Source organism: Simochromis diagramma, unplaced genomic scaffold, assembly GCF_900408965.1.
Source record: "Simochromis diagramma unplaced genomic scaffold, fSimDia1.1 OVJJ01000596.1, whole genome shotgun sequence".
Lineage (NCBI taxonomy): Eukaryota > Metazoa > Chordata > Actinopteri > Cichliformes > Cichlidae > Simochromis > Simochromis diagramma.
In genome coordinates, this window is record NW_024387245.1 from 12675305 (window position 1) to 12788275 (window position 112971).

General features: G+C 39.8%; 5 protein-coding genes and 1 long non-coding RNA gene across 8 annotated transcripts; 3 read left to right on the forward strand and 3 right to left on the reverse strand.

Moving 5' to 3' along the window:
• Positions 1-3606: 3606 nt before the first annotated feature.
• LOC120747542 lies at positions 3607-3997 on the reverse strand. The gene is made up of 3 exons (XR_005699146.1): positions 3977-3997; positions 3827-3829; positions 3607-3784 (listed from the first exon to the last, which is right to left on the reverse strand). It is a non-coding gene; the product is annotated as an uncharacterized LOC120747542 (long non-coding RNA).
• A 10391-nt stretch (positions 3998-14388) lies between these two features.
• Positions 14389-20523, forward strand: stard7 (StAR-related lipid transfer (START) domain containing 7). The gene is made up of 8 exons (XM_040000213.1): positions 14389-15639; positions 15882-16045; positions 16213-16262; positions 16645-16755; positions 16941-17023; positions 17130-17229; positions 17729-17813; positions 18355-20523. The coding sequence occupies exons 1-8, from the start codon at positions 15185-15187 to the stop codon at positions 18531-18533; spliced, it is 1227 nt and encodes a 408-aa protein (XP_039856147.1). The 5' UTR covers positions 14389-15184; the 3' UTR covers positions 18534-20523.
• A 6722-nt stretch (positions 20524-27245) lies between these two features.
• drg1 (developmentally regulated GTP binding protein 1) lies at positions 27246-38060 on the reverse strand. The gene is made up of 9 exons (XM_040000214.1): positions 37868-38060; positions 36194-36317; positions 35887-36062; positions 35712-35781; positions 32887-33056; positions 32085-32215; positions 29447-29614; positions 29179-29301; positions 27246-27611 (listed from the first exon to the last, which is right to left on the reverse strand). Exons 1-9 carry the CDS (start codon positions 37904-37906, stop codon positions 27512-27514), a joined length of 1101 nt encoding a protein of 366 aa, XP_039856148.1. The 5' UTR covers positions 37907-38060; the 3' UTR covers positions 27246-27511.
• A 1358-nt stretch (positions 38061-39418) lies between these two features.
• On the reverse strand, positions 39419-68269 carry kcnn2 (potassium calcium-activated channel subfamily N member 2). Of its 3 annotated transcripts, XM_040000619.1 has the most exons (9): positions 66132-68269; positions 65636-65731; positions 51246-51664; positions 50817-50958; positions 50544-50654; positions 50338-50465; positions 48517-48525; positions 45651-45720; positions 39421-42259 (listed from the first exon to the last, which is right to left on the reverse strand). In XM_040000619.1, the coding sequence occupies exons 1-9, from the start codon at positions 66909-66911 to the stop codon at positions 41984-41986; spliced, it is 2031 nt and encodes a 676-aa protein (XP_039856553.1). In that variant the 5' UTR covers positions 66912-68269; the 3' UTR covers positions 39421-41983. The 3 variants fall into 3 exon arrangements, with proteins under 3 accessions (XP_039856555.1, XP_039856553.1, XP_039856554.1); XM_040000621.1 differs by lacking the exon at positions 48517-48525 and having other exon boundaries at positions 39419-42259; positions 50817-51003; XM_040000620.1 differs by lacking the exons at positions 45651-45720; positions 48517-48525 and having other exon boundaries at positions 42100-42259; positions 66132-68268.
• A 10292-nt stretch (positions 68270-78561) lies between these two features.
• slc2a11l (solute carrier family 2 member 11, like) lies at positions 78562-88516 on the forward strand. The gene is made up of 12 exons (XM_040000840.1): positions 78562-82513; positions 82815-82913; positions 83009-83169; positions 83297-83421; positions 83534-83663; positions 84517-84665; positions 84760-84947; positions 85179-85289; positions 85900-86001; positions 87656-87731; positions 87848-87975; positions 88079-88516. The coding sequence occupies exons 1-12, from the start codon at positions 82490-82492 to the stop codon at positions 88283-88285; spliced, it is 1500 nt and encodes a 499-aa protein (XP_039856774.1). The 5' UTR covers positions 78562-82489; the 3' UTR covers positions 88286-88516.
• Positions 88517-90280: 1764 nt separating this feature from the next.
• Positions 90281-103494, forward strand: nt5c2l1 (5'-nucleotidase, cytosolic II, like 1). Its single transcript, XM_040000841.1, has 18 exons — positions 90281-90449; positions 91512-91585; positions 92278-92395; positions 92515-92610; positions 93633-93724; positions 93846-93903; positions 94020-94113; positions 94206-94259; positions 94335-94418; positions 95033-95068; positions 95158-95265; positions 95347-95413; positions 95512-95682; positions 95759-95810; positions 96315-96375; positions 98008-98184; positions 98272-98362; positions 98454-103494. The coding sequence occupies exons 1-17, from the start codon at positions 90391-90393 to the stop codon at positions 98359-98361; spliced, it is 1491 nt and encodes a 496-aa protein (XP_039856775.1). The 5' UTR covers positions 90281-90390; the 3' UTR covers position 98362; positions 98454-103494.
• The last annotated feature ends 9477 nt before the right edge of the window (positions 103495-112971 follow it).

A 112971-nucleotide genomic window follows, 5' to 3' on the forward strand; every position in this document is an offset into this window, starting at 1 on the left:
GATGTTGAATCTATTTAATTATTCTTGAAAAATAATTTATTTCTGTGCATTTTTTTCCACACTGCATCAAATTAAAGTTGATTACGTCGATTAAGCATCATGAGGTGGGAGGTTGGGGGGTGGTTCCCTATTTTTATTTTTTTTTTTTTTTGCTGGGAGTTTGCAACCCTATTAGTTAGGTTGCTTAATATTTCTGCTAAGCGCTCTTTAAAATACCAGAATAGGAAGGATTGAGTAGGTTTAAGTTTATTAGATTGATCAGTATTGCTGAACTATGAAATATTTTGGGTGCAGTGTATTTTTTACATACAGGTATAACAGAATAGCTTTAGTGTTGTTGTTTATTTAAACTTGAGTATAAACTTATACAAAATGCAGCAAGATATTAAAAAACAGTTTTATTGATTAAAAAACACACTATATCGGATTCATATCGGTATCAGCAGATATCCAAATTTATGATATCGGTATCGGTAGCTTCCTCCGAAGGGTGGCTGGCCTCTCCCTTAGAGATAGGGTGAGAAGTTCGGCCATCCGGGAGGGGCTCAGAGTAGAGCAGCTGCTGCTCCACATCGAAAGGAGCCAGCTGAGGTGGTTCGGGCATCTGGCAAGGATGCCCCCTGGGCGCCTCCTGGGCGAGGTGTTCCAGGCATGTCCCACCGGGAGGAGGCCCCGGGGCAGACCCAGGACACGCTGGAGAGATTATATCTCTCGGCTGGCCTGGGAACGCCTTGGTATTCCCCCGGACAAGCTGGAGGAGGTGGCTGGGGAGAGGGAGGTCTGGACCTCTTTGCTTAGGCTGCTACCCCCGCGACCCGACCTCGGATAAGCGGATGAAGATGGATGGATGGATGGATGGATGGTATCGGTATCGGACATAAAAAAGTGGTATCGTGCCATCTCTAGTCTTTAGGTCACCAGGTTTTCTGAAGGTCTTTCAACCTTTCTTCTTTGCATATGGTTTGGCATGACTGTTGTGTTTTTTAAGCAAATTAACAATAATCTACGAACCATTCAAGGATTTAAAAAAGCACCTAAATCAAGGGATAAGCCAGTGCTGTTTCTACACATACCAGACAACCTAGCAAAGAGCCAATTTAAAAGACTGAGCTCCAACAGGGAGATCAGTTTGAGAACAGAAAAAAAAAACACTTCAGCACATAGCACATGAATCATCACATCTCACAACATAGAAGACATAGCTTTGAAAGTGTTTGGAGGGGGTGGGGGGGTGAGTGCAGGTCTGTGTCGGTGTACATGCGTATGTGTGCGTGTGTTCCATGTTCAACCGAGAGAAAGTGTCTCTTCACCCGGTTAAGCAAAAGTCAACAATCTTCGATCAACGCGGATGGCCTTGAAGGATTTTCAGTGTTTTCTTTATTAATTTATACATTACACATTAAATACATTGCCGAGTTAGGATTTTGCTATCAGACTTTAGGTTGCTCATATTGGTTTGCTAGTTTTTAAAAGCTTTAGCTTGGATAATGCTAATGGAATAGGGATCCCGGACCAACACTATTATGATGATGTAGGAACAACATAACCACTTCCACATGTTTTGTGTTATGAATTTAAATATTAGTCTTCTACATAAAGCAGTAAGAAAAATAATTGTGTGATTATGAGATTTTTTTAATTTTTATTTTGTGGAGCACGAGGTTCTTCAAAAACATCTTGGCTGGTCTTATGATACTAAAGCCTCTGGGCAGCTTTCATGATTGTGATGAAAAGAGCATGCAGGGCCTTAATAATGTATTTGAACAGTTTAGCAGTGATGATTTAGATCTGTCATTTTATAAGCTAAAGGATGTTTTCGAGTTTATTTAGATGTTATTCAAAAATGCAGCATATATAAACTCAAAATTGATAGAGTCTACTGTTATCTTCTTCTGTTGCCTTGCTTGAATATTTTAGGACCAGGCATGCCTTTTCCCTGGGCTAAAAATGCACTGAAAGGGTTGTTTTCAAGTTGATCCAGTTTTTTAGGGCTAAGGCTGTTGATGCACTGATAAATGTGATATTTAACTGTGTAAAAAAAAAACAACCAAAAAGTTAAATTCAGCACAGGAATCTCTTTATGCACTTGTACTTGTAGTAAACTCTGATCTTTTACGGGATAGAGAAGGCCTTGCTTTGTGCTTTCATGCACCAGTGCAGTCACCTTTTGTCTCAGTACCCAAATCGATCATAAAAACCTGAACATGATTCATATCAGGGATTGTGGAGGTTTCATACTTAAAGCTAGTAACAAGAATTCTTCTGTGTTTAGTGTCACAGATGAAAGGAGGTGATAAACTACAAATGAATACCAGCATCATCAGTCAGCATGTAAATAATAAAGGGACCATGCTTGCATAACCTCCTTTAGATTCTTGTTTTCACAATCTGTTCAGACCATGTGGTTCAAAAGTTTCACTTTCACAATTTCATTGTTTGGTAGTGTTAATGTTAAGAGCTGAATGAACACATAAAACAGCCAGTATATGACAAAATTAGCAATAAACATAAGAAGTAAATGAACTTTGGATCATTAAATTGGTTGGAGTGAAGAATGAAGTGTGCAACTCATCCTGTCTTTCTTCCTTTATTAGTTCTGTTTTCTTTTTAAATGTGATTATTTTATGGCACCACTAACACCACTGTGCTCCTGGTCAGCACATCCAAACTTGGACATTCCAAAATAAAAGTCTTCTGTTGTTGGATCTTTGTTTTGTTAGTGCACCTGAAGGCATCATTGCAGCAATATGGGAGAAATAATTTCAAAACTCAGAAAATGTTCATCGTTTCCTCCATTAGCCAAAGGCTGCAGACACAAAAATGTCAGAACTGTCAGTGTCAGAATATTTAGAGTTTGTTTATTGCTTCGACTCAAGGGAGTCAGAATGAGTTCAGAATGACTGTTTCTGGTTACAATTAATTTGTGAGGTCTAAATCACCATCAGTAATGATAAGTAACCCTAACCCATTACGATTAGCAATACTTGGGAGTACATATTTCAAAACCCCAAAATGACTGTCCCAGCATCCCGACAATAAGGCTGTTCGCTGATCAAATATCAAAATCACAGAGAGACACCTAATGGGATAAAACAACATCCCATTACATTAATATTTTTTTCCTCTTTTTGCCCAGACTTATCACTTTATTGACCAAGATTTGTACAAGCCTAATTGACTTTTTGTTGTAATTTTAGCTGCAAATTTTTTTTTTTAAAAAGTCTCCTCCTTCAGGAACAATTTGAATTTTCTTCCTTGCAAAAAGGACTAAGGTTATGTGAAGCACACAAAATCTAGTTAGAGCTGATTCTTTCTGTCTGACTTCAGACAGCAGTACCTTGTGAATGTCTTGTACAACCATGATATATCGAATATCTCTGTAAAGCTTGTCTTGGCTTTTTTCTGAAACCCTTCTAATTTTGTCTTTAGCACAATGGAGTTATGGTTATTTAAAAAGAGCTTGAGGAATGGGCCCACCATGGCATATACCACGAGGCAGAGGTTCCCAAAGTGTGTGTGTGTGTGTGTGTGTGTGTGTGGGGGGGGGGGGGGGCTGTATGAATTAAAAAAAAAAAAAAAAAAAAAAATGCTTGGACACTGCTTGCATAATTGAAAGGTTTATGACTGTGCTTCCACACAAACGCAAAGCAGAAGCTGAAGCACCGTCAAATATGTTTCCAAACCGACTTCCCTCCAAGCCAAATAGTAGAAAATATGATGAAGCAAATCTTCCCTTTGGCTTCACCTGCAAAAGTGGCAAGGTAGGTATCCCCGGCAGAATTAGCTTCCCCTGATCTGTCCAAATCACAAACAAACAGTATCCAACTTTCTTGATTTTAGTTTACAAACACTTCTTCTAATGACTAACTACTCCTGACATTTTGAAGATGTTAGCTCTTTATACAGTAAAGTTACAGTGGAATACAAATAACATCAGGCTGATCCTACCACGATTTGTTCCCCCTGTCCAAATCACGGACAAACAGTATCCCACAGTTGTTTATGTTTTTTAGCCCATTTTGCACAGAGAGGCATTTTTTGAAAAATGGATTGATAGCAATATTGAATATTATTACCAGAAATGGGCAGTAACGCGTTACTGTAATCTGATTACTTTTTTCAAGTAACGAGTAAAGTAAGGGATTACTATTGCAAAAACCGTAATTAGATTACTGTTACTTTCCCGTAGGAATGCTGCGTTACTGCGTTACTAAAACCGTGACTTTTTTGTGAGAATGTCTCATGACAGTGACGTAAGCGAGTGCGACATTCGTGACAACAGCTGTGTGCAGATCGACAATGGATATGTGCGAGTGCGGAAAGAGTATGAGCATGCAGCGTTTAAAGCGTGGAAGTACTGACCTTTGAGTTTGATTCCATAAAAAGTGACAAAAACATTAGTGTCCGTTGTGCGTGGGAAGAAAACTTCTTTTTACAGCGAAAAAAACCCCCCTCTAAACAAGCACCGAGTGAGCTACGACGGAAATCCACTGGCGGATTCTTCCACTGACCGCTGCGGCACACCTGCACCAGGGTAAACCTCCGCCTACCGCAGTCCTGCTTTACAGGTGAAAATAGAGCAAAAGGACCGCTAGTCTTTATTTATTTTCTGCTGTGTTTTACTTGCATCTATTTGAAAGACTGAGTGTAAACACACAAAAAATATTTTATTTTATGTGCTGGAATGTGCAGAAAATAGGTTTAAATGTTAAACTAATTTCTTCAAGTCAGAGAATGGTGCATATAATTACATTTTTGCTTGATGCATAAAGTTAAAAGATTAAAACTGATAAAACAAGTTAAAAAAAAGAGACTTTTCCATTTGATTACATTTTGTATGATGGATTATGCAGAAAAAGTAGAATTGGGCTGAAAGATCTATCGCTTTATCACCTATTCAGGTTGTAAATCCTGTTTTTAAAAAGTAACTAAGTAACTAAGTAATTAATTACTTTTGAAAATAGGTAATCAGTAAAGTAACTGGATTACTTTTTTGGGGAAGTAATCAGTAATTAGTTACTGATTACTTTTTTCAAGTAACTTGACCAACACTGATTATTACACAGGAAAAAAAACAACTACACGTAAAATAATTACACCATGACGCCTCTGCCTTTCTAAATGGAGGAACAGTAACTGTGTGTGTATGTAAGCGTGTAAAACTTGAAGCTAGCAAGACTAACAGTACCATTATTTTGTCTCTATCCGCCATTGTAGAAATTCATCCCATGTAAACAATAAATAGGCACACAGCGTGACGTGAAAGGCGCATACCTTTGACGTTGCGTGACGAACTCCATATTCCTCGTCCACAAGTAAACATAAAAATGGAGTTTTCGAAAATCTCCAACCTGACAGGAGTTTTAAAAAATCTCCATTTTCTGTGATTGGAAACGTCGTTTATGTGTAGACGAAAGGTGTGAAGGTGTGGACGTAGGTGTGGAACCTGCATTTTCCAAAATACCGGTCTAGGTGTGGACAAGGCATAAAAGAATTGCTACCGTAGTTTATTTTATTGCTGCCTGTAATTTATTGCAGTTTACTTTTAATTGTGTAATTGTTTATTAAATGTGTGTGAAATAAACAGCAATGGAGTTTGAAAACAAAATATGGGTGTGTGGTTGGAGAATGTGTTTGTGTGTGTGTGTGTGTGGGGGGGGGGGTTCTTGTAGAACAAAGGGGGGCCTAGCAAAAAAAGGTATGGTAACCACTGCCATAAGGGTTAAGACACAAAAGTCCTTCACAGCTTTAATGAGCAACAAACACAAACACACAAGATTTTAAAGAATGTGATGAACTGAGCATGCGGTATATATTTAATCTGCCTCACCCTCTTCATCAGCACTTTTGGAAGAAAAGGACATGCTGTGGTAAAGTCTTTTATTTTAGTACCCTGACCTGTTTTGCTGTCACTGATGGTGGGCTCCACGAAGGGAGACACGATATTAACCTTTCTCTGGGATACTGAGATACTACAGAGTTTTGTTTTAGTTATAAGTCTGTAAAATTCAGACTACCAGAATTGTGTGGTGCACCCAATTTACAGCTTGATCTTTAACTATAAAAAAATAATTCACATAAACCATGTCTGCACGAACAGATATGCGTGGTGCAACAGCGCCACCTGGTGTATATTATTATTATTCTATTTGTTCTGCACGAATTTGCACAGCTCCCTAGTGCTAAGAGTAACTCATGAAAACAGTCTAAATCCTTCCATAGAAACGTTATTAATACTTTTAATTTGATTATGCATTGTTCAAGTTTAATTCTGTTATTTTATGCACACTGTGATTTTGGTTTTTAATTGCTTGTAAGTGCCTTAAAAGGTGCCTATAAATAAAATGTATACTTGTTGTTATTATTATTATTATTATTATAAGTGAAAACTAACAGTGCCACCTGCTGCACATTATTATTACCATTATTTTAAATAAAATCCCATTCTGGTATTCAGTACCAGTATGAAGAGTAGCTCCTCGTGGAAATGAGATTTTCTAAAAAAAAAAAAATAAAAAAAAAATCCCCTGAAAGTTGGGAGTAAATCCTGGCAAAAAAACCAAACAAAGACAAAAACAAAAAAAACCCAACAAATTTCTAAGGTGAAAAACTGGAAAGTGCATACCAGCGCTGTCATGCACTGCCTGATGATGCTGGTATCCATGTGCTCATTTGCTTATTCACTTCAGTAAATCTGTGAAATTGGAATAGGAGAGTTTCCCCTTCTTGGTACACATATACCAAAAACTTTGACTCTGGTATGGTTTTTTTTTGTCTTACTTGTGCACAGGTACTGATAAAATATGATTTTAGTGGTGTGTGGAAACACAAAGCAATGCTTACTGTATCCTTTAATGGGCCAGAATTTACTGTGACTGGTATCATTTTTTAAAAGAGATTTTTTTTATTATCAGTGCATAAAGAGGTTCCATTATAGATTTAACTTGTCTCACCACAGTTAGGTGAATCAAAAAACCCTAGGTCCAGTTAAGTTGGTCAATTTGTAAACAATCATTTTAGCAGTTTTAGGAGAAGAATGAATGATCTGTGGTCCTAAAAGATCCAGAAGCAGATGATAGCAGACCTGATAAATGTACTGTTTAGACATGGTGAAGTTATAGATGTCTAACTAAACTGGAAACATACTTTAGCTCACAAAATGTTTAAAAACACAGACGTGCACAGGTAGTTTCTTATTTCCATGCTGATAGTATGCCTTGCATTTATTTACCATTGTGATATTTTTATTGGTATATTTTATCTATTTGATATAAATAAGGGGAAATTCAGCTCTCTGATCGACTGCCTCACTTCTGCCTAGACACTAAATTAAATCATATCAATAAAACAATTCAAAGCAGTTGCATCACAAATGAAGTCATATGATTTTTTTCAAGTGATACAAAGATGTATGTTTACTTTAAAATCTGCTGTTTTGTAATTTGACTAATTTGTGCTCTGCTCTGTGTCCACTTGATGGCGCAGTTTCTGCAGTACCTTGTGAATGTCTTGTGCAACCATAATATATTGAATATTTCTGTAAAGCTTGTCTTGGCTTTTTTCTGAAACCCTTCTAATTTTGTCTTTAGCACAATGGAGTTATGGTTATTTAAAAAGAGCTTGAGAAATGGGCCCGCCATGGTATATACCATGAGGCAGAGGTTTGTAGAAGTTGCCATGTTACCCTAGCATCCTGAATACAGTGGCCGTAATGGCCATTACTGTTCTACCAATTCGTATTTTACATACCGTTAGGTCCATTTATATTTGGAGTGATACAAGTTTTTTTTTCTCTTTTTTTGAAAATATTTTTATTGAAAAAAGAAAACAACAGTACTTGCAGCTACCGAAATACAATTAACCTTTCTTCATTTTCCTAAGTGTGTATATATATATATATATATATATATATATATATATATATATATATATATATAAGAACAAAAAACGCATTCTAAAACAACAAAGACCCCCCCCAGATCAACACAACCATCAAACATGTTAGAGGAATATAACAGTAACAGAAGTACATTTAAACAGGCAATTCCTCTAGACTAGCAAAATAAGAGATAAAGGGTTGCCACTTGTGAAAAAATTTGGCTGTGCAACCTCTCAACATATATTTACTTTTTTCAAGTTTTAAAAAAAACATGACATCTTTAAGCCACCGGGAAATAGTAGGATACTTAACAGACTTCCAATGCAACAATATTAGACGTCTCGCTAATAGGGATGTGAAGGCTATAATATCCTTTTGTGTGGAATCAAGTGTAAGTGAGCGAACAGGAATCCCAAATACAGCAATCAGAGGACAAGGATGAAGAGTTACCCCAAGAACAGTTGACATAATAGCAAAATACCCTGTCCAGAAACCTTGTAGCTCAGGACACAGAAAAAACATGTGGCTAAGGTGACAAGGAGAACGATAATAATAATAATGGATTGGATTTATATAGCGCTTTTCAAGGCACCCAAAGCGCTTTACAATACCACTATTCATTCACTCTCACATTCATACACTGGTGGAGGCAGCTACAGTTGTAGTCACAGCTGCCCTGGGGCAGACTGACAGAAGCGAGGCTGCCATATCACGCCATCGGCCCCTCTGGCCAACACCAGTAGGCAAGTAGGGTAAAGTGTCTTGCCCAGGGACACAACGACCAGGACAGAGAGCCCAGGGATCGAACCGGCGACCTTCCGGTTACAGATGTGATTCCCAACCCCCTGAGCCACGGTCGCCCGCATGATGGCATTTATCACATTTATTTTCCACTTCTGGATACAATTCAGGAAGTCTAGACTTAGAGAAATGCACCCTGTGTATGACCTTAAATTGAATAAGTCCAAGACGAGCACAGGAGGTGGAAGATCGTATCCTCGCTATAGCCTGTTCCCAAGACTCCTCATGTATTCGAATTCCTAGTTCTCCTTCCCATGTACACTTAAGCTTAACATTAGAGTGGTTACTAAAAGATAGAATAGCATCATAGAGTTTCGAAATGTTTCCTCTGTGATGAGGAATAAATGATAACGTAGTTTCCCACTGCTGTTCTGGAGGTAAAGAGGGTAAATTTGGGAAACACTTGGCAACAAAATGTCGAATTTGAAAATAGCGAAACAAATGGGTAATAGCGAGATTATAACGAGAAGACAAATTGGGAAAACTATCAAACTCCATCCACATATACAAGTTTTGTTTTTTTACCTGTTCATTGAAACATATCCTAATTATAGTTATTTTTGTAGCTTCACACATGAGGAATATAGTCACTTCCTGTTTATTGAACCTTGTGTCACACGTTACAGGCACAGCTTTGTACAGCTACTCTTCTTCTGTAAAACTCAACTTGAAAGTGTTACTCATTTGTTTTATGGCTGTTCACATAGTGCTACATTTTGGAGAGAGCTTGAAAATTATATACTGTGCAAAACAACATACGAAATCAAAATTGAAGGGAAGAACATTACCACTTATTTTGAAACTAAAGGAAAAAAAAGTGCCATTGTCAATCTTTATATCTTATTAGGGAAATTCCATATACATAAATGTAAATTTCAAAACTCAACCCCATCATTTAATTTGTTTTTGATTGAAATTGAATATTACTTAAACTCTCTTAAATTAACTTCCAATAAAAAAGGTTTATCATTGATTGAAATTCATTCAGAAATGTTTAACGAATGAGCTGTCACAACTTTCAAGTACAAAGTTGTTATGAAGTCTGTCACGTTCCCCCTTTTTTTCCCCCTTTATTTATTTATCCTTCTTATTTCATTGTACTGTATATTGTTACTCTTATTTGCCCTGTATGTCTACTGTACAAACTGAACTGGAATGACTGACTGTTCGTTTTATAATTTCAAATAAAGTTTGGAAAAAAAAATGTTTGAAAGAAAAAAAAACAACAACAACAAACCATCTACTCTTCTTCTACAGTCTTACATGATGTTCCCTTCTAGCACAGCCTCAATACTCCCTCTGCTGGCATCACTGGTACTGCAACACAAAATGTCCTATGTCAACAATAGGGCTGGGTATCGTCACTGATTTCTAGAATCGATTCAATTCCGATTCACAAGGTCCCGAATCGATTCGATCCACGATTCGATTTAATTCGATTCGATTCAATTTAAATCTGGGAAATTTTGACAGTCAGAAATATTATAATTCAGATAAGTACATTTACATATTTTTGTATCAATAAAAAGGAAGCTGACACACACAAGACTTTATCACAGGTGTAAGCGTCACAGCAGATGCTTTTGTGTCAAAGTAGCTGAAGATAAAACACAGAAAAACATGAAGGTGATTTTCCTGGCCTGGGATTTTATAAAAATATTCTGCAGTACATCAAAAACGAAAGAAAACCATTAATCAACATATGGACATCACCTCTGATGTTACAGCGGTTTTATTAGAGACACGGCTAAGCGTTTTGCATTTTGAATAATTTTAAAAAGTTTAAATTTGTTCAGTATTGAACAGCAGAAATGAGGTTTTCTTTTCGGAAGAATGTAAAAGGGAAAAAAACAGCGGCCGACAGCGCTGTAAACAACAGTAGACTTGTGCGTAACAAGCAAGCGAATAATGAAGAAAGGGAAACTGTTCTTGAAGTACAGAGAGAGAGAGAGAGAGAGAGAGAGAGAGAGAGAGAGAGAGAGAGAGAGAGAGAGAGAGAGAGAGCTGTGCATCGCGGTGGAAGCAAAACAGTAAAAGTCAGAGTGAATTCATGACGATGTTTATGTGAAGCGTTTGGATCTTCTTTTGCTGCTGGTTCGGTCAATATTGTTTGGAGAGAGATCAAACTAACAGCTTTATGATCGGCTCATAAAGGGCGTGAACACAAAGCGCGGACCTGCCGACAGATCAGAATCAGCGAGCTGTCGGCTTTCAGCCCCGACCGTGAGAAAGGCGACATCGAACTGATTCTGATCCGCGGGTCGCGCTGTGTGTTTAAGTCTATGTGCAGAATCCGTGTTCCTGCTCTCATTTACTGTCTTAACTGTTTGGTGGTTCTTGAAATTTTGTGAGATGTCACCTGAGATTCTGGCATTTTGGGCAAAATAAATTTATATTAAAAAATCGATTCAGGATTTTAATGAATCGATTTTACGTTATCCAAGCCAGAATCGATTTTAATCCATGAATCGATTATAAAAACCCACCCCTAGTCAACAACCAACCTACTCTTTGTGCGTCTCCTAGGGTGACCATACTGTATTTTGATTTCCAAAAAAGAGGACAATTGGCTCAGACATCAACAACTTTAAAAATACTGTTTGTTTAAAGAAAATTTTAACATATTTAAACCTTGCAGTTAATGAATGGTGAAATAAAAAAATGTCATATAGGCTTTTAGTCAAAAAGTGAAAAAAAAACCAAACAAACTTAAAAACCTCTGGAATGAAATAATGGTACAGAAACAAGGCCTCATCCGTATAAGAAAAAATACCAGTACCGGGAAGGTACGAGGGAAATTTCTTTTGCAGTTTGCCTGAGAAATAGTTCGTCCAGAAAAATAACGTGAACTTAAGTTGACGGTACCTGCAATAAACAACTGCCATATATATAAAACACCCAGCACGCCCCTGCGGGCGGTTTTATCCTTCAAGCTCGGGTCCTCTACCAGAGGCCTGGGAGCTTGAGGGTCCTGTGCAGTATCTTAGCTGTTCCCAGGACTGCGCTCTTCTGGACAGAGATCTCTGCTGTTATTCCCGGGATCTGCTGGAGCCACTCGCCTAGCTTGGGAGTCACCGCACCTAGTGCTCAGATTACCACGGGGACCACTGTTACCTTCACCCTCCACATCCTCTCGAGCTCTTCTCTGAGCCCTTGGTATTTCTCCAGCTTCTCGTGTTCCTTCTTCCTGATGTTGCTGTCATTCGGAACCGCTACATCGATCACTACGGCCGTCTTCTTCTGTTTGTCTACCACCACTATGTCCGGTTGGTTAGCCACCACCATTTTGTCCGTCTGTATCTGGAAGTCCCACAGGATCTTAGCTCGGTCATTCTCCACCACCCTTGGGGGCATCTCCCATTTTGACCTTGGAACTTCCAGGTTATACTCGGCACAGATGTTCCTGTACACTATGCCGGCCACTTGGTTATGGCGTTCCATGTATGCCTTGCCTACTAGCATCTTGCACCCTGCTGTTATGTGCTGGATTGTCTCTGGGGCCTCTTTACACAGCCTGCACCTGGGGTCTTGCCTGGTGTGATAGACCCCAGCCTCTATGGATCTTGTACTCAGAGCTTGTTCTTGTGCTGCCATGATTAGTGCCTCTGTGCTGTCTTTCAGTCCAGCTTTGTCCAGCCACTGGTAGGATTTCTGGATATCAGCCACCTCCTCTATCTGCCGGTGGTACATACCGTGCAGGGGCCTGTCCTTCCATGATGGTTCCTCGTCTCCCTCCTCTTTCTTGGGTTTCTGCTGCCTGAGGTATTCACTGAGCACTCGGTCAGTTGGGGCCATCTTCCCAATGTATTCTTGGATGTTCGTTGACTCATCCTGGACTGTGGTGGCGACACTCACCAGGCCCCGGCCCCCTTCCTTCCACTTAGCGTACAGCCTCAGGGTGCTGGACTTGGGGTGAAACCCTCCATGCATGGTAAGGAGCTTTCTTGTCTTTATGTCAGTGGCTTCTATCTCCTCCTTTGGCCAGCCTATTAACCCAGCAGGGTACCTGATCACGGGCAGGGCACTTTAAAAAAAGTTTCACCTACAACAACTAACAATCAGCAACTAACTTCCAGAAGTTTGCACTGCTGAATCCCACAAAAAGACAAATGGGCCTAAAAATAAAGCTAATTATTTATTTACATCTCTGTACCTCTTTATTTTACTAGCTGCTGTTTTGAAACAGATTTATATAAAAACCTATTTTGTCAGACATTTATTCCTTGTTGGCTTCATCATTGCCTTCATCTTAGCCTTTTCCCTCTTTGCCAATGATGTTGCTAACTCATTTGGCACAGCCGTGGACTCACTTTGCGTCAGGCATGTATTCTAGCGACGGTGTTTGAGACCCTGGGGTCTGTGCTTCTTGGGGCCAAAGTGAGCGATTGAGTGGACATGTACAACGGCTCTGAGCACTGATGGCTTGATATTTCAGCTCAATGTTTGGTGAGTATCTGCAGCGTATCTTTGAATTTGAACTTTACATTTGAACTTCAACCCTTTAGACAGAGCATTGAATGCAGAAAATGTTAAAATACCTTGCAGTAGTGTTAGATTTTGGTGGCTGTTGAACATGTGTAGAACACATTGAACACAACAGGATGCATTAGCACAGGGGTTCCCAAACTTTTTTTGCTAGGCCCCCCTTTGCCTTACAAGATAAATTCTGTCAGGGAGACCTACCTTGGCACTTGTGCAGGTGAAGCCAAAGGGAAGCTATGCTCCATCACATTTTCTAGTATTTGGCTTGGAAGGAAGTTGTTTGGAAACGTATTTGGCAATGCTTCATCTTCTGCTTTGTGCAGTGTTGGGAAGGTTACTTTCAAAATGTATTCCACTACAGATTACATAATACATGCCCCAAAATGTATTTTGTAATGTTTTCCATTACATTACGCAATGACAGTAACGTATTCTGAATACTTTGAATTACTTAATATATTATCAAGCTTTTTAGAACTACATAACAAGGAAATTACATCATTCACTTAGATTACTGATTGGCAGCGCTAACTCGAAATTTCGAGTTATTAACTCAAAATTTTGAGAAAAGTAAGTCAACATTTTAGAACTACTAATAAGTCAAAATTTCGAGAAAGACAGCTCGAAATTTCGAGTTATGGATACTTTTTTTTTTTTTAGTGGCAGAAACGGGCTTCCATACTTAACAGTTTGTTTGTATTTTAGGCCACTTAGGCAATCATTCAAAATATCTAACTGAAAGGATGAACCATTTCTGTGTCTGTAGATAACAGACAACATAGCAAACAAAAGCAAAGAAAGAATAAAAGTGGTTGTATCAAATATTGACTTTCAAGCTCGTTAGAATTAAACTTTTTTCCCTTTCTATATTGTATTTTCATGTATGACTGCACATTATTTTTAATTTCTTTCACCTATTCAATTTTTTTCCTAGCATAATATAAAGAAATGATGGGTGTCTTAAGACTTTTGCAAATTAATGTGTACATTTATTAGAAGTTAATGACGAGGAGTACGTTCCTCGATTTAGCTGACTCCCCTGTTTGAAGTTAAAATGACTTTACTCCTCACTTGAAGTATCTCCAGGACCTCCATGTGGCCACGGACCATACTTTAGCAATCAAGTATCACCGCTCTATCGAGTCACGTTTTGCGCGTAATTTATGGTCATGGTTAGAGTCACCACTCTTACTACGACTTTTGCGCCGCTGGAGGGCGACTTGACTTCCTCTTCTTCAGACGCTCCATGGCACGAAGTACCAGCATTCCCCTTTCTATTATGCATGATTTTTACTTTCCGTAAACACTTATCCTGGACTCCAGCTGCAGTTTACCTTCTCTTCACCTTTAACCCAGATCATCGCTTAAGCGCTGCAACTGAGGTGGATGGGCTTTAGTAGACACACGAAGCTGGACAACCAGACATGCTGGTGATTAAACGACTCAAAATCAAACGGAGTGTGGCCCTGTCCAATAAGAAGTGACATTAAGCAAGAAACATCCAATCACAGGGCGTATAGCGAATTGTGGGCGGGCTTAAAAAGCGCGTGCATAAGGTAGAGAGTAGGAAGAGGAGGTCAAATGTATTGAGTGAAAACGTGAGGCTGTTTCAGGACAGATATATAGGTGGAAAGCTACAATATAACAGTTCAGTTTACAGTGAAGTTATTAGATATTATATTCAGAGGCAGGAGCGGGGGGGTTTCGGTGCATTTTAGTTTGTGCTGGTAACTTCCGCTAATTTAGAAGCTAGTGAAGAGAGATAAGGTTAGCTAAGGCCAACGTTACATGTCGCGTGTTTGCAGACAACTCCGCAGCTAGTGGCACTACTAGAGTAAGTTATGAATTTTTCTTTCTATAGTTGTGTATCATTATCTGCGTAGGTAGAGAGGGAATGCGCGGTGGTAGCTCGCAGCGCATTAGCTTTGGAAACAAAGTTTGTTAGCTAACCCTTGCTGCTGCACTCTGCTACTTCTGGAATTCACGTTGTCTTTGTGAACTTGTGTCACGGACACAGCTGTCATGTTTCACTCGGTGCCCCGCCGTCCGATCTGTGAGATCGGTATAAATACAGTGAGGCTTCAGAGCAGCTGGTCATTTCGACGCACTGTCGAGGAGGGAAGGGGAAAGCTTGAGAGGCTCCCGTTGCTAGGCAGGAACGTGGGCCTGCTGCTGTCCTGGCTGCAGAGGGCAGGTGTGGGTGCTAGCGACTCCGCGGCCTCTGGTCCCAAGAGGAAGGGTTTGCTGTCCATATTTGCGGACCATTGCGGCTTTGTGACCGGCCAGAGACTCCGGCGTGCATGCCAGGTTGGAGAGCTTTACTCCAACCTGTACTCGGAGCGCACCAAGTGGACCCTGGTTGGCAACATATGGCGCAGATTACAGAGCAAGCACGCCCCTACTGGGAAATTTGTGGCTGCCCTGGCTGGTGTCTTCATGTGGGAGAATGAGAAAATCCAAGATGAGGAAATTCAGAGGTGGGACAACATTTTATAAAGGCATATATTTTTGCAAAAAAAAAAAGGAATAGATGTAAACATGCCTCTTACTCTGTTGGCACTCTCAACAAAGCAGCATTGACATTCCTGTCTTGATTCAAAATTTGAGTAAACAGTGCAGTTAAATTTGTTCTTACATTTGTATGCACAGTTAAGCATTTCATTATGATCTGAATATAACCTGTAAGTAATCTAAGCTTGATATTTGCATCTTTGTGAAGGTGTGGACTGGAGCTGCAGGCGCTGGAGGCAGCAAAACGACTAAGTGTGTCTTCGGGGACTGCAACTGGGCAACAGGAATCTGGCTGGGAAATTGTGGTGGAAAAGAAGGACTTCAGAGTGTGGAAGCGACCTATTCCCAACAGTCACCTCTACGAATATCGAGGTCAGCTAGTCACACACATGTTTAACAGGGTCTCACATATTTGTCCAGTTTTGTCATAGAGGGAGAAATATTTGTAGCTCTAAAGGATTCTGCAGATTTTTCTTGCATTTTAAGCAGGTAATTGAAGGTACTTTGAGCTGGTCTGATTTGTTATCTTTTATTTGCAGTATTGGGCTCTTATGATGATGTCACACCAAGACAATTCTTCAATGTACAGGTATATTTAAGTTCAGTCTAATTATGTGCAATTTTGACTACCTCAAAAGTTTAAGTCGTTGAGGAAACTGCGTGAAGCTGATCACCTATTCTATTTCAGTGCTGACATACATGAGGAAATGATTAGGATGTACGATTAGGCTACACTCCTAATCCATTATTGGGGATTTAGGTGTGCAGCAATCTCTTTACTCTTGAAGTCTGACCTTCTGAACCACTGTTTACTCAGACAACCTTTTAAAATTGATACATCAAGTTGGGTTATAGATTAATATTAATTGGAGTGGGTTTTTCGGGGTTATGGGATTTATTTTTTTGGAATCGCATTACACATCACAGGAATGCTTTAACAGCAATAACACTCTGCCTTTCCCTTCCCCCAGTTGGACATAGAGTACAGGAAGAAGTGGGATTCTCTCGTTATCAAGCTTGAAGTGGTGGACCGACATGCCAATACTGGCTCTGAAGTTGTGCATTGGGCTACACACTTTCCTGTGAGTTTGTAGATTGCTATTTGTTCAGCCTACCCTGCATTCACCCGTGACACTTTTTTTGTTATCAGTCAAAGTATGAATAACCTTCATTTACCTTTTGATCAAGAGCAACTGCCAACCAAGTAAGGTTAGGTTGCATTTCGCACACTCAGTTGTTATTTGATCTTGTTTGATGTCCTTCACAGTATCCCATGTATTCGAGGGACTATGTATATGTGCGCCGCTATGATGTTGATTTCAACAACAACCTGATGATCTTGGTCTCCAGGTCAGACTTAAAGAGATGTTTGTTAATTTGTTTATTTTGGGGTGTATTTATATAATCAGACTAAATGCCGTATCTTATCTTGTGCATTGATAATCTGGCTGTGCAGAGCCGTACAGCATCCCAGGGTACCAGAGACACAGGAATATGTGAGAGTTCATTCATACCAGTCAAAGATGGTCATTCGCCCACACAAGTCCTTTGATGAGGTTAGTGATGAATGTCATTGTTGAAAGATTTTATTATGTTTATGTATAGAAGTACATTTCATTTGAGGTTCTCTAGATGTGTTTGCTCTTTTTACTAGAGAATTTACACTGTGCAAAGCTCAGCATAAAGTCTCTACTGTTGTATGTTATCTTTTCCACTCATGTATCTGTGATGAAGTCTCTACCTTTGTATGTTATCTCTTCCTGCATGTGATGAAGTCTCTACCTTTGTATGTTATCTCTTCCACTCATGTGTCTGTGACGCAAACATGCTTGAGTATAAATAAAGGGTGGCAACTGCTGCGGAGTGTGAGTCTCCGTTTGAGCTCTCACCCGTGTGCACGTTAAACCTGCAAACCTGTCTGAGTGTCATTTATTCTGACCTGAGTTGCATTACAGGAAAACTCCTGACATTTCATGCTGCACAGATTATTTAATTTTAAACAACTGTGTCCTTTTTTTGAAGTTGCTCAGCATAGTTTTGCTTATCTCCTCACAGAATGGATTTGATTATCTGCTGACCTACAGTGATGACCCTCAGACCGTCTTCCCCCGCTATTGTGTGAGCTGGATGGTGTCGAGTGGTGAGTACTGAAATAGTCATACGCTAATCACGTAAGGATTAACTGAAATTTATTCAAAAAAGAATATTTAAAACTGACTAATGTTGATCAAAGAGCTGTACAAAGCACAAAACTGAGAAAGAGGATAAAGGAAACTGACTCAAATTCCAGTGAATAAATATAAGTTTTCAGTCTAGTTTTAAAAGTCTCAGTGGAAGGAGCAGACGGGGTGGGGGATGCTCTAACAAATTTGGGGGCAAACACAGTTTAAAACAATATTAAAAAAGTTGACTACACTGTGGCAGTGCAATTTGTCATGATGTTGTTAATCAACACCATAACTAACGGACATAAGGCAAGATTTTGACCATATTTTACATCATATTTAACCACATGTATTCATATTTAATTGAATAATATATATATGAATAATACTACATTTTGTAGAAGTCTGGACAGAAATGTAGCAATGTAAAATTTAGTTTTCAGAGAGAGTGGTCCATCATGTTATGCCTTTTCTAGCCTGATTTTGAGAATGTTCTCCCTCTTAAAACCTGTCTAGGTATGCCCGAATTTCTGGATAAACTGCACACTGCTGCCCTGCGGGCCAAAAACTTAGAAGTGGGAATTCAAGACTACACGAGTGTCATTAAATCCAGTGACACAAACAGGCCGTCAAGCCAGGAGCGCCTCACTGGAGAAAATGCCCATACAGGTGGTTCTGGACAGATCTACGCTTGAGATGGAGATTTCATAGAGAGCAGAGGTTTTCTTGGTGTGTTTTCACTTGCACTCAAGTCAGGAACAATAACCCTCCAACCCCAAACTTAGGGGTAGATTAGAAGAACTGAAAATGAAAGGTGCGATCTACGTTAGCGGCACGTGTCCATCCATAGACATGTTTATGCTGTTTATAGAGGAGATGTCACAAGAACGATGGACTACATTAGTGACGGCATTGTTGTCACTGGAGAAAGTGTTGCAATGCAAGTTGTCGTTCAGACTGCTGGTTTTGGCATTTTTCTTCTTCAGCCAGTCAATGCCACCTGATGTTTTCCTGCAATTGTACAATTGAGCCAAATTTCCTAACCATAGACATGTTTTTGCCAAACACACAGTTTTACTCATTTTAGTATTTAATGGCTTGTCTTATGTTTTTAGACAAAGCTTGACTTTAAACTCTATTCAGACCGCCAGCTTGCTCACTACTGTATTAGCGTCTTTAGTGTGATTTCAACAAGTTGTGGCGGAAATGAGTATGACATAGAACTGCAACTACACCCGCCTTGTTTTTACTAAGAAGTTGACGCTTGGTCAAATTATGCATTAAGAGAAGAACTGAGGCCCCCTGCTGGGAATTTAAAGCAAGTGGTTTTTGATTTGTTTGAAGCATGACAGATGACAAGTTAAATTATGAGTTTGGCCAAAAAATGATACAATTACTGAATTTAAAAATAAAAAAATAAAGCTTTTTGTTTGCTATCGACATTAGTTTACTATCCGCCCTGTTGAGGTATCAGACGGTCCGTCTCACTGTGTTCCTGCGAGTGCTTAAAGCGTCCAGCCTTCTGAAGATGAACCAGTCCTTCAGCATTAGGGGCATAGTGTCTTATAACAACCATATAAATCCTCAGATACAGTGGTGTAAAGTTTTAGGTATTTGTGCCACATCCCAAGCCATTTGCATTTAATGTGATAGTTCTTTGTGTGTTTTTTTTTTTTTTTTTTTTTGTGTTTTTAAGAGGTGGTCCAATTTCAGTTCAGAATTTATTTTGTTACTGTTGGGTTCATCAACACAGTTTGCACTCCTGGAGGTCTGGATATTTCTGTGTTGCTGTAGAACTTGTATACTCAAAAAGTCACATCTGGAGGACTGGATTTTTATTTTATTTTTTTTGTCAATGGGTGCGATGAGATTCACGTCTTTCTCCTAAATTTTGATGCTACCGTTTTGTTCTCGTGTCCTACTGAAACTCCTTTGAATTCATCTTTCCAAGTCACCCTTGCATGCAGGGGGTGCTATGAATGTACAAATAGCAGCACATGCCACAGAATATATAACATCGCCTAACACAGTTCACTGTTTACAGACTGGCACAAGAATCGTGAAATAATTTATGTTGTAAGAAAAACCCTCACATCTTGTAGCGCAAGCTTGTGCTACGAGATGTGATTCACTCAAATGGTACATTTGAGTGAATCTGCTAATTCTATATGGTGGTTTCCACTTGTGTGAGGGAGGTCCTGTGTGTGGATAAGCGTATGCTCCCAGTGTATCAAAAGTGTGTGTAATTATATTCTGTTGTGAAGTGTTTTCCTGCTGTTTGTGTTTTTAACAATGGCAGTGTAAGATGAGATACTCTTCATGGGTTGACTGTGCAAATTGACTCTCATTATAACCCAATTAAACAGTATGTCATACTTGCTAATGTTTAACGTGTGTGTGTGTGTGTGTGTGTGTGTGTGTGTGTGTGTGTGTGTAACATTTGAATGATCTGATAACTGAAGACACCTCTGTGCCACCTGCAGTATTTAAAACCAGTTTTCACGTCTTATTTTTGTTTTGCAGGTAACTTTTTTTTTCTCTCTCCATTGTTAAACTATTTTAGGAACAGAAAGAGGGGGAAAGTGTTGGTTATGAACAGGTGCAGTTGTAATCCACGTGATTTAAAATTAATTTCTGAAATGGAAGAAACATTAATCTGATGAAATAAACAGTCCTTTATGTGTATCATTGTGGGTTCAACTTTTGATGCAGAAAGCATTTGGCTTTGACTTGTGCTGCTCGGGGCCATGATTGATTAGCATAGTGTTTGTACTGAAGGGCCACCATCGTCCAGTCTAATGGGATAATCTGTAAATCCAATAGGCTGTCTGGTCAGACGGTCTGTGACACTCTGCACATATAAGCTTTACTGCACACACACACTGATTAATTTGTCTGCTCTGGATAACACTCACTGCTATATCTATGCTGACTATTGATTCTTTGCAGATAATCAGCACAGTGTACTACTTTAGCATCAAATATTTATACGTGTTAAAATAGCTGCATGTCGTTTATAAAAGATATCTGCCAGTTTTGTCTTAAGTGCTTGACTTGAAGTTACCTTCACATCTTTTTAGGTTCATGAAGACCTTTTACCTCTCATCCAAGAAGCTTCTTCAGTACTAAAACTGATGATGAGTCCCAGGTGCAATTAATGAGCACTTAAATCTGATAGGTTTATGTATAATAGTATTGAATGAGTTCATGTGGCTGAAGTTTGTGAAGGTGATAATTGGACAATGTGATGTAGCATTTTCCAATTGATATCTTGGGTCCATCCATTAAAAGTCCCAGTGACCTTAACCTAAAAGTCAGAGGTTTCTTAAATAATTTCTGAAAATTACCAATGATTTCCAAATTTAAACTATAGCTGCATTTAGGATGCTTTTTTAAAAATATATATTTGTGATGTGTTCATGGTGCAGATGTAAATAAAAGGTGCAGTCGCTGTACGGAAGAAGAGAGGAGACAACTTAAACAGAGTAGTCTTTTTTTTTTTTTCAAGTGGCAGGAAATTTGAAATGCAACTTTTCAAAGTTGCTTACTAAATAACAGCAAACATAGTTTCTGCACAGTTTGTCACAAAAAAGTTCTCTGCTAGCTAATGTGCAGTTGCTGTATTTCTCAGAGAGCGAGACCTTACTGGGCACAACAGATGTTTTTGCAAAACATCTTGCAACCTTTAATTCGACTGACTTAATCCACAGAAAGCAGCAGCACAGGTCAGCTGCTGCTTTTATAGGCAACTGATCAGTCTACTCGGAGAAAGATCTACTGGCACTCCAAATAAGCTATTATGTCACTTATTAAGTAATTCTGCTCCCCACATTGCACTATAGCACTCTGATTTGACAGGTAGAGGTCAAACAATCTTTAACCCTTTGTAGGGTCAGATCCCAACAACAGTTGCCTCGATGTCCTTTATAGATTAAAGACCCTACAATAATAGGGAGAACACTCCAACAATCAGAGGACCCCCTATGAATAAAGACTTTGCAACAGTGGGAAGGAAAAATAACCTCCTTTTTTCAACAGGAAGTAATCTCCAGTAGCGCCAGAATCGTGGAGGGGCAGCCGTCTGCCGTGACCATTTATGAATGCAATGAGGGGAGGGAAAAGAGGCGAAAGAGGGACACACACACACAAAGAAGGGTTACAGAGGTTGAAACACTTGGGAAGGGATCTCTGGATTGCATTATAGGTGGCTGATTGCTGGTGTTGCAGGACACCAGTTCTCTTCAGTGATGATCTTTCACTTTGGCTGTTGATGTCCTCCTTTACTCCTCTCTCAAACCATCTGTCTTTGTCCAAAATGGGAACATTCGGATTCTCACAAGAGCGTCCCCTCTCCTTTAAGTGCAGACGTACCACTGGCTCTTATTCTGATGAGGTGTTTCTTCTTTGCATCTCTGGAGTGGATGTTTGGTCTTTTATATGTACAAGCACTCCTCATTGTATTGCACATTGTGTAGTCTTTACTTTAAGTTGGCAAACAACCCTCAGGACTACCTCCAAGATGACAGCTTCCCAAGGTTAAATACCAGGTACATGCGATTAGCTGAACCCGCCACTTGAAAGAAATGTGAAACATCCTCGCAGACCAGAAAGAAGCCTAGCCGCCTTCAACACAAGCACTGAAGACTGAGGACCTGCAAACACAAATCTGCCAGTTTAAATTCATAAATAGAGATCTGAAGATTGAATAGCTCAAGCTAAGAGTAGTTTCACATGGGAATGGGAATAGTTGTTCTCATTTAACAATATTCTTGTCAAGTCTAGTTTGAAAAATAAAAACTGTCCACTGTGATGTGTGTATCTAGTGAATTAACCTTACTGAACCTGCTTATCCAGTCCTAACTAGTTTTAGTTTGAGAGGTTTATCGAATATTATACCTTAAAGTGTTTTTTTATGCTTCACAGCAGAATTTAGGGCTACGTAATCATTGTTTTTGAACGGCAGATGGTGAGGTCTTATTATTTTTCACTTTACAGTCTGCAGTCAGCATGGCAGTGCAGTGTTTAGGAGGTCGCCTGACAGACGTCCAAAGCTGCTTGTTGACTGTGGCTGTCTTTGTGTCGATATTTCATGTTCTTCTGCTGCTTCCATCAGTTTTCTCAGAGCATGTTCATTCTTTATTCTGAAGTTGTCGTGACTGTGAGTGCGTATGTTTCTGTGTCCCTGTGCATTTGTTAACTCTATTATAGACTGACCACGTACCCAGAATTTACCCGACCTCTCTCTTAATGGCTTGAGCCCCCTCGCATTGGGTAAGTGGTTAACAAAGTGGATGGATGGATGATTCTGTCACTGCAAACTGTCTCAGTGAGACATTTGAGTAGAATGTATTAGTAACACTTACACAATTACTGTATTTAAAATAGCAGCTACAGCTGAGGAATAACAAATGGCATGGCACCACATCCGTAATGAGTTGATTGATTAAAATAAGAGTCGTAAAGAAAGGAGGAGTCTGGTTTTCATATTTCAGATTTATTGGTTTGATGCATTAGTTGGGATTGGATGACACAGACTGAATTTGAAAAGAAATAGCCGACCTCTGCGGAGAAAATGGAGTAATATAATTTGACGATCATTTCAAGAACATAAACTCGGGCTGAGACATATTGGCTTGTAAGTTTCAGGCGTTTCTAAGAGTCTCGTCATTTGATTTACAGATCTGTGATGAGTCTGCAGTCCTTACAAACGACACATTGTTTTAATATATGACCTCTACCAGGCTGAAATCACTGGACATGCTCAAAATCACTGAGCACTTATTGTAATTAATCATTTCCACAAACCTCCCATATTTTTTGCTATCCAGCTTATAGATAAAAAAAAACCCCACTTTATTTATATGAATGCTATGAACCCGATTGCTTGCTTTCACTGTTAAGTTTTCCACTTTATTCAACATAACCAGTAGAAATACACAGAATATTTAGATGGTATTAATGAGCCATAGCCCCACATCTTACTGCATCATGAGATTTTATTAAAATATAAACTAAACACTTGTAATATTATTAAAATTGACCCTGTGGTTATTGATCTTTTTCTACCACACACCACCGCTGTCGTCCAGTCTTATTTACTGCCCTATTTTTTGTGATCATTTCATTTATACATGAATATTTGGAAAAATGCAGAGACATTGAAATAGATATCCAGATAGCTGAGGCAGACAGTGCACACAAGACTCCAAGGTGCTTGGCACAACCATGGACAGAAGATGCACTGCATGGTTAGATCAAGCACAATGGAGTCATGAGCAACGACAAAAAAAAAGTCCAACAGATATTGCACAGATGCAACTCTGCACAAATTGACCAAGCAACGTGCCGTATCGACCAGGTTTTTGTGCAAATGTTAAGTAGCAGGTTTTATTTTTTTCCTGAAAAAAAGACACAGCATTGTTAGAATATTTTATGGGTTTTGCTGAAGGACGGTCCTGCAGTCGGAGCTGTCGGCAATGCAAAATTTCAGAAAAATCCAAAAAGTGTGAGAGAAGTGATCTGATCTCATGGGGATGTTTAAAAAAAGAAAGAAAGAAAGAAAGAAAAGAAATGCTACTGGTTGGTCTACGATCAAAAAAAGATGAAGAGACTTGTAGCTAGGAAGAGCTGCAGAATTAAAAAAGGGAAAGATTACTCACAGGTCATGGTCACTGCGGGAAAAAAGGGCTACACCCTTCCTGCGCACGAACTGCGTCAAACCCCACCCTCTCGCCCTTCACGCCCAACTCTAACAGAGGAAAAAAGTCACCATTTGATCACTTTTCACTCTTTTAAAACTCAAATCTCAAACATTTTTAAGAAAGGACCTGCAGCAGGCCTGAAAAATGTTGGCTTGATTAAATTTGTTTCCTCATCGGGCATTCCCAAAGTGATCAATGGAAACAGAGTTTGGGTAATTCATCTGTGATCTTGTTAGAGTCGCAAGATCTCATAGAGTCCAAGTCCCTGAAATTTTAGTAGTTATTGACTAAAAACAAACCATGCTCCCTGGACACTATTGAATTAAGAATTAGAGGTATAGCTACTTCTCTGTAGTCCATCTGGGGTGCATCTGCCATCTACTAAGAGCAAAGAAAAACCACTCCTAACATTTTAGTCTTAACTATGTTAAGTGTTCCTGTGTTGTGATACCATCAGGCTAAGAGAGCTTCTTTTCCAAAAGGTTTGACAATCTTGTTACCTTCCCTTGTGTCTCTTTCTAGCTCCCTGAGGACATTTTACTACAATGAAAAGGCACGGCACAATAATCAACTTACAGGGCTCAGCAAGTGAAACCACTTTGTGTGATGAAATTACACCATAATGCATATTAATGCACCAAACAGGAAAAAAGCTGCCTTTGGAAGTGACCAAATGGCATGAAAATTGGAGTACTTTGGGTGAAGATGGTGGGCGGTGGTGATGAAACAGACTTTTGTTTTTCAGAACAATGAGGATGTTTGAAAGGGATGCAGCGCAGCTGATGGGATGGTTTAATGGGTTTTATGCACAGATGATGATTGTGATACATGATTACGCTTACTTACCTTCTATTTTCCTGTCTTCTTCTGGAAACCAACATGGCTTAAAATACTAAGAGAAGTATTTGAAAAAAGTGCTTTCTGAGCTAAAGCAACAAAACCTAAAGCAACTGTTCTTCAAACCTGACCAGCACAGTATCACTGAAAGCAGTTGGTCTCAACCTACTCTTTAACGGACAACTTTCCAGCTGCTTTCGTTGGAAAGTCTCCTCTACACATTGTCTTTCCAAGAAACTCACCTTTCCATTCGCTAGCCTCAAAGCGAGCGTAAGGCGCAGGTGGTTGAGGGGTGGTGAAGACCGCTGGGTGCTCTGAGCTGTGTCTTGGGGTCTTCCAGCTTGCTCTACTGGAGACAGACTGTCCTGACTGCGTCCTCAGCACCCTTCAAGTCCCCAACTCCTGCCCCTCCTTCAAGCTAGGAGGGGTTGGTGATGTTCTCTTGGGATAGGTGCACTGGCAAGGAGGACTTGGTCAGGCTGGGATTGGATGTAGGTTGGGGAGTCTGAATGGGGGGGCGCCGGTTCCGCATTTCATAAATATTAATACAGAGTCCTCTCTCTCCAAATGGGTAGATTCTTTAATTTTGTTAGAGGGGGAAGTGCTTTATTCACTTAATGGCTTTTATTAGTGCCCAGTGTTCAACTCTTTCATTAGCTAAAGTGCTGCTATAATTTACAGGGTAAAAGGGGGTGGGGAAGAGGCGGTGTCTGGGAAGGGTTGATCCTGCTGCTGCTGCTTCTGCTGGACAGGCAGGCTTCACCTTCAACCACTGCAGCTTTTACTAAAAAGCGGCTTTTGGGCTAAAAGAACTGGAGTCAAAAGATATCAAATACACTCCATGAACCGTTATACTGTCGGTCATGCTGTCTCACTTTCACATCTGTTTTTTTTCTAAACACATCTGTGCAAATCTAAAGTGTTAAGGATGATCCCGAATTAGACACTGTAACCAATTTATTTTAGAAAAAAGCACAATGTTGATGACACTTCTAACAAATAAGTGGCTTTTTACTTATGAGCAGAGAAAGATTTTGTGGAAGCATGCAGTGGATTTCTCTCGCTGGCAAACTGGAATCATTTTTCTTTGCGGTTCCATATCATATTAATTTAGTAAATGAAGATAAAAGCATGCATTTTTTTGCAATACTATATCCAATATCTGATAAAATGCCTGCATTTTATGTATACATATTAAATATACTGTAAGGTTCTCTTATTTAGCTTGGCAACATCTTTGCATGGGTTTTGCGCACACGTTTGATAATTAAAAAACAAAACACGAGTATCTTTCATCTTTGGACTGCTTGATTTCACTCTTCAAATTTCTAATCTAGCCATATTATACCACAGTTTACATGCTTGGTGTCATCCATCGCATTCATTCATTAGCTTCTGGTACTCGCACTCAGAGTGGTCTTGTTGTAACATACGGACATTAAATAACACCAACTTCCAAGAGTGCACCCAGTGCCAATAAAAAGCAGCTTTATTTTGCTCTGTGGAGTTTGGCTACTTGTGAACATCCCAACAACCCTCAGACTGCATCTGAGTGAATGAACTTATTAACCTGAGTGGCCGTCCCCACCAGAGAGCGGGGGAGTGGGTGGGCCACCAGTTTGAATAACTATCCCCATCATCAATGTCATATAAATCTCTCTCCCCCCCCCCCCCCCTCTGAGCCACAGTTAAATGTTAGCCATAATGCTGGCTGCGGGTACGCATCTGCAACATTTCTGTCGGATTTTTCCTAAAAAAACCAAATTTAGCACAACACAGAACACTCCTGGTTACACTTTTTGATAAAGTAATAAATCTATTATCTGAATAAAAGCACAGAATAATAAAAAGCATAAAATAACAGACACATTGAGATTCCACTGTGATTTTATTGTACAGTTCTTTTAGGAGTCAATGGAAGCCTTAACCAATATTCAATATGAACTATTCATGGTGTTAAGTACTGTGTGTTACTTTAAATATGACACTTTAACCTGCCATTGTTTTAAATCAATGAAAGCAAAAACAACAGATGCTGTAATGACAGACATGTCCGGTAGTTTATTGAGCAGCTGTACAGAACACTTTGTGATAACATGGGTCATGCAGTGAGCATTAAGAATCCTTTTTTTTTTTTACTTTTTCACCAGCTGGATAACATCTTCATCCTCCATCACATGGTCCTTGCCCACCTTTTGAGGGTTGTGCTTTACAGAGGAGCCCCAAACAAGTGCACTGAAAGAAAGAGTTAAGAAAAAAAAAGAAAAAGAGTTTGATCCTGGTTGACTGATGATTCGTTCAAGAGTGTGAAAAGAAAAGATATCAGGCCATTATAAAGTAGCCCTACAAATCATTCTTTGCTACAGCTCCATTATAAAGGAACCTACTGGGTATGTGACATCCTTAAGGAGCAAAAGCTTCCATGTGTCACAGTTTTACCCGTCCGTTCCCTTGAGGATGGCTAATGCTCAGCAGCACTAACATAATGAATGATTGACGATGTTATCTTGCCAGGGCCATTTGGAGATGGTGGTGCAACACGCGGTCACATGTCTAAAAATCAAACGTTCCAGTGATGGCAACATTTAGTCTGGTAAATGTTGCCAATAAGGGAGGTGATAGAGTCATGAGAAAAAGAATGTCCACCCAGTTTTAGGTTATGACGCATAAAAACACATTAAGAGTAATCTGATCAACACCACGCTCTAAAATCACTTATATACAACCTCAGATGAACTAACCCCCCCCCCAAAAAAACAAGCTATTACATATGTGTTATTATTTATTTAACAAAAATGAAGCCAAAAATGAAGAAACGATGTGTGAAGAACTAAAGTACACTGTTCCTGCTTCCATAATAATGATGAGGGTAAGTGGCGCCCAGATGCAGCTACTCAGAAAACATTTCAAAAAAGAAATTTTGGCAGTTTGTTGGTCAGGAGGATTCAGGTGTGTTAATGACGGGGACCAATTGTTGCTGCTCATCAAAATGCTAACAGTTATTGAATGTCATTTACAAATAATCTGAAATCCATCATTCTACAGAGAAAAAGATTATTCACAAGTTGGAAACATTAGACAGCTGCCAATCTTCTCAGGAGTGGACGTACCATCAAATTCAGCACAAGGTCAGATAATGTCATATCTACAGGCCTCAGTTAGCCAAATTTCCGAAAACCTTTTTAAACTAAAGCAGGGGTGTCCAACTCCAGGCCTCGAGGGCTGGTGTCCTGCAGGTTTTAGATGTGTCTTTGAGTCAACAAAGCTGATTTAAATGGCTAAATGACCTCCTCAACATTTCATGAAGTCCTCCAGAGACCTGGTAATGAACTAATCATTTGATTCGGGTGTGCTGACTCAGGGTGATATCTAAACCCTACAGGACACCGACCCTTGAAGCCTGAACTAAAGCAACGTTATAAAGAAGAGTTGGGCAAAATTCCTCAACAACAATGTCATCGAATGATGAAGTCGTTCAGAAAATGATTAGTTTATAATATTGCCTTTAAAGGTGGTTTTCTACAAGCTGTTGAATCAGGGGTTGAATATTTTTCACAGATATCCAGCCAAGCTTTTGTTAAATAAATAATGACACTGTGTAATATTCAGTGTAATGCTGTTCATCTCAGGTTGTATTTAAATAACTTTAGAACCTTTTAAAGATCACATGGTATTTTATTTTGTCCTCATCTGTAAAACCTTAGAAATTGAGAGAGGGTGTACTTATTTCGGTAACTTAAATAAACGAAAGACAAAAATATTTTTAAAATATTAGCATTTTAGCTAAGGCAACTATACTCACTACTTAAATTCTTTGATGAGGTTTTTGTGAATCTTCATGCAGAAATCCTCCACTGAAGTTCGTTCATTGGGGAGCACAACAGGAGACGTGTAATCAGGAAGCTGGCCTTTGGGTTTGGTGTAGCTGTAAGTAAACGTATCATCTCAGTAACTTTTTCCAGTTTGAACACACAAACACTTCAATTTTCCAAAGACCTGCTTTAAATCTATAACTGGCTTTCGCTGCATTCACAGCATCTTTTGCAGGTTGTATTGATGGAAATTCTTACATGCGCACAAGCCTTAAGTAGTCCCACATCCTCTCCAGCAGGTCATCAAAGTTCCAGCGGTGGTGGGCTGAGATGGGCACAGTGTGGGGCACTTTGTAGATGATGTCGAGCTCTTCAATGGAGATCTGGTCGATTTTGTTGAGCACATAAATGCATGGGATGTAGACGCTGTTGGGACAGGGACAGAGTCTGTAAGTGAAACCACTACATACTCAGTTATACTAAATAATCCAAGAAATAAAATGGTGAATAAATGAGTCTATATTTTGGTGCAGCATGAAGCCTTCTACTACATTTACTTGTTAACTAACATGTCAGCTGATACGCAAATGTTAGATATTACAACTAATGCCATTTGCCTAGCACAGGGTGCAGGCGGTCTCAAACAGAAGATTTACAAATCAATTACTTTTGGCAGAATAACTCCTAATGAATATCATTATAAATTCATAGAGCTTGCAGTAAAAGTAAGATCAGGTGACCTTGAACTATCCCTTGGTGTTGCTGCTGTTGGCTCAGAATAATGCACGACCTCCCATAATGCATTTGCCTCTTTCACTCCTCTCGCACTTACATGCGACTAGAGTAAGTCCTTTTTTTGCACTCTGTCACAGTTTGTGCTTTGCCATCTCTGTGCTTTTCCCTTTCCCCTCACAGCAGATGGCTGCTCCACCCTGAGCCGCGTTCTGCCAGAAACCTCTTCCTGTTGAAAACGAGTTTTTCTTCCCACTGATGCCAAGTTTGTGTTCATAAGGAAATCGCTGAATCACTGGGGTTCGTCTATAATGTTGTCTTTAGCTTAAAATATTAAGTGTCTTGAGACCATTGTGATGATTTGGTGCTACATAAATAAAACTGAACTGCATTGTCAACTATACACTCTAGTATACTCTGAGTCACTGACATGCTCTACTGTTTCTACTACATTTAGTAAGACATTTAATTCCTTTATTCTGCTTGTTGATTTTGAGATATTTTGTTTTTCATATAAAGCTTAATATTTTCATTTAAATGTAAACTTATCTTAATTTATTGTATTTATTTTTTTTAACTTCAAATTACCTTCTGCCTTATTTCTTTTGACATATCTTATTTTATCGATCTATATACTGTTTAAGCACTACTGCCTGATGTGGAGTTTACACGCCTGGGTTCTCGCTGTACTTCCTTCCAGTCCAAAGACATGCAGTTAGTGGGTTTAAGTTAATTGGTGATTGCAAATTGGCCGTCTGTGTCGGTGTGAATCGTTGTCTGTTTCTCCGTGTTAGTCCTGCCACAGACTGGTGTTTTATCCAGGGTGTACCCCACCTCTCTATGGTAGCTGTGATAGCCTCGAACCCTCTGCTACCCTGAATCGGATAAATTGAAGAGAATGGCTGGATGGAATAAATAATGTATATTTCATTCAATTGTATAACAGGTGGTTACAGTTTCCTCCCAAAGTTCAGTAATTTTTTGAAGGAAAAAGTGTTTACTTTTCACAGGAACATTTGACTTTATTTTTTTATATATGTATATTAAGTAATTTTAATCATGTTTAAAATATGTAGTGCTACATTTCCTTTTGTTAAGACACCTCTCTTCAAATAAATACTGTAAGTATACAGGCAAGGAGGGGGCCCCACCTAATGCTTTATGCAATTACAGTTAATAGGCCCATAGGCTTCTGAATTATGAGAATTTTTAAAAATATTTTGCCCTTATGAAACATCACAGTGGATTTTAACTCAATTAAATGTGAATGAAAGCCAGAATTTCATCATTAATTCAAGGGATTTTCACAAAAAACCCTTCTCTGCTCAGGTTCAGCCAAATGCTGCAAAACTGATCAGACAGAGCTTTGCAGTGCAAATGGATGATGACCCAAAGCATACTGCAAAAGCAATGACGAGTTTCTCAAGGGAAAGAAATGAGACATTCTCCAGTGGCAAAGTCACCTGATCTCAAATCAGTAGAGCAGCTTTTCAGTTATTAAATACAAAAGTGAGGGCAGAGAGACCCACAAACAAGCAGCAGCTGAAGGCAGCTGTCGTAAAAGCCTAGTGGAGCATCTCATGGGAGGAAACAACATCTTGTGATGTCCAAGGGTGACTTCAAGCACTCACTGCAAGAATTACAAAAAAAAGTCCTTGTATTTAAAATTATATTTGTCCAATTACTTTTCAGGATTGTTTAGGATTTACAGCATTAAGAAATGCTGTAAATCCTAAACACGTAATGCATTTTTTGGCCAAATCCCTTACAATAAAGCTGAAAGTCCGGACTTCAGACTTTGATTGACCAGTCTTAAGATCCACAATGGGGGTGTACAGGATTTAGACATTATTTAAAGTTGTAGTTTTTATTTTATTGTATTGTGGTCTTTCTCCTAGTTGCTTTTTTCAGAGGAGGGACCATGCTCAACTCCACATATCTCTGATCCCATATTTGTTGACTTCTTATATTAAGATAAAAACCTTTGAGTCATCTAAGTAAGATTAAAACAGGAGTTCTCCCAGATGCTGCCTAGCACATAAACAGCATATTTAAATCCATCTGTAGTGGGAATGATGGGAGTGTTAAATGGGATTTCAGACCGGCAGGCCACACCCACTGAGAATGACTAAGAAAGGCCCATTGTGACACTTCAGCAGCTCACCGATTTCCCTCCACCACATCGATGAGGTCATCAGCTGTGGAGTCACTGCGCAGAGTGATGTCGGCGTTGTGGATCTTGTACTCTGCCAAGATACTCTTAACTGTTTCAGCGTCAAGCTCACTCTGTGCACACTGGAGAGAGAAAGAGAGAGTGCATGTGGATGGATGACTTAAAGTAACACAAAAAAGCAAGAAAATAGTCATTAAAAAAGTCACAATTTAAAGATCTGTATTAATCAATTATTACATATTAGAGTCAGCAACACAATAAAAATCCATATGTTCTAATCCATGTGGCATCACTACCCATTTCTGCATCTAAATGCTCTGCTGAATTAATAAAAGTGGCACAAGTGTTACAATAAACTGCAAAATATGAAAAACATTCAGCTCTGGACATAAACGAAAAAGGGAAAATTAAATACCACCCATGTTTGTTTGATTAGAGAAAACGGGATAGCTGACATTCTGCTACCTCATGATGAACTACAGAACTACTGTTAGGCTAACATTAGCGCAGGTAAGATGTAGCAAGAGGGTTAAACTGTTCTCGAAAGTACAGATAGACACAAACGCCGGACATGAGGATAAACACCAATAAAGGACAAAACATCAAAATGTCTGGGACTGTGAGATTTTAAAAACTTAGCTTGGAGAACACATTACACTTGAACGTAGAGGCTGAGAATGACAAGTAAATGATGTTTTAAGTATCAGTGTAATTGCTCACTTCAGTTATTAATTCTAAAGTGAAAACTGTAAGTGCGAAGTTTCATTTAGTGTGTTTATTATATGAGACGTACCGTAGCGGTAAAGTTGATGCCTCCTTTGTCCTTTTTCTTGAAACCAATGTTTGGTGGTTGCTTGTTAAGCCGAATGCCGAAGCCTTCCAGCTCATGTTCTATTAGCTTCTTATGAAGAAGAGGCTTCAACACATCGAGCACTATCAGAATCAGATTGCAGGTTCGAGCCACTGTGAGAGAGCGGAAAAAGAAACAATAACATCAGTCAGAAATGTGTAAAAAGAAATCCCAGTTGAAGTACACCTGTTCAGCTGCTCGTTAATGCAAATATGAAAGCAACCAATCACAAGGCAATATTTAGACATATAGCCAGGTAGGTCATATGGGTCAAGACGACTTGCTGAAGTTCAAACTTGAGCCTCAGAATGGGGATTTAAGTGACTTTGGTTTTTGATGCAGGACGAGCTGGTCTGCATTTCGGAAAAAGCTTTCAGGATCAACAGAGAATTGTCTGAAAAAGGGAAAATATCCAGAGAGTGCTGTGAGGAGTGCTTTTTATGGAAACCAAATGACCACTCCATAAACACATGGCACAATACAGGAGGGAAAGCTCAACAGAACAAAACAAATGAACTTAAAGGAGAAAGCACATTTTTTGAGGATGCCAGTGTTCACATTTTGGACCATGACCACAGACGGTTTGAGAGACGAGTAAAGAAGTCCATCTACATCCACTGTGAATGTCTGTCACTAAACAGAGGTGGTGGGTGTGACACGAGTTATCAGCCACCTACAATGCAAATTTGAGAAACTTTCCCGAGCATTTCAACACCCACTCTCACCTTGCCTCAGGTGACCTCGATAGCTCATATGAGGTGCAAAAAATGTCTTCACAAACCTAAAGAAATCTGGTTACCTTCTTTTCAAGCACTTAAGACTACCATGACCTGTAAAATCTACATAGACCACTGAGCACTATTTAAAATGTCACAGCCTACCTAGGTATTGTTGCAGCAGGATAGCACACCATGTCACAAAGCATCTTAAAACAGATTTTGTAAACATGACATTAAGTTGTCAGCAGCTGATAAATCTGCAGCAACTGTGTCACGTTATCATGTAAATATCTGAGGAATGTTTCCAGCACCTTGTTGAATCTGTGCCACATAGAATGAAAGCAGTTCTAATGGAAGTACCACAACCTGGTACAATGAAAGCGTAACTAATAAATTGTCCAGTGAGTGGATAAAGCTGAGGTTCACTGCCTGGCCATAATGGTCAAAAGAAATCTTTGAGCAGGCTTGCACTTTTTGATGCCAGAGAAAAATGTAACAGTAATGAAGAGGCTCATGAAAGGAAGAGCTTAAAACACCAAGACTTTATCCAAGAGTGTAGAGTGAAAGGGTGGCAAGTATGTCTGTTTCCTCTAGAAGTGGGGTGTGGAAGGTTCCCAGTACAGTCACTGTAGATGGCACTCACTACACTCAGAGTTTCAGAAAATGAGCGGAAGACAGCTGTATGCAGGATGGTGGAAGCAGCAGAAAGAGCCTCTTATGGGCTCTGGTATAAAAGGGAGGTGTAGGGTTGGAAGTGTGGAGGTGGTGGGCAGTGATTTGGCCACGCTGCTGACATGCCAGATGGAGGGTGTTGCAGTTAAGGGTTGAAACGCCAGGTTAAGCCTGGGCATGACATCAGCTCCAGGCCAGAGGCCACAGTCAATCTGTAGAGCATCAGCAGTTGTGTTTTAAGCAAACTTTAGATAAACACGTGAAACATTGTCTCACTGAAAATCATTGATTTTAGTGTTCTCGCATCTACAAATACAACATCTTATGATTTAATTTGTCTATAAATATATACAGGACAAAACTAAATTCTAGTAGCACTATTAGTTGTGCTGCCATTAGGGCTGGGCCATATCATACCGTTCACGGTAATACTGGTATAATGTTGGACAACGATAAGAAAATGAAATCTCGCGATAGAATATGGGTAAAACACGCATGCGCAGTGCCTTTGTTTTCATACGCACATGACGGAAAAAGCATGGCGGAGAACGAGAAGGGTGAAAGCGGATCGTTGAATGAAACGGATGAACCAGAATTGGTTTGTAAAAATGCTGCAACTTCATTGGTGTGGAACTGGTTAAGCTTTCGTCCGTCAGATACACAACAAAGTACTATTTTTGGTAGAGCATGCTAGTGGGCCGTCGTTATTACCATGTTTTTTGGAAAATGTGGCACACTTAAAATCAATCCTTTGATTTTTCTGAAAATCGACAGTGCCCCTTATAATCCTGTGTGCCTTATGTATGAATTCTGGTTGTGTTTACTGACCTCGAAACGATTTTATGTCGTACACGGCACTGGAAAATCTGTCAAATGTTTTAGTACGACTTTGCTAAGCTACGAACCCACAGCGCTTGATGGATTGTCGTCATTACAGCTATCGTAGGCAGAAGCCTCGCTGAGTGATACGTACTGTGCTTCAGCATAATATTACGGTATTGTGTGTGTATAACCTCTTAAGTTTTGTGGATATTATACATGGTTATGCTGAGGATATGTCGGCCAATTTCCAATGGAAATGCCTTTTGGTTAAACTGTCAGCAAGGAATTTACATTTGCACGGTTAAATTTTTATATAACTTTAATGCACATAAAAAACAGCTGCTTGTTTAAGTGAAAATACATTGATGGGATTTTTTGCACTAATAAAGTTGTGGAGTTGTAAAGTATTTTGTCTAGTGTCAATTATATCGTCAGTTATATTGTTATCGCAAATTTTCATATGTATATCGTGATAAATATTTTTGGTCATATTGCCCTGCTCTAGCTGCCATTGCATTTCCCTCCAAGCAGATTCCACTGTAATCAAATCATTACCTGCGATGACCTGTCGGCCTCTGCCCTTTCCATCTTTGGCGCCCTCAATGATTCCTGGGAGATCCAGGAGCTAAAAAGGACGAAGTCAGAAAAAGAAAAATATAAGCAAATAACTTAAACCTTACCACAGCATGAACAATATTCCAGATTTTGAAGAAAGCAGAAACTCTTGTACCTGAATTTTAGCACCTTTATACCGAATGACTCCAGGTACTGTTGTTAGAGTGGTGAACTCGTAGGCAGCAACCTCAGAGTATACACCTGCAAGGTTACTTAGCAGTGTAGACTTTCCTACAGAAGGAAAGCCGACAAAGCCGACACGAGCGTCACCGGTTTTCGCTACATCAAAACCTAAAAGTTGGAGGAAACACATGAAAAAAAAAAATCAAATATGCATTAGCATTCTTTGCCGGGCAAAAATAAAGAAATATTTAAAATAAAATTTTGGTAACATCATTAAGACACAAGTATCCTGATCTCACCTTCTCCTGTCCCACCACCGCTGCCTCCTTTAGGTGTGATGAGTTCCCTTCTGAGTTTGGCAAGACGTGCTTTGAGCAGACCCAAGTGGTGAGCTGTGGCCTTGTTCTTCTGCGTCCTGGCCATCTACAGTGAACAATAATACCAGTCTGCATGAGAACTTTCTAAAAAACATTAAGTAAGCAGTTTTTACTGACTGCACTCAGGTACAGTCATGGTGAAACTTAAAACAGAATAGACTTATCCTTTACAATTCAAAGTTTAATTTTGCCCATCTGGATTTACTGTAATGTCAGTGCAGTAACAACACTATAAACCTGCTCCCATTCTCTCAAGTTGTACAGTTTTTACTTTATGCCAACTTAAATGCAAGAGTTTCTTACATTTGACATGCAACTTTAACTCAAACTTACATACTTGAATGATCATAGTTAAGGCAAAGAGTTTTTTTTAAACCTCAATTAACAGATATTCATTCATTTTATTTAATAATCCTTGTTTTTCTGTCCATTTGATAAATAATACAGTTTAAAGCATTTAATGTGGGAGGAAACATTTTTAATAGGCAGGAAAAGTCCTGGCCAAGATCAACACAGCTGTGTTTCTCTGCACATTAAAATGTACACCTAGTGCTGGTCTCAAGTTAAAGATAAATGGGTAGGTTGTGACAGGGAGGGCGTCCGGTGTAAAGTCTTTGCCAAATCAAACACGTTAGCTAGAAATGTTACTAGTGACTTACAAGAACTGCTACCGGTACAACTGACCAGCAGGGTGGCTGCTAATGGCCAAAGACTGAGAAAGAATAGTAGGGGAAGGCATGTTTGGAGGCAGTAAAATAGAAGGCAAGATTTTAAATGTAGGAATTATGGCTGGTAAAGTGAGAGAAATGGCTAACAAAGGAAAGGATGTTCAAGATGGATCTGCCAGGCAGGGAGATAAGATGACGACCACAGAGAAGACAGATGAAAGCAATGATCTGCTGTGGCAACCCTTAAAGAAGACAGTGAAACAAGTCGTCTTTGCACTGCAACCTGGAGGGTTTCCTTTTACTGCCTCTGATAATACAGTAAGGTTTCCATTAAAAACTAGAAAAGGCATTTTCTGAAGAAACTGCAGCGTGAATGCTGATAGCTGAATGTTTTGAGCTGAAATGAAACAATTGCTGCATGTTAAATTTAGTTTAAACTTAACTTTAACTTAACTAAAAACTTAAACTAAAACATTCAGTGTAATTTAAAGCAAGTACCCCTGCTGGTACGAACTCTTATGTTCAAATTTGAGGCTTTCTCAATACAACAACAGACGGCACACCATACAAAGATCATAATATATGGATACGTGTGAATTAAAAGACAACACTGTCGTTTTAAGTTAACTTAAACATTGAACAGTTAAAGTGTACACGTTATGTAAAGGCAAACTTGTTACTTGTTACCACCATCAACCTGCACTAGCACATCCGTTACACTGTCTTATATGATTAGTAATGGATTCACAAGTTCACTGATTGGGTAAAGCAACTTTATATGCACTTTGTGGCCAAAAGAAAAAATGTGAGTGAGAAATATTAAGAGCAAAACAAAGCCCGGCTGTAATATTTTTGCTAACGCTAACAGTTTGTGGCTAGCTTAAACGTGACTGTCAGCGGGTTAGCACGCCCGCTGTTTCCATCTTACCTCATTTTCAATTTCTGCTATTTTGGCGAGTATACTCATGGTGACGGTGTTCCTCGTGTAAAATTCACGTTACCGATTGAAACTGAAAAGGTTTTACATGGAAGTTGGCAAAGTTATTGGGGTACTTTAGCATGCACACCACACGAACGCGGTTGTGCGGTGTTTCCAGGGAAATCTCGCGAGAACCCGGACAGAGGCGGGGCATGATACCCGTTGACCAATGACAGCCCGCGTTCACTCACAGGTTGCTCACTGAACAAAAAAGAGAAACAAAACGCAGCATGAGCTTCCATAAGTGCAAATGCTTCATTTGCGAATCAGGAAGGTGGAATTTAGTACAACTAAAATTTCAAATAAAATGTATAAACACAAGTACTGCTATAGTACGGCTATGGATAATGGAAAATTCCATTATTCATTTGGAAAGGTTGTTCTACTTCACTGGATATCAGAAAAAAAACGTTTAGTTAACTTGCTTGATAAATCCCAGTTAGCTCTTCGGGGAAAAAAAATCTTTACGTCAAAACGTACAACAAAGCTATTAAACACAATATTTTATTAAGAATTAATGAGGCCTGTGTGCCTATGCAGATGAGCATTGGCTTGTACTTTTCTCAAGTTTCGGATGTTTCTGAGTTGTGAGGAGACATCGTCGCTCTAAATTGATTTAAATAACTGTTTACGCTGTAAAACAGATTTAATCAGTGTCTAGCTGAGAATGTACCACTGTTGTCTTATATCTTCATACAAAAGTTGTACCTAAAATACTGCATGAGTACATTTACTCAGGTTGGATAGTGCGCTTTTATTTCTTTTGCTCTTTTAATGAAATAATCCACAAGTTAAATATTAGAAGTGCTTTTCAGTATAAAACAAAACTATTTAACTACACATGAACTAAATTATCGTCTCCTAAATTAGGTTATGAATAAAAAACACCTCTATAGAAGAAAATTTTGATGAAAAAATAAGCTCGTGGGCCACTTCACTGAGTACACCTTAGTGATATGCGGTTAGAATACCCTTTGCCTTTTGAGTAGCCTTAATTCTTCGTGACACAGATTCAACGAAACGCCGGAAACATTTCTCAGAGATTTTGGTCTATGTTGAAATGATCACACGATTGCTGCAGATTTTGCAGCTGCACAACCCTTTATGAGAATCCCCCATTGCCACATCCCAAAGGTGCTCTATTGGATTGAGATCAGGCCATTTGAGTACAGTCAACTCATTATCAGTCAGTGTGAGATGATCTGGACTTTGTGACATCATGTGTAATCCTCCTGAAAACAGCCATCAGAAGATGGACACACTGTGATCATACTGAAGACCGACCGATATATCGGCACTGCTGATATTATGAGTTATGTTATGAGTGGTAATGTTATCAGTTTTCATGTTGCATAGTTTGTCCACCAGAGGGCACTCTTTAACGTCTCTGCTGGCACCAATGACTGTCATTGGTTGGCACAAACACGGCAGATCTAAGTAGAGTCAGGCAGAGCATAAACGAGTAATCCAGGACTTGCTTTGACAATAAAATATGATTATTTTTAAACAGAATTGGAAGGACTCATAAATAACATAACAGATATTATGGAAATTTGTTTATATTTCATGTATCGTATTTCATGTCACCCATCAGCCCGTCTAGCACCAACAACCACGCCATGTTCAAAGTCACTTAAATCACCTTTCTTCCCAATTCTGATCCTCCGTGTGAACTTCAGCAGGTTGTCTTGACCATATCTACCTGCCATGTGATGTGTATCATATTTAACACATGGGTTTTTGTGTTATTTATGAGCTGTTGAAAAGGTGTACCAAAAAAGCATCCAGTGAGTGTATAACTGCATATAAAGTCAAAGTATTGCAAACTGATGCTTCGGTAAGATTAATATAATATCACATTTGTTTAATAATAATTACATTTATTCAGGTAGACATTTAAATACTGTAACTGGATTTCTGGTGTATAATTGTAAAATTGTTGCATGCTAACTTTTAAGAAATAATCAATTCTACCTTTCTGCTTCTAAATAAGAAAAATCTTATAACTTTGTTATATACTTAAGGACTATCCCTTTACTTTTGCCAACACAATGGCAACTCTGGCTATATCAAATAACCTAATGTATGTCATAGCGAGCCTATTTCTTTAGAAGATCTACAAAGTCTGTGGTGCACTTTACCTGGAGCGTACATACTGATGAGCACATTGTCTACAACACTGGTTATTGCACTGAACTGTGTAACATCTTTCTACAAAAGCACATAAGATACAAACCCACATTTAAATGCACACAAAAAGGATGGAGACCGGTGAAATTGTATATTTTTATTGTTTAATTCTTTATCGTTTAAGTCGCATACAGTATAGTCTGTCATTGGTTTCTATGCTGCTAAAGTTTGTGGACGGAACATCTGTGTTTTGTCAACTCTCTGATTGATTTATTGGTTAATGAGTGAGCTGGTTGAACAAGACTTGTGATGGATCTCCTCTGACCCATGCGATGCTCTGTGAGCCTTTGAACGGCTGTTTTAAAAATACACAACCATTATGGTCGTATACTGAGTAATAATGCATAAAAGGGTATGTTGGACACATCAGGAGATCTCACAGTTCATATGTAGCTACAGTGCATTAATGACCAAAGTGGATATATGAATAAAATCAGAATATATGTTAAATCAATTGTGGACTGTAACATTTCCAAGTGTAGTAAATGCCAATCACATTTACCAGCCCTGCTCTTCCAGCTCATCCAGCAGTATCATCCAAAGCGTATGCTGTAAACGATAGATGAAGTGTGAAGAATACCACAGTTTTTAAATCACACTGTTTGTTAATTATGTTCAGGAAAAAGTCTCACAGACAGTTTTATGTATCTTAACTCCAGTCCGAGATATCCTTACCGTGTGCTAGTTACGCTGAATCTGCCTCTTAATCGATCCCACGTTGTTGTTTGTTTAGTTTTAAGAGGTGTGCTTCTCCTCATTAAAGTATATAAAAATAGGCATTTACTTTTTAAAAGGTAGATATGGTTACGGTTTTGTTGTTCAGCATTTGTTGTTGCCCAGCTGGGATGGCAGCAAGCATAAAGAGCACAGGCAAAAGAAAAACAAAGGACAGGAGGTGAGACACAGCGAGACCGGGGGTTAATTAGTAAATGTATGATCACTCAGTAAGTTTCTAAAGACTTTTGCAGGTCTAAGATGATGCTTCTTTGTGAGAAACAGAAATAGGGCTTCGATTTGAATCATTAACACTAGCCACAACTCGATAATTGACAATAATAAACCCATGCCCGAACATTTAAAATGTTCTTCTTTTAATGAGCAACGTATCTTTATATCATATCTTAGTCAGCATTGAAGTGCATTGATTAAAAAGTAAGTGCAAGTACAGGTTCTGATGCATTCATTTTTACTAGAGGATTAAATTATTTGCAACGTGGCCCCAAAAAATAGTCATTCTACAGGGGCACTCTGCAAAGGAAAACCATTATAGTTGATGCTGTTTCTAACCTAAAAGATATATGCTGTTTTCCTCATTTCAAGCTTTTAAAGTTATCTCTGAGTGACAGTGTGTAGGAGCGATTTTCATCTGGCTTCTGCTGTCAGCTCACTCCAGTCCGTAAACCGCAGCACTTTTCCTCAATATCACTGCCATGCTCCCTGACTGATTTCTCAGTGGTTTCTCGGTTTCCTTTGAGGAACACAGAGACTGAATCAAGCCAGCAGAAGCACAAAGTCTGTGAGAAGCACTATTTTAGTGCAATAGTTTCACACTTAGTAACCCTGCTACCTAAAACTGGCTACCTCTGCATAGAGATGGAGAAGAGTTCTTATCACAGCCCCATCGATAGGCCTTTTAGTTGTTACTGAGGGAAGCGCCATTATTTTTATGTCACCAGAGCAAGGATAACAACATCTTTTGAGGTAATAAAAAATAAATAACAGCATGAAGTTATCCATTAAAATGTATTGTCCCCAGTATCTTGGATTCTGTCATCAGAATTTGGATAATACTTATTGAAACCATAAGGCTTTACGATAAATGCAACTTGGCCATATGATGGCAAAAGTCTCCAGTGGAGGCGTTCCCCCTGGACTCTAGCTGCTCTCGGAGGAGGTGGGCGGTGCCGTGGAGGACGACCTCCGCCGGGACACTGACTGTGAGCGCTCAGGGCTGTGTTTGTCATAAGGCTGGAGCTGCACCTCCAGGAAGTCCCTGTGCTGCTGGCTGATGACCTGGCTGATGAGTCCGGGCAAAGCTTGCAAGTTACTCAGTAGAGTCTCCAGCTTCGTCTCCAGCAGGGCAATCCTTTTCTCCATGTCCTCCCCTCTCTCATTCAGGTCTGATACCATGTCATACATGATGTTCTGAGTCTGGAATAGGAGAGATAAAACAAGCTTATTGTTAACATTTTCAAACCGATGTTACTTTTGATGGACCACCAGAAAATTTATTATACATTAAAAAAATAGGGAAAATGCATTTTCGTCACATCAAGATGCACTGATAGTTCTGAAAAGAGAAGAAAGAAAACTGGTTACAAGAGGCTACGAGTGCTAAAGATTCACTGTTCAAACACATCAAAGTCAAAGCAAAGAATGACTTTAAAATAATAAACTGATGTGTGTCTATTTGTACGTCTGTCTGAAAACAATACTCACATTCTGCCTGCAATTTCAATGTCAGAAATCGTGAATAAACATCAATGGTGCTATGCTGTGTAAAAGTGCAATAAAAGTTCAGCTAATATGATGCTTCCACAGTCTGAGTCAGATCTATAAAGCTCACAGTTTCAGATGTTACAGGCTTTTTTCACTGTATTGCACAATATTTGCTTGCTAAACCAAGATAGAAGGAAGAAAAAACTCACCATCACATTCAAAGTATTTTAGGATTTCATGTTTCTCTTAAATGACAACAAAAATGTTCATGACTGAGTGCAGTAATGACACGGATACACTCAACGGCCACTTTGTTAGGTACACCTGCTCCACTGCTTGTTAATGCAAACTTCTAATCAGCCAGACTGCTTTGAGTTGATAGGATGGCAAAGGGAAGTCAAACAACTCCTCGTTACAGCTAAGGTATGCAGAAGAGCATCTCTGAATGAACAACATATTGATGAGCTACAGCAGAAGACCACACTGGGTGCCACTTCTGTCAGCTAAGAACAGGAAACGGAGCTACAATTTACTTGTAATGGTGTGGAGGATATTTTCTTGATACACTTTGGCCACTTAGTACCAAATGAATATTTAAATGCCACAGCCTAACTGAATATTGCTGCGGATCTTGTCCATCTCTTTATGCCCTTTATGGCCACAGTGTGCCCATCTGCTAATGGCTGCTTTCAGCAGGATAGTGCACCACGTCATGCCCCTCAAATCATCAAAATTGTTCTCAAATGCCCTCCACAGTCATCACAACCTAATCCAATAGAGCACCTTTGGGATGTAGTGGGATGTGAGATTTCCATTATGTGCAGCCAACACATTTGCAACTGTGTGATGCTGTCATGTCAATATGGATCAAAATCTCTCAGGAGAATGTTTCCAACTTCTTGCTGAATCTGTATCCCGAAGACTTAATGCAGTTATGAAGGCAAAAAAGGGTCCACCCTGTTATTAGCAAGGTGCATCTAATAAAGTGTCCAGTGAGTGTATACACCTTACGCCACACACGAGATCAGCCTGTACAGAACCTGCATAATATGACAGGGTGGTGATTGCACCAATGTTTCAGTTTATGTGTTAGGCTGCACGCTGCCGTAATACTGCACGGTGAGATGTTCCTGCGCAGGCTTCTTGAGCTGAATCAACAGTTCAGATTTTACAAACTGCTTTATGATACTGCCATTTTATCCATCTTGTCTGCAATGGCTTGTGTCTCACCCAGAGAAACCTTCACCATCCTTCAAAATAAGGTCAGAAGAACATTATGGGAGCACAGTATCTACCGTAAACTGATCTAGAAGGGTGAATTTTATTTGGACAGTTTACAGGAGCTTTATGTTTTCATGCAGACCAGAGTACATTAGTTTGTGACCTTGAGGAGACAGGAAAGGTGCCTGCTGACTTGAAATGATGCTCTTCTGATGCATCAGCCATCTCATAACAGGCTATTAAAAAACAACAACAAGAAAAGAAAAACAAACAAACAAAAAAACCTCCATGAAAATTATATAACTATAACTACTCTTCTCTAAAACGGTTTGGGCTTCCAAAATAGTCAGCAACAGCCTAAGAAATTCATGTCACATTCCAGATGAGGAGTGGTGGTGAGGCTGCTGGAAGGCGGTCTCCGAGGTACTATTCAGTGCAGGACTAATAACCCCTGGCAGCTTAGAGGCGATGTCATCCATCACTTACCTTGTCCTCTTCTGATTTGAGGCGGGGATGATGGGATAGCTTGTTTATATGAATCAGTGAGGACTAAGGAAGCCATGACACTACTTAACCTGACAACTGTTGTTAGGGTTGTGCTATTAATATCAAATTAATCCAATAAAGGTCTTTTTCCTCTTAGTGTAATTAAGAAATGATTGCATCCAGGCACAGGCCTCCAAGTTTCAAACCGTGAAATGAAAGGAGAACATGCTCAAATATGGTGGAATGGATGATAGAGAGCAAGAAAACCATTAGTAGATCATTGAGGAATGTATGTGATGGAGCAAGAATACAGGTGGTTAATAGACATCTACTTGGGCTGTAATGTAAAACCGCAAATTGACATTATAAACCAATTTCTGTACAAGACGAGGGACGACGTGCGAGCAGAGTGGCAGAGATGGTTGTTAAAGCCACTTGAGTGAGCACTTTTGTAATTTAAGGATATGTACTGGAAAAAATGAAAAAGAAAAAAAAATCCTGTGGAAGGAAACTGCATTCAGCCAATGTCACATCGTTTATGTCACGCTGGATGAATAAACAGGGTCTGTATAAGTGACTCTGGAGGAGATGATGAAATAAGGGGATACGTTGTGATCTGAGGAATTTCACTGTGCACTGCAGTGGCAATGCATCTTCCAAAAAGATATGTTCAGCTCTATTTAGCTCTGTCTTTCCACCGAGAGCGTGAAAAGACTGAAGCCACACTGCCCTCCTATGGTTGCAGACTCGTACAACACTGGCCATAAGCCACCTTACTCAATGTCACGTCGCAGGTTTCCGTGCTGTTTTACAGCATGAGGTGATTAGGCAATATTAACTAATACCTTTCATGACATGCTGGCCTGAATCCAGTTTGACTGTGGTGTACTTTTGAATGTCAGAGTGCTCTGCTTTTCTCTCCTCTTTTTCTCTGCCTTTATTTCTGGCTGAATCATCAGATCACAGTGTGTCTCCCTTTCCAGGTTACTGTTTCTGCTGTGTCAGGCTGGCGCACTGCCTGGTCTTTCCCTAAGGTTTGTCGGCTTCTGTTTAGTGCATCTGGAGACAAACATCAGAGAATACATAGAGGGAAAGACTGTGCCGGGTTTCTTATTACTCCCATTCAGTAATTTTTTTGTCCCGGGGACAGTGATTTACACTGCAAAATAAAGATGCGTTATTATTTCATACCCCAAGCAAATTGAATTCCAGGTGAGCGCAGTCAACCGCAATCAACACACAGATTGTAAAGCCTGTCTGTTTATTTGACACCTGTAGACTTTGATTTATATTAGAAAACACAACTAATTCAGCCAGTCAGCTAGCATGCATCGGATTCAGCCACACAGAGGGAGGAAACCTACAAAGGCAGCAGTGTACTGTTAGTCTAGCTTACCTTAGCAAGGTCCACTAGTGAGTTTGCTTGGTCATTCAGCTTGCGTTGCTCCATTTTAACACTTCTCAATCTGAACACAAGACCATTCAGAACCCAATAAATTAACGCTATTAGTGTCGATATGTTTTTTCTTTTTCTTTTCTTTTTTGTTCTTGTTGTAAATTTGTGCACACACAAGGCATACACATGGAGAACACTCCCAGGACATGCATGGGATATGTGTAGAGAATGCAGGGTTTGGAGGGGCAGTCTGCTTGGTTGAGCTGCATGCAAGTGGAAAGGAGACCACAGAGAAAGAAAGGGTGGGGGGGAGGAGAGGGAGCTGCCACGGGGGGTGAATGAAATCAGCTCTGCGTCCTACTCAACCAATACACACCACAAGGGAATGGGGGTGGGAGGTCATATCTGGGTACAGTGTAAACAGCATTTATCAAGTCCTACTGTATGTCTTCTTGACATATGAGATTAGAAAACATCAACAGCAAGGGTAAAAAGGTCAGCTGCTGTTCCTGTAAAGTTCCCTTCTGGTTAACTTTTTTCTCTTTACTATTCCCATTTAGTCACTCAGAGAGCCAAAAACATCACACACTGTTTTGTATTAACACAGAGGGTAAAGTTTAACCTTTAAACAGCAGCTATGAGCCTGCTTCCCTTTTGAGACTTTCCAATATTCCCATTAGAACAGAGAAAATCGTGTCATCGTGACAACTTAAAGAATCGTTTTAATTGTTAATTGCGGGCAGGAAATGAAAAGATTTTTCCAGAAACTCTCTTGTGGGCTAAAAAAACCATGCAAAACGCTAATTTTTCTATCACCCAAAAATCCTACCTGCAAAGACTGAAAATTGCCTACTTTATAAAATGTGCTTAAATAATTTACAGCTCCTGTTTAATTATGCTACTGAAGCACCATTTTAAACTCTTCTTCTCAGGGGACTTAAAAACAGCAAAATGTGCACTATTGTAGAGTATTAGCCACATGTGGCATCAACATATTAAAGAGGGTTTTTTTCCTTCCTCCTGAATCGCTTAAAAATAATAATACACCATTAATACAGTCTGACTCTTAGGTGATGATTGAGGGTCAAATTTTAAGATTGCTGAAGACGAAGAAATTCAAGAGTCTTTGAAGGAGACGGATGTTTCGTCGAGAAACTCCCAAATGTGCAGCGAAGACCAACAGAGAGTGCCACAGAAGCCACTAAAGAAAACTTCAGGCATGGGGCAAAAATGTCCTGCCACCTTAGCCCCATAATGCTTCATACAAAGAAGACTCTCAGACAAATGCAGAACAAATTTCAAAACATCACTCTTATATTCTTCTAGCTATAATGAAACAAATAAAGAAAAGAGCAGTAGTCTGCTCTAAATTACAGAAGATAATAGGTGTTCGGGGTTACATGGTTTTGTAGTTGACATGAGACCTGTTAGAAATATACATTTCACAATTGGATGACCAATAGCTGTCAGAGGGCAGGTTGAGGTGAGGGCGAGAAAGCCTGCTGACCTTCTATTTTATATTCAAAGTATGTTTTCCACAATCAGTCACTGCTCATGGGCACTTCCCTTTGTGAACGGGCACTTTATATGCGGTTGGTGTTCATCGGGGGAAAACGGCTATGCTAAGCGTTTCAATCTCAGTTAGTGCCGCTCCACATTTTTTACCCTCTCAAGTTGCTTTATTTGTCATGACCTCCATTAAACTCATGGTGAAAAGAAATGCAAATTATTTTTCAAAGTAATGGATGGGTCTGACGTCTTCTTTTTTTACCCCCCCCCCCCGTCGCCCTTGTCCCTGCTGACCATTCACACTGTTGGTCACAGTTGCAGCCTCTCGAGCACAAACGGGATTTCTTCAAGGCTTTACCCTGACCTTCCTCTTAGGTCACTTCCCTCTTTGTTCAATTCGCTGATCTCTGAGCTAACAAGCGCTCACTGTCCTGCTTTTTTTTTTTTTTTTGTCCCCACTATGGTTCCTCCTTCAGCCTTGCGCATGGAAAAAGACGTCCTCCCCAAAGGGAGACATTTGATTTCACAGCCGTTATGGCCTAAAACATTCTGCAGGACATTTGGCTAGCACTTGTGTCATACCGTGCCTCTAGCACATGTCATCCAAATGACCTCAGTGTTGTTGTGTCTCCAAACTCTTCTTGCATGGCAGCTGCATGTCGTTGCTATTATGCTGTTTACCAGCCACGACAACAACAATGGACTGGCATCTCTGCTACTGTGTCATCCAACAGGGAAATGGAGGAAATGTAGCTGCAAATGTCGTAACAGGCGTAACAATGGTTCCACTTGCCGAAAGATGACCCTGAGCCCTGATCTGTGCGAGCGTGGCCGCTTGGGCGTATCGCATGACTTTTTGGGGTATCACAGAACGTACACGTCTGCAGGCTAATGCCACTCTGGTCGTCATCCTTCGGTAGGTGAAAGCACAGTCGATTGGAGTTTAATCAGTTGCTTTCTGATTAAAGATCAAAAATCTCATCACATCCATGCAGAAATGGAAAGAAAAACACCCTCCATCATTGATAATTGAAATTCACTTAAACTGCATCTGTGGGCGTGTATACAATGTGCAGCACATGTCTGTTCACTAACAAGGTGCCTGTACCGGTGATTTAAATCAGACAAAGAAAAATGTGATGCTGTGTGTTTCGTCAAACTGACATGCCAACTAAGAAAAACACACTTTTAGCAGGTGTGACTGGGTTGTGTGAAGCAAAGATTTTTGAGGGATGAATTTCACTTATCAAATGAGGGAGTGTAATTTTTTTTTTTTTGGTAGTTATTGGGTTCAAGGACAAGCTCTCGTTAGCATGCACACAACAGGTCTGTATCTACATGAGAGGCGAAGACTTACTTTCGAGCTCTATTGCATTGTGTCGACACAAACAGGAAAAACAAAAACAAAACAGGAACAAAAAGGAAACATGAAGTAGACAAATGAATTATTACAATATCAGATAAACATAGTCAGATGGCAAACTGTGTTTGCTCACGTCTGGCTGCTGAAACCCTCATCGCTACACTGTCACCTGTGAAGAGCAGCCACCGCTTCTCCTGACTTCCCTCATCTTGAAACCAGTTTGTCATTTCACCCTGCGTGGACCGTTTCTGGTGGTTGCAGCTGTTTTTGTTCTCTGAATCTAATTTAGCCTTTTCTGGTCCTATCAGAAAGACAGTGAATAAAAGCAATCTTCCTGTTAATGCCGGCAAACCAGAAGTGTCTGTTTAGCAACAACTTTTACCCCCCTCAACTAATAAGGATGTGTGAGCAAAGTTTTCTCACTGTCTTACAACTTTGACCAGTAGAGGAAGTCAAAGATTGCTGTAGGCCTATTAAAAGCCTCCACTTGTTAATCCACTTCCTATTCTATATTAATTGCACACCAGAGTTTGTCTATCACACCCTGCGATTAGGCTACAGGCCCTACTTAAAACTCTCCCACACGAACCCCGTGAACACTCTGCCTCATAACCGAGACCGAATCTCTCTAACACAAAGAATGTGACCGGGAGATGTTGATACCACGCTGAGTGGTCGTTCCAAGCACACAGAGCAACGTGACTTTTCCCAACTGAATCTGGTTCTTTATAGATTGCACTTTAGCTCTGAGCCATTTCCATTATTAGGCTGTCCAAGAGAACAGGAGGTGGACATGAGAAGCCGTCATCAATGCCGCGAATCACCTGAACCCAACAGCAAGGGCATAATGACTCGAAAAGCAGCAACAATGAGAGAAAGCTATTAAACTGCAAGTCTGGATGTGGGTTGCAGCAGCAGCAGACAGTTTGTGTATATTTGTGTTTCCCTACCTTCCCAATAAACATCCGAATGCCGTTAAAACTTAAATGTGTGTCCAAAAGATTCATGAGCAAAGCAAAGTTGCACACAGTAGACCACGAAGACTCATATATATGTGTGTGTGAATAAAACCACAGAAAGCAAAACAAACATACAAACAGAGGACATTTTTACTTGAGTATGAACAATATACCAGCGTATTTGCTATTATTTATTCTAATAAAGCGCCGAGGTGATTGCCAGTTAATGAAAGAAGCCTCAGTGTGGCTGTGCTGGTAAGCACTGTAAGCTGAAGGAAAACAACAGTGAGGTGAGGTTAAAATCAATACTGTTTTGGAGTGAGATAGCACTTTGGGGGTCCTTGGGGACCCACTAAAACACTAGCTGACAGGTGAATGTCTGAGCAAGTGCTAGAGGAGTAGAAACCGAAATGTGTCAGCCCTGAGGTCAGCCTGACATCTGACTCACAGCGAAGAAGACACACAAGAGTCAACCTGACAGCAAAAGGTGAAGAAATCGATATCATACTCCTGTGAATTCTGTAAAACCTGCATATTTTGAGGTAAAATGAACTTTACACAGAGTTTCTTTTTCATGATGCTAGTTTATGCCTTTTTAAAAACAGGTAAATGCTTTACAGGAATCTCCAATGAGTCATTGTGTATATATACATATATAACATTCAAACATCAGCAGAGGAAGTTGTGAAATCAGTCAAGTCAAAGCATGGTTATAAAAATACAAGATCCTCCAAATCTATGAGCACAAAGCTTTGCTACAGGTGTCAAACAATTCAGATTTCAGGTTTGTGTTGCTCTGGTGAATGAAATTGCTGAAGAAAAGTGGCGAGGTCAGGGTTAAGAGCACGGCACCTACTGGTGAATGGCTTGGAGAAATTTTCTCTGGTGCTTCCTGACTCTGGCGTGGTCCATCTTCCTCACCAGTTTAGTGTTCTTGTAGATGAGCCACGTCTCCCTGAGAACGTTCGCAGCTGTGTTTTTCACCTTAGGGTGCAAAAACAAAATTGCTTAAGACTGTAATGAAATAAAGCATCTATGACACCTTGCAGAGCTTTCACTTACTCTTTTTGTTAGCTGGGTGTCCATCATAAAATTGTGAACATGTTTTTCAGCTTTGGTTAATTCCAGTTTCTTTGCCACCACAGCCACCACCAAGGCAGTGCAGCCAGCGCCCTGGGAGCCAGAGAAAATATACAGCGTTCCTTTACTTGTCAATATTTTTCAGTCACGATAAATTAGCAGCAGATCGGCTGCTTTTACATAATTAATAAGAGTCTTTCAATAGTTTCACAAGCTGATAAAAAAACAAAAACAAAACAAGCATCATAATCTCACCATAATGCCAGTCAGGAGGCAGACTCCTTTCCCACAGTACGTATGTGGGACCATATCCCCATAACCAATGGTAAGAAACGTGATTGAGATCAACCACATGGCTCCAAGAAAGTTGCTGGTTATGTCCTGGTTATCATGGTACCTGTAATGAATAATAAATGTATCAGACTGACACACCTTCATGCACCTGAACAAACTGATGCTCACGACTGCTACTTATTTCTTTTTTAAAAAAAGAGGTTTTAGCGACTGTAATGCCTAAAATCCAACGTTTCAGGACTCTGCAGTTTCATAATCTTTTCTTACAGCTTGTGTTAATCCTTCTATCTTGATGCTCAGACAGAGAGTGAGTATTCTATCTATTTTTAAGCCTTATCTATGTTTCATGCTGAGCAGCGCGGCATAGCATGAGAAAACTGATCCAGGCACCTCTCGCAGGCTCTCACTGTCCATGCAGCGATTATCCATAGCGAGATGGTGAAGACCAGCAGCACAGTGCCGGGACAGATGGTCATGAGAGTCTTCATCACAAATCGCGTGTTAAAGTTAATCTTGTTGAGTGCACCGATGCTGCGGGACGAGGCATCGGTGAAGAGCTTGCTGTGCAGCAGCATGACGCGAGCGATGAGGTACAGGCGCAGGAACATGGGGATGGACAGGATGATGTCCACATCTGCATCCGTCTTGGATGCCACGTAGGAGTAGGCCAAGCGTGCCGTCCAGGTGAAGGTGTAGTTGCCTGGGATGGGGTGTATGGCGCACACCAGGATCTCCAGGCAGATGAAGAAGATGCGCTCGTATGTCATGGCTATCCTCCAGTCATCAGCTGCATTGTCCACCATAAATAGCTGCAAGGAGAGGGCACCATGAGGGTGATGAAGGGTAGAAAAAGCTATCAAACAAAAGGAAACAGCTGAAATTTTCATCATGTTGACACAGCACACTACAGGAAATCATTAAGCCCATTAAAGAGTAAACAGCAAATCGCCTCAAGCCATTAAATTACATTTTTTTAAAAAACAAACTGTGCTCAGAACAACATATGAAGGAAGTGTAGCCAAAGAAAAAGGAAAAGATTTCATGACAAGGGGAGGATGTTACAAGCGTTCAGATATTTACAGATATATACAACATCTAATGACCTCAGCATGGCTTTAATGTCATATCTGTGTTTGTGAGCGCACCACACCAGGTGTGTAAGTTTTAATGCCTTAAGGAACGTTTGTTGCTATTTTTCCCATTTCCTTAAATGCCAAAGGTCTTTGTAACAAAATAAGACTGGGGCCGGGTCATGTTTACCACTGTGTTGCATCACCCCCCCCCCTTTTTAACAACAATCTTAAAGCATTTGAGAACTAAAGCTTTGAAAGTCAAACGTTTCCCCATTTTTGCTTGATGTGGGATCTCAGCTGCTCAGCTGTTTGACTTCAACACAGACTCACTGTTGCGATGTGTGTAAAACATTGGAAACCTCTGAGAAAGACTTCTGGATGGCAATATGTTCCTCTAAAACCTGCGTATGCCATTCAGCATTAAAGACGCTTTTGAAAATGTGGAAACCTTTGGTTGTTCTGACCACAGCAGAGTTAGTTTCCACCCCAGTCCATCTTAAATGAGCTTGGGTTCAGAGAGGATTTGTGTGTTTATTTTCTTTGATCTGAAAGCATCTGAAAATGGGACTACTTATAAAAACGACTGCAATTCTTAAACAGTTAATGCAATACTTTTGTTACAGCCATCGATTTAAATCTGAAAGTCTGCACTTCACCCACATCTCAATTGCTTGATTTAAAATCCACTGTGGCAGTGGACAACTTTACTGTTGGTACAGTAAACGGTTATTTCAGCATCAAATTTAAAAAACAAAATAGTCCAAAGACTTCAGATGTTCACTTATGATTGTAAACCAGCTTTCTTTAAAGTTTTACCTTTTCAACAAAACCGAGACATTTAAAGATTGTAAGGGCAGTATGGACTTTTTAAAGCTACTTTGACGTGAAAACTAAATAATGTAAAAAGAAAAAGAAAGCCAGGAAACGGCAGACTCATCAATGCTGTATAAAACAGCTTCTGCATACAATAAATTATTGAAATTTCTGGAATAAATGACAATCCTTAGTGTAAAGCATCTTAGAGCCTATAGAATAAATTGTTCTGAAGATGACTGAAGATTTTGACTTCTTCATTAAAATGCATTAAAATAAAATATTATTACATCAGGCAATACATTAGCGGTGTGCAGTAAGCATTTTCAACTTCTAAGCAGTATACTAATGAGAACATCTGCCACCTCCACATTAGCATTAGGTGCTGATCGCCTGGCCACCCTGACCAGAAGGCTGGCTGTCTCACTGGGGACTTCAGTGTGAGTGGATTTCAACACCTCCCATCGCTCTTCTCCACCCTGTCCTCTGTCATATATACGCAGGAGCTTTCTCACATAGTCATTCCTGCTGATGTCCCTTCACTCCTCTTTATCACTTTCTACAGCTGTCTTCAACTCGTGTCCTCACACGACTGCCAATATCAGCTCCTTCACGGTCTCCACTTCTCACGCTAAAGGTTGTAAACAGGCGATCTCAATTTTATACCTGTTACTTTGTATTGTAAGGCTTGTAGGTAAAAAGCGCTCCAAACTGTATTCCTCTCTCTGACACCTCGCACTGGTATCCCTTCTCTAATGCGCCCGCTCTATCCACTCAATCACATCAAGGTCCTCCGCCTGTACAAGCTGTCACAAGTGGCAGGAGATTTTTCACAAAACGTTGTTGTCAGCAAATCCAATCGAGGTTTCCTGGCAGCTTTTTTTTTGCCATGAGAGCAGGCGCTTTTATGAAGGGGAAAAAAAGAAAAGAAAAACTGCACTATTACGTGTCGTCCGAAACCTCCCTAATGTACTCGGTAATAAATTATGGGGTGTCCACTGACTTCTCAGGCTTAACTATGATATACAGTACAATGATTTTGCTTACAGCCCTCTGAAACAACATCCTGCACAGTTCTGTTCATCTTTCAGCTCAGAAATGTACAAGAATTATTAAAGTAAGAGGAACATCTTCACAATTTGTCCTATTAATGTGTTCTATAATACTGAAGTATTTGTTTGCTTACTCAATGGTAAGAAATGAAAATCGAAAAATAACCCAGATATTTAATGGAAGGATTAGTTTCAGGTTATGTCGTAAGTCACAGAAAATGTATAGTTAAAAAAAAGTCATGATGCTCGCTGCAGAGTTTTTGTGCTGATCTTAATGCGAGAGAACAGCTGAAACACTGCAGTTACTGAGTCGGCAGAGCGTTAGCGAGTTTTTCTCTCCGTGCCATTCAGAAGCACTCGGTGATGCCGCTCTGTAACTTTATGTGGTCTGCAACTATGTCGTTGAGTTTCTATTGTTCTTAAATGCACATTTTGCAGGGGCAACATCTCACAAGCAGTCAGGTCATCTTAAACGTGTCAGTGATATAACTCGAGAGGTGGAGCCATCAAAAAACCCTTTTGAGTTCTCGCTTGGCTTGGCTCCCAGTTAAATCTGGAATTGAATTTAAAGTCCTTCTCTTCCCATACATGGTCTTGAATAATCAGGCCCCATTTTATCTTAAACACCTCGTATTAATGTATCATCCCAATAAAGCTCCTTACTCTCAGACCACTGGCTCACTTGTGGTCCCTAGGATAAAAGTAGAACGGGAGGCAGAGCTTTCAGCTTTCAGATGGCCGCCCCTCCCTGAGCCTGATTCTGCTGGAAGTTTCTTGCTGTAAAAAGGAAGTTTTTCCTTCCCACTGTTGCCAAGTGCTTGCTCATAGGGCGGTTCTCTGTATTATTGTAGGGTCTTTACCTATAAAGTGCCTTGAGGTGACCGTTGTTGTGATTTGGCAACATATAAATAAAACTGAATTGAACTGAATAGGAGTAAAAAGATTTTAAAGAAAATTAGATGACCATTTTTAGAATAATTCATCATTTGCAGCAGATAATATTAGTAAACATTGTATCTGAAGAAATCCCTACACACAAAGGACAACACTGAAAAACAAAACTGACTGGCAAAGAAAAAAACATGTTACAGAAATGCTGCTGCCTCCTCTGCTCGTGTAAGATGGACTGAGGTGAAGTGGAAAGCTGTCTGTGTTCTTATGTATCAAATTTTAAATTCATGCTTGAATTCACGCGCGCTGCTCTAACCAGGCTAAAGAGGAGAGGGACCGTTCGACTTGTTGTCTTGCTGTCAGGAAAGGCCTTATTTATTTGTGTAAGACAATGCCATAGCCCATTCTGCGCAGAGTACACAGCACGGCTCTGTTGCAAGAGAGTCAGGGTGAAAAACTGGCCTGTCTGCAGTTCAGACCTGTCGCCTATTGAAAACATTGGATTAATAGGCAAAAAAAAAAAGACAACAAGAAACAGCAAGGAGCATTTGATTTACAAAACTGCAGCAGCTGGTCTCCTCGATCCCCAAACATTTAAAGAGTGTGTTGTTAGAAACAGAGGAAAACCTGATCCTAACCTTTTTAAAATGTGTAGCTAGCATTAAAAATGTGGGTGTATTTTTCAAAAACAATTATATGCCTCCCTTTCAGCATCTATTACTTTGCCCTCGCACTTTTAATCATTTATATAGGGCTTATACGATTTGCAAATCAGTCTGTCTTAAACTTTATGACAAATCATATGGTCATAATTTTCCGGACACTCTGGAGGCATACATCATGACTCGGCAGTTTGCCAGCTACTCTCCATTTAATTTGGAATTTCTCATTATAGAAGCAAAAAGAAAACTGTCCCACTCCTGAAAGGCTAATGGGATCACTGACCTAGATTGTAATTTTAGCTGTGACATGTTACCTAAAATGGAATCGCTGAAATAGTCATGTTTCTCACATCTTAAATAAAACTCCCCATTCAAAGCGTTCATCTCAAGGACAAAGCCAGCGCGCAGAAATCAATAAGACTGCGCTACAGACGTGTATGAGTGCTCCACATGCTACAGTTCGACAGCTTCAAAGGCACTCCGAGACTACAGCTTCAGCTGCTTTAATGCAGAAACGGCACACTGCACGCTTATTATAGCTTCTGAGCCAAGAAATGTGCAGGAAATATCAGCTGTCAACAAGCCGGCACAGTACAACACCAGCCAACAACAACAGCAACAAGTCCCTGAATAAATGGTACAACAACCCCACGTAGCCTCTGCTGCTCATTTGTATTTATTCAGAAGCTACAATCAAAGTCCCCCGCCCTCCCCCAAACACAGAAAACATGTGAATTAAATTTTCAGCTGTGGTTGTTCCTATCAAATGAGCGACACTGAGCTCCTTTAACAAACTGACATCTGACAAAGAAGTGTGTAACTCTAACCACAGCTTGTCCTGTTCGGCTTTCCAGCTGAGTGTAATGTAGACATGGAAACACAAGCTGTGTCTCCACTCACACTGTGGTCTCTTACTTACAGAATTAGCTCTCTGAAAGAGGCTAAATCTATTGTTTGCACGCGGCACAAGCGACGTTTTATTTTACATTTTAAACAACAAACCGGTCGTGTCAAAAGCAGTTACAAAGTTTGTTACCTCCAAACAATGTAATTAAACATTTAGCAGGAGCTTGCATAAGGAAAGCCTACTTGGTGAGTAAAAGCAATTATGGTAATGGATGACCTGAAATACAATACTCATGGGGCTTTAACCGCACAGCATGAAATATTTCATACTCGCTGGAAAACCAGCAGTTATGACAGAGAGGCGGAAGAAACTGCATCTATGGATGAAAAATATTCAACTGTGAGGTTTATTTTTTTTAAAAAGAAAAAACTTATGTTAACAGTGTGAAAAACAAAAGCCCTGATGAGAAATAGAAGGTTAATTATTTACAGCACAGATGGTTTAAGTACTATAAAAACAGGCTATAAATATAATAATTTCAGTTACATCATAGTTACATTTTGAAATCATAGTTCATCATAGTTCAATATGAAACAATTAATAGAGTTTCAAAAAAACAAATGAGTCCACAAGTAAATTTTGTGGTGATCATTAAATTATTATTACATTTTTTATTTACATATAGACAATTACATAAATGAAAATTATAACCACAGAGACATGATTATTAAAAATATGTCCAACCTAACATGAGATTAAAATAAAGGCCTGTGACTTGAGAAACATACCTGAAAGTTTATTTTTAGGATAAAGAAGGTAAAAAGAATCTATTTAAAGCGGTAAGAGCGCCGCATCTTAACCTCGTACACAGTCGATCATTAAGATTTGAAGATGAAACAGAGGCACAGCTAGAATAGAAGAAATCATTTTTCTTTTCAAAAAAAATCTTGTGCATAGACTTTCTTTGTCATGCTCACTGTGTGGAAATATGACATTTAAATACGGTTAATCTTTTGTAAAAGTGGCAGAAACTTTATCAGGTGTCAATTAGCAACCTAGTTGCTAAAATCAACTTGTTTAATCTGCTCAAATGCTACACGTGTATGTTACTTAGCGTACACTTGTTAACCACTTTATTAGATACATCTGTTCAAATGCTCGTTAATGCAAATATTTCATCAGCCAATTGCATGGCTGCAGCTCAGTGCATTTAGGCTTATAGACAGGGTCAAGATGACCTGCTAGAGTCAAAACCGAACGTCAGAATGGGACTGCAAGAAGATTTATGTGACACTGAATGTGGCATTGTTATCGGTGCTAGATGGGTGATGAACAGGCAACAAAAACTCAAACAACTGCTTGTTACAACCAAGTGATGCAGAAGAGCATCTTTGAATGCACAACATGTGAAACCTTGAAGCAGATGTGCTACAGCAGCAGAAGATCACAATGGGTGCCACTCCAGCTGGGAAACTAAGGCTATAATTCGGCTCACCAAAAATGGATAACAGAAGCCTAAAAAAATGTTGTCTGGTGATGGTAGAGCCAGAAATTGGCATAAACAAGTTGAAAGTGTGCATCCATGCTGCCTTGTATCAGCAGTTCAGGTTGCCGATCATGTACTGGCTTGAGGGATGTTTTTTGACACACATTGGACCCCTTAGTAACAGCGCCGGTCTACCTGAGTATCTTGGTGACCGTGTCCATCCCTTAATGGCCATAGTGCGTGCACCCATCTTCTGATGCCTGCTTCCTACAGGATAAAGCTCCATATCACAAAACTCAAATCATCTCCTGATCATGGTTTCTTGCATATGACAGTGGCCTCATATGACCCACACAGTCACAATCTAATAAAGCACAAAGATGGGAATGTGGAGCTGAAAAATCAGCAGCAGCTGTGTGATGCTGTCATGTCACTATGGTTTAAAATCTCTGAGGAATAATTCCAGCACCTTGTTGAACCTGTACAATGAAGAATTAAAGACGTTCTAAATGTAAAGGGGGATCTAACCTGGCATTAGCACCTGGTACCTAATATAGTGGCCAGTGACATTTCTAATTAGCACACAGTACAGCTCAGAGTGATGGGAATGCCATTAAGTCTGCGAGGTTATAAACTAAAGGATCAGGTAAAAAAAAAAGAAGAAGACAAGACCTTAATGGCATTAGATTAAAAGCTAAGGAGTCACTAAATATATTTCAGTACATCCTGGGGGAAAGACAAACATGTGCACCTTATTCAGTGGCAATCCATCCAATAGTTGCCCAGACATATTATTTGAATGTGAACTGTGTGGTCACACAAGAAGACAAGTCTGGGGATCACACAAGAGATTAGGATTTATCCTTATCTGCTCAGTATGAATGCCTATAATAAAGTTTCATGGTCGTTCCTTTAATAGTAAAATGGCTAAAAATTTAGTCACAAAAATAATAGATGAAAAACAGGCCTTTAAGTTCTTACAATCTATATTTATCATATGGATATTGAAAGACACGTTTGTTTGTATCTATATATGTGTCCTAACCTTAACTGTGTGCCTTTATTCTAAAACAGCTCTCTCCAAAATCCCCACCTTACCTTAGGAAAAAAACCTAAAATCAGTTCAAGAGCACAGACGTTAATCCCCTGCAATGTACAACAGAGCCCAGGGAACAGGACGCCAGCCTGTTTCTAACTCGGGGCAAATCAAAGCATCAGCGGTTTCTCTTTGACATTCATCTTGTTTTCTGATGGACTTAAAATACAGTCTAATCACTCAGAGTGCATGCCCCTTTCCCATCATCGAAAAGGCTTCTTCATGTCAGTCTGAGAGACAGCACAGCCGAATATGTCTTGAGCTCATTCCCTGCCTGCCGATGTCCTGCGTCTGCACTGCGCAGCCCCGGAGGAGCTCACCTGCGCTGCTAGCTGGGTTGGTTACTGGTTTCACTACTCTCAATATAACTAATGGAGTGCAGCTCAATATTTAATCTGTGTAATGTGGAGATGGGAACATATATCTTGTCACTGAGAATGAAATCACTCAATCTCATTAGTGAATTAGGTTGAGAGGTTCATTCCAATTAGGCATTAATGCAATGCTTTATTTATGATATCAAAGTGAGCCACTAAGAGGCCAGTTTGCAGAATAAATCTGAAGCTTTCGCAAATTCTGTTTCCTTTCGCTTCCGAGATTAAGTCTCACATTTGCATGTGCAATTTTTCCATTCGAGCAAAGTGAAACATTTCTGAGCCAAAGTAAAAGCTCGTATAAATCTTTCTTTAAAGTGCTGTGGCTGCAGCCAAGTCGCCACACATTAATAATCTACATTCAGCTGCATGTTTGGAGTCACACACACACACACACACACACACACACACACACACACACACACACACACACACACACACACACACACACACACACACACACACACAAAGAGAGCAATTTCATAAATAATCTTCAGGATCCTCAACTCTATGGGTGGTTTGGTATCTCTGCCCTTGAAAGGCAGTACGTTCAGTGAAAACATTGAGGTCACCAGCCAGTGGTGGTTATCTGACTCCAGTCTGGAGTCTCAGGTAGAGGACAGATTTCACTGTGAGAAATGTAGAGCGTCTCCTGCAGTTACACCATATCTCTGACACATACGCAGCACCCAGGGGCAATCTGCAGAGCACAGCCAAGTTTGGCTTTGGCAGAATTTTGCTGGCACAGTTTGGGTGACGCGTTGTTGTTTTATCTTTTCCGCTGAACCGAAAAATGTAATATTGCGCGACTGTGAAACATCAGCGCAGACCCTTATCGCAAAAGTACACATCAAAGACAAAAAAAACCAACCCAGCCCCCAAAGCATTTTGCATTAGTTTAAGAGAACTCAGCAGAACTGTCATCACAAGGTAGAGTGACACAGCAGTGGCCTTAACACAACACTTTGATGTGAGAAGAAGAGGGAAACTTGCAAAATGTCAGTTTGTGTTCGCTTAGAAAAACAGAGAGAACTCATCAACCACCTCAGCAGCTTGCAGCTCATATCAGACTCTGACAAGGACAAGTCAAAGTTAGGAAAGAGCTACACACTCAATGCAGCTGTGTTAACTTCCACAACACAGCTGCATTGCCTAACTAAGAAGTCTAAAAATTACTCATCTGGAAATATTAAGGAGACGTATAATAAGATTCATGCTTCCGGCTCTTTATCAAAGCTGGTGTGTAGAGGGAGGAATACATATAATTTTCCTTGTGGACACTAAAAACAAAAAAACAAAACTAAGGACAAATCTTTTTCTTTTTTTTTAAGCACACTCAGCTCAGTAGGTCACTCTTCACTGCCAATGCAGCACAGCAGTTGTATCCCTAAACAAATGACAGCCTGTGTCCGACCTCTCTCCTGCCTGCTCAGAGTGACCTTTTTTTGAGTTTTCAGTCACTCTGCGCAGAACAAACTTTGTGTTGTGGAAATCAGAGAGCGCAGACTTTACCGAGCTTGACAAGTAAATCAGTTTTAAGGGGCTAGAAGTGGTGGGGAAACCATTTCATCACCCTGACTTATGCCTCTACATCTGACAGGCATCTGTGAGTACACATGGATGTGCATGCATAATCTACTTCACTGCAGGAACAACATTTCCCACATGGCAAAGTGCACTTTAGAAACAGCAATTCATATTGCAACATTGCAAACACATTAGGCTCTCGTAGAGGCGTAAAAATGAAGCGCGGGGGATGTGGATGGGGAGGGCGTGTTAAACCTAAGAACATTGCATAAAACCGAATAACACAACAGCTGACAGAGTGCTGATGCAGTAATGCTAAATAAGGATTCAGTCGATGGGTGGGTTTGTGTTTTGGTGGGCGCGGTGGTTTTCAAACTTTTTCTCCAGGGGACGTCATTTGCAGATAGAAAATAAAAATATTTGGGTTGGTGAAGCTCTACATGGGAAATCTATCATTTAAAGCGATTCGTTTCTGAACTCAGGCTCTAATGTCAAATATTTGGAGTAGCCAGCCCTCATTTCTTTACATTTTGTTAGGAAAAGGGGAAATAGATGCAGAAATTGTCTAAACAAATATAGAAATAGAGCTTGAACTCTTTTAGACAAGCTTTCTCATAATTACTTTTGTCTTCAAGAATAGTTTCCAGGCTTCTTGTTAAAGCGCTGCTTTGGATGCTGACATGGCAGAGCCTCCACTGTGTTTACAAAAGGCTGTAGACACTCTTTGCATCAGACCTGTTGCCACTGAGACTATTTCTGATGAGTCTTCAGTGAACTGTACATGAGTAAACTGGAGTGTCAGATGCATCTTTCAGGTCCTGCGTCAGGTCTTTGTTGGATTTTTTTTCCAATTTGTCAAGGACACAACTTCCAGAGCTGTAGAGAGTTTTTTTTAGGCCTGCCACTTCTTGTTTTGTCCTCCACTGCCCTGTTTCCTCAAAATTTTAAAGACACGCTCCACAGCATGCTGAGTTATGCCAAGTTTTCGATTAATATCTCTTTAGGAATCACCTTTTGTTACAAAAATCCTATTTTAAGTCTGCCAAACTGGTTCAGCTAAAGAAACGGGAACAAAGGATGAGCTTTTGTGACAGGCTGCTAGCAACAAAGTGTCTAACAACTCAATTCAATATTCATTCTTTGCTAAGTTGTGTGTTATGTGTAGACACAACACCGGCTGATCCTTGAGTTCGTTGTTTTTTAATACTTGAATGATTCATGCAGTAGGTAAAAATATTCCTCTGAAAATGGGCAATGTCCAAAGAAAATCTTTAAAACACCTCCATCCTGGAGAGCTATTGTTCAAGAGCACTTTAAAAAATTACACATCTTGTTCCTTGGAAAGAAAATATGAAGCAATTGTTGTTGGCTTTTGCATTGTAGTGCACATTTACATTGACTTCATTCATGGGAAAATACTGTACTTTTTGCTTTGCTACACTTACTACTTGGCGGCCTTTATGTGAGGTAAACAAAACATGGTCAAAGACAGAATGATTCAACTATCAGAAAGTTAGTTGGCAACTGATTCCTCTTTAGGTTTAGACTATTTGATAAAACACGAGTTTTTAGATGTTACGTTGTTCATTTCTTTGCAGCGAAAGCTTCTACTTCTGATATTTTAGGTAAACTTCCTAATCACATTTATAGATACATAAGAAACACTTTCAGTAGCTTTACTTTCAGCTGAGCTTTTAAAATGATTGACTTTATATGATTTTGTACTTTGTTGTTAATACTTGTAGCATCTGATAACCTCTTTGCCACTGCCAGATTTCCCTGTGTGAATTTACGAATCACTGAAAATTTAATAGTCAGTAGCCGTATTCTTCCACCTGTTAAAGTAATGTTTCTGACTTTGGAGAAGCTTTTCTCAAAAGAGTTTCCAAAACTGCCAGTTAAGGAGATAATCAAGTTAAAAATTAAATGCCAAATTAAAAATCAAGAACCCCCCCCCAAAAAAAATTCTCTTGTTTCAGCTCGTCAGTTTTTGGAAGCATTGTACAAAATCTCTGGATTTAATAATGGAAAAAAGGCTAATTCAGCACCAATAAACGATACCAGATTATTTAGCGATATAGTGAAGACTTAATGATATAAAATCTGAAGTAACATGATGTCACGTAGAAAAATGCGCATTTAAATCCATCCATCTCCATCAATCCTAACTGCAAAGACATTAAAGTCCAGGTGAAACTGGACATACACACTGAACATATCACCAGTGCATCACATGACTAACATCTACACCCAAACCAGTTTAGAATCACCAGTTAACCTAACATGCATGCCTTTGGACATTTGCACTCAGCACAGTGCCTGCAGATGACCAGGTTCAATATCAAACCTTCTTGAAGTGAAGTGAATGTGCTAACTGTTGTATCACCCCAATTTAATCATCTATCAAAATATTGGCAATGGTAAAATTTGCATTGGACAAGTTTATGTCGTTCCTAATGCACCCGACGTAGCACCTCACTGCTAATAAAAAAGTCAACCTTCAATCAGGATTTTCAATTTGGGGCATTACACCTTCATTTAGTCCTGATATTTAAATGTTTAAGGATTCAATCTGGAGTCTGTTTCAGTTTATCTTCCTTAAACCAAAAATAAACCGAAAGAAAACAATCAGTTTGTTTTTTTCACAAGTGTATTGAGTAGCAGGCAGCACACGGACAGAGAAAATCAGAAAGAAAAACACATTTTATCAGCTCTCTCCGGTCTCTCTCTGTTCTGTGTGCTTGTTTGTACTTGCGTTTACCATCAGCGAGACAGATTCAGAATTAATTCAGCTGTCTACACATGTGCATGTGTACGTTTTTGAAGGCACATATGTCAATCTGCAGGAACCAAAAAAGCCACAACTGGCACAAAAAACAGCAACAACTGACACAAAAGAGCCTCAGGCAAGGAGGGATGGGAGCAGCTGTGAGGGTGGATGTTGAAGTATAACAGTGTGAACTGGATTTAAATAGTGAGACAAAGTCAGTTCCAGGGACTGGTTACTCCCAAAGGGAATGTGATGAATTAGAGGACAGACCTTCTAATCAACTTGTATATTTACAGAGCAGGTCTAGTGAGTAAGACTGCGGTGACTTGATAATGTTTTCTGACTCATCAAAGTGTTCCAGCTTCTACTTCAGTCAGCGTGAATATGTGGCGAATTGCAATAATCAGCTGTGAAGAAACAACTGCCTTAATAAAGTTTTCTAGGTCAACAAAGGAGGAAATGTCTTTTATAGCAAAAAGAGAGCTATGTGGGGTGAAAAATGTTGTGGATATTGACGTGACTGTCAGAGGGGACTTGATCAAAGATGTCTGAGCAGCCTGCCTGTGTGTTAAATATGCATCTGCTGACAATTAAAGGAATGGAAAGAAGGCCTTGCTTTAGAGCTAAAATAATCACTTGAGCTCAGGAAACAGCGGTTCCTCAGAGTCATTTTAAGCAGAGAAACGAGATTTAAACTTCTTGAATCCATGTTTATAATATACAGATGTGTTGCTGTAACATTGCAGCAAGGATATATATATACATAAAAGTAGTCTCAGCAAACTGGTTTCCTGTGAATGGGAACAATAACCGCGTGGCTGATGCAGGACTAATTTGATACCTCTACCTAAATAGAAACATGCTGTGTACAAAGAATGTCTCTTTGCATCAAAACTAAATTGTTACACCGGTCGGCAGCTGCATAAGCAAATGGTGAAAAAAAGCTCTGTTTATGGATTTATTTATTTGCTCTGTATTTTAGCAGAAATATCCAATGGCCAAAAAAAAAAAGAGGAAGAAGAAGAAAAAAAATGGGTTTGATACTTTCATACCAACGTATGATTTTCTTTCTAATTTATACACAGCTCCTGGGAACCATCTGCAGGGGAAATGAAACAGCTTCTGTTGTACGGTGAAATATGATAATGATGCCTTTCTACCATCTCTTATGAAGAAAGGTTTACAATGAGAGATCTCAAGGCAGTGACACATTTTACTGTTGGGCTATTTTAATGACTGATCCTCTCATGGGGTTTGTAGCTGCTAAATATACCAACAAAGCTGATGAAGATTCTGTTTGCCAGATGCAAGAGGTAAGAAGTGATGTTTTATCAAAGTGTAATGCACTATTTCATAAACAAAATGAGGCTACGTCTTGAGTTTGAGACTAAATAGACTGGCAACAAAGTGAAGAAATAAGGTCAGATGAAAACAGCTGGATCAGCTTTTACAGTTCAGCTGAAGGCATTTTTAAAATCACCCTCTTGTGCAAAGGTAAGAAACTCCATTAACATGATTAAACATGGCGTTGTTTAGTATTTGAGAAAATGCTTGGGTGGTGTTTCTTTTAAGGTGAAGCTTTTCCCATTTAGGTGAATTTAAAAAGAAAGAGACAGAAACACATCAGGCACATGGAAGCCGTCTGGCATGCAACGGAGGCGCATGCTGCAGGAAGTGAAAATTTGTGGCAAAGACACGAGTACTGAAGCACAGTAATGCAACAATGCGCCGAGGCATGGTCATAAAACTGTCATGTTGGAGCATCTCAGGCTAATAATCATTCATCCACTCAACCCTGCGAGGAGTTCCTTAATCTTCCCAATATCTATAATGAACTGTTAATGCGGCTTCAATAGCTGATGATTAGGCCTACAACAGCACCAGTGCAACAACCTCTCCCATCATTTACACACTCACAGGGCTGCAGAAAGTCTTTGATTCTTTGAAAGAAAAAAAAGATGGCAAAGAAACAAGCACACATTTCACACGTTTCACAATGTTCATGCATTAAATGCACAAAATACTTAAATCTGACACTAAATGAGCAGCAATGACTTTAAAATCAACCTGTAACAGTGTAAAAGAAGGGAAAAAAGTGTGCAGAAATACAGCAGATTAGACATAAAACTGATAAAATATTCTTTGATTAAAACAAAAAACAAAAAAACAACAGAGTGCATCAGCATTACCTGTATCTCCCTTGCATGGTAGATGATAATCAGCCCCAGGAGAATGATTGTAGAAAGGCTTATCAGGCATTTTAGAGCTAATGAATATAGGGATTCCTGCAAAAGAGCAAGGACAGTAAAGTCAAAGAAGACACAACAACATGACAGAAGATCTTGTCTTACATGCTGGAGTAACTCCTACTAATGTGCCAAAATAAATAAATAAGTAAGTAAAAACTGCACGATTTAGCTTTTTAGGACACAGTGCAACAAATTCTAACATTGCAGCTTCTTCTCCCATTCATTTTTTTGGAGGTGATGGTGGTGGGGGGTCCCCTTCATGGCTGGACAGCTGTGGGCCTTTTGGCCTGCGTGCCTGGGACCTGCCTGAGAACACTTTATCCTACCACAAGTTGTTTAACGTTAAAAACACTTGTTTCGTGAGTCACATGTCCCCTAAATCAACTCTAGCCTACATGGGACTGCGAGGCACGGACTTTGAGTGGGCTATACGCACCTTTCCATACGCTCCCCATGAGAGTTCAGTCTCTATAACCATAACAACGATCCCAAACATCCCAAAGATTAAAGCATAGTCGCTGAGCCGTTTCCTTTTCTCAAACAAGGCCCTCCTGTGCCCCAGCTTCTCCCCAATGTTCTGGTTCTTCTTTTTACCCGATTTGGCCCCGCTGTGGCTGCAGCCTCCCCCTCCGTCTCCCGATGCGTAAGGCATCAGGGTGCTTGAATTATTCTCCGGCTTGGATACTAAAGTGTCCGACGCATCTGCGGCGGAGATGGGCTGCAAAGGCTGGGACTCGGAATCAAACTCGTGTATGTTTCTGCGGGACGAGCTCAAGTTGCTCAGCGGCCGCATTACGCCGCCGTTGTATCTGCAGCTGCTCATGGCTATTTCATTGTAGGAGTTACTGTCTTTGTGGCTGCTGCCCAGGCTGCCCCGCTGCCTATCGCGGCAATGCTGCTGCTGCTGCTGCTGATGGTGAGGATGATGATGTCTGGATGAACTACCATGACTAGAAGGTGTGAACTCGCAGACGCTGTACTGGCAGCCTTGCCTCGAAGACGTTTCCGAAGGTGCCCTTAAAGTTCCCACAGTGGCCGGCGACGTCCCGCGAAAGACGAGGCTTTTTCTCGCATCACAGGTGCAATTATTGCAGGTGCAGCATTGGTCGTGCTGCTTGCCGAGGCGATCCTCGCGTCCGCAGTAGTGCTGGTACTTACAGTGCTGGAGCTGCTGCTCTGGGAAGAAATCGTTCTGCAGCTGTAATGGGGTTTCCATGTCAGTGCTGCTTTTTAAAGCAGCGACCAGGCGCCACAGAGCCCCCGACAAAGGGCGTCACGGTCCTTACGGGAGGACAGAGCTGCTGCATGAATAGATCCATTTCGGCTCCGGTAGATGTGTGAGAGGAGCCTCCGATTGGGCAGAGGGAACCAAAACAACTGTCTCGACGTCATGAAAAGGTTGCAACCACAGGAACTGAAGCCCAGCCTCGTTTCATTCTCATCAATATAAGCGAGTGAATTGTTGCTTCCCCCCACCTGCACTGTCACACCTTTACAAAGACACACAGGGAAAACTTACTCAAGGTGTGTGTTTTTTATTTCTCATTATTTCTATTGATTTGTGAAACATCCCTTGATCAGTGCAGCTCTGCTTTGCTGAGACACCGCCACTCCCACAGGTGCATTTTAGCTTTTGCCCCCAACAACACATCAGCACCTCCTATTAAGAAAACCCGGACTGATTTCCAATTTCTTACTTGAGAGGAAACACAAGTAGCTCGCTGTCACCCGTGATTTACAACAAGGTGCTGATTTCATTCAGCTCATTGGCCGTTGAGCGCGTGACGCCTTCGCGAGCAACGGCCCTCTGTCTCCGCAGCCAGATTGATGTGAGCGCTGGTGGCTGCCTTATTAATGGAGTCCAAGAGTTATATCACCCCAAGGAAATACAACCAACTGCCCGAGATTGAGCAGCTGTGGCATAAAACAAAGACCGAAACCTAATCATCCAGACATCGCGGCGCAACAGCAGCAGCAGCAAATTTAGTCACAGGGCCGTTTGGCGCTATTGGAGTTATGTTGTTGTGTTTACGGTGGGATTTGAGTGCGAGCTGCGCAGTTTGATTGCTCGGAATGATTTCTTTGCTTCATCTGCAGTGAAGTCGTAAAGTTGCCCTTCTATGCAATATGTACATTAAGCATAAAACGTAGATCCAGAAACAACAAAACAGCTCCAAACGGGCGCAAAAGTTTGAACTGCACGAGAGTGCGTGGTAAAGTATTAAAGTGCACGTGTTTTCCTGCAGTTATCTAAGTGGAGCTGTTTACTGGAGCTCACAGACAAAAAATTTGAGTCTTCAAAGTCAGAAACTTCGACTCCGTGGACTGCTCCACTCGCCCATTGATCACTACCAACCCCTCAATAAAACAATCCTTCAGCACAGGATCGCAATGCGCACTTACTCCTGATTGGCTGATGCACACGCCACGTGACATCTCTCGCCTTCACGAGCCGGAAGCTTCTTCTTCCCTCTCTCTCTCTCTCTCTCTCTCTCTCTCTCTGTGAAGTCCGGTGAATGAGAGCCGTGCTCGTTAATTCAAGCCACAAATCGCACGCGATCTATGGGAGTCTATGGACTTTTTTCTGTAAGGCAGATAAAACAGCCTTCATTGAAACAGAATGGTCATTTCTTCCCCCCACTTTAAATAGAAAGCATTGTCAGATATCTTAGCCTTCGTTTCTCTGCAAAACGGGCAGAGCATTTTAGTCCTTAAAAGCATTTTGAGCGGTGTTTTGAAATTACACCGTAAGAACAGCAACACGTTTGTCCTCTTAGGTAATTTAAAAATATGTTTATTTTACAATGTCATAACACTCTATTTTTGTAATAAGACAAAAAAGAGAAGCTCTAATTGTAAGGGAATTCCAGGTGTTAGGAAAAAACCCACAAAATCCAGAACAATCACATGCACAATAATATTTGGGGCGACCATGGCTCAGGGGGTTGGGAAGCGTATCTGTAACCGGAAGGTCGCCGGTTCGATCCCCGGGCTCTCTGTCCTGGTCGTTGTGTCCTTGGGCAAGACACTTTACCCTACTGCCTACTGGTGTTGGCCAGAGGGGCCGATGGCGCGATATGTCAGTCTGTCCCAGGGCAGCTGTGGCTACAACTGTAGCTTGCCTCCACCAGTGTGTGTGAATGTGAGAGTGAATCAATAGTGGCATTGTAAAGCGCTTTGGGTGCCTTGAAAAGCGCTATATAAATCCAATCCATTATTAATATGGGAAAAACAGGAAGTTATAAAATCAGATATTCTCGGTAATTTATATTTAGTTAAAATAGTATTTTAAAACTGCTAAAGTCTGGCTAACCCACCCAGGTACAGATTTATGATCGAGTTACTCACTTCAGAGGAACTAATTATTGCGCCTTCTAGTGGTTGCACAGAAGGGGACAGAGAGATTTCAGTGGACAAGGAGACAGGAAGCACATATTCTAATGAGATGCTGGCAGCTGTGATGGTGTACATTTTATTCTTTCAAAATGGCGTGCACCAAACAAGGAAGAATAAACATGAATGTGAATTCCAAGCTAGAGAATAAACCCAGATAAATCGTTTTATATTCATGCCTTTTTGCTCTTTTGCTTTCTCCTGTTGAATAATGTAGATCCAGTTATATGAAAACCAAAGTGTTTCACAGGACCGTATGGAGTTCCATGGAAAACTTTGGGTCTTTGTGGAATAACATAACTTGAAATAATGGTTTTCGTTTGACTTTGTCAGTCTGTCACATCGTTAGGGATGAATTTGGGTCCACTCTTCTCTACAGCATTGCTTCTGTTCATTGAGATTTATGGGCTTTATCTATGCACAGCTCTCTTAAGATCCAGCTGCAGCATTTCAGTCAGTCACCTTTGACTATAGAATACTTGATATAAAGAAGATTTCATAGTCAACTCAATGTCTGCAAGGCGTCCAGGTGCTGATATGTGCTAATATAGTGTATTTGGTTTTCTCCAAATATGGTGTTGTGCATTGTTGCCAAACATCTCCATTTTGGTCCCATCTGTCCACAGGACATTGCTCCAGATGTTCTGTGGTTTGTTCAGATGCAACATTGCAAACCTGAGCCTTGCTGTCATGCTCTTATTAGACATGGAAGACGTTTTCTTGGCAATCCTTCCAAACAAGACACAGTTGTTCAGCTTTTTTCAGAACTTTACCTTTAACATTTAACACATTAACTGAAGCCTGTAGAGTTCGAGATATAACATTTTGCAGTTTCTCTGAACATTGCATGATCTGACTTTGGAGTGAATTTGTTAGGACATCAACTTCTGCACAGAGTGTGACATTGTGTTTACACACAGTTGAATGCTCCAGAGCAGCAAACCGCCAAAACCGATGCTTTTTCAGAGGTGCTCACATTTGCTGATGATCAATTAACCAAGTACCTTTGATTAGCAGCACCTGGCTGCTACTTACCCTCTTAATTAGAAACAGTAATGGAGTACTTAGTTTTTTACAGGACTACATGGAGTCATGTGAAAAAGTTCCTTTTCCACATGACTGAATATATGGGACTTTACATTTACAATCTAAAAGTATGCTATCTCTGTTCATTCAGGCTTAAACTGTACTGTAATTAAGAGAACGTGTGTAGCTTTGGTTCCGTCGACAGGAATGTGTGTTGAAATTTCCAGGATTAGATTCATGAGTTTTGCACCAGAGTTATGTCTGTCCTCCTTTGTGCCATTTCTCCATTCTTGCCTCTGATGTACCTTGAAAGAGAAACATAATGCTTCCTTACACAATTACAGAGTCAGCACAAGTTTGCTCTGCAACTCCATGTGTTTATCTACTGGACTGTGTTTTGATCATACTGACAAGTAGGTTAGGAAAAAGTGAGGAGAGAAGCAAGCTGCAAAGTTAACAGCCTGCTTAGTCAACAGTATAGTTTGCTCCTTCCTTTCAAAGCACATCTGACGGAGTCGTGCACCTGAACCCAGTGTCACCAAAACAGATTCCCGAACATCTTTATTTAGATTCTTTGGTGACAAAACAGTATTAAAATTGCTCAAGGTGATACTGCCTTCAATATAATCTCTTAAGCCCAGTCATGTCCAACATGTACAAATACGAGTGTCTGCTCTTAATGTTTTTTATTTTTATTTTTAAATAACCATTTAATATTAATTAATGTTTAAATGCATATTTCTTATGTAAAATGACAAATAAGTCTTATAATTGTTATTATCATTTGGTCTTATAATGGGCGGTATCCTGCTGTTGTCCATCTGCACATAAATGATTCGTATTTCAATGTAAATGTGCGTACGCAATTATTTACATTATGATTTTGTAGATGGATAGATAAAGAAGGGAAAGTACTTTCTTGAGGCATTTCAAGATCAATGTCACCCGCCTCCATTGTGCTGGGAATGAATTAAACATGATTTATTTAGCTGTGAGTCATATGGACACTGGATACCTGACTTGAGTGAGAAGCTTTAACTCCAGCATCAGTTTGCATCTGTTTTCACTACAATTCCTCCTCTAATGTCGCTGATACCTGATTACGGAGGGCTTTTAGGTGCGTCACACCTGACAGAAGAGCCATTTGTGTTGACACGCAGATTTACTGGCAATCTGATTTAAGTGGCACCTTCAAGGGCATGATGGTGTGTCATGGAACCTGGGATTTTGACTCTCGGTTTCAAGCTTATTTCCATGAGGAAGAGTGATATAGTGCTGCTGTGCTGATTCATCTGTAAATGTGTCACTTGTAATCTGGAGAATGGGCAGCAGCCATGCATGCATTGGCAGAAATTTGCAGCCTAATTAGTCTGTCTGACTTTCGTGTGTTTTATGGCAAGAAGACTGAAGATGAATGTGAAACACAAAGTGAGGAGTGAGGTTTCTGACTGCGGCATGTGGCATCAAGAAATGAAGATTTAGTAGTAAAACACAAAGGCATATTTTACGTATCTGAACATAATTAACATCAGTACTTGCAAAATCCTTTTATTAAACTTGCTTTGTTTTCATCGGTCTCTTTCCTGCCACTGGAGATTAGAAAATGTATCCACTGTGAGTGGCACTTTGAGGACAACCCTGACAAGCTCAGCATGTTTTTTTCTTCAAATTATGTGTGTGTGTGTGTCTGTCTGACAACCTGAAAGTACCACTCTTTGTCATTTTGTACAAATTATGGATCCAGAAATGCAGCATCGCTTGAGTACATAATAGGACACTGCTTTGAGCACAGCAACTTAAATGAGGGGTTATCTGAAAGTCTGACGTCAGCTGTGCCTTTCCCCTTTACTGTTCTTTGATCATTTCTATAACCCCACCTACAAATAACAAAAGAAAACTTCTCTGGAATAATAATTCTGTATTAAGCCTGGAGAGTCTAATTCTGGGCAGTATGGTGGTGTAGCACTTAGTACTCTTACCTCTCAGCAAGAAGATGCTGGGTTTGGAGGTTCTCAGCCTTTCTGTGTGGCGTTTGCATGTTCTCCCACAGACATGTTGGACAGAGATGGTTGTGTGTCATTTAGAGTGTTGGCGGTGCAGCACCTGGGTCCACAAGTCGAAAAGTCCTTTTCCACTAGCACCTACTCGCCTCGACTCAGCTGACATGGCTCAACTTGACACATCTCAGTTTCTGATGTTTTCCATTACAATTGAGCACCGGACGGGCACATGAGCATTAGAACCGGACCACAGAGCAATGGAAGTGTGAGGAACCAAGCAACCAAAGCAAAGAGGACACAGGCAAAAAAGTATCTTCAAAAAGGGTTTTCTTTATTTTAACCCTCAAAAAGTCCAAAATTAACAACATTCAAAAACATACTTAGCAGGCCCGTAGAAGAGGTCAACTAAATATAACTCTACAAAAAGTAATTTCCAGAAACTTAAACAAAACAAAGTGAGACACAACTTAACTCACAAACTGACTTAATTACAAAGACGCATGAGGGTAGCTTTTATAATGATTTGGCCAAACCATTTACACACAATAGGGGGGAAAACAAAAACACACTAATATTAACTAAGCACAGAATAACCTAACTAAACCTAAAACACCCCTGCTCCTGGTAAGCCCATGGTTGGTCCTGCTGAGCAGGCATTTTGTTCCCAGAGTCCTCAGCCTTTTTGCCCAGACAGGAAACAGCCACCGCCCAAACCCAGGTAACTCAAAGAAAGAGAAACATAATTAATATAACAAAACATTTTAGAAAAACCACATGATGCTACTATGTGCGCGCCTCGTAATATCAGTGTTAGGTTTAACCAAATGATTAACAGTGTTGGGGAGTAACGGAATACATGTACCGCCGTTACATACAAAATATGAGTAACTGTATTCCGTTCCAGTTACCGTTTAAAAAGGTGGTATTTAGAATACAGTTACTTTGTTGAAATAAATGGATTACACGGCGGTACTTCCCTGTTTCATATTGTGGCGGGTCAGGACTGTTTGGGTTTTGTTTGACAGCTGTGATGTTCTGTTGTTCCAGGCTGCAGCGTTACGGTTGCCATGGTTACAGGGTGACGCTCTCTCTCTGCGTGTTTCCTGGGTGAGAGAGCGCCTTTCTGTTGTTGTTGTGCTAAGCTAATAGGCAGAATGCTACAGGATGTAGCCTCATGGGCAGTGTAGTCCGTGCTGCAGGGAGAATGGACTGCCATACCCGTTATGTGTCTGTGAGCGAGGGAGGGAGAAAAAGGAAAAGTACGAGCTGTCATCGAGCAAAAACGGGAGCTGGAAGCATGTAAATATAATAATAACCACTGCAGCCAAGAAGAGTGTCTGACGAGCCCAGTTGTAAGCAGAGATGGGCCCGTTACTGTAATCTGATTACTTTTTTCAAGTAACGAGTAAAGTAAGGGATTACTATTGCAAAAACGGTAATTAGATTACCGTTACTTTCCCGTAGGAACGCTGCGTTACTGCGTTACTAAAACCGTGATTTTTTTGCGAGAATGTCTCACGACAGTGACGTAAGCGAGTGCGCCGTTAGTGACAACAGCTGTGTGCAGATCAACAATGGATCACATATCGAGTGCGGGAGAGAGTATGAGCGTGCAGCGTTTAAAGCGTGGAAGTACTGACCTTACTTTGAGTTTGATTCCATAAAAAGTGACAAAAACATTAGCGTCCATCGTGCGTGGGAAGAAAACTTCTTTTTACAGCGAAAAAAACCCCTAAACTTCCAAGCAAGCGCCGAGTGCGCTATGACGTAATGGGAAATTCACAGAGAAACTCGAGGATTCTTCCATTGACCGCGGCACACCTGCACCAGGGTAAACCTCCGCCTACCGCAGTTCTGCTTTACAGGTGAAAATAGAGCAACAGGACCGCTGAGTCTTTGACTTTATTTATTTTCTGCTGTGTTTTACTTGCATCTATTTGAAAGAGTGAGTGTAAACACAAAAAATATTTTATTTTATGTGCTGGAATGTGTAGAAAATAGGTTTAAATGTTAAACTAATTTATTCAAGTCAGAGAATGTTGCTTATAGTTTAATTTTTACTTGATGCATAAAGTTAAAAGATTAAAACTGATAAAACAAGTTAAAAAAAGAGACTTTTCCATTTGATTACATTTTGTATGATGGATTATGCAGAAAAAGTAGAATTGGGCTGAAAGATCTATCGCTTTATCACCTATTCAGGTTGTAAATCGTGTTTTTAAAAAGTAACTAAGTAATTAATTACTTTTGAAAATAAGTAATCAGTAAAGTAACGGGATTACTTTTTTGGAGAAGTAATCAGTAATTAGTTACTGATTACTTTTTTCAAGTAACTTGACCAACACTGGTTGTAAGTAAGCTATTAAGACTCGACTGTACACCGTGTTCGTGTTTTCCTCCAAAAACAATAAGTTCCGTTGGAGCAGCCTTTCAACTCCTCTCTCTGTCTCTCGCTAGCAAAGTTGACCCACACAACAAAGTAAAGCTATTTTTCGGCTACGAGCCCGACACAGAACCCACTTTACAGGGAGTGCAGAATTATTAGGCAAATGAGTATTTTGTCCACATCATCCTCTTCATGCATGTTGTCTTACTCCAAGCTGTATAGGCTCGAAAGCCTACTACCAATTAAGCATATTAGGTGATGTGCATCTCTGTAATGAGAAGGGGTGTGGTCTAATGACATCAACACCCTATATCAGGTGTGCATAATTATTAGGCAACTTCCTTTCCTTTGGCAAAATGGGTCAAAAGAAGGACTTGACAGGCTCAGAAAAGCCAAAAATAGTGAGATATCTTGCAGAGGGATGCAGCAGTCTCAAAATTGCAAAGCTTCTGAAGCGTGATCATCGAACAATCAAGCGTTTCATTCAAAATAGTCAACAGGGTCGCAAGAAGCATGTGGAAAAACCAAGGCGCAAAATAACTGCCCATGAACTGAGAAAAGTCAAGCGTGCAGCTGCCAAGATGCCACTTGCCACCAGTTTGGCCATATTTCAGAGCTGCAACATCACTGGAGTGCCCAAAAGCACAAGGTGTGCAATACTCAGAGACATGGCCAAGGTAAGAAAGGCTGAAAGACGACCACCACTGAACAAGACACACAAGCTGAAACGTCAAGACTGGGCCAAGAAATATCTCAAGACTGGTTTTTCTAAGGTTTTATGGACTGATGAAATGAGAGTGAGTCTTGATGGGCCAGATGGATGGGCCCGTGGCTGGATTGGTAAAGGGCAGAGAGCTCCAGTCCGACTCAGACGCCAGCAAGGTGGAGGTGGAGTACTGGTTTGGGCTGGTATCATCAAAGATGAGCTTGTGGGGTCTTTTCGGGTTGAGGATGGAGTCAAGCTCAACTCCCAGTCCTACTGCCAGTTTCTGGAAGACACCTTCTTCAAGCAGTGGTACAGGAAGAAGTCTGCATCCTTCAAGAAAAACATGATTTTCATGCAGGACAATGCTCCATCACACGTGTCCAAGTACTCCACAGCGTGGCTGGCAAGAAAGGGTATAAAAGAAGGAAAAACTAATGACATGGCCTCCTTGTTCACCTGATCTGAACCCCATTGAGAACCTGTGGTCCATCATCAAATGTGAGATTTACAAGGAGGGAAAACAGTACACCTCTCTGAACAGTGTCTGGGAGGCTGTGGTTGCTGCTGCACGCAATGTTGATGGTGAACAGATCAAAACACTGACAGAATCCATGGATGGCAGGCTTTTGAGTGTCCTTGCAAAGAAAGGTGGCTATATTGGTCGCTGATTTGTTTTTGTTTTGTTTTTGAATGTCAGAAATGTATATTTGTGAATGTGGAGATGTTATATTGGTTTCACTGGTAAAAATAAATAATTGAAATGGGTATATATTTGTTTTTTGTTAAGTTGCCTAATAATTATGTACAGTAATAGTCACCTGCACACACAGATATCCCCCTAAAATAGCTAAAACTAAAAACAAACTAAAAACTACTTCCAAAAACATTCAGCTTTGATATTATTGAGTTTTTTGGGTTCATTGAGAACATGGTTGTTGTTCAATAATAAAATTATTCCTCAAAAATACAACTTGCCTAATAATTCTGCACTCCCTGTATTAGCCAGAGGTCCCTTTACTACGGTTCGGAGCCGCGGACCTTCAGTAACAGTAATAAATCACAGCAATAGTACATTCACGTAGTTGTAAACAGCATGATAATATATTAAGTAATCCAAAGTATTCAGAATACGTTACTCTCATTGAGTAACGTAACGGAATACGTTACAGAATACATTTTGGGGCATGTATTCTGTAATCTGTAATGGAATACATTTTAAAAGTAACCTTCCCAACACTGATGATTAATGAATTATATTAATGAAAAAAACTGCAAAACAAACTAATAAAGTGAAAAAATGGACTGATTTACCCCTGTGTGGCTGATGCCATCACAGGAAGAAGGCGGTCATGTCGTATGAATCACATTTTCTTTTACATCATGTGGATGGTTGGGTGCCTGTGCGCTTCTTACTGGGTATAAAATAAGACCAGGATGCACAACAACGAGTTTCTCTGTATCAGGATTTAAACGAGCACTTGCTTGCATCTCGGTGCAGATACATCAGCACACCTTTAGGGGACTAGTGAGTCTATTCCGCCAGGATAATGTTAGACAGATAGTCCTAATGTTATGTCTGATCGGTGAAAGCACCAGTCAATTTTCATAGTTGTTTTTTTTTTTTTTTTAAGTATTTGAGTTTTAGTTCCAGTTTTATTTTAATCCTTATTTGTGTTTTGGGTACTTTCTTGTCTGTCTTTCTTTCTCTTTGTGTTGTGTGTGTGTGTGTGTGTGTGCGTGTGTGTGTGTGTCCTTTCTGGGTCTCAGTTATCTGCTCTCCCTGTTTTATTTTGGTAAATACTTTTCTTTGTGCCTCATCCTGTCTTTGTTCTTTTCCTGTCCTTGTGATGGCCTGCTCTGCTGTGAACTGTTTGTGCTCACCCTGGCCTCCCTTGCGTAAATTTATTCTTTGTGCTTTCCTCCAGTCTTGATCAACTAGCCAGGTTTTCCACTTCCTATTGTGTGTTTAGTGGTTTCTCTGAGTTTCTTGTTCAGACTGGCTTGGTTATATCTTCAGTTTGATATTCTGCTTCTCCCCTTTTGTTCATCTGTATGTTTAATCAAGTGATTACAACCTCACCTCCTTGTACTATAAAAAAGTGATTTTAGTTTAAGTTCATTGAATAGAAGTAGGATTGTGATTGCTTTGTGTGTGCTCTAAGGAAGCCTATTCAACAGTTTTCTTTAGTCTGATTCTCCACAGAGTCAGTGGAAGTTCTGATAGAGACCCCCCATCCCCATAATTTATTGCAATCATGTGCCTTTCATTTTAGCTGAAAGGGTTGATTCCTGCCAAGCAGGGGTGCAGTGTTTCTGGAAATAATCAGCCGAGAGGAGAGGTTATAAAACTGTTAGACAGTTTAAGTCACCCTGACCAGACTGGAGTTAATGAGGATATAGAAGGTGTGTGCGTGAACCTGAAAAGCTCCTTGTAAAGTGAACCTGTTAGGCATTCATTATTTATTGTGATCAAGCGTTGCCATGGGTCTCCGTCTACTTAGGAGGACTTCACAAGTTTGGCACCAGGCCTTGAGTGTCAGTTTCTACTGCCAAGTGTTTCTGAGACAGCCTGAAACAAAGAGTCCAGACTCAGAAATCCAGAGTTATTTCCTGGGAATATAAATGGAGAAACTGACACATTGTTCCAAATCTAAAGTCAGTGCAAGGGATGGAAGATGCAAAACATGTCACTGACACATGACAAGAGAAAAGACCAGACTATCACAGAGCCAACACAAAGAGACAGACAACCATTTGCCCTCACATTTACACCTCTAGGAAATTTAGGATCAATAATTATCCCAACCCCACTAACTGCTTGTCTTTGAACTGTGGGAGGATCCCAGAGGACCCGGACAGAACTCACGCAGATACATGGGAGGAACATGCAAACTCATCTGAGGTGACTGTGTTAAGTACTGCACCACCGTGCTGCTTTTCCCATTTGTGTTACTAAACATTCTTACAACATACACAATATAAACAAAATCTCTGCCGTGGTTAAAAGTTTGCAAGAACCGAAACTGCTTGGATAAAAGTGAAGACAGTTTGGATAAATGCAATGGAAAAATAACAGCACTCATGAAAATGCTAAGTGACACCTCGGTTTGGAGCAGCTTCTCAGGCTGACTTCATTTAAGGCGTTCTTCACTGATTCATTTTGCACTACTATTAAACTGGAGGGCTCACAAGAGACCACTTAAAACAAGAATGAGTTTTGCCTCCATCTCTGTGCGGGGACGCTTTGGCTGTCTATATACAGAATGTATATTAACAATATTATTATTGTTATCATTACCATTAAGTGAACATTTGTCCTGCTGGTGATGCTAAATAAAAGGGCTAGGGATCACCAGGGTTATTAGGGTTTGTCTTATGGATATCTGGTAGTTGTTGACACAGTTTAGTTTGAAGTTCTTCGAATATAGAAGAGAAGAGTCTCACTGCTTTGCACCCACTCAAAACCACTCTGGACATTTATTTGAGCAGTTATTTTGAAGCATTATCTAAATGAACCTTAATTAAATTACATTTTAATGGAGACATAAAAAGTACATTTGTACAATCACCAGTTCAATATGATAAATGCAGCTTAAAACCTGCTGACTTTGCTTCAAATTTAGGTTTAACAAGCTTTCCTATTTTAACTTGTACTTTCACCCTTGTATTTGCTGTTTTAGCACAGATTTCAGTTTGATTTTCTTTCAGTGGCATCTTTCTCTCTCTTATAACATCCCAGGCCAAACCCTGCCAGATAAAAGAAACAGTTCTCACCTTCTGATGGCGGTAGCATGGCATAAAGGAGTGGTTCCAAGGGCTTGGCGAAGAGCAGGAGGTATTCTGATCCTTAAGGAGAAGAACTTCTCATCCATCAGCCACTTTCGTCAGTTTAGCCTGCTGAATGTAGAGGGAAAGATCTTCTTCAGTGTCTTGGTCCAAAGACTATCTACTTTCTTGCAAAGAAATAACTATGCTGACAGATCAGTGCAGAAGGCCAGCATCCGGGGCTTCTTGGGATGTCTGGAGCATGCCACCGTCATCTGGCACCAGATTCAAACTGCCAAGAAAGAACGAAGAGACCTTCATGTGGCCTTTTGGTCAGTTCTGCATGAGATCTTGTGGATGGCCTTCAACTATTTCAGTGTACCAAACCACATCACAGGACTGGTCGAGACCTATTTTCAGGATTTATAGTTTTGTGTGAGAGCTGAGAACACCACCACAGCCTGGCAGCATCTGGGAATTGGAGTTATGGCAGGCTGCACGATTTCTCTTCTGGCATTTATCATGACAATGGAGTTGGTCATGCGGGCATCTTGGTGGGTAGCGGGAGATGAGAGACTCAGTAGTGGCCTTCATCTGGCTGACATCACTTGGGTAGCTAAGGCAGTCTGCTAACCGTGAGACACACACCCAGGTTGATTGATCAACTCGTGGTGGGCCTGCCTCAGGAGAGGGTGTCAAAAGGGTAGAAAACCTAACAGTAGAAATTTTGCTGGTTGACTGATACAGCTGGCTAAGAGCCTACTGGGAGCTGTGCAGTTCATGAAAGTGAAACCTAAAGGAGGAATGAAAGAGAAAAAAAGAAAAAGAAAAAAATGTTCTGCTCTTCTCCCCTCTTCTCTTCCTCCCTTTTCTGGGAGGCAGTGGGGAGGTAGAGCGCACAGCCCAATCCGGCGGGGAGGTGCGGGATGCCAGGCACTCTCTGCTCTCTCCTATCTTGTCTCTTTTGTCTTACTTCTCTCTATCACCTTTTCTATTCCTTTGAAGAAGTGAGGCTCCATAAATATTAGAGAGGTAAGTATTATTTCTCAGTTGTGGTGAATTGATAGAAGAAAATAAATTGTAGAAAACTAAACAGAAGAAAGTAGAAGAGAAATAACAATTTAAAAGTTTATTTTAAATTGACACACTGACACACTCTGGGGCTTGATCAACCCAAAAACTTTTCAGAACAGAGCCTAAAGGAGAGAGCACGAGTTAACAAAGAAAGTCGATAACGCTGATGTCACCCCTATTATTGCTGACGGGGTCTTTATGTTTTCTGAGGATAGCTAGCACAAAGAAAGCATCATAATGTTGAAGTGTCTTTGTAGTACCCAGCAAACATACTACAAAGCCACACCAGGTCACGGTGATAGTGTACCATGGGGCACATAGTATGGGCTTGGGACCCATCTGGGGCTCCAGCCATGTTTGCTTGGTATAGCTGGTCTCAGTTAGCACATAACACAGATTGCTCATGGTTTAACTTTGCTCATGTTTCACCAACACCATTTAAAACCAGTGTATTGTATTTAAGTTCTAGTTGTTTGTTTTGATAGCTCATCACAGTATTTTGACAGGAATGTTCTCTTCACACAGGAGAGTGATGGGCAGGTGGATGTGGCTGCAGTTACAGGCTTATAAAGAAGATCGGCCTATGCTTCTCAGAGTGGGAAGTCTGACATAGAGACTCACAGCTATTCGAAATAACTTTTATCCAACAACAAAGTCAGAGAATTGAACAGCAACGTGTGCAACCTGTACAACATTGATACTGATGGTTTTATTTTTGCCCTGCATTAGTAGGTTTTTCATGAATATTGTGTTTTTTTTTTTTTTTATATGTATGTAGGTTTGCCTTCCTTGGTGAAATATATATTTATGTATCTTTTACTGATTTCAGATGAAGATCATTTTCCCCTTTATCCCCATTGTTTCTTTAGTCCTTTTCACTATTGACAACGAGTCAATTTGGAGCCCAAGTTAAAGATTGAATCCTTTATAATTTGATCTGAGGGTGCATGTGTGGTTCTCCAAAGAAAGAAAAAACACACTGGTTCATCATTCAGTTCGCAGTAATGACTCCGTAAGAAAAGTCTTACAGCTTTCTCATAAAGTGTCAGCTGTTTCTCCTTCAGTCAAGCTGAAAATACAGCCTCAACGGCAGTTGCAAAAGCTTCATTCACCAGCAGGAATTTTTTTTTTTTTAAGTTCTGGTCTTTCAGTGCTTTATTGACAGTGTTTTTAGTCTGAAGCTGACTTTGCTTCCTCTCTGGAGGTCAGCTGTGTGACATCTGGCTGCATCATGTGTCAGACACAGACACACTGTCTCCTTGGGACAGTTGTGCACAGCTTTTGTCCTTTTTGGAGAACCGGCTTACTTTTGAGAACCAGATGTTATGTAACAAAATCTGCGCTTTTCACAGTGAAGCGTCTTACTGCTGCTTTTGATCGTTCGTTGATAGTTTATATTTGTGATTCTGACTCTGAACAAGAGTTTTGTAATAATAGGTGTGTTGGGCCACTCTTGTTTTTCTAGTGGAAACGACTGAAACAGCTTAATTTGGGTATCAAACCTAAGAAGCAACACTTTGAATAAATAGACATCTCACTGTGCCTTTCAAAGACAGATTACTATACACAATTAACAAAGGATTTAGAATAAAAAGAAACTCCCACACAATATTTTTTTTTTTTTACAAAACAAAAGTGCAAGACCAATGTGTTTCTTTCTTTGCTGAAGAATCTTCCAGCAACATCCAGTTTCTCCTGTTCACTGTTTGTATAACTGAATGAGGTATGTGCAAACATTAAGGAAGTTTTGATGTTGGTTGTAGCTTAATGTTTACTGACAACTGACACTGAGGTTTTCACTGTCTGGATAGCTAATACATTTTCCAAAATGTAACCTTTCTTTTGAGACTTATGGCTCTGTGTCCCTTCCATGAGATGATTTTCCTGTTGTGTTTTGTGATGCAATTCTCCACTAAGCTTTGAGACAAATAAAAATAGGTTAAAGGTTTTGGCTTAACTTCATAATCACGTCTTTGTCTCTCTCTGTGTAACTTTTTCAAACTTTTAAACAGATTGCAGGACAATAAATAACTTTTCTTTAGAGCAGCCTGTTAACCCTCTCAGGCCCAAATTAAGTTTTTTGTTGCTAATGCACAACTAAGTCCTGCAGTGGTACTTCTGAGTAAAAAAAAAAACTCATTAAATATGTATGTGGGGTAATCAGGTTGTTAGTTTTTAACTGCTGCAAATCTGCAACTTCTGCCTGGAGAGGGTTAAGAGTCTTTCATGAACACTGGGCAGAATCCTTAAGCAAACAAAAGTCATGCCCACATGACTTATTCCACATCAGACACATAACTTTTTAAGTTGTTGTTTTTGTTCCAAACACCTTTATTCTTTGGCCCAGAAAAAAGTTAATCATTTCAGCGCTCAGTTAAATGTGTGCTGCATCCATGTGAATGATCTGAAAAGACTTCTCACCCGAAAGTGACAGACCTACAACAATGATTCAGCACTTAGGACTCCTGGTAGGTAACAGTTAAAACTATTTTTTTTTTGTCTACATTATGTTTTTTGAATTGTGAATGGCTAGCTCAAGCATATAAATGAAAGGAAAACTTCTTTTTTTGATATTTAAATGACTGCTGTATATAGAGAATTGACACAATCCATAAAAATAATTGAACATACAGACTGACAGATGTAAGTTTAGGGAAATGTGGTATTGAAAAATTAAAATTTGATTATTTAGCATGATTGACGTTAAACAAAATGTACCTACATTTTCCATAAAAACATTTCTTAATTTCTTTAAAAACATTTTTACAGGTAGCTTATCCTGTTGTATTTGCTGCCATTTTTGTGTGTGGTATCGGTGGGACATTTCATTATGGATACAGCGTGTCTGTGATGACCTCCCCCTCTGTTGTAAGTGAGATACTTTACTAAATTAAAATACAGACAACCTTAAGCTGTATTTTCAGCATGCATAGACAAGTCTATACCTGTTCACCTTGTTGTAGTTTATAAAGGAGCTGGTGAAGCAAACATGCGTGCAAAGATACGGTCTCTCCCTGGAGCCATGGCAGCTCTCGCTCATCTGGTCCTTCACAGTGTCCATTTTCTGCATTGGGGGTTTACTGGGGTCGCTAGCAGCTGGTTCACTGGCGTCAAAATTTGGCAGGTTGGTGTACATGAGCATAAAAATTCCATATTCTGTTTAGCTATTAACATGGTACTGTCAAAGACATGCATAAATAGATGTTCTGCGTTGGCCTCAGGCTCTAAGTCTCTGTTTTCCTGTCCCATAGAAAGCAATGCCTTTTGTTAAACACCTTTGTGGCTATACTTGGCAGCATGTTGATGCTCTTGAGTAAAACAGCCATGTCCTTTGAGATGATCATGGCAGGACGATTTTTCTTTGGCATTAATTCAGGTAACCTTTTGAGCAAACTCACTGGAGCTAGTTTCCCGGCTGTCCAAACTGTCACCTCATTGAATCTGGTCAGATTGTGTATGTGTGTTGTTGATTTTTCCTGTTACTTTAGGAGTCAGTCTTGCAATTTATCCAATGTACGTCATGGAAATCGCTCCTCGGAAGCTGAAAGGGATTGTTGGCGTGTTCATTGGTTCCTTCATGTCTTTGGGGAAGTTCTCTGGCCAACTGCTGGGGATCAGGTGAGGTAGCCTACATGTGAAAACGAAAGAATCTCACAGTCCTGTGAAAAACTAAGTACATCTCGTGATTCTAACACCTTCAGCAGAAATAACCAGAAGTAATCATTTTCTGTATAACATCATCATTCTCTCATTGTGGAGGAAATTTGGCTCACTCTTCTTCACAGCACTGCTTTGGGCATTCATTTAGCTTTCTTAAGAGCTCACCACAGCATTTCAATCAGGTCTTAATTTTGACTGAGTCACTGCAGCCAATGCAACAGGACTGCAAAGGGTCAGATCATGTGGTATTACAATGTGGGACACATTCACATATTTATAGACATTTTTTTGTGGATTGGTAAATTTCATCTGGCCATTTCTCTGTAAGATGTTCTTTTGACTTGTTACCGTTAGCCTAATTAGATGCAAAATGTTCCTTCAACTCCTTAGTAAAACTTAATTTCCCAGCCTTTCATTGCACATTCCCAACTTTTTTGAGCTGTCTTGTTGCCATGAAATTCATCATGAGCTAATATTTTACATGAAATTTTAAACAACATATCTTTTCTATTTTGAACAAAATCTGAAATTTGAAAATCATTTGCATTCAGCTTTTATTTGCATTCTACACAACATCACTACTTTAAGGTTTTTATAGTATTTAACTGTATTTCTGAAAAACAGTCCTTTATGGTTCGTATTATTTGCAATTTATTTAAGTGCAATTTATTGCACTTTGTTACCATGTATGAAAGAATTATATGCAAAAATCTTTGGCCCTTTAAAACTTTTCATAACTGTGTTTTTGGAAGCATGTTGCTATTCTAGATATTAACCTGTGATAACTTGACTATTGATGTTATACTTGCAGTGAGTTACTTGGTACAGAGAAGCTGTGGCCCTGGCTGCTTGGTTTCATCGGTTTCACTGGGTTGTTTCAACTCATCACCCTGTTCTTCCTGCCAGAATCTCCCAGCTTCCTGTTGCTGGACAGAGGAGACCAACGAGCCTGTGAAAAAGGTGTACAAAAACATTTTTAGCCTTAGGGGATTTTCTTTTACTTAGTCACTGTTAACTTACCATTTAAATCTCATGTTTTTTCATGCCACCTTAGCTTTAAAGCAGCTTTGGGGCAATAAGGACTACAGCAGAGAGATCGAGGAGATGCTGGAGGAGAAAGCTGCCCTGCAGAGTGTCCGCAGCTACTCAGTGTTGGAGCTGATTCAGAACAAAACGATCCGCTGGCAGCTGATCACTGTCGCTGTAACTTTCACCTCAGTGCAGCTCTGTGGCATCAATGCTGTGAGTGTATATGCTAGAAAGAGAGGAGTCTTTCTTTCACCAGTCTCTGTAATCTCCTTTTTTAGATTATGTTCTTTCAAAAAATCCTGTAATGTCCAAATATAATAAAATGTAATAAATACATAACTAACAATAACAGTGAAATATTCAGCAGGAAAACTGGCCAGTTTCAGTAAAATGAATAGAAACATTACACAGTTTCTTATCTGTGTATGTTTAACTTCTCTACAGGTGTACTTTTATTCTTTTGATGTGTTTCGTGCGGCGGGAATCCCTGAAGAAAAGTTACGATACGCTGCCTTGGGGACAGGGCTCTGTGAATTTTCTACTGTTGTATCCTGTGTAAGTACTCTTTCACTGATATCCAATCATGTTTGTATCCAAAAAAAACCGGACTGTCCAGCAAAATATAGGTGCTCAGCTCAAGAACGACAAACTTTAAAGGACAAAAAGTAGTGCAGCAGAATGACTGATCCAAAGGTGTTTACTTGTGCAAACAGACTAGCATTTCAGCAGGTGGAGCCAGAGTGGACAAAAACTAACAAGGGCAACTTGTGTCCTATGACTCATCGTCCAATATATTACAAGTGCTAATCAACCAATTATACATTGTACACCTGATATGGACTGAATATAATTATCTACCTTATTTCTTTGTTCAGACTTCTGTTGAAATGTTAGTCACTTAGCACAAGCCAATTTTAGGGCAACCTTGTGTTTAACATCCTGTAAACACTCTATCGTTAATGTTTGTTTTATTTACTTCCTGCTGATGTATCAAATCATTTAAGGGAAAAAACGTCTGGAGGTCTCACCAGTGATGTAAATGCCTTGTGGCAGCTGTTTTCATGTGTAATCGTAGCTCCCCCATGTGGCTGTTTAATTAATTGTTTAATTTTAATTCTGTGCAAAACATTTACAGCAGCAGGCTAAATCTGTTCTCATGTTGCAGTTCATGATTATTAACAGAACAGGAAAAACGGCCCTGCTCTTCAGAAGCTACACAGGAATGTCTGTGACACTAGTTTTCCTCACCATCACTTTGTACCTGCAAGTAAGTCACTGCAAAACTAACCACTTTTAAAAATATATTTATATATACACTACCAGTCAAATGTTTTAGGACACATTATTTTTTCCATTTTTTAATTGAAAATTATGCTGTTTAATGTCTCATTACACCCTGAAATGAAAGCATAGTACAAATAAGCTGTTGGAGTTAAAAGAGAAATCATGGAATCAATTTATAGACAAAAATGTATTCTAAAGTTTTGATTTATCAAAGTAGCCAGCTTTGGCAGATATAACAGCTGAACACACCCGTGGCATTTTTTCTGCAATAGAAATCCAATATTCTTCAGGAAGTTCTTCCCATATCTTTTGCAGAAGTTCCCATAAATGTGTGACACTTGTAGATTGCTTTGCTTTCACTCTTCTTTCCAGTTCATCCCAAACCAGCTTGATGGGGTTTCAGTCTGGAGCCTGTGCTGGCCTCTCCATGTTTTCAAGCTTATTATCTTATTCTTTTTTTCCTGAGGTAGTTCTGGTAAAGCTTGGACTTATCTTTTGGGTCATTATCTTGCTGTAGGATAAACCCCAACTAGGCGCATACCCGAGGGTGTTGCTTGGGGCTGCAGAAAGCTGTGGTAGCCGTTTTGGTTCAGGGTCCCTCTCACTCTCACCATCAAATTTCCTTCCCCACGTTTGACAGTTGATACCACACACTGTGAAACCACCCTTTCGCCTACTCGAAAGGGTAGTTATGATGGGAAGATTTCAAATTTTGATTAGTCCATAATACCTTCTTCCCGTCTTCAGTAGTGCAATGGCAGTGTTTCGTGGCCCAGGCAAGCCTTTTGTCTTATTCTGATTATTCTTAGCAATGGCTTTCTTATTGCTACTTGTCCTGTTAAACCTGCTCAAAGTCTTCTCTTCACAGTTGAAACTGGGACTTGCTTATTACGACCTCTATTAAGCTGTGCTTGAAACTGTTGTCCTGTGAGCCACCTATCACGCAAACTGTTAACTCTCAGAAACTCGTCCTCTGATTCAGTTGTGGCTTTGGGTCTGCCAGAGCTCTTCCCGTCTGAGTTTCTGAGTGCCTTTTGATGTCGAAGGAAACTGTACTCACTGACACCTTTACTTTCTTTGCAATTTCTCTGTAGGAAAGACCTACATTTTTAGGTGCTATGATGGTCTGTCTCTCTTCCATTTTTCTCGCCATTTTTGTAGCCACACACTTTCTGTAGTACAATACTGTTCAACTGATGCTCACGAGGGCATGGTACCACAGTGTGTTCCAGCACTGCTTTTATGCAGACAGAGGGGGCAGTAAGTAATCCAGAAAAGTTGGAACACCTGTAGCAATTAGTAGCACCAGCTTTCAAGGGTTGATCAACCTCCATTGCTGAACGACAGCTTTAAATTGTTAACCCATTTTGTGTTCCCCGAAAAAGACCTTTGTTAAATAATTTTGAAATGTATATTATTTTTTAGTTTTGGGTAAACTTACCTTCATAAAAAAAACAAAAACATCTGGCAGTTGACCACTTACCTTTGTACCATTTCAAACTATTCACTGGACTTGAATGACTTGAATTGCGATAAATGACTGGAAAAATTGGGGTGTTCTGAAACCTTTGACAGATAGTGTATACATCTGCATATTTGAATAAATAAACAAACTTAAACCCTTTTGTTTTCCTCAGAGTCAGGTCTCCTGGATGCCGTACTGCAGCATGGTCCTTATTTTCCTCAGTATAGTCTTTTTTGCCATTGGTCCAGGTACGTTTATCTCTCAAGCTAATATTTCTAAAGACTGTAAAATTAACACCAAGAAGTTTTTCTTTTTGACCAAACAATGAGGAGATCTTATTGTAGCATGTACATTTTCCCCAAAGTTGGAGTTACACCTAGTCTTCCAGGGGAACTCTTTGCTCAGCCTTTCAGATCGGCTGCGTACACAATCTCTTGCAGCCTCAACTGGTTAGCCCTGTTTGTGGTTGGGATGGTCTTCCCCATCCTAGTGGTAAGTATGTTAAAAGTATGTAAAATGTGGCATATTTTTAAGATCATTTGAAATGTGTCAAGCACAAGGACTGACAAATTGCCTCCAAATGCTTTATTTCCAGGAGAAACTGGATTACTTTTGCTTTCTCATTTTTCTGTTTTCTTGCTTCATCTGTGGGCTTTATATGAAGTTCAACGTCCCCGATATCAAAAATAAGACACCGCTGGAGATCGCTGCAGAATTTGATAAGATGCATTGCAAACCCAAAAGAGAAGACGTCACTGAGAAGTACGCCAATAGAATCATATCATACGAAACCAAACTGTGATTAGATTTATAAAAAAAAATGAAAATATGCTGTTAAATGTGCAGCTTGAATTAGTCACTGTATGTCAGACAGACAGGATATGAATGACGTTAATAAATATTTAGGATTAAACTGGTCATCAAGGACATAGCACAGAGGTGTTTTTTTTGTTTTTGTTTTTTTTACTGATGAAGGACATTCATACTGCACCAAAATAACTGTGTAATACAAAAAACAAATAAATGACAGAAAAGTCATTTTATCTACTATAAAAAAGTATTTTCTTTTTTTCATTTTCTTTCTTTACAATGGGTACGCAGTAAGATAAAAAAAAAACAAACAAACAAAAAATTAAATATAAAATAGGACATTTTCTGTCAATGAATAATTTATTTCTGTTTTCATACCTGAACTTTTTTTGTAATTTTTAACATTTCTGTCATACATTTTCTTACAGTTTATACCCGAACTTTCTTTCATTTACTACAACAGTATAGTATATGGCGTAGAAAAACTGAGCTGTGCTGTTGTAACTGCACTTCTTTTTCTTATGTTAAGACGTCTTAGGGATTCAGTGTGTAGTTAAATGTCTTTACACAGACAGAAAGGAGAGTTTCACTGGTCCAGCCCACTTATGATCAAAGTGGGCTGCATATGGCCCATGACCCATATTGTGCGTTTGACATTACTGACACGTTATAGATCTTTCACTCTTGTTTGATTATTAAAAAAATGATTTTAAAGTGATTTGTAGCAGCATTTTTTTCTATTTGCGTTTTCTTACTTTACTCTAAAACTTTAATATCAGACCTTAAAATATTGTTGTGTTTGCTATTGTGCTTTTTGCTATAAGCTATGATTTTTAATTTCTCCTCAAATGTGGTAAATCAACCATAAATTACACAATAATATTTAACTCGTCTGAAACATGATGCATTTCTATAGTTGAAACTGCTCCACAGTCTTTTTCCATCCTGACCAGTTGTATCACTGGAGTGCCGTTTAAATACTGATGACGTTTTTCCACCTGTGTGACACTATATATAGAAAAAGAGGGTTGGTTATGTCATGGTGGTGTGTCATGCAGATAAGTCCCAGCCCAAAGAGACTTACAGTACAGCACATAGTGAAACAACCACAGTACACAAACCACAAATGTACAAAACATGAGTTTTACAAATAATATTTGCTACAAAACAAACAAACAAAAACAAAAACAAAAACTGCGAAGCTCAAGTTTGATGTAAGTTACTAAAAGGTGAAGAGATTTAAAAGCATACTTGAAAACGCATTTTCTTATTTTTTTAAAGGGGCAATGCAGTTTAACATATATGTTAAACATATATGGAGCACGAGACTGATGTGCGGCACATAGTATATAGCTGTTGCCTATTTCCAACACTTTTCCCTTGTTGGGCTTTTACATTCACAATGCATAAACAAAATGACAACATTCAATTAAAAGCACCTGTGTGACACTATACATATGAAGTTAACATTGTAAAACCGAAGAGAGGGAGACTGAAAGAGAAATGAAAATGATTTCCAATGTATGGATGCTTGTATACAGTTTTTCTCTTCCTGGTGACCCTTAAGGCTGCTTTGTGCATAAATGTGAGGATGAGGATTTGTTTCTGGGTGAAACTGGACAGTATGTCTCCAAATTGTTGCTGTTACTTTGAGCGCATGCTGCTGATAACGCTTCTGCACATGAAACGCAAACCAAATGATTCATAAATCAAATATCAGAAATGTTTTGCTTTGATACATGCAGCGTGTACTTGAGCTGCTCGAGTCGCAGCGGGACTGACAGCCATCAGGAAACTCCCATTAGTTACGCACACATGTAGCCTGTGCACATGTGTGTGCCTCTGATAACACAATCTACCCACTCCAAGCTGAAAGCTCCGCAGCACCGTGGGTGTCAATGCAGGGGGGCGGCAGGCTGCGTGCGCGTGTCCCACGGCCGTTTACGTCATTAATGAGCACTTAGTCAAAAGGAGGGGTTTCAACATGTGCACAAAAACAGAGAAGACGCTCAGCGGCACGCCTACAAAGTTTTGGGTACATTTGAGAATTTAAATACCTCTTTGAAAAGAGGAGCTGCACATCAGCAGGTGTGGACCATGGAGGCAATGGACACAAGCATCTCCACCGAGGAGAAGAAGAGGCGCCTTGAACAAAAGTAAGTTCAACTGGGGTAATATTGCACACTAATATGTAAACTGCTGCTAATTGAAACACTTTTTAACCTAAAGATGAATTTACACGATCAGAATTTCTAAGGTTTTACAATACATTTTTAAAAAAAGAACACAAAAAGAAAAGAAAAGTCGTCAGTTTCAGCTCTTTCTTTGCATTTTTGCTGATCACAAGTTAATTACGTATTTATACATCATAAGAATACTGTTGCTCATATAATAAGTTAGACAATGAATTGCAAAAAATAAATTTAAAAAATCCACTGGTATATTTCCACAACTTCCAGTGCTTTCTGACATTCTGACCTATTTCTCTATTCTGAAAGTTTGCACTCTAACCTACACAACTATTTGAATCATCAGCTTATTCAGCTGCTTCCTGTCAGTAAGTGCTCCTGCATCAGAAACACTCCCTCGCTGACAGCTTTTATTTTCTGTGTGGAACTCAGGAGAAACACATTCACAGAACAAGAGCTCGCAGATTAATTATTTACAGCAACTCTATATGTATGAACTGTCAGGAAAGGTTGAGACTGGGCCATCCTGGTGCTGCAGACAGGCCTCCCTGCTCTGTGAGGTTAAAAGGTAGCATCTGGGGGCAAGTGATGTAGAAAATACATGACAGACAAAAATACGTCATGATTATTTTTAATATGTTGTTCAAAATACACCGTGTTAAGTATTTGGCAGTCATTTCAAACATCTGTGATGACATTGGTTTTGATAACATCTTTAGCCTCCACCCAGCACCACCCCGACTTGAGGGACTTCAAGGGTAGGATAGGTTCAAACTAAGTATAGAAGTCTCTGAATTTCTTTGGTTGAAAAGAGAAATTAAATCATAGCTTCACACACTAAATGACCTCTGCCCCTTGAAGATTCATTTAATCCACATCTCAGGGCAGACCTGATGTCAAAAAGCCAAGATGCAAACTGAACCTTAGGAAACCCATTCTGATAAATGAAAACATCAAATTGACCCTAGTGCATAAAAAAATGAATTTCTATGACTGTCTGCCTTAAGCTGTGTTTCTGTTTGATCACAGGGTGTTTGTCAACAGAAGCCTGACGCTGGAAAATATTAAATGCTATGGCTTCGACATGGACTACACGCTAGCAAGTAAGTAAAAGCAAAAAAAAAAAAAGTTTAATCGTCTTTATTTATTCTATTTGATATTGAGTTATCTGTACTTCTCCTTGCTTTCTGAGGAACATGACTGTGTCTAGCACAGAGAGTCATGGGGTTATTATTTACCTACAAATCCTTAAGTTTGCAGTGTTGTGATTATGTCAGCTATACAATGTTTACATTTGATACACTTTTGCTGTGTTTTTGTGGCCAAGAACAGTACAGTTTATGTATAACTGTGTAATAACGTCATTTTTACTTTTACTTTAACTTGGTTGTTTAATTTATGTTTACTGCACACTTTAGATAAATAGGTGGCAATTTATCTATAGTACAATATATAGAGTGTATAATGGTCTAGATACCAACAGGATACCATGTATCCTACCAATAAAGTCATTATTACTTAACAAAGGATAAAACCCTTCCCTGAGCAGAATGAAGTATAAGGTACTTAATCTATATTTGTTCATTTTTAAACTATATTTTGCTTATCATATTTTTTACAGCATGTGTATAAAATATTAAATCACCCTGAAGATGCTACATGTTGTCTTCATTCATAACTTTGAACTCTCTGTGCTGAATTCTTCATTTTAGTTTCTGACTTTCCTTTCAAACAAGCTGCACAACAGTGGATGATTGTGTATTCATGCTTTTGCTGTGTGCATTTCTGCTTGCAGCGTATATGTCTCCCGACTACGAGAGCTTGGGCTTTGAGCAGATACGAGACAGGATGGTGTCCATTGGATACCCTCATGAGATTCTGCGCTACAAGTACGACCCCAGCTTCCCCACTCGGTTAGTTCCAAGTCTCTCTAACGATTTGTGCCACAATGAAGTAGCCAATCAATTCTTCTTATATATTTTTTTGTTTTTGTCTGTTATTGATAAACCTTCTCCCCTTTTCTCCCCCTCAGTGGCTTAGTGGTTGACACTACATATGGGAACCTCCTGAAGGTGGATTCAAATGGGAACATATTAGTCTGCAGTCATGGCTTTCAGTTCCTCAAAGGGTAAAGTCGGAAACAAGTGAATACAGTAAAAAAAATGTGTGTATATATATATATATATATATATATATATATATAATGAAGTAATAATATACACCTCTATATATACCACTAGAGTTAAATTTATATTAAACAACCAAGATGTGATTAACTTATAAACTTTCAGCTTTAATTCAAAAATTACATTACAGTAATTTTTATACACAGTCCCCTATTTTCTGTGACAGAGGGCTCACTGACAGTTTCATAGCCAGGTGAGGTCCTGGTCCAAGTGCATAACTATATTTGAAACTCTCAACAGGAGGTACAAAGAGCTGTCAGTGCAAGTGAAGAAGGCCATCATCAGACTGAAAATCCCAAATAAACTTCAGGGAAGAAACGTAGCACTTGGTAACATCCATTCTTCTAGACTTTTAGACTTCAGACAGTTACTGACTGCAAAGGATTTTTATTGAAGTATTATAAGCAATTCTTATATATAAAGTAATTTTGGTTTGTTCAATTACTGTTGAGCCTCTGAAAATGGGGGAATGTGTATGAACATGGCTGTAATTCCATAAACTTGTTTTAAAAAAATCAAGTCAGCATAAAATTGTTAGATATAGACACAATGTCAACAAACAGTTATCAACACCAGCTGTCTCACTTGTGTAATTAAGTCCCACCTTTTTTTTGTTGTTATAAAAAAAGGAACATCAGGTTTCCTTTTAAATATGAAAATGAGATATTACCTCACTGAACAAACACCGGTCTGCACTGATATCCAACAGACAAGGAAGAAAAAAAATCTCAAAATTGAGTAGTTTTGTTTTGGCCTTTATATTGTCTCACTGAAATGGCTGTCAACTTCTTCTTTTTTGCTTGTAAATCGCAGCAGTCAGTACAAGCAAGTGAGTTCAAAACGAAGAATTTACACAAACTAGATGTAAATTCACGCACGTTTGCAAAAATGTTTTTGTTTCTCTGCAGCCAGTCAGTGCATCTGGGTTGTTAACATTGATCCGTGTTATCATTTTGTGCCACAGTGAAGACATTCACAAATATTACCCGAACATGTTCATCCAGAGAGACGACACTGATCGCTTTTACATCCTGAACACGCTCTTCAATCTTTCAGGTATAAAATCCTGCACTCTGCTATACTTTGTGTAAATTTTGTTTAGCGTCTTTGCTTTTCTACAATTTTTCAAATTTTCCTATGCACTATAAACAATTTACGATTTATATGCACCCTGCAGAGACTTATCTCTACGCCTGCCTGGTTGACTTCTTTACTGGATGTACCAGATACACAAAGTAAGTCACATATTTTATCCATATTATATTAAACTATCATCCCACCAAGACTTGGAGAAATATTCACTGTTAAATAAACTCTTTGTCCCTTCCATATCTGTGTTAAACTCTTCCAGCCTCCTGAAAGGTTTCCAGCACGGTGACTTGCTAATGTCGTACAGAAGCATGTTCCAGGATGTTCGAGATGCCGTGGACTACACTCATGATACGGTGAGTTCACGAAACCCGCCAAAGTGCAACGTTAAACACAAAGAAAATGTGTGGACTTCTCAAAATTACAAAATGTTCAAACTGTTTTTTAGGGATCCTTGAAAGAATTAACTACCAAGAATTTGGAGAAATACGTTGTCAGAGATGTGAGTAAACTGAAAAGATTATCAGTCTGTGTTTATGTTAGCAGACTGAAACACTGAAAGTATAAATGTTTACAGCCAAACCTCCCTGTGCTCCTCACCCGGATCAAAGAGGTGGCCAAGGTTTTCCTCGCCACTAACAGTGACTACTACTACACCGAGGTGAGTGTGCCATGACTAAAACCTTCCAACTACAACGGAAAATCAATGCCCCCATCGTCAGCTACACCTTGCTATTACTAGGTTGGACCCCTTTTTCCTTCAGAATTGCCTCAAATCTTCGTGGCATAGATTCAACAAGGCCCTTCCTCAGAGATTTTGGTCCATATGAACAAATTCTGAGTCTGAATGTTGAAGAACAGGCAATGTTAAAGGATCTTTTGTCAAGTTTTGGTGGAAAATGTGTAAATTGAAGGCTCAGTTTCCTAACAGGAGAGCCACACAGTGTGTTCTTCTGATACTGCAACCTATCTGCTTCAAGACTGCGTTCATTCAGATGCTCTTCTACATAGCTTTTTTGTAATGAGTGGTTGTTTGAGATACTGTTTACTTTATGGCTCAAAGCAGTCTGGCTTCTCTGGGTTCTGGCACAGCTAAATGCACTGAGTTGCTGCCATGTGATTGGTTGATTAGATATTTGCATTAACAAGCAGTTGAATAGGTAGACCTAATGAAGCGGCCTGTTAATGTTTATGGGATCATTGTAAATGAAAATTCTGCCTTATCTAATCTAATCATTCTAACTGTATATTTTACACTTTACCTTCTTCATCAAGGTCATCATGACATACCTGCTGGAAAGTAATGTGAAGGTAAGGCATCTTCAACTGTGGTTGGACTTTCTGTCCTCTAAAGAGAATCATGAGAATGACATTTTTTTTTTAAAAATTTTTCCTTCCAGCCTGGAAGCCCCAAAAAGAGCTGGCGCTCGTATTTCGACCTTGTCGTTGTGGACACCAAAAAGCCGCTGTTCTTTGCAGAGGGGACTGTGCTGAGACAAGTGGACACGGTGTGAAAGAGTGTTTGAAGAGTTGCATCACAATGTTGAGCATCAACAGTTTCCAGTAATCTGTTTCATTTTTATACACAGAACACAGGAAAGCTTCGCATCGGGACATACACCGGTGACCTCCAGCATGGAACAGTCTACTCAGGAGGTGAGACAGCACTGAGTTTTCCTTCGACTATTTTGTCCTTATTAGTAAAGTTCACTTCTGTTCAGTTCAGCTGCTTAACTTGTGTTTTCTGGTTACAGGATCCTCAGACATTGTTTGTGATCTGCTGGGCGTCATAGGCAAGGACATCCTCTATGTCGGAGATCACATCTTTGGTGACATCCTGAAGTCTAAGAAGCGACAGGGCTGGAAGACTTTCCTGGTCGTTCCTGAGCTCACCAAAGAGCTGCAAGTGTGGGAGGAAAGGAAAAGTAAGAACAATGATCCACTCGTTGTGTGCAGTTTTACTGTGGTGTCATGGTTTTGATGCAGTACTTGGTTTTTCAGATATCTTTGAGGAGCTCAAGTGTCTTGATCTCTACTTAGCTGAACTTAACAAGTGAGTCTATTTTTTTGTTTCGGTATATTTCCTGTAGATATGTTTAGATTTGAAAGGCACTCAGATCTGCAGTTTTTAGATCGGTGTGCTTTACCATTACTATAATTTAAAATAGTTAAACCCAATGAAATAATCAACATGTTCTCATAAGGTGCAGGGTTCTATATGTGGCTAGCAGCTGGAGCACAAGCACCCACAAGCCCCAGTTTTGGAAAAAAAAACCCATCTTGTGTCATGAATAGATGGGATAGACTAACATTTTATTCAGTAACCATGTAAGATTTTAAATTTTTTATTAATTCATGCATTTTTACTGGAAATTAAACAAGTTTGTTGATGTTTTGCAGCTCTTGAGATTCCAAACAAGACAACTCTTCGCTGCGTATTTACTCACTAACACTAATGCTGATAAGACTAGCATTTGATTTTTCATTTCCTACATATGACACAGTTAGATAAAGTGACATAGCACGTTTTTTATTTTTCTATATGTGTCTTTTGAAGGCACCCAGACACCACCAGTCAAGAATATCGTGACATCGGTTCCATTCATATGAGAATGAAGGTGAGCTCTGCACACCACAACACAGTATTTTAAAGATTTCCACACCTTAGTTGTGGATGCACGTAAAGTTCAATGCATTCGTACAACCTACACTGTACCTTCAGCTGGTAATAGAAATGCTTTTTTGGATTCAAATTCTGCCTCATTCTCTGTATGTTGAAAGCTCAAAGTCCTGCATGGGAGCTAAATTATCACCACCGTGAAATAAATATGTCTCATATGTCCTGAGATATACCTGGAATACATTTTATGTCATTTTAAATGCATAAATGCACTTCTAAAATCTACCACTACGATAGCAATGCTTCACTATTGTAGCAGAAGAAAACCCAAATGTGTCTGTGCAGCATAACTGTCGTTCAGCACCATTACAGTTCACTTCACCACTTTGACAGTGTTTCTATTCCTTCGCTCTACATATGGTTAAAACTACACTTTTTAAAGTATTGAGTAACTTTCCACAGTCACAGAGTTGCAGCACTAGTTGGCACAAGTCACCCATAGTGTTAAGCTTCACAGAATAAGTGTATTTTTAATAGTAAATACAGGTGTTGGCATGTCAACAGTACGGAAGACATAAAATTGCCTTCGATGTTGAAATCATGTGCTGATTTGTATTTTATGGAAAGTGTTCGGAGTCTGTTTACGATCCCCGATTACACTGACACGCCCAGTACCATAGACTGTATGAAAAAGATGGAACAGAGTCCACCAAAAGCTGTTCAAAAGTGATAGCGAGGAGCAAAAGGTGAGTTTGGCTACAAAAAAACCTGAGGATATAACTCCTTCATGTGTCATACTGAAGGATACCCAATCTTTCCATAAACCAGACCATAATCAACTTTTCAGTAAGACTTAAAACTTATAACCATGAGTGTTAACAATAAAAGTGTTTGCTGAGGTCATAAATCAAGTGAACAGGGAGTCATTTTATAATAGACTTTTATACATTCTGACTTGTAGCCAGCTGGTGGTGATGCCCCCTGCTGGCCTTTGGAAAAAATACAGGTTTAAGGCACCTCAAAATATGCTTTAGTTTTCAGACCCCGAGCTTGTGTCTATCTTTCATATACAGTCTACTGCTAAAAGGACAGAATAAAAGAAAACAGTACAAAAAGGTTTATGGTTAAAATGAAGCTGTTTTTGAACAAGAAATCATCCCTGAATGAGCAAGAATGAACATGCTCCTGGAATGTGTCTCTCATGCCAGAGACTTGAACTGTACACTGACACATTTCCTCTGTGGAAATTTACCATCCATGGACACTCATGGTGCAACATGATTTCCAACACAACAGCAACTGCACTCTGCTATGAAAACTGTAGAAGGACAGTAACACTAATGACCGAGTAACAGATAATATCTGTGGTCTCCAAGACTGCAGGGAAACCTCTGCACGCTCCTGAGCATAACACGAATCTCCTTAAATCAAAACGTCAGAGGTAGATTATGACTTTTGACTCCCTCTGTCTATAAGAAGTCTATTCCCACAAAAGTAAACTTTCTTAGAATTAAATTGGACTAAGCAGGAAGTCAGATTGGTATATTTTCACTCATCAACATTTAAAATCTAGGACGTTCGATGTGATGTGTGCCATTAAGCCACTGCATTGTTTATTTTATACTTGCAGTTGCTGACCTACAGGATGGACATGTCATATGGCCAGATGGGCAGCCTCCTGCGCAGCGGCTCCAGGCAGACGCTGTTCGCCAGCCAGCTCATGCGCTATGCAGATCTGTACTCTTCCTCCTGCCTGAATCTGATGCATTACCCCGTCAATTACCTCTTCATGGCTCCTCCAGTCCTGGTCAGCCCTCTTCTTTGGTCAAACATCACAGAAAGGAGATGTTTGTCTCTTTCATCATTTATCCTGAGATTTTTTTCTCTCTCTCAGATGCCCCACGAGGTTGTTTCTGAGGCATCTCCAGACTTTGTGTCATCGCCGCTTACTCTCAACAGCTATCCTCTCACAAACAAAAACTGAGGTAACAGATCTTTATGATAAACTGTATTTCTTCTCTACATTTGTTCATGTTAAAAAGTTCATGAGTAGTTCATTTGTTTCTTCCATTGCAGTGACGGCAGAGTCAGACTCAGGGATGAAGAAGCTACAGAGTAATGTGCATCTTCTTGTCATTAACATTTCACACACTGAAGACGGCTGCTTGTACCCGTGCACGCATGAAGGGTTTATTGTAAACCTAAGGTGCACACATTAGCACGAAATTAACTTAGTGCTCCACATGCAGAATGTGACTTTTGGTAAAACTCAAACACGCTGACAGTTTAGGATTTCAAACAGAAACAGACTCAGTGTTTTTACTTCTAGTTTTAAAGGTTATGTAATGGTTTATTTATTTATTTATAAAAATGTTCAAAAAAAGGAGCTTTACTCCATAATCTGTTGAATTGGTTCAGTAAAACATTCATAAAATCCGTTTTTATTGTTTTCAATGAAGTAAAGCTCCTAAATAAGCGTATAAATCAGTTTTGTCTAAGAGAGAGAAATAATATTCAGAATGGCTTTTTTGTAGTTGTTGCAATCACAGTTTTTAGATGTGAGTTTTCACACAAAAATATAAGTATTATTATTTTAAAGCTCAGCAACAGATCGTTTAAACTAGGAGGCAAAATCTTAAAAATATAGCAATATAGCATACTTTAGGAAAAATAACGTGTAGTTAAAGATTTTACTTTCTGCATTAAATTTTTTGTCCAGTGGGTGGCGCCTGATCACCTCTGCAGCCCACCTGAGGATTGATTCTTGTGTGGTTGAATGAGTTTATTTTTATACCCACAACAAACATATTAAATAGTTTTATCTCCTTAAACAAATATTTAATCTTCCAAAAAGCTCTCATCACTTTTATACCAGAAACATTTATCTCACAGCTGTTGCAGAAGCTTGTCTTGATCGTTAAACTTAAATAAGTTACATTTATTTGGAATAAATCAAAGCAGAAGCAGATGTTAATATCAGGAGCCTCCATCTGGGTATTCATTCATCATGGAGAGCACCAACATAAACAGATGTGATGCAATCCATGAGCAAACACACTCACAAATATGTGTGGCTCTGCAGGACACAGGGCACCTGAACATTTAGCATTTGTTCTCCTTCTGCATCTCAGGAACACACACGCACACACACACTTTCTCTCCGTTGTTACTGTAGGATTTCAGCGCTCATGTGTGATTGTGGATGAATTTTCTATCAGAGTGTCACGATGGTGAAAATGGTGAAATCCTTTACCATCAGTGACGCTTCACTCTGGAGCCAAACTTCAGCTTCACAGTGATGTGCTGATCGTGTTATTTTATTTTATTTATTAACTACTTAGAGCATTAGTAAAGATGATGGAATCTCCTGTGTGAGGAGATTAAACGTTAATCTAAAGTCATCATTGTTTTAAAAACATTTCAAACTTTCAGCTGCTTTAAGATTAACACAGCTGAACTTTTTTGCGTTTTTTCGCTGCTTGCTTCAGATTGTTTTCAGATGAGCCACGAGAGGTAAATCCAATGCTCAGTTTTCAATCCCTCCTCCTCCTCCTTGTCAAAACAGGCACATAAACATTTCCTTGATGATTTCACTTCTTGTATCGGGGCTATTTTGGTTTATTTGGATTTCTGCCTGCCCATTGTCTGTTGGTCACCCGTGTTTATTGTTGCTGTTTCTTGAGTCATTGTGTTCGCTTTGTCCTGTTGTATTTTCTCACCTGCACAAATCAGCTGATCGCTTCTGTTTAATCTGCTTTTGAATGAATGCATTTTGTGAGAATAACCCACACTCGGCGTCCGCTGCTATTTGATGTTCAGTGAAACTAAAGCAGGCTCTGATGATCAGTTTGTCGCTGTGGTAAATTTTCATTTCATCATTAATCATTTATCACATCAGCACATAACGAGCATTTTGTGATTGTGTCAGATTCACTAGTTGCCTCTGCACTACAGCGCCTGTCCTTTGGATGGCATTAAACTGCCTCTCTGCAGCAGGGATGAATCTTTGAAGAGGGTTAAATGATGGGCACGGTCAGCACATCAGCAGAGAGGCTGTGCATCTTCATTTATCTCTCAGCAAAGAAAAGAGCCGAGAGAAACGACAAGTTTTGCTTTTCTTTTCAAATGTACCAGCTCCCATTTTTAATATGAAAATAAAGCATTGCTTCCTGTTTCAAATATTTTGAAAGTTGCTGAAATACAAAAGAGATTATATAAAATAGGAAACTTGTTTCCTGCCAAAAATACAATAATTTCTTTTTAGACTTGTCCAAAAATCAGACTAACATACAAATCTACCCTACGCATCACACAATAGCCACCACACTGCTCTCTGATGGAAGAACTGTGAATAATAACTGTTTGTCTTTAAAATAATTTAGCGTCTGATCACTCCTTTAATAGCCTAACTGCTTAAACAGAGGAGGAAGAGGAGTGCCATCAGGATCCAAAGTAGGGCCGTGACATTAATAGAGTTTCACACCAGCATTATTTTTGGCAAACAAAATTCACAGCAATGATTTTTATCATGACATTAAAGGAGAACTTGAAACACGAGTAGCCATAATACTGTTGGTGAAATCCATTAAAACACGTATATGTTCTGTGTTTTGGGGGGAAATGAATGTGACTCAAAATCCAAGTGCACAAAGTGGTGAAAGAGTCTGTGGTTATGAATTTCTAAAAGCATATAATGGGAACAATTATGCAAATATTTTACAATATATGCAACATGTGTATTACTGCCACAGTTTAGATGTACTTTATCATCAGTCAGGGTTAACATGGCACCCCGGCTGAACGATGACAGCATGTCTGCTCTCCAGAGAGCTCATCACACCGTCGAAGCATCCAGAACCTGCTGTTTGATTTAAACACAGTGGCTAATGTGCTTTTGGTTGGAGGCCTTTCTGAATTGTTTGTTGCATTTATTAGAATGTGAAAAATGTCACCACACTGAATGGCTTTGCAAAGTGGGAAAATGCCAAAGAAATCGTTAATAATTCCAGTTATTTGCTTGTTATGCAGTGAAAGCAGCATCACTGCACGAGAGTGAAAATGTATGGAATGCCAAAGTGGTTTTAGATCTGAGCCTACAAATAAGATACTATTGTTCACAACAAACTAAAAAAAATCATATTTTATTTCTTGTTCATCATCTACTTTACAAATGGAAGGTTCAGTGAATATAAACATTTAAAAATAAATTGTGCTTACTTACACTAAAACAAATGGAAAGTCTTGGAGGTGTAATTTGAAAGTTACTGGTGGTTTTTACTGCGCCGGCCCACTTACAGTCAAACTGGGCTGTATAAGGCCCATGAAGTCAGATGCATTTGACCCCCTAATGTTTGCCATATGAATTTCAAACCTAATGATTTTCACTTTGTTGATCCTATGCCTTTGCTGGGTCATTGTTTGCATTTACAAACATTTTTCCTCACTGCATGTGAAGCTGTGAGTGTTTTCCCTGTCTTCCACTTGACTGGATAGTCTACACCAAGTGAAATTTAAACCCAAATATATGCTTTTATTTTTTTCCACGAAACAATAACACAGATACGGTTCACACGTACTCACAATAGTTTATTTAAGGCAGGATTTTTGCCATCTTTCTAAACTTTCTAGTTTCCTCTCAAATTAAAAATGGAGTTCTATAAGTTTTGCAAAAAATAAATAAATAAAAAATGTTTTTACTAAATGCAACGCAATTTTACAACAAGATCCAGAGCGAAAATCTGTTTGTGCATCAAAACTGTCGAAGCTGTAAGTGCACCCTGCTAAACCGTCCGTTTAAGGCCTGCAGGGATTTCAAAGTTTAGGTACAAAACCTGACAATTTTCATGTTTTTTTCCACCCTCTACTTTCTAATTACTTTTTAGACTTTGTCACTGGAGTATAAAGGGCAATTTATATTTTTATGAGAATGCTGCATCTGCTGTGCAACCGTGTGATTTCATTTAAACCCATCATTTTGCAAGAAAAATAAAAAACAGACAAAGATGTAAATTTAACTGACTTTATTTAGAGAGAGGGTGACAGAGGAACATGACAGCAGATTAATGAGAAAGGTTTCATAAACCTGTTAAATAAATTATTTAAAAGAAATACACATTTGCTTGGTTTAAGATCAATTATATAAATGCATCACATAATTTAACTTGTTTTTTTTTCCTTTTCAAAAATGTACATTACCAAAAACTAAATCAAACACATTAACTCGTGAGCAGTAGCTCCAAAAATAAATGACAAACAAAACAAGCACAGCGTTTGCTCTGTAATTGAGTTCATGTAATCATTTAATTAGCTTCTCTTGCCTGGAGTTTAACCGTGCATTCTCTGATTGAGGTTTTAAGCTGCTCAAAAAGCACTGCTGACATGTTGGGTTTCACTGCAGGATACTTGCTGCTCTATGCAGTCAGATAGCTGCAGAAGCACCACCGTCCCCCATTCCACACATTCCAGGATTTCCCAGCAAGCATTGCAAGCAAGCCTAAACAAGTCACGTTCTTTACTCAGGAAGAATTTCACACAGTCAAGTGACTGAAGCCTGCTTTTGTTTTCCCTCTGGTGAGCAATCACAAAGACCCACCTTTACATCTGAAACACCTCTGTCACCATTTAAAATGTATTATTACTATCATACGTTTTCTTTTTTGTCTTTTTTTTCCTTGTTCCTTTCTGGAGAGACCTAATGAGATTCTATAAACCAGCTTTACTACACAGTCACAGCAAACCTTCTTTTCACCTGAAACCTTTTACTGCAGCGGGGCAATCTGTGCCCCAAAATATGCTTCCTGTCTGTTTTTAATAATGCCTTGAGTCCTTCTCCAGCAGCTTGTAACAGCAACTGGACTGTGGTTAAACATTTCCACCCAGAAAGGTCCGCTGACAGTCATCAAAACAAACGTCTTTGCTCTCCTACTTCAGGGTTCAAACACGAGGCACACACGCACGCACACAGGAGCAGTGACACCTAATCTCGACACGGAAAGAGAAGGAAGAAAGAAAATAAAGGGAAGGCAAAAGGCAAGAGGGTGAGAGGGCCTTGCTCTCTACATTCCTCACAAACGTCCCCTCCCCCCATCGACCTGCTACCACCGAGGATGCTCAGAAAGAAAGAAAGAAAAAAAAAAAAAAACCCACATACATTGACCTCCCACCCCTCCTCCTTTCCTTTTTCATCTGCTTATTTTACCCCAACATCCATGCTCACCATCTCATTGACAACAGAACACCATGAAGAAAAAAGGTAGAAGTCTGATAAGAAGAGAAAAACTTGATTGTTTAATCATTTTAACATAAATAAACTGCAGTGTCCGCTTTTACTTCAAATCCATCTACAGTTGTGTGTGTGGTTTTTTTTTTTAAGTTAAATTCACACTTTGTTTGGCGCCTGATGGGAATATGTGATGATTTCCATCACAAGCTTGACCCCTCCTAAAAAAAACGAAAAACCCAACTGTACCATATGTGTGTCTTCTTCACTTCATGTGCCTCATTTGTGAACCATTACCTAAAACTCTGGTCACAAGGACTTATGTCAGCCTAGAAAATGTGTGTAAACTCTGCTCTGTAAATACAGTACTAGGTAAACAGCTTAGGAGGCTTTCTGCCGCTACCTGCCATCAGACACTGGCTTTACTTCTACACAAGCTCGTCTGAAGCGAGCCCTTTAAGCACCGGTTTTAGTGTGAACTGAGGCCAAATGCTATGACAATACTATTGCACTGCTAGAATGGATGGTACAGTAGTGCAACATTGTCAAAGCAGCTGACCTCAGCATGTGTCAGCACGTGGACATGGGGTGGGGGTGGGGGTGGGGGGGGTTACAGCCATTCTTCACAGCCAAACTCCAATTACGCTTAAATAAGAAGAAAAGGTGTTATTTATAACAAAACAAGAAGGTGGGTGTTGAAATGCAAATTTACCTGTCTTCTTCCATGTGGCTGATAACGTCTGTCGAGTGTGGACTTAAGTCTACAGGTTTCCGTGCAGCAGGAGACACAGTTGCATCACATTTAAGCACACCCGGGGGAAAAAATAAAAAAATAATAAAAAATAATCGCTCCACACGCAGGTTAAGAGTTAAGGCAGTAAAGGGAGGTTTGAGTGTCTGTTTCATCAGCCAATGCCCTTTTAATATTGCACTGCTCATCTCAGTGTCCAGTAGTGCAACAGAAAAAGGGCAGTGGACAACAACATGGACACAATCAGCCTCCACTGCACATACTGACTCAACTACCCACCTTGTTTTCTCAGCCCTGCAACAAACAGTCGCTTAAATCACACAAATGAATTAAAACAAACACACACACACACACACACACACACACACACACACACAAAGTTGGATCAGAAAAAAAAAAAAAAAAAAGAGGGAAAAAAAAAGTAAAGTTAGTTTGCAAACTAACTAAATTAAACCGGAAACAAATTGTTACTTCTGCACAAAGTCATGGGTTTAGCTCAAAAAAAAGTTCAGCCCTGCAAGCGTGCATGTCCTGGAAACAAAAGTTAGGATGTCACAGATTAACAGTATAGCTTTTCAGCTGAGGAGTTAAATGAACTTCCCAAATTAAACAGCATTGGTTACTCTCACCCTGGGAGAATGGGAATTTCCCAGCATGTGGGCCCATACTATTCTCTCCAGTGAATGACATGCATTCTAATTTTGGTGGAGAAATGGGAGGTTGGAAACAGGGGAGGGGGGGGACACACACAGACACACACACACACACACTCTCTCTCAAAGGATTCAAAGAGCCAGGGCTGATAATACCAAACTATAAAAACACATTTTAAAAATAAATAAATAAATATTAGTTTTGTGCAAAACGAACACATGGTAGGGGGAAAATTGAGCTAAATTATTTAACATATTCAAACTGAAAAAAAAAAGTTTGCATCAATACAGGAAAAAATTAGTAAACTGTAGCAATCCCTGGAAATAAAAGTGAAGCAAATCCTGCAAGTTCACACAATGGGTGCGCAGTTACACAACGTACAGAATCTATAGCATGACAGGAAAGAGGCGTTGCAAGCGTCCAGAACACAGCGTAGCTTCCTCATTCCTCAGACATCTGACGATTCCTATAAATACACCTCAAGGTGTTCCTCTCCCCCCCACCCACCCCCTTTTTTTACCTGTTCTTGGGAGCTTTATCCGCCATACATCTCTGTGAGCGGCCTATACGCCATCTAGAAGCGCTGGCTTTGCTGTGCGAGCCACTCCGGCCAGCTCTCACAAACCCACAGAATCATACTGACGACTTGTTAGATTGCACAACAGCATATAGGCTGCACTAAACGTACGCACACGCTAGCACCGTGAAAATGTCCCCCCCACCCACCGAACCCCCCTCGGAGAGACCCACCGCACTAAGATAACGGCGCGATAAGGTGGAGGACGCGGGGTGTCTGTCCACAAGGCGTTAAATCGTGTCCTGATCAAGTTTTGAAGCGAGCTTCCAGATGCGCAGCGCGCGGGATTCACTCAACTCTTATCGCCGTTTTGCTCCTTTAGGTCACAGAAACAGGAAAATATTCGTATCTCGACCTTTGCAACTTCCAAGTTTGCACTGAGCTCCTGACAATTTACGCACACAAAAAAGAAAAGATTTTAAAAATAAATAAATAAAAATCAGCTACAACTCATCGTGGCCAACCTCCCCCTCCTCCACCTTCTCCACCTCCATAACCCCCTCCTCCAAAATCATGAATAGTATCAAGCCAGGGAGGGACAATCCGTTATGGGCAAAAAAGAGAGAGAGAGAGAGAGAGAGGGGGGGGGGGGGAGAAAAGGGAAAAAGTTGTCCATAAAACAAAGAAAAGCAGCCCTCTCCACAAACCACACTTCGCGTTCCGCTAGTTTGAAGATTCGAGCCGTCATCCTGCGAGGCTGCGGGTGGATACGGATCAAATCTGCGGAGCTCGGAGAGTCAGAAAAAATCGCAAGTCTTCCATGCACAAGCACACGGCCTCGCAGACCCGGACTCCATCTTTGACTACTTGACATTCAGAGCCTGCCGGAGCAAATTCCTCGTTTGCATGCCTCCCGCTGATTGGCCTCTTCTTGCGCTAGTCTTTGCTATATGATGCGCCATTGGTTTGGTTTCGGCGTGTTCGACATTTTCAGCGCGCACGGGATTGGCTGCGGGCGTGGAAACGTCACAGCGTACAACGAATACCTGATTAAATGTTTCCCATTCACAAATTTCTCATCATCTGCCCCGCACATTATCTGGATACTTAATCACTAATTATTGCGTTTACTGCGTGGCGCACAAACCTTTTGTGCGCTTATAAAGGAGATTATGGTTGGTGTGTAATTGGTCTCTGAGGGGACAGTAAGCTTCTCATTAGTTAAAATGTGGACTAAGTCCAGCTTATTCTCACGGCTTGGATAGCTCGGATCAGACCATCAGGAGTGACCCAAAATTTAAAATAATCGATTTAATATAATTATGACAGGAAGGCGGAAGTAGTATGTAGTCCATAGTGGACGCCGATATGCAACCTTTATTAAAAGAAATTAGAATAATAAATTCAACTTGGACTGGCTTTAAACCACTACGACAGTTTTTCTTTTAAAGAATATCCATAATTAGCCTGTATGGATCAGCTTGTGAGGGATCAATGCTTGGATCGGATCACACGGTGCTGGAGGCGGACCTACTGGGCGCCTCGGCCCCTCGCAGAGCTTTGATTGACGCACAGAGAGGAGTAGCGGGCTGTGAAATTTGGCATTCCTGGCCAGAGGAGCTGAAATAATGGCATTATCCAGTGGGAGAGGGCCCACTTTTTACTCCCCACACACCCACCCGACTCTAGCCCACTCAGAAGGGATCTGATTGTGCAGCCAGTCGGCAAAATATGTTTGATGTAAGGCGAGGCATGATGGATCCGGTGAAGGTTTGGGCCAGTGATGTCCCATCTGAATCCACACAGAGAGGCTTTTTTCCCCTCCTGTGACTGTTCGCATGCTGGACCGAGTCCTGTCAACGTTTATTACTACCTCTGAAACTGACCATAAAGACCAATTATGGTGTATATATATTCTGATTTTATCACTGCTGCTGAAGCCCATTTTCACACATTGTTTCTGTCCTCATTCATAACCAAATAGAAACAGACAGACAGGAAAGCCGTTTTAATGAATCTGATAAATACACCAGGAACACTGGAAATCTGTTTAAAAAATACTGACATGCAATATGTGAAAATGAGTGGATCCATATTAGGTGGATGTATGAAATAGACCTGTTTTTCACATTAAAGAAATTAATTTATTAAAAGGAAATAGACAGTTTCAGAAACAATTTGGAGAAATGAGCTGATTCACTGCTGCTTCAGGCTGGATTTAAAATAAAAATCTGGTTTCACAAGGAGTGAAAATGAATTATTATTATTGCTATTATTAATAAGCATATTTTCAAAAATGTTTGAGGAAAGATTAATGAGTATTTAACAGGATTGAGACATAATTACTTTAAAAAAAACATTTTACTGTTTCAAAGACACAGCAACGACTAATCTATGATACGACTTGATTATTTTGATTATTTGTTAAAATGAATTTATATGTATATATTTTGTAAGATTATAAAACTGAATACACTTCATTAGACTCTGTTCACACTTGGTTTACCTTTGGTAAAATAAAAGGAGTCAAATTTAGAAAGTACAAAGAGATACTTTCTTTTCAGATTTGTTCATTTAAAATGTGACACAATTACATATTTATATTTTGAAATAAAATAACACCAAACAAAAGGAGATAAAAGACATTTATTGATTGGACAATTTAAACCATTTTACAGCTAAACTCAGATCAGGTTTGTGGTTACCAAAGGTTGATTTTCAGCTGTGTTTAATTCAGATATGACGATTTGCATTCTTCAGTTCAGGGAAATCCAGTTGGATTTTTTAAATAACTGTAATTTAAGAGATTTACAGAACTGAATAATTTATTCTGTAAATAACAAAGACTAAAACAACACATGTTTTATGATTATTTCAAACATGTGTTTCCTGATTTAAATACAGTGTTTGACTCACATTTACGAGGATCCCACAATTCAACCTTTACATTTTAGGTTTAAACTATAAACTGTTAATAAAGCAAATTTGTTTACAGTTTCTGATAAAGCAGCTATCACTGAAAACACACCAATAATGTCACCGTTCATTTATGCACATATATACTGCAGTTCCTGACACATCTATCAGTTAATTTTACACCTTTTAGGACATTTTATCTACATTTCTGACATTTAGGGCTGATGTTTTCACACCAAATGAGCTAATTACGTCTGATATAATTTAATAAATAAACCACGAGTTAAAAGGATCAAACGATTCAGTTTTATCAGATTTTTTCAAATATTTTTCTTTTTTTGGTTTAACTTTAAAAAACATTTAGAAGATCAGTATTTCCCAAAACAGAGATAGCTACACCTTAATTAAACTGGTTAATCTAGAGGACATTAAAGAAGGAATACACCTATAGAAACACAGGATGTGGTGCACTCAAATCCTCCTTTCATTAAGCAAATAACAGAAGCAAAAAACATATTTTTAAACATAAAAAAAATGTTTCATTTTTCACAAAATGTTTCTTGTGAGCTCGAGCTTGGGAGAAAATTACCAGCTAAAAGCTAAAAAAAAAAGGCCTGACTTTAAACTGCTGCCTGTGTGAGGTGTCATGGGGGTTGAGAAAAGCCTTTTAAACATGGGAGTTATTGTTCCCTCTCTTTTTCCCAACCTCCCATCCTCCGAAAATGTACCTCCTTTCTTCCTCTGCCCTTTAACCTCTACCAACCCCCTATCCCTCCATCTTACGTGTCTCTCCCCCTCAACATTTCCTCTCGCCTCTCGTCGGCTGAAGACCAAACAACTGTGATGGATCGTCATTGATAATTTCCCACACACAGAAAAAGGTTAATGGAGAAGGTTTTGGTCAGTGAAAAGAGGTGTTTTCTGCTTCATCTTTTTTCATGAAGTAGCAGCAGTAGTATTAGTGCTAGTAGTGGAAGACGTAGTAGTAGAAGACCCCACCTCGAGCACCGGCTCCCTTCCTAAAAGAGGTTTCCCCACCTCACCTCCCCCCTCTCTCCTCTTTCTTGAAACAGACTCTATGGACTGCATACATGACATTCCAGCTGTGTGGGTGGCACAGCCTTTACAGCTTCTCCAACAGTACACATGGCTCCTAAAGCACAACAGCAAAGGAGCCCACGATCCATCTTCACTTACACTTCATCACTTCAGCTCTGTGCCGCGGTTTTACCTGAGAAATGTAATCACAAATGTTGATGGCTCGTTATCTGATGACCCAAAGGTTCACAGGGCAGGACACGTGAAAGAATAAGTCACAAGGCGGCACATTTTCCCCCTCTTCTTTATCTTTAACCCTGATTTTGTGTTTTAAGAGCTTTAAGGTGCTCAGAAGCATTCCTGGAATTTTGTTTTACCACCTTGACACCTCATGGCTGTTCAAAAATATGTTTTTGTTATAAACATGATTTTTCTAATTAGTTATATGTTTTGGGAAATAGCTGTAGGCAGCAGCTTTAATACACAATTTAATATGAAAGATTTTCATGTGCCCTGTATCTGTGATTAATATGTAGCTTTTCCATTACTGGAGTTTTAAAAGCCTTTAATAGCCAGTTATATGTCTCATAAGTAAAGTCAGAATCTACAGCAGTGTGTACATTTGTCTGGAACCTACCTTTGTGTTTAAAGAAAGCTCACATTTTTAATACATTTCCATATCATATATAACATTTGAACTATATCTTTTGTAAGTGTAATCACAATACTTTTCGTTTTGCTCTTCAGTTCACCTCAAAAATGTTCTCCATATATCCATGTAATGGCAATAACTATGATATTTAGTGGAAGGAAATAGTGAATAAACATTGCGCATGCACATGTATTAAGTCGCTCAAAGGTTTAATTGCACCTTTCGTACTCTTACGGTCAGAGACTCCCTCGCCTTCACTATACTTTTGTTTTAAGTGTAATTCGTTTGTTAAAAAATAGACAAAACACACAATAAATAAAGTTGGTGAATAGAAATTTGACTGAAGGCAGAACCATCGTTTTTTTCTCTGATAGAGATCATGATAACGCCGTTAATGTAAATTACTCAGCTTCAGGAATCAAGAAGACAAAATTGGATACTGAGACCTACAAACCTTACAAAAAATGTTCTTATAGCTGGTCACAACTACATTATCATGCACCACAAACCAGTGATCAAAGGTTTATGGCGGTCTTCTAAAAGTTAGGGTGAGGGTTATTAAAGTTAGTAAAGTTTGTAGTTTTCAAAAAAGATGAGTGGAGTTTATGAAGAAGTAAAGAGGATATCAAAAATAAACAAAATGCCTTTCAGTGCTCAACTAAAAATTATAGAAACTGTTCACCAGTCTACTATGAATCATGTCAGCGCAGGTTAATAATTTGTGATTTTGCTTGTTGACACATGTTCTGTTTGTATTTATACAGCTCAGTGTCACAAACTTGCCACAAGGGGCTCAATCTGTCCCCTCTACCCAGAGACTCCCAGCCCCCCTTGGAATAAATAACGGGGAAAAAACTCAAATGCATCAGTAATAATTTTATTGTCATCATATTAACCCAACAGCTGAGCTGTAGTGGTAGCAGGGAGTGGAAGCACCAAACAGCCTTCAGCTTCCACAGACCTTCATGCCTCCATTCAACAGCACCCTCCATTAAATCAATTAGTCATGAGGATCACTGCAGAAACTTACTGAAGCTCAAAACCTGCGGGTGGGAGACATCGATTCCTCTCCTACCACCAACAAACAACAAACCTCGTCCATAACTCACAGCGAAGGCTACGTCAGGCTTGTCCCCCCACCCCCACCCCCCACCCCCTCACTTCCACCGGGCGAGTGCAGGAGCAGAGTCCAAAGGATGAAAAAACTCAACCCCATTAGCTGAACTTCAGAGGAATTCCTCACTTTACATACGGAATGCACATTAGGTCAAAGGGCAAAGGGCCAGAGGGGAATCCACCCCCGCCCAGGCAGGCAGGCAGGCAGGCCTTATTTAAACAAGCCAGGAATGCCTGGTTTGAGGAGAGGAGAAGAAGGAGAAGAAGAAGGGGAAGGAACCTCTATGCCATTAAAATGAGTTAAGGGGCCACTGCAAATGAATACCAGCACTTTTTAAATTACCCGCACTGGATGAGTTCATCTGCTACTGACTCTGAAATTTATTATGAGCTTTCCCTCATTAGATGTTTACTGCTTAGATGAGTCTTCCTGTAATGATAGGTGAAATTACTATGTGTGCTCAGATGTGCCGTGCAGACTGAGGAAGTGCAATCAACCTCTGAAACAGAGAAGCTCTGAAGATGGACAATGAATACATATAGACTTTATACTCAGTTTAGTATACATACTGACAGTGTTTCGTAGATTAATATAGGCTTGTTGTTGTTTTTTTATTAGTTATGCCCAATCAAATCTGTTTTTCGTGACTTTTGCATTGTTTTTTAAAACTCTTGTGCAAAATTCATCCAAATATTTTTGATATTATTGGAAAACCTTTCATATGAATTGTGTTTGGCACTCCTTAAGACACACCAGCGAGGCTTATATCCACATTTGTCTCTATTTCATGTGCAGCTTTCACACTTGTACTAGACAAATATCCTGAAAGTTCATTGGATTTTATTGATCTTCTGTCCCCATAAATTAAAACAAAGGATTGATTCCTACAGCAGTTGCTGGCTAATTGAGACTGTGTCTTGACCTGCATGTCTCTAATTTTAGGATCAAAAGGAGAGAGCGGTACGAGCGCCTGTAAATACAAAACCCTGCATTCCAGGCAAGGGCCAGCTTCCCGAGTTTTAGGACCATCTCGCCAAAATATCTTACAAATGACATGCTACAATCCCCATGACTGTGGTGGAATTCTGTCCACTTCAAGGCTTCAAAGCTGTGCAGGAATCGTGGATTGCTCTGGCCAATAGGTGGAGGGGGATGGACCCTGCCTGCTTTGACCTCAGAGACCTTCCCCCCCAAAAAACCTCCCCCAGCCACGCACTCAGTGTCCTAGCCTTCATCCACCCCCTCACCATCCACCCCATCCACCTATCCACCGAGCCAGTCAATCAGTCAGTCAGTGGGTCGGCCTGTTCATCTGCATGGCAGTTTGAAGGTCTTCTGGGTGTCTTTAAGCAATGACGAGCACTCAATATGGAGCCGTTTCTTTTAGCACGAAACCTCAGCCAAATGTTACACCAGCATCTTTTCATTAAACTGGTCCCTGCTAGAGTAAATTGGCTTCCTCTCCAAAAACGTTGGAGCTCAATCCTGACCCTGCTCGTACTCAAATATTTTAGCGCTGATCTGCCACAGCAGATCAGACAAAATGCCTCACATCCACTACAGATACAAGCACGGAGTGAAGATCTCAACATTATTGTAAACTCTTGACTCAGCGTCTTTGGTCTGTCATTGAGGCAGCCATTTCCCCCCATTAAGATCTCCCTACGGAGCCCTGCAGGAACCAATTACTGTACTTTGATGAGAGCACACCTTTCATTTCTGTTAACTGC

Bases quoted from the DNA above. Each gene is read 5' to 3' on its own strand.
- stard7 (XM_040000213.1), top strand. From the start codon at position 15,185: ATGTTTCACTCGGTGCCCCGCCGTCCGATCTGTGAGATCGGTATAAAT. The intron at 16,756-16,940 runs GTGAGTTTGTAG...TGTCCTTCACAG, and splicing joins ATTGGGCTACACACTTTCCT to TATCCCATGTATTCGAGGGA. The intron at 17,024-17,129 runs GTCAGACTTAAA...CTGGCTGTGCAG, and splicing joins CTGATGATCTTGGTCTCCAG to AGCCGTACAGCATCCCAGGG.
- kcnn2 (XM_040000621.1), bottom strand. From the start codon at position 66,911: ATGGAAACCCCATTACAGCTGCAGAACGATTTCTTCCCAGAGCAGCAG. The intron at 51,665-65,635 runs GTAATGCTGATG...CTCTCCTTGCAG, and splicing joins ACCATGCAAGGGAGATACAG to CTATTTATGGTGGACAATGC. The intron at 42,260-45,650 runs GTAAGCTAGACT...CTCCTATTCCAG, and splicing joins CACTAGTGGACCTTGCTAAG to ACTCAGAACATCATGTATGA.
- nt5c2l1 (XM_040000841.1), top strand. From the start codon at position 90,391: ATGGAGGCAATGGACACAAGCATCTCCACCGAGGAGAAGAAGAGGCGC. The intron at 90,450-91,511 runs GTAAGTTCAACT...GTTTGATCACAG, and splicing joins AAGAGGCGCCTTGAACAAAA to GGTGTTTGTCAACAGAAGCC. The intron at 95,069-95,157 runs GTAAGGCATCTT...TTTTCCTTCCAG, and splicing joins TGCTGGAAAGTAATGTGAAG to CCTGGAAGCCCCAAAAAGAG.
- slc2a11l (XM_040000840.1), top strand. From the start codon at position 82,490: ATGATTCAGCACTTAGGACTCCTG. The intron at 84,666-84,759 runs GTGTACAAAAAC...ATGCCACCTTAG, and splicing joins CCAACGAGCCTGTGAAAAAG to CTTTAAAGCAGCTTTGGGGC. The intron at 87,732-87,847 runs GTACGTTTATCT...TTTTCCCCAAAG, and splicing joins CTTTTTTGCCATTGGTCCAG to TTGGAGTTACACCTAGTCTT.
- drg1 (XM_040000214.1), bottom strand. From the start codon at position 37,906: ATGAGTATACTCGCCAAAATAGCAGAAATTGAAAATGAG. The intron at 35,782-35,886 runs GTACAAGAGTTT...CGTCCTTTTTAG, and splicing joins ATAAAGGTGCTAAAATTCAG to CTCCTGGATCTCCCAGGAAT. The intron at 33,057-35,711 runs GTAATGATTTGA...GCTCTCTCACAG, and splicing joins AGGCCGACAGGTCATCGCAG to TGGCTCGAACCTGCAATCTG.